Genomic DNA, 144,179 nt, shown 5'->3' on the forward strand with positions numbered 1-144,179 from the left:
TGCCCTTGCAGCCCTAGTGTTCTTTGCCCCAGATTGTGTCTGTGAACCAGATGGTGCCCGTTTGCTCCTTCAGGGAGTGCTGAGGCTGTATGTTGCAGGGACCTTTTATGTGTGTTGATCACTCTGCTGGGCAGCAGAACTCCCAACTGGGTTGGTGCACACAAGTCTAGCCTAGCTGCTCAGGCCCTGTGTGTAGGCAAAAGCCTGACAGGCCAATGTTCGAGCAAAGTTCCCCTCAGCTGTGAGTGTTAATTGGGTCTGTCAGGTGGCTAGGATGGTGGTGTGAGCGCGCTCCCTGAGAGTGCTGGGAGAGTCTGCTGGGCTAACAACCTCCTGGCTGGGTCGGCACACAGATGGCCCACCGAGTAGCCCAGGGCCTGGGGGGCAGTCCTGGGCCTGACCATCTGAGACCCCTGCTATGTCTGCCTCGGGCTATGCCTGTTAGCCAGTTTGGTTTTGGCTGCTAGGTCTCTCTGGCTTCCCGTAGGCAAAATGGCGGTGGCGCGCGCACAGGCCTGGGCAAACAACCTCCTGGCCGGGTCGGCACACAGATGGCCCACCGAGTAGCCCAGGACCTGGGGGCAGTCCAGGGCCTGACCGTCTGAGACCCCTGCTATGTCTGCCGCTGGATTGGTTTTGGCTGCTAGGTCTCTCTGGCTTCCCGTAGGCAAAATGGCAGTGGCGCGCGCACTGGCCTGGGCAAACAACCTCCTGGCCAGATTGGCACACAGATGGCCCACTGAGTAGCCCAGGGCCTGGGGGCAGTCCACGGCCTGACCGTCTGAGACCCCTGCTATGTCCGCCTTGGGCTATGCCTGTTAGCTGGTTTGGTTTTGCCTGCTAGGTCTCTCTGGCTTCCTGTAGGCAAAATGGCGGCAGCACAGGCGCCGCCCTGTGCAAACAACCTCCTGGCTAGGTTTGCACCCCGGTCCCCCCCCCCTCCCCATCAGCCCAGGGCCTGGGTGCAGGCCAACGTCCGCCGGGCTTAGATCCCCGCGGTGTTGGTCTCGGGTTATATTTGCGTACCTCAGTCTGATTTCTCTGGCGACCGAGAACCAATATGGAGGCCTCATAACTGACTGGCTGGTGGGAGGTAGAGTTCTGATGTGGCTTCTCTGTGGTGAAAGGCACTGTAAATCTGCAGCTGCTTGCAGCCTGGCTGGCCAGCGATGGCCAGTGGTCGTGGGCGCAGGGTCTGCCTGGACCCTGTCTGTTTGGTTCTGCTGCTGATGGCTCTTCCTCTGGACCAGCCGCTGCTGCTGTTGCTGCTGCTGCTGCCGCTGCCGCCGCTCCAGGTTTTGTCGCATGGTGCCATCTTATTTCTTTATTTTGTTTTCTAACCATTGTCTGAATGTTTTTACTCTGCCTTTCCTTCCTTCCAGAGTCAATCACTAGAAACAATGACCCAACTTGTACAATTACAGAGAAAACTAACAAATGGGGGTGGATAAATGGAGAGGTTTGCCCTCAAATGGTGTGTTGCTTTCAAAGTCTGAAGCATAAGCAAAGTCACCTTCTTGCTGCTGCTTCTTCTTGAGCAAGTGTGTCTATCACTGGTGCTACTGCAATCCTGTGATGATATATTTGACCATCTTTGGCCTTCTAATGTGGACTGAGCATCGGTAACATTCCTTGGAAATTCCAAAACTTTCACACAGGACTAGGACTGCAAAGGCATCCAGATTGATCCATCAAGAATCTAGATTCCGTTGTATAAATGATTTATTAAATTGCATTTTATAATGTACATGCAATCTAGTAGTTTGAATCTTATTGTGGTTGAAAGGGTTCAGAATAGTCCAGAAGGTTTAAACTCTGTCAAACTCCATTGTTCAATAACACAAAAAAGGGTTACACATTTATTCCAAATAAAAATGAGGTTTTTATTTACTGTTATGTAGTATCAAATTAGCCATCAGCATAAGGTACCTTTATTTAAACCCCATTTTACTATATACATGTGTATATAATTTAGAAAGTTTCTATAATAGTAAGTTTTCATATCGAATTTTCAAAAGCCCTTTAGTATTCTTTATCTCTCCAATATTTCCTCCTCTACCCTGTTCTACCAATACTCACTCCATGTAATCCTACTAATTCTATTATGTTTCACCTTTATATCACTCTTTTATTCTAACTCCCCTTTTTGAAAGATCTCTGCTTCCTGTACACACACACATATACACAAATATATATATATATATATATATATATATATGAAGCTAACATTCCCTTATGAGAGAAAATGGGAAATGTTTATCTTTCTATGTCTAGATTACTTCACTCGGGACAATTGTTAACAATTCTATGCATTTACTTGCAATAGGCATGATTTTATCATTCTAATTTTTATAATTTTTATTTGTTCTTTGTGATTTCTTTTGGAGTATATAATCCAGTGCTTTATTTCTATAAAATGCCAAATGGTGATGATCTCACAATATCTACTCTGGTAAAAAATGCCTCAAATCAGCTACAGATTGTCTTTTATAATGCTAGAATCCATTTTCAAAAATTATTCTTTAATCTTTTTTTTTACAGTCCTGAAAATATTCACCTCCCAGTCCACCCTGACTGTTCCCCATCCCATACATCTTCCCTCCATTTCCAAGACAATGCCCCCCCAAATGACTCCACCAGATATCCTCACTTTCTGGGGCTTCAAGTCCTTAAGGGTTAGGTACATCTTCTCTGACAGAGTCCAGACCCAGCAGTAGTCCTCTGCATAAGTTTTGGAAGTCTCATATCAACTGGTGTATGCTACCTGGTTGGAGGCTCAGTGTCTGAGAGCTCTCCGGGGTCAAGGTTCATTGAAACTGCTGTTTTCCTATTGGGTTCATCCTCCTCCTCAGTTTCTTCCAGCTTTTTCCTAATTAAATGACAGGGGTCACCAGCTTCTGTCCATTGGTTCGGTGTAAATATCTGCATCTGACTCTTTCTGTTAGCCCTTTTGGAGGGCAGTCATGATAGGCCCCTGTTTGTAGCATCAGTTACAGTGTCAGGCCATGGGGTCTCCTTTTGAGCTGGAACCCAATTTGGGCCTGTCACTGAACCTTCTTTCTCTCAGGTTCTTTTCCATTTTTGTGCTGCAGTTCTTTTAGACAGGAACAATTCTGGGTCAGAGTTTTCACTGTAGGACGGCAATCCCATCCCTCCATCTGATGCCCTGCCTTTCTGCTGGAGGTGGGCTCTACAAGTTCCCTCTCCTCATTGTAGGGCATTTTATCTAAGGTCCCTCTCTCTGAATCCTGAGAGTCTCTCACCTTCTAGGTCTTTGGTACATTTTAGAGGTTCCCACACCTCCCACATCCTAAGGTTGCCTGCTTCCATTCTTTCTGCTGGCACTCAGGGCTTCAGTCCTTTTCCTCCCACCCAATATATGATCATGTTCCCCTCTTCCTCTCCCTATCCCTTTTCCCATCCTGTCCTTCCCTCCCCCTTCTGTGATTGCTTTCTTCACCCTCCAAAGTGGGATTGAGGTATCCTCAGTTGAACTCTTCAGCTTGTTAACTTTCTTGAGTTCTGTGGACTGTATCCTGGGTATTCTGTGATTTGGGGGCTAATATCCACTTATTAGTGAGTACATACTATGAATGTTCTTTTGTGTCCGAGTTACCTCACTCCGGATGATATTTTCTAGTTCCATCCATTTGCTTGAAAAACTCATTATGCCCATCTAATGGCTGGCCAACTAGAGATTCACCCCATTGGAGAGAGCTAACCATGACATTAGTAATAAAACTTTTCTATGCTTCCAGACAGGAACTTAGCATAATTGTCATTTGAGAGGCTTCATCAAGAAGCTGATGGAAAAAGATGTAGAGACCCACAAACACTGAGGATATCTTGCAGAGCTTCCTGTTACAATTCCTATACTCTACAGATGGGTAGCACTTTTTATTGTGTTTCTCCCTTGGCAGCTTGCAAAGCACTTTTTAATATTATGAATCTTCTGAAGTCTATCTGGGGGAAAATAAACTCTCAAATTAGGTTATTTTAATTTTTGCTCATTTATTTTATATGTATAGGTGTTTTGTCTGGTATCCAAAGAGACATGAAGAGGTCTATGATCCCCCTGGAACTGGAAGTTCAGATGATTGTAATCTACCATGTGGGTGCTGGAAATTGAACCCAGATCCACTGGAAGAGCAACCAGTGTTCCTAATATTTTGCCATCTCCCCAGCCCTCAAAGAAGTTTTTTTTTTAATTTATTTTCTAAATTCTTTGTTTACATTCCAAATGCTTTCCCCTTTACCAGTTCCCCCCCTCCCCATATGTCCCATAGGCCTTCTTCTCTCCACCCATTCTCCAATCACCCCCTCCCTTTTCTCTGTCCTGGTACTCCCCTACAATGCTGGATCAAGCCTATCCAGGATCAGGGCCCTTTACTTACTTCTTCATGGGGGTCATTTGATATGCTAACTGTGTCTTGGTTATTCAGGGCTTCTGGGCTAATTAATATCAACTTATCAGTGAATGCATTCCATGTATTCTGTTGTGATTGGGTTACCTCACTTAGGATGATATTTTCCTGTTCCAACCATTTGCTTAAAAATTTCAGGCATTCATTATTTTTAATTACTAAGTAGTATTCCATTGTGTAAATATACCACATTTTCTGTATCCATTCCTCCATTGAGGGACATCTGGGTTCTTTCCAGCTTCTGGCTATTATAAATAAGGCTGCAATGAACATAGTGGAGCATGTGTCCTTATTGCATGCAGGGGAATCCTCTGGGTATATTCCCAGGAGTGGTATAGCAGGGTCTTCCGGAAGTGTCATGCCCAGTTTTCTGAGGTATCACCAGACTGATTTCCAGAGTGGTTGTACCATCTTACACTCCCACCAGCTGTGGAGGAGTGTTCCTCTTTCCCCACATCCCCACCAACACCTGCTGTCTCCAGAGTTTTTAAACTTAGCCATTCTGACTGGTGTGAGGTGAAATCTCAGGGTTGTTTTAATTTGCATTCCCCTAATGACTAATTATGTTGAACATTTCTTAAGGTGCTTCTCGGCCATCTGAAATTCTTCAGGAAAAAATTCTTTGTTTAACTCTACCCCATTTTTTAATAGTGTTATTTGCATCCTTGGCGATCTAACTTGTTGAGTTCTTTCGTATATATTGGATATTAGCCCTCTATCGGATGTAGGGTTTGTGAAGATCTTTTCCCAATTTTTTGGTTGCTCTTTTGTCCTTTCAATAGTGTCCTTTGCCTTACAGAATATTTGTAATTTTATGAGGTCCCATTTGTCAATTCTTGATCTTAGAGCATAAGCTATTTGTGTTCTATTCAGGAACTTTTCCCATGTACCCATGTCTTCATGGGTCTTTCCCAATTTCTTTTCTATTAGTTTCAGTGTGTCTGGTTTTATGTGGAGGTCCTTGATCCACTTGGAATTGAGCTTACTACATGGAGATAAGAATGGATGAATTCACATTCTTCTGCATGCTGACCTCCATTTGAACCAGCACCATTTGTTGGAGAGGCTATCTTTTTTTTTCCACTGGATGTTTTCAGCTCCTTTGTCAAAGATCAAGTGGCCATAGGTGTGTGAATGCATTTCTGGGTCTTCAATTCTATTCCATTGGTCCACTTGGCTGTCACTATGCCAATACCATGCAGTTTTAAACACTGTTGCTCTGTAGTATTGCTTGAGGTCTGGGATATTGATTCCCCCAGAAGTTATTTTACTGTTGAGAACAGTTTTAGATATCCTGGTTTTTTTGTTATTCCAGATATATTTGAGAATTTCTTTTTCTAACTCAATGGAGAACTGAGTTGGGATTTTGCTGGGGATTGCACTGAATCTGTATAATGCTTTGGGCAAGATGGCCATTTTAACTATGTTGATCCTGCCAATCCACGAGCATGGAAGATTTTTCTATTTTCTGAGGTCTTCTTCGATTTCCTTCTTCAGAGATCTGAAGCTCTTCTCATACAGAAATTTTATTTGTTTCGTCAGAGTCACACCAAGATACTTTATATTGTTTGTGGCTATTGTGAAGGGTGTAATTTCCCTAACTTCTTTCTCAGCCTGCTTATCCTTTGAGTATAGGAAGGCAACTTATTTACTTGAGTTGATTTATAACCAGCCACTTTGCTGAAGTTGTTTATCAGCTGTAGGAGTTCTCTGGTGGAGTTTTTTGGGTCACTTAAGTAGACTATCATCTGCAAATAGTGATAGTTTGACTTCTTCCTTTCCAATTTGTATCCCTTTGACCTCCTTATTTTGTCTAATTGCTCTAGCTAGAAATTCAGGTACTATATTGAAAAGATATGGAGAGGGAAACCTTGTCCCTGGTTTTAGTTGGATTGCTTCAAGTTTCTCTCCATTTAGTTTGATGTTGACTACTGGTTTTCTGTATATTGCTTTAACTATGTATAGGTATGGGCCTTGAACTCCTGTTCTTTCCAAGACTTTTAAGGATGTTGGATGAAAGGATGTTGAATTTTGTCAAATGCTTTTTCAGCATCTAATGAAATATCATGTGGTTTTTTTCTTTGAGTTTGTTTATGTAGTGGCTTGCATTGATGAATTTCCTTATATTGAACCATCCCTACATCCCTGGGATGAAGCTTACTTGATCATGTTGGATGATCGTTTTGATGTGTTCTTGGATTCAGTTGGCAAGAATTTTATTGAGTATTTTTGCATCAATATTCATAAGAAAAATTGGTCTGAAGTTCTCTTTCTTTGATGTATCTTTGTGTATTGTTGGTATCAGTGTAATTGTGACTTCGAAGAATAAGTTGTGTAGAGTTCCTTCTGTTTCTATTTTGTGGAATAGTTTGAAGTATTGGTGATAAGTCTTCTTTGAAGGTCTGATAGAATTCTCACAAAAGCCATCTGGTCCTGTGCTTTTTTTGGTTGGGAGACTTTCTATACCCCCTTTATTTCTTTAGGGGTTATGGGACTATTTAGATGATCTATTTGATTCTGATTTAATTTTCGTGTTTGGTATTTGTCTAGGAAACTGTCCATTTCCTCCAGATTCTCCAGTTGTGTGAGTATACCCTTTTGTAGTAGGATCTGCTGATTTTTTGAATTTACTGTTTCTGTTGCTATATCTCCCTTTTCATTTCTAATTTTGTTAATCTGGATACTGTCTCTGTGACCTTTGGTTAGTCTGGCTAAGGGTTTATCTATCTTGTTGATTTTTTCAAATAACCAGCTCCTGGTTTTGTTAATTCTTTGTATAGTTCCCTTTGTTTCTACTTGACTGATTTCAGCCCTGAGTTTCATGATTTCCTGTCTTCTACTCCTCCTGGGCGAATTAGCTTCTTATTGTTCCAGGGCTTTCAGGTGCACTGTTAAGCTGTTAGTGTATCCTCTCTCCATTTTCTTTTTGGAGGCACTCAGGGCTATGAGTTTTCCTCTTAGCACTGCTTTTTTGTGTCCATGGATTTAGGTATGCTGTGTCTTCATTTTCATTATATTCTAAAACATCTTTGATTTCTTTCTTTCTTTATTCCTTGACCAAGGTGTCATTGAGTAGAATATTGTTCAGTTTCCATTTGTATGTGGGCTTTCTGTTGTTTTTGTTGCTATTGAAGACCACTTTTACTCCATAGTGATCTTATAGGAGGCATGGCATTATTTCGATCTTCTTATATTTGTTGAGGTCTGTTTTGTGACCAATTATATGATCGATTTTGGAGAAGGTAACATGAGGTGCTGAGAAAAAGGTATATTCTTTTGCTTTAGGATAAAATGTTCTCTATATATCTGTTAAATCTAAAAGATCCAAAGCTTCAATTAGTTTCACTGTGTCCCTGTTTAATTTCTGTTTTCCTGATAGATCCATTGAGGAGAGTAGAGTGTTGAGGTCACCTACAATTATTAACACAATTGTGTTAGGTGCAACGTGTGCTTTGAGCTTTAGTAAAGTTTCTTTTACAAATGAGAGTGCCCTTGCATTTTGAGCATAGATGTTCAGGATTGAGAGTTCTTCTTGGTGTATTTTTCTCTAACCAGCAAGAAGTGTTCCTCTGTGTCTCTTTTGATGACTTTAGGTTAAAAGTCAATTTTATCTGATATTAGCATAGCTACTCGGGATTGATTCCTGAGACCATTTGCTTGTAAAATTGTCTTCCAGCCTTTTACTCTGAGGTAGTGTTTGTCTTTGACCCTGAGGTGTGTTTCCTGTATGCAGCACAATGTAGGGTCCTGTTTCCTTATCCAGTCTGTTAGTCTATGTCTTTTTATTGGGCAATTGAATCTATTGATGTTAAGAGATATTAAGGAATAGTGATTATTTCTTCCTGTCATTTTTGATGTTATTTTTTATATTTGATTGGTTATGCTCTTTTGGGTTTGATGAAAGAAAGTTACTATCTTGCTATTTCCAGGGTGGAGTTTCCCTCCCTGTATTGGTGTTTTCCCCCTATTATCCTATGTAGGGCTGGGTTTGTGGAAAGATATTGTGTAAATTTTGTTTTGTCATGGAATATCTTGGTTTTTCCATCTATGGTGATCAAGAGTTTTGCTGGTATAGTAGTCTTGGCTGGCATTTGTGTTCTCTTAGAGTCTGCATGAAATCTGCCCAGGATCTTCTAGCTTTCACGGTCTCTGGTGAGAAGTCTGGTGTAATTCTGATAGATCTTTCTTTATATGTTACTTGGCCTTTTTCTCTTACTGCCTTTAATATTCATTCTTTTTTTTAGTACTTTTGGGGTTTTGATTATTATGTGACGGAAGGTTTTTCTGTTCTGATCCTGTCTGCTTGGAGTTCTATAGGCTTCTTGTGTATTCATGGGCTTCTCTCTCTTTAGGTTAGGGAAGTTTTCTTCCATAATTTTGTTGAAGATATATGCTGGCCCTTTAAGTTGTAAATCTTCACTCTCATATATGCCTATAATCCTTAGGTTTTGCCTTCTCATTGTGTCCTGGATTTCCTGGATGTTTTGGGTTACATGCTTTTTACATCTTGCATTTTCTTTGACTGTTGATTCCATGGTTTCTATGGTATCTTTGCCATCTGAGATTCTTTCTTCTATCTCTTTGATTCTATTGTTGATATTTGCATCTATGTCCCCTGATTTCTTCCCAAAGTTTTCTATTTCCAAAGTTGTCTCTCTTTGTGATTTCCTAGTTGTTTCTACTTCTGTTTTTAGATCCTGGATGTTTTTGCTCAGTTACTTCACTTGCTTGTTTTTGTTTTCCTGTAATTCTTTAAGAGATGTTTGTATTTCCTCTTTCATGACTTCTGCCTGTTGACCCATGTTCACCTGTATTTGTTTAAGTGATTTTTGCCTTTCCTCCTTATTGATGTCTATCTTTTGGCCCATATTCTCTTGCATTTCTTTCAATGATGTTTGTTTTTCCCTTGTAAGGACTTCAACTTTTGATCCGTTTTCTCCTGAATTTCCTTAAGAGATTTATTTATGCCCTTCATGTGTTCCTCTAACAGTATCATGACCAGTGATTTTGCATCCAAATCTTGTTTTTCCTGTGTGTTGGGGTATCCCAGACTTGCTGATGTTGGAGAGTTGGGTTCAGATGGTACCATATTGCCTTGATTTCTGTTGGTAAGATTCTTATGTTTGCATTTTGCCATCTGGTTATCTCTGGTGTTAGTATGTCTTGTTGTCACTGGCTGGTGCTTGAACCTCCTGTTAAGGCTATTTCTGCACAGCCGGATGACTGGGTTTCCCCTGGCACAGATTGCTGTTTTGCTGCCCTCCTCTTGGATGCTGTTGGAGCCCTGGTGTGTTCTGCCCCAAGAAATGTTATTACTTGGGTTGTCTATGTGGACCTAACCTGGTGTTGCCTCTCTGCTCTGTCAGGGTGTGAAGACTGTGGTGGGGATCCTGCAGGGCACAGGACCCATGCCTGGCTAACTCACAGATGAACTGGGCACAGGCAGTGGCCCACCACTTGGTGGTCTGCATCTCCAGAGGTCTTAAACTCGGGATATCTTGGTATCTGGGGCCACCTGTCCTGTCTGCTTGTGTTCATAGATGGTGTCTGCCGACTTCCTGCAGGGCCCAAGACCCAGGCCTGGCTGGCTCACAGACGATCTGCTGCTCAGCCCAGGACCTGGGCACAGGCGGCAGTCCGCAGCTCAGTGATCTTAGTCCCCAGAGGTCTTATACACAGGATATCTTGGTACTTGAGGTCGCCTGTCCCGTCAGCCTGAGCACAAAGATACCTTAAAAAAGTTTTAATTTAAATTTCTCTGATGTCAAAATGTTTTGATTTTCTTTTTGAAAACACCTTACCTCTGCCATTTGTTTTATTTTGTTTGTTTTGTTTTGCAAGATCTCTATTTAGTCATATCTCCCAATTTTTGGTTGTTTTCTTATTGCTTGGGTATTTTATTTCAGTTTTTTAATTATACTATAAATAATAAGGCACTGTTAGATATACCAACTAGTAAAGATCTACTCATTCTGTGGTCTATTTTATTATTAAAATGGTGATGTTATTTGTCCTACAAATTTTTTATTTTATACTTAGTTTTGTGAGGTCCCATATGTCAGTTGTCATTGATACTAATATCAGAGTTACTGTGGTCCTGTTCTTTTCTGTTCCTACAAATTGAAGAATCATCCCTACTTTATCAATTTCAGAGAATCTGGTCATAAAGTTCAACTCTTTAGTTCCTTTAGAGTTGATTTTTGTCTTGGGTGAAACATAAACATCTAATTTCATTATTGTACCTTTAGCTAACCATTTGTCCAGCACCATTTTGTTGAAGATTTTATCTATTCTCTAATGCCTATATTTGATCTCTGTGTAAAATCATGTAGAAGGTAGCCTTCTGTCTAGGATGTCAATTTTATTCAGTTATCAATGTCTGTTTTTTTCCTGTGCTATGCTATTTTTATAACTATATCTCTATATTATAATTGAAATAAGGGATAGCGATATCCCTTTTGAATATAACATTCAAAAACAATGTTTTTAATGTTCAAGACTTTTCTTTATATACGTGGCCTTTTGTGTTTGTGCTGCAATTTTGATATTTTTGATTTGAATTTTTGTGAAGACTTGCAATGTAATAAGTACATCAGGATTGCAATGATAAATATATTGTTTTTGCTAAAGTGGCCACTTTTATAATACAAAAACCATATGGGCAATTTAATTTATTTCCCTATATTTTCTTTAATTGTGTCTTAATTTTTTTTAAAATTTTTTATTCGATATATTTTTTATTTACATTTCAAATGTTTTCCCCTTTTCTAGACCCCCACTCCCTGAAAGTCCCATCAGCCCCCTTCCCTCCCCCTGTCTTCATGTTTTAATTGTACAAGTATTTCACTTTCTGTGGTTAAATATATTCCATTTTTTGGAACTCCTATTTGCTTTATTTTGTGTTAGTATGTTTGTCATTGGTACATAAGGATGTCTTTTGTTGTTAATTTTCTACCCTTGCTACACTGACAAAATTTTAATCAGCTTTGAGATATTTCTAATGACATCTTTAGATTTATAGAGAGAATTAACTATTCTTTCCCTTTTCATTTTAAAAATTTTATCCTGTTTTTCTCCCTTTTTAAAATCTTATTGATGTAGCTAACATTTCAGTAGAGACACTAAACAGGAACTGTGGGAGTGGACATTCTTGTCTTGTTTCTAATTTTAGTGGAAACAACTTTTTTTTTTCCATTTAATGTGATGTTGGCTGTGAGTTTATTTTTTGTTGCTTTTATTGTGTTGTGCTATACCCCTGTATCTCTAGGTTCTCCCAGACTTTGGTCATAAAGTGATGTTAGATTTTTTTCAGCAAGTAAACTAATTATAATATATATATGTATATATAATTTAATATATAATATATTATATAACATATAATATATAACATTATAATTTATAATAATATATAATAATTTTTATAAATATAATTTAATCCAATATGAATAGATTAAAATTCCCCATGTAAGCAATATTAAATACTTTTAATATAGTAATTATAAGAATATTAATTTTTTGTGTGCTGAATGTTTTTGATCATGTATGTTTCATACAACAGTACACCTTAATTCACATTAATTACACAATTGATGATTAGGAACATTTAGATGCTTTTTAGTTAGTGGATATGTTTAGAGTTAGAAACATAAGAAAGTAAAACATGATTTGGTTTCTGACCAAGGAGAGAATTATAAACAGATAGATGTAAATAAATAAAAACATTTTAAAGATAATTTTAGTGCCAGACAATTTGATAGTATTATGATTCTTTGCAATGTAAATTGATCAGTGTGACTTTCTAATAACGATAATATTTGCCTTCTAGTTAGATATTGAAGGTATTTGTCACCATAGTAAATGCTAAGTACTATAAATGTAAATTTTCCTCAGTAAACATATTCTAATTAGATGGAGCTTGCTTCTACTGGACTGTGAAAAATTATCCTTCCTGACAGTGTGATCAGAAACATTTAGTTTATGAAAGGCTTTCTTCTGTCTCACTGGGCCATATGTCAACAAAAGTCATGACTAAATTGACAAAGTTGAATGCTTGGGCCCATTGGTGTGACAATCATGTGAAATCTGAGTATCACATTATTTAAATACTGGTAAATCCAGATTCAGTCCTATCTCTTTCTGGTAAAAGTATTTTCCTCTCTTTTAAAACTGTTCTCTTAGTCATCTCTGATGTGTAGAGATAAGTTTCTAATTTTTTACTAAATGTTTCTGAGCCCAGTGATGTTACATTTTGTTCAAGGCCTTTTCTGCATCTAATGAGATTATCATTTGGTTTCTATTGATTTAATCTGTTTGTGTACTTGGTTACATTTATTGATTTACACACATTGAAACTTCCCTGCATCTGTGGAATAAAAGAGACCTATCCAAGTTGTATCATCTTTTCATGTGTTCTTGATGACAGATTACAAATACATTATTGAGAATTTTTACCTGTTCATGAAGGAGATTGGCCTATAATTTTCACCTTTTTTTTGCAAGATGGGATGGCTTGGGTATTAAGATATTACTAGCTTCACAACAAGAATTTTGAAGTTCTCTTTCCTATTTTATACAATAATTGAAGTAGTACTGGCGTTCTCTGAAAACTGAGAAAATTTCTTTGCTCCACTGCTTGCGTGTGTACATTTTTGTAAAATTCGAGTATCTTCATTTACACCTTGCATTTCATGCATGATTATGAGTCTGTTTAAATTATTTAATTCCTTTTGATTTAACTTCAGTAAGTCACATGTATCTATGAACTAAGCTATTTTTTTTTTTTTTTATATTTTTCCAGGTCAGATATTTTAAGTTAGTACTTCCATATCATAATTGTTATTTGTCAATTTAAATTACTTACATAATCTTAATTTATCTTTGGTAGATTATTCCATTTAGAAATTCATCCATTTTCTTTATAATTTTTATTTCAGTAAAGTAGAAATCCATGCATTTCTCAACACTTATTAGAGAAGTTTTTTGTTGTAATGGATAACTAATACATAGACCAAAGAGGGTAATTTGAAGGTGATAAGGGATTGTGAGGTGCTCAGATGTAAATAAGACACTTTTACTACATTTCCTCTTCCCAGTACACAGTAATAATGATAGAAAAAGAGACAAAAAGGCTAAGAATCGGAGGAAGTATATCATTGAAGTGAATCTACTTTACATGAATACAGCATAGTTGCATCCATAAACTCATAACATCTTAGACTGTTTTCACAAGATTGTGCTAGATCAATCCAGCCAATTCTCAGCATGGATGAATTATGAGCTCCCGAAGTCCCACCTTTATCTAAATAGCTAATTTATGGCTTTTATGTATGTGGGTTGGCTGGTGAGTGTAAGTTTATGAATTTTGAGTGTGATTTATGAAAATGGCTCCATGGAAGGTTCCAATACTTCAATAGATACTCTTGCATCCCTATATATACAATCACCACTAAATAGACTTAGTAATATAGGAATTATTAGATAGAGGGGGATGGAAAGAGAGAGAGTGTGTGTGTGTATGTGTGTGTGTTTGAGAGAGAGAGAGATGTAACATTGGGGAAATTTTAGTTGGTATTTAATTATGGTCGAAAATTTGTATAATACCTCATTTCACTTTTCAAATATTACAAATTTGCCTTCATATTTATAAAAAATACTAGCGTATAATTTTCTTTTCGTTATCATATCATTTTTTGGTTTGGTACCAGGTTAGCATTGGCCTCATAAAAAATTGAAAATGTTTCTTTCTTTTCTAGTGTACAAAATACTTTGAGAGATAGTTATATATTAATTCTACTTTGGAGGCCTGATGGTATTCTGTGCTGAATCTATCTGTCTGTGGGGTTTTTTTTTTTAAATGAGGAGACTTTTAATTACAGCTTCTATCTTGCTGTGTGTTATAATTCTACTTGTTTATTCTGTTCTATCTTGCTTTACCTCTTTTTGGTGTTATACATATCTACAAATCCATCCATTTGTTTTAGATTTTCCATTTTGGTGGAATTCCATATATGGTAGCATTATTGGGTTAGTGCTTATGGTTAGACAGGCCACTTTATCTAGAAGAAAGCATAGTGCTATAACTCTGATAAATGCCAATGTGTTAAACTGACTATTAATGACTTTATAACTATAATTTAATGATTATCTCTATCTTCAGGAAAGAAGCTTTTCTTTGTAGGAGACCAAGTACTGTCCATGCTTCAGAGAAGAAAAGACTCAGGAGTGGTCAGCCAGAAATGAAATAACTCTTATACCTCCACTCAAAGTTTAGAGATCTTTGTGGGAGTACCTTGCCTAAGTTATGGGAACAGGTTCCTCCACCCAACTTCCCTTGAATCCACTGATAAAAGACACACGCACACTTGCTCATTTCCAACATTCCTTCTGACACAATTGCTAAGTGCTACTATCTCCTCCCTGGAAAAGCAGGCTCGTATTAATATTCCTATCTCTGCATATCCTGCCTGCCCCAAACTTAGTTGCTCAGTTATATCACATCTGCCAGCCTGCTGTAGGAACAACCACAGGCCACTGCTCTACCTGAGACCTCACATGTCTGGTCAACTTTTGTCCATCAGAAACCTGGTGAAGTCTCTTCATCCCTTGAGTATTTCTCTTTTCCTCCAGGAACCCAGAAGTTCTGCCTGTTTCTTCCATCTCACAATTGGCCCATAGTTTCTTTACAGATAGGTCAACAATCTGGGTAATAGAATAGTGTCAGAACGACCCCTACATCTCAGCTCTTCTGTCTTAAAGAAACCTCTTCTCCCAGACATAAATCAAACAAAACTATAACAACCATGTAAATTACATAGTATGATATGCAATGACATTCAGTCCATCATAGTTGTCAATTAGATAAAGTGATCTGACATCATTCCTAACTTAAAGAATTATGATTCTATGCCTAGATTTTGTTTAGATTTTAGCCTGTAGTGCCATCTGAAAATCATGTCTTCCATTCAATAACCTCTCTCTTAATGATAAACAACTTGAGTTTGATTATGAAACTAAAATTAGTCTTCAACCCCATCAGAAATCTGAGAATGACTTAAACATTTCCTAGATATATACAAAGCACCAAACATAGCTTCTCAAATGTAAACAATTTTAGAGACAGCTGACTACCCGGACATCTCCCTAATCATCTGACAAAGCAGAATTATTAAAGACTGCTTACCCTGTCTTGATAGAGCCAATAGTCAACAATTCTGCATAATGTTTTCTTTTCTTGCAAAATATTTTGTCTGCCGATGTAATAGGCAATTTCTGCTCAGTGGCTACCTTGCCATGATAAGCAACCTTGCCTGGAGGGGAAGATGCTCAATTTCTTCTTTGAACCAAGAAGGGGGTACTGTCAGTAGCAGACATTTAATCATTGTTAAATGATTAAATAACATTAAATATTACATTCTGTGGATTTCTGATGTTTTTGAAGAACACACACACACATAAATGGCAATCTGAACTGTTAAACCTTGACTACTCTAGATATTTCTAATTGGAATATAACAAAACATCATTTTATAATGAAATCAGAATCTAATATAACTATGAGTTTGCTATCTGGTCCTTAGCTTGTATTGTTTAATCATCTCAAAATAGTTTGTAATAGCAGTTATTAGAAGGGCTGGGTCTAGGCTTTACATTCTTAAATGAGTAGTATAAGTACAATGCCTACCTAAGAGTAACAATATTAAGCTCAAATTTTGTTTAAATATAAAAAAATCATACCAATGAAAACATTAAGTCTGTAACTAAATAAATTCTGTTCGATGTAAGAAATTATAACTTCAAGTTGGCATCAATTATAAAGATTTATACCAATTAAGATTATGGCTCACAATTTGTCCCACCTATTTCTTCCCTGTTCAAAATTATGACCATTCCCAAATTACCCCTCAAAATGACAACTTTTCTATAATTTCTAAAATAACCTTCATCTTACCTTAAGCCCAGGGAATTTGGCTGGTGACTCTCCATAACTTCTTCCTGCTGAACAGGGCTGATTAAAATTCTTTAAAAGGTTGTGGAGGGATAAGAAAATTAGAAAATTTGGTTAGTTTTTAAGAAAGCTAGCTTTAGCATCTGTTATTCAGTCTTTGCATGCTTTAAAGGCTTAGGTCAGGGCTTGACTGATGTTCTGACTAGATCCATGAAAGGTTGAATGAGGCAATATGACCTGGGATCCATAATAATTCCTCATTTCCTGTCAACACAAATGCAGAGCCTTTCTGCCAAAATAGCATGTCTTTGGTCCAATAAGCAGAAATCATTAAATGTTTAGTGTGACCTCTCCCAGAGGAATTTTATTACAACCACCAAACTTGAAATCACTATCATTTCAATAGTTAAAACAATTCAAAGCAAATAAAGCAATATAAACAAATATCTGTTGAGACAGTGCTTCTACTGTCCCCTGCCCCAGCCTTCATAAGATCAACCTAGATTATTTGATATCTCTGTCTACTAACTGTATGAGTCTTAGATAGGCTAGACACCCTATCCCCTGCCTTTGTTCTAAATTTTTAATATCACAAGCCTCGATATTTTAATAGCTATAATTAATTCCATTCTGCTTACTCTGTAATCTTATTCTTAGGCTTCTAATCTGTCTTGCCAGGATAGTCAGTCCCAGAATTCCCACAGTGGCCTCGTTCAAAGAATTTGAGTATTATCCTCACATAAACTTTTTTTAGGTTTGCTTTAAAGCATTTCATTCAGTCTCCCTAACTTCTTCCTTCTGTGGAGCTTAATATCTCTGTATACTTAAAAACATTTAAACCATTGTCTTTATACTCCCTTCTATCCTTAAAACAGTCAAATATCATTTATCTTCTTGTAGAAACACAAAAGCAAATGATCAAAAGAATATATAACTCTCTCTCTCTAGCTCTTAAAAACACCTACTTATGACAAGTGACATGCAATAAAGGAAACATTACCTATTTTCATCTGGGCCTGCTTAGTCTCAACCCCAAACCTGTTCACCCTTAAAAACAGCTATCTCTTTTATGTCTTCCTCTTCTTTCTAATCCTAAATCTTGGCTTGTTTTGTAAATACAAGGAGAGAACCGTAAAATATAGACTTTACACTTGTACCCTGACACTCTGTGCTCTACTGACTTCCAAAATGTTTTGGAAATAGTCCCTTTAGAAAAAGGTATAAATAACGTAATTATATAATAATATGAAAAAATTAAAATAAATAATTTTAAAATACATTAAAATAACACACACACACACACACACACACACACACACACACACAGAGCTCCCATTTTCTTGATGCATTTTTCCAATGTAGAGTGCCTCCACACGAATCCCAATGCTTATAATATTTTTTATTTGATATAATTTTAATTTACATTTCAAATAATTTCCCCTTTTCTGGCTCCCCACTCCCTGAAAGTCCCATTAGCCCTCTTCCCTCCTGCTATTCCCCCATCCACCCCTTCCCATTTCCCTGTTCTGGTATTGCCCTGTACTGCTTCACTGAGCCTTTCCAGAACCAGGGGCCACTCCTCTGTTCTTCTTTGACATCATCTGTCATGTGGATTATATCTTGGGTATTCCAAGTTTCTAGGCTAATATCCACTTATCAGTGAGTGCATGCCATGATTGATCTTTTGAGACTGGGTTACTTCACTAAGTATGATGTCCTCCAGCTACATCCATTTGTCTAAGAATTTCGTGAATTCATTGTTTCTAATGGCTGAATAGTACTGCATAGGCCTTCTAAACTAAATCCTCTTTGGAGATGGAGTGCAATGGAACTCATAATTTCAGTGCCTGCAATTATGGGAATCATGATCATTTGCATCTAACACTAAGATGTATGTAAATAAAGGCTGGTTTCTCATATAAAGGTCTTCCTTCAACTGCCTAATGAGCTATTTAGCAAAAGACTGATTGTTGCTTGAACTACAGGTCCTTATAGGTCATTAATACACAACCACCATACCTTAATTTCAGAGTCTGAATTTTATAGGCATAATTGAAGTGGACACTTAAAGGATTTTTTGAATGTTAATTGGCTGGGAGAAACACATGAGGAAAATTTAGCTGAAGTGGACATAGGTGAAAGACTAAGGCAGATTCATGAAGGAGCTTTTCACTGAAGCAGATAAAAGAGAGGACGTTCTGCTAAAGCAAGCTCATGGAATGACATGCAATAAAAGATTCTTTGTTAATAACACAAATGCACTGGTCCACTTTACATTGCCCAGTTGAGCTGCATTTCTCTGTACTCCATAGAGAGAAACACATTTCTGGTGGTGTGCTGCAGCTTCTTGTCACTTCTGTAGACTCCAGCTGACTGGAAGAGTGATGTTGGCAAGAACTGTGCTGAGGCAAGGCTCATGCTGAGGCAAGACCCTTGGAGGACACACAAGGCTTGGAGAGTATAAATAGGACTCAAAGGATAGTGATGGGCAGAGCTAGACTTGCTTATATAGCTAGCTGTATAATGCTTGTGAGTCTCATGTTTTTGATGATCATCACTTCCCTGAAAGATGCATAGACAAGAACTTTTCCTGGTGTCCCTCAGGTCCATCCTGCTGACTTGGGCCAAGGCTGAGAAGCCTGGCTGTCTCTGATACATAGTGCCACCACTGATGATTTGTGCTTGCTATCCCAAATCTACCAAACTAGACTGCTGGTGAATCTGTGAAGTATTTGTGAGATGATTGAATTGTACTGAACTGCTGATTTCCAGACAACACAGATAGGAGTTGCTACAAAGAACCATTTTCAAACAGGTCCACTTCTCCCGTATCTTTTCTTTTCCATTATCTCTGGTTGGTGGTAGGCTATGAGGGAGGTTAAAGCATTTAAGAACCAGCATTAAAAATAAGTTTTGAGAAAATTAAAGTTATATGATCTGGTTATTCTGCACCACAAGAAAGAATTTCTTTCAATTTATAGTGGATGTTAGTGTTTGATGGTTTTGCAAAAATTCAGCAGTCATCATTACCTAATGAATTGTTCTGAATGTTTCAACCTTTTAGTGTAAAGGAAATGATAATTACTTTAACTTCTATTTTTTATCATTTAAAATTTCACTTTTGTATATGGAGTTTTTGCATTCATGTATAGTGCCCATAGAAGCCAGAAGATGTTGTTAGATTCCTCAAATCATTTTTAGCCACCATTTAGGTTCTGGGAATTGGACCCAGGTCTTTTCAGAGAGGAATCAGTGATCTTAACTTCTGGGCCATCTTACTAGCTCCAGTATCTTAAACTCTACAGTCGAAATCAAGCCCATTAAAAGTTGGAACATTATAAGAACAGGAGATTCCAAAGCTCCAACTCTATCTGAGGAGGTATTAGGAATTGAGTATTAGGGGAGGAAGTTTGACCATTGGTAGGTTGCCTATGCCTCAGCTTATGATCAGATAACTCGCATATATAACAGACATTAAACTCATTGGCTTACCAAAACATAAAAAGAGGTCATAAAATTGGGATGTAGATGTGTTGGAGAGCTCAGAGGATATTGGAGTGAGTGTTCAAGCTACAGTGTATCAAATATGAATATTTGTAAACCATAGAGTAAAAGAAAGCTAGAGTTGGATAGGTGGGAGGTAGGGTGGATCTGAGAAGAGTTTGGAGAAAACCATAATCTGAATACATTGTAAGAAAAAATATTTTCAATTAAAATAAATGAACTTTTAAAAGTGAAATCAAATTGAAATAAATATATTCACAAAAGCGATTAGGCCAATTATAACTGTCAGAGTGAAATTCTATAATTAAATAAGGATTTGGATAACATGAAATTAATAATACATGTTTATTGTGAATAGATGCTTTGAAACTCAAATAGTTATTTTAGACACTGATGCAAATCAATAGACATCTTTCTCAAAATACCTATTTCTCCAACATATTTTGCTTTATTTCAATTGTGTTCATCAACTGTAGCTATTCTTTCTTTTTATCATTGAAGCTGAAGTCAATGTAGCAATTTAAAAAAAAATACAAGAGAAAGATATTTGAGATAAGTTTTCCACCCCTGTATCCTTAAGGCCTTATGGAAATTATGTTCACAAGGCTCTGAACAATGAGAGAAATTGTGTATTCTATAGTAGTTCTCAACCTGTGGATCATAACCACTGGAAAGCATATTTCTCTTGGTCTGAGAAACTGAGGCATTACTCAGTGTCAAAATTACATTGTTGAAGTAGAAAAAGTAATGAATATATGATTGGAGGTTCTTAAGACCATTGGAAATATGTGATTTCTGATCATGGCCACCCACAATTTGAGAATTTATACAGCATAGTAAGCCAACGCTATAGCCCCAATTGTAATGTAAAATCACAAAGATGGAAAAAAAACATTTAGAGGAGTTTTTCATTCATTTTTCTCCTGTGAAATAAACATAATATCCTTAACACAAATAAGAGTAAATTTGCAAATTCGTAATATGCTATCTATATATGTGTTTTAGGAGCTTATTCTCTGTAGAATAATCATGCAATGACACTTAGTGATTCCATTAATATCAATATTTTAAAGTAGTGTAGACCTTACATATAGAGAGTAGAGGTGGACATGATCTAGAAATAAGAGAAGAGGTGGAATTATTGTTTGATGGATGCAATTTGTGGAGATGACAGCATTTATAGACATGAGTAGCAATGAGAGTTGTACAATATGGATGTATTTAATGTCACAGAAATGCAAAGTAAAAATGGTTAAGGTAGTAAATCTAATATCAGGTACTCTTAGTCATAATAAAATAGATTTTATTCTTTATAAGAGATTGTGCTATAAACAAAGTCCACTCATAGACAAAAAATGACTTATGAACTTACTGACAAATGAGCCAAATCTAGACTATTTTTTGTTTCTTCTTTCACAAGATAGCTAGAACAAAGTATCATTTCCACCTTATACTATTTTGATTTGTTTGTAGAACTGTAGATTCTGATGGTTTATACCAGGCCTAAGTAAAAAGAACACGAATTTTGCTTCTGTTTATTATTGGTTATGGTGCTTCTATAAACATAGGCATACAAAGACCTTGTTTAGAGCATGATTTCCAGTCTTCTGGGGATATATCCAAAACATGGAATTTCCAGACTACTTGGTAATTTTATTTTATTTTTGAGAGTATAACATACCATGCCCTCATTAGTTGACATTTCCACCAACAGTGGACAACAACAAATATTTCTTCATGCATTTCCCATCACTTGCCTTTTTAATGTCTTTTTACAGTCACATGACCACAAATTAAACATAATAGTGATAGTCTCTTAATTCCAGTGATTCATAGTCTTCTCTGCAACAATCCTGTGTATCTACTATTATGGAACCAAGGTCAGTAATATTAATAATTTCAGTGTTTCTATTGTTCTCTTGCTTTTATAGATTTTTGTTTCTGAATGATACTTAGTTTATGTGAAATATAATCTGTGGTTTGAGCATAATCTCAAAGGATCATATTTTTACAGAGTGCTGTGCGAGGCAATAACTAAAGCTGCCAGTGTTTTCAGATGTTTTGGGACCAAATCATTTTGTCCCTTCCACAAGAAAAAGCATAGCTTCAAAAATATTATTGATTCAACTCATGTATTTTAAGTATTTACAAAAAATTTATTAGTCAATAAATGTATACGGCAACAGTAAAAATTATTAGTTTCTAATATTGAATCAAATAGTTTCAGCCAAAGTAATCAAAAGAGATGGGGGAAGGACACTTCATATTCATCTAAGGAAAAATCTACCATGATGAACTCTCAATTCTGAACATTTATGCTCCAAATCCAAGGGTATCCACATTTGTAAAAGAAACACTGCTAATGCACAAAGCACACATTGCATCTCACACAATAATAGGCGGAGACTTAAACACCCACTCTCACCCATGGACAGGTCATTGAAACAGAAACTAAGCAGAGACACAGTGAAACTAACAGAAGTTATGAACCATATGGATTTAACAGATATCTACAGAATATTGCACCCTAAAACAAGAGAATATACTGTCTCTTTTTTTGTCTTGTCTTGAGTTTAATGAAATCTTACTTTATATAGCTCCATGAAGCAATATAAAATATGTGTATTTTATATACTTAGCTTATATGTTATATTTTATCATTTTATTAACTTATTATTATTAATTGTTATTATTATTATTATTATTATTATTGTTATTTTCTATGTTCTTTGTTTACATTACAAATGCCTTCCACTTTCCTGGTTCCTTCCTCCCCATAAGTCCCATAAGCCCTCTTCCCTCTGCCCATTCACCAATCACCCCACTCCCATTTCTCTGTCCTGGTACTCCCCTGCAATGCTGGATCAAGACTTTCCAGGACCAGGGCCCTCTCCTTCCTTCTTCTAGGGAATCATTTGATATATTAATTGTGTATTGAGTAATCAGAGCTTCTGGGCTAATTAATATCCACTTATCAGTGACTACATTCCATTTGTATTCTTTTGTGATTGGGTTACCTCACTTATGATTTTATGTTCCAGTTCCAACCATTTGCCTAAAAATTTCATGAATTCATTGTTTTAATAGCTAAGTAGTAGTCCATTGTGTAAATATACCACATTTTCTGTATCCATTCCTCCATTGATGGACATCTGGGTTCTTTCCATCTTCTGGCTATTATAAATAAAGCTGCTATGAAAATAGTGGAGCATGTGTCCTTATTGAATGCCGGGAATCTTTTGGGTATATGCCCAGGAGTGGTATAGCAGGGTCCTCCATAAGTGTCGTGGCCAGTTTTGTGAGGAATGGCCAGACTGGTTTCCAGAATGGATGTGCCATCTTGCAATTCCACCACCAGTGGAGTGTTCCTTTTCTCCACATCCTCACCAATACCTGCTGCTTTCTGAGTTTTATTCTTAGCCATTCTGACTGGTGTGAGGTGGAATTTCAGGGTTGCTTTGATTTGCATTTCCCTAATGATTAGTGATGCTGAACATTTCTTAAGGTGCTCCTCCTCCATCCGAATTTCTTCAAGTGAAAATTCTTTGGTTGTATACTCCATTTTTTAATAGAGTTATTTGGCTCTCTGGAGTCTAATTTCTTGAGTTCTTTGTATATATTGGATATTAGCCCTCTGTCCGATGTAGGGCTGGTGAAGATCTTTTCCCAATTTTTTTGGTTGCTGTTCTGTCCTCTTGACAGTGTCCTTTGCCTTACAGAAATGTTGTAATTGTATGAGGTCCCATTTGTCAATTCTTAATCTTAGCGCATAAGCTATTGGTGTTCTGTTCAGGAACTTTCCCCTGTGCCCATGTCCTCAAGGGTCTTCCCCAGTTTCTTTTCTATTAGTTTCTGTGTGTCTGGTTTTATGTGGAGGTCTTTGATCCACTTGGAGTTGAGCTTAGTAGAAGGAGATAAGAATGGAGCGATTTGCATTCTATTTTTTTTTCTTTTTTGGGACTTTTCTTTCTTTTTTTATTGAGTATCTTCATCATTTACATTGCCAATGGTAAAACCTTTCCCAATTTCCCCCTCCCAAAAGCCCCTATCCCCAATGATTCCCTTCCCCTCCTCCCTCCCCCTGCATCCACTATATGTCCCTCTACCCAACACAGTCCCACCTCCTCCACGACTTCCCCCACCCCATCTGTTTCCCTTTGTTGTGGCCTCTATTGAGCCTTTACCTGACCAAATACCACTCCTCCCACTGATGCCCAAAAAGGCATTCCTCTGCCACATTTTTGGCTGGAACCATGTATACCCCTAGGTTGATGATTCAGTCCCTGGGAGTCTTGGTGGGTCTGGATGTCCGAAGTCATTGTTTTTCCCATGGGGCTATATACCCCTTTAGCTCCCCCGGACAACCATCCAGATCTTCCATTGGGGACCTCAAATTCAGTCCAAACTTGGTTGCTAGTTTCTGCTTCTGAATTAGTAAGACTCTGGCAGGGCCCCTCTGGAGACAGCTATGGTATGCTCCTTTCGGGGTTTGCTGACTATTTATAGGATGAATCCCCAGGTAGGGCACTCACCGAGTGGCCTTTATTTCAAACTCTGCTCCACACATTGCCTCCCTTGTTGCTGCTGTGAGCATTTTGTTCCATTTCTCAGAGGAACCATAGCTACCTCCCTTAAATCATTCTTCTGTAGCTTCCTGTGCTGGGTGAATTGCAACTTGTTTATTTTGAGCGTTTGGACTAGCATCAGCTTATTCTTCTGCATCCTGACCTCCAGTTGAACCAGCACAATTTGTTGAAAAGGCTAACAAACCACTAGATGGTTTTAGCTACTTTTTTGAAGATTAAGTGACCATAGATGTGTGGGTTCATTTCTGGGTCTTCAATTCTATTTCATAGATCTACCTGCCTGTCACTGTACCAATACCATTCAGTTTTTAACACTAGTACTCTGTAGTACTGCTTGAGGTCCAGGATACTGATTCCCCCAGAAGTTCTTTTACTGTTGAGAATAGTTTTAGCTATCCTCCGTTTTTTGTTATTCCAGATGAATTTGAGAATTGCTCTTTCTAACTCTATGAAGAACTGAATTGGGGTTTTGATGGGGATTGCATTGAATCTGTATATTGCTTTTGGGAAGATGGCCATTTTTACTATATTAATCCAGCCTATCCACGAGCATGTTCTCGGGGTGCAAACCGCCAGGGGTCTGCCTGTGCCCAGGACCTGAGCACATAGGCGTGTCCTCTGCCAGCAGGCCTGTCGGGGGGCCTGTGTCCTACTTGGAGAGTAGCAGAGGGAGTGACACCCTGCGGCCATCTTTGCTGCCTGCTGGGGCAGAAAAGCATCACTAGGTACTGTATTATCCTGAGCTTAAGATCTCTGGGGGTGCATACTGCCAGGGGTCTGCCTGTGCCCAGGACCTGAGCACATAAGTGGATCATTTGACAGCCAGCCTGTTGTGGGGCCTATGTACTATGTGAGGATTGATAGAGGGAGTGACTCTCTGCAGCCATCTTCACTCTATGACAGAGCAGTCAGGGAACACCTGGTTCACAGAGACAACCCAAGTATATCATTGCTTGAGGTAAGACTCAGCAGGGCTCCAAAGGCACAAAAGAGGAAGGCAGCATATCAGCAATCTGTGCCAGAGGAAACCCTGTCATCTAGTGGTCGTGGAAATAAACTTAAAGGTCCACAGGAGGTTGAAGCAACAGCTAGTGACAATAAGACCATCTAAAACCAGTGAGAACTAGATGGCTAAAGGCAAATGTAGGAACGTTACTAACCAAGGCATTATGGCAGCATCTGAACCTAATTCTCCAACAACAGCTAGTTCTGGATACCCCAGCACACCAGAAAAACAGAATTGGATTTAAAATCACTGGTCAGGATGCTGTTAGAGGAACACATGAAGGACATAAATAAATCTCTTAAAGAAATTCAGGAGACAAATGATCAAAAGCTAGAAGTCTTTACAAGGGAAACACAAAAATCACTTAAAGAAATTCAGGAGAATATGGGTCATAAGTTAGTAGCTAATAAGAAGGAAATGCAAAAATCACTTAAAGAAATACAGGAGAACTTTAATCAACAGGCAGAAGTCATGAAAGAGGAAACACAAAAATTTCTCAAAGAATTAGAGGAAAACACAAACAAGCAAGTGAAGGAACTGAGCAAAAAACATCCAGGATCTAAAAACAGAAGTAGAAACAACTAAGAAATCACAAAGGGAGACATCTTTGGAGATAGAAAACCTTGGGAAGGAATCAGGGACCATAGATGCAAATATCAACAACAGAACACAAGAGATAGAAGACCGAATCTCAGATGCTGAAGATACCATAAAAACCATGGACTCAACAGTCAAAGAAAATGAAAAATGGAAAAAAGCTTGTAACCCAAAGCATCCAGGAAATCCAGGACACAATGAGAAAGCCAAACTTAAGGATTAAAGGAATTGATGAGAGTGAAGATTTACAACTTAAAGGGCCAGCAAATATCTTCAACAAAATTATGGATGAAAACTTCCCTAACCTAAAGAGAGAGATACCCATGAATATACAAGAAGCCTGTAGAACTTCAAACAGACTGGACCATAACAGAAATACCTCCTACCACATAATAATCAAAACCCCAAATGTACTAAACAAAGAAAGAATACTTAGGGCAGTAAGAGAAAAGGGCAAGTAACATATAAAGGAAGACCTATCAGAATTACACCAGCCTTCTCACCAGAGACCATGAGAGCTAGAAGATCCTGGGTGGAGCTCATGTAGATTCTAAGACAACACAAATGCCATCCAAGACTACTATACCCAGTGAAACTCTCAGTCACTATAGATGGAGAAACCAAGATATTCCATGACAAAACCAAATTTACACAATATCTTTCCACAATCCCAGCCCTACAAAGGATAATATGGGGGAAAACACCATTACAACAAGGGAAACTATACCCTGGAAAAAGCAGGATATTAAACTTCTTTTATCAAACCCAAAAGAAGATAACCACACAAGTATAAAATTAACATCAAAAGTGTTAGGAAACAATAACCACTACTCCTTAATATCTCTTAACATCAATGGACTCAATTCCCCAATAAAAAGACATAGACTAACAGAGTGGATATGTAAACAGGACCCTACATTTTGCTGCAAACAGGAAACACACCCCAGTGTCAAAGACAAAATTACCTTAGAGTAAAAGGCTGGAATACAATTCTACAAGTAAATGGTCTAGGAAACAAGCTGGAGTTGCCATTCTAATATCAGATAAAATTGACTTTCAACCTAAAGTCATCAAAAGAGACATGGAAGGACACTTCTTGCTGGTCAAAGGAAAAATCCAACGAGAACTCTCAATCCTGAACATATATGCTCCAAATGCAAGGACAACTCTCATTCATAAAAGAAAATTTGCTAAAGCTCAAAGCACACATTGCACCTAACACAATAATCATGGGTGACTTCAACACTCCATTCTCATCAATGAACCGATCAGGAAAACAGAAACTAAATAGGGAGACAGTGAAACTAATTGAAGCTTTGGACCAATTGGATTTAACACACACACACACACACACACACACGCACACACACACATATACATATATATATATATGTATATATACGTATATATATACGTGTATATACATACATATATATATATATATATATATATATATATATATATATATATATATATATATATATATACCTTTTCATCCCAAAGCATAAGAATATACCTTTTTCTCAGCACCCCATGGTACCTTCTCCAAAATCGATCAAATAGTTGGTCACAAGACAGACCTCAGCAAATATAAGAAGATCGAAATAATCCCATGCCTCCTATCAGATAACTATGGAGTAAAAGTGGTCTTTAATAACAATAAAAACAACAGAAAGCCCATATACACATGGAAACTGAACAACACTCTAGTCAATAATACCTTGGTCAATGAAGAAATAAAGAAAGAAATCAAAGATTTTTTAGAATTTAAAGAAAATGAAGGCACAACATACCCAAATCTATGGGACACAATGAAAGCAGTGCTAAGAGGAAAACTCATAGCTTTGAGTGCCTCCAAAAAGAAATTAGAGAGAGCATACACTAGAAGCTTAATGGAACAATTGAAAGCCCTGGAACAAAAAGAAGCTAATTCACCCAGGAAGAGAAGAAGACAGGAAGTCATCAAACTCAGTGCTGAAATCAATCAAGTAGAAACTAAGAGAACCATACAAGGAATCAACAAAACCAGGAGCTGGTTCTTTGAAAAAATCAACGAGATAGATAAACCCTTAGCCAAAATAACCAAAAGGCACAGAGACAGTATCCAAATTAACAAAATTAGAAATTAAAAGGGAGATATAACAATAGAAACTGAGGAAATTTAAACAAAATCAGATCCTACTACAAAAGGCTATACTCAACACAACTGGAGAATCTGGAGAAAATGGACAATTTCTTAGAGAGATACCAAATACCAAAATTAAATAAGGGTGAAATAGATCATCTAAACAGACCCATAACCCCTAAAGAAATAAAAGGGATCATAGAAAGCCTTCCGACCAAAAAAAGCACAGGACCAGATGGTTTTAGTGCTGAATTCTATCAGACCTTCAAAGAAGACTTAACACCAATACTCTTCATAATATTCCACCAAACAGAAACAGACAGAACACTACCAAACTCCTTCTACTAAGCCACAATTACGCTGATACCAAAACCACACAAAGATCCAACTAAGAAAGAGAATTTCAGGCCAATATCCCTTATGAATATTGATGCAAAAATACTCAATAAAATTCTTGCCCACTGAATCCCACATCAAAACGATCATCCACCACGATCAAGTAGGCTTCATCCCAGGGATGTAGGGATGGTTTAATATATGGAAATCCATCAGTGCTATCCACTATATAAACAAACTCAAAGAAAAAAAAAACACATGATCATTTCATTAGATGCTGAAAAAGCTTTTGACAAAATTCAGCATCCTTTCATCCTAAAAGTCTTGGAAAGGACAGGAATTCAAGGCCCATATCTAAGCATAGTTAAAGCAATATACAGCAAACTGGTAGCTAACACCACACTAAATGGAGAGAAACTTGAAGCAATCTCACTAAAATCAGGGACTAGACAAGGCTGCCCCCTCTCTCCATATCTTTTCTTGAAGTCCTAGCTAAAGCAATTAGACAACATAAGGAGGTCAAAGGGATACAAATTGGAAAGGAAGAATTCTAACTATCACTATTTGCAGATGGTATGATAGTATACTTAAGTGAGCCAAAAAACTCTACCAGAGAACTCCTACAGCTGATAAACAACTTCAGCAATGTGCTTGGTTACAAAATCAACTCAAGCAAATTAGTAGCCTTTCTATACTCAAAGGATAAGCAGGCTGAGAAAGAAGTTAGGGAAATGACACCCTTCACAATAGCCACAAAAGCATAAAGTATCTTGGGGTGACTGTAACCAAGCAAGTGAAAGAAATATATGACAAGAACTTCAGATCTCTGAAGAAGGACATTGAAGAAGACCTAAGAAAATGGAAAAATCTTCCATGCTCATGGATTAGCAGGATTAATATAGTTAAAATGGCCATCTTGCCAAAAGCAATCTACAGATTCAATGCAATCCCCATCAAAATCCCAACTCAGTTCTTCATAGAGCTAGAGAGAGCAATTCTCAAATTCATCTGGAATAAGAAAAAACACAGGATAGCTAAAACTATTCTCAATAGTAAAAGAATTTCTGGGGGAATAAGTATCCCAGACATCAAATATTACTACAGAGCAATAGTGATAAAAACTGAATGGTTTTGGTACAATGTCAGGCCAGCAGATCAATGAAATAGGATTGAAGACCCAGAAATGAACCCACACACCTATGGTCACTTGATCTTCGACAAAGGATCTGAAAGCATCCAGTGGGAAAAAGATAGCCTTTTCAATAAATGGTGCTGGTTCACCTGGAGGTCAGCATGCAGAAGAATGCGAATTGATCCATTCTTATCTCAATGTAGTAAGATCAACTTCAAGTGGATCAAGGACCTCCACATAAAACCTGACACACTGCAGCTAGTAGAAAAGAAACTGGGGAAAACCCTTGAGGACATGGGCACAGGGGAAAAGTTCCTGAACAGAACACTAATAGCTAATGCTCTAAGATCAAGAAATGACAAATGGGACCTCATAAAACTACAAAGTTTCTTTAAGGCAAAGGACACTGTCAAAAGGACAAAACATCAGCCAACAGGTTGGGAAACCATCTTCACCAACCCTAAATCCAACAGAGGGCTAATATCTAATATATACAAAGAACTCAAGAGGTAGAACCCAGAGAACCAAAGAACCCTCGGGTATAGAGCTAAACAAAGAATTTTCACACGAAGAACTTCGGAGGGCTGAGAAACACCTTAAGAAATGTTCAACATCATTAATCATTAGGGAAATGCAAGTCAAAACAACCCTGAGATTACACATCACACCAGTCAGAATGGCTAATGTCAAAAAATTAGGAGACAGGAGGTGTTGGCGAGGATGTAGAGAGGGAGGAACACTCCTCCACTGCTGGTGGGGTTGCAAGATGGTGCAACCACTTTGGAAATCAGTCTGGTCGGTTCCTCAGAAATCTGGGCATGACACTTCCGGAGGACCCTGCTATACCTCTCCTGGGCATATTCCCAAAGGATTCAGTGCAACAGTATAGGGGAATACCATAACAGGGAAGTGGAAAGGGGTAGATGGTGGAACAGGGGGAGGGAAGAGGACTTATGGGACTTTCGGGGAGTGGGGAGCCAGAAAAGGGGAAATCATTTGAAATATAAATAAATAATATATCGAATAAAAAAAGAAAATTTTATACCTTATCACTTGCAATTGAATGGAAGTAGTTCATTTTAAAATTTGACTTAGAGATGTAAGACATGATGTAAATCGCTGATTATGAATGCCCTCACATGCTAAGTATTGACAAACCTCAATGTCAATCATTATATCTTTATCTCTATTGAGGATTAGAATTGATTGCTAGTTTGTTTGAATACCTGATTTACATCTCTTTGCTCAAGCAGGCTCATGGTATTAAAATAGAAATCAAATAAAAAAATAAAGTTAAATAAAAAACAAAAACCAACAAAGCAAAAAAGACATGGAAGGACACTTCATAGACATCAAAGGAAAAATCTACCAAGAAGAACTCTCAATTCTGAACATCTCTGCTCCAAATGCAAGGGCACCCTCATTTGTAAAAGAAACTTTACTAAAGCTGAAAGTACACATTGCACCTCACAAAATACAGACTCTAACAGAACACAAATAATTTTTGGTGACTAAAACACCCCATTCCCCTCAATGGACAGATCAGCGAAACCCAAACTATAAGAGACATAGTGAAACTCATTGAAGTTTTATACCAAATGGATTTAACACCTATATACATAGAAAATTTTATCCTAAATCAAAAGAATATACCTTTTTCTCCGCACCTCAATTTACCTTCTCCAAAACTGACCATATGATTGGTCACAAAACAGACTTCTACAGATATAAGAAGATTGTACTAATCCCATGCCTTCTATTAGATCACTATGGAGTAAAGGTGGTCTTCAATAGCAGCAAAAGAGCAGAAAGCTCACATACACATGGAAGCTGAACAATACTCTAATCAATGATACCTTGGTCAAGGAAGAAATAAGGAAAGAAATCAAAGACATTTTAGAATTTAATGAAAATGAAGGCACAACATACCCAAATTTATGAGACACAATGAAAGCATTGCTAAGAGGAAAGCACATAGCTCTGAGTGCCTCCAAAAGGAAGATGGAGAGAGGATACACTAGGAGTTTCACAGCACACCTGAAAGCTGTAGAACGGAAATAAGTTAATACACTCAAGAGGAGTAGAAGGGAGGAAATCATCAAACTCAGGGCTGAAATCAACCAAGTAGAAACAAAAAAGAACCATACAAAGAATTAAGAGAACCAGGAACTGTTTTTTTTTTTTAAAGTCATTCAGATAGATAAACCTTTAGCTAGACTAAACATAGCGCAAAGAGACATTATCCAAATTAACAAAATCAGAAATGAAAAGGGAAATATAACAACAGAAACTGAGGAAATTCAAAAAAATCATCAGATCCTACTACAAAAGCCTATACTCAAAGCAACTGGAAAATCTGGATGAAATGGACAATTTCCTAGACAGATACCAAATACCAAAGTTAAATCAGGATCAAATAGACAATCTAAATAGTCCCATATCTCCTAAAGAAATAGAAGCAGTCATTGAAAGTCCCAAACAAAAAGTAGCACAGGAACAGATGGTTTTAGTGCACAATTCTGTCAGACCTTCAAAGAAGACCTAACACCAATACTCTTCAAACTATTCCACAAAATAGAAACAGAGGGAAACCCAACTCCTTCTCTGTAGCCAAAATTTCACTGATAGCAATACCACACAAAGCTCCATCAAAGAAAGAGAATTTCAGACCAAGTTCACTTATGAATATTGATGTAATATACTCAGTAAAATTCTTGCCAACCGAATCAAAAAACACATCAAAATGATCATTCACCAAGATCAAGTAGGCTTCATCCCAGGGATGCCGGGATTGTTCAATATACATAAATCCATCAATGTAATCCACTACATAAACAAACTCAAAGAAGAAAACCACATGGTCATTTCTTTAGATGCTGAAAAGGCATTTGTCAAAATTCAGCGACCTTTCATGTTAAAAGACTTGGAAAGATCAGGAATTCAAAGCCATACTTTTTTTTTCTTAATTCTTTTATTCGATATAATTTATTTTCATTTCAAATGATTTCCCCTTTTCTAGCCCCCCACTCCCCGAAAGTCCCGTAAGCCCCCTTCTCTTCCCCTGTCCTCCCACCCACCCCTTCCCACTTCCCCGTTCTGGTTTTGCCGAATACTGCTTCACTGAGTCTTTCCAGAACCAGGGGCCACTCCTCCTTTCTTCTTGTACCTCATTTGATGTGTGGATTATGTTTTGGGTATTCCAGTTTTTTAGGTTAATATCCACTTATTAGTGAGTGCATACCATGAATCACCTTTTGAGTCTGGGTTACCTCACTTAGTATGATGTTCTCTAGCTCCATCCATTTGCCTAAGAATTTCATGAATTCATTGCTTCTAATGGCTGAATAGTACTCCATTGTGTAGATATACCACATTTTTTGCATCCACTCTTCTGTTGAGGGATACCTGGGTTCTTTCCAGCATCTGGCAATTATAAATAGGGCTGCTATGAACATAGTAGATCATGTATCCTTATTACATGGTGGGGAATCCTCTGGGTATATGCCCAGGAGTGGTATAGCAGGATCTTCTGGAAGTGAGGTGCCCAGTTTTTGGAGGAACCGCCAGACTGATTTCCAGAGTGGTTGTACCAATTTGCAACCCCACCAGCAGTGGAGGAGTGTTCCTCTTTCTCCACACCCTCTCCAACACCTGCTGTCTCCTGAATTTTTAATCTTAGCCATTCTGACTGGTGTAAGGTGAAATCTCGGGGTTGTTTTGATTTGCATTTCCCTAATGACTAATGAAGTTGAGCATTTTTTAAGATGCTTCTCCTCCATCCGAGAATTCTTTGTTTAACTCTGTACTCCGTTTTTTAATAGGGTTGTTCGGTTTTCTGGAGTCTAACTTCTTGAGTTCTTTATATATATTGGATATTAGCCCTCTATCTGATGTAGGATTGGTGAAGATCTTTTCCCAATTTGTTGGTTGCCGATTTGTCCTCTTGATGGTGTCCTTTGCCTTACAGAAACTTTGTAATTTTATGAGGTCTCATTTGTCAATTCTTGCTCTTAGAGCATACGCTATTGGTGTTCTGTTCAGAAACTTTCTCCCTGTACCGATGTCCTCAAGGGTCTTCCCCAGTTTCTTTTCTATTAGCTTTAGAGTGTCTGGCTTTATGTGGAGGTCCTTGATCCATTTGGATTTGAGCTTAGTACAAGGAGACAAGGATGGATCAATTCGCATTCTTCTGCATGCTGACCTCCAGTTGAACCAGCACCATTTGTTGAAAAGGCTATCTTTTTTCCATTGGTTGTTTTTAGCCTCTTTGTCGAGGATCAAGTGGCCATAGATGTGTGGGTTCATTTCTGGATCTTCAATCCTGTTCCATTGATTCTCCTTCAAAGCCATACTTAAACATAGTAAAAGCAATATTCAGCAAACAAGTAGCCAACCTCAAACTAGATGGAGAGAAACTTGAAACAATCCCACTAAAATCAGGGACTAGACAAGGCTGCCCTCTATCCCCATATCTATTTAATATAGTACTTGAAGTTCTAGCTAGAGTAATTATACAACAAAAGGAGGCCAAAGGGATACAAATTGGAAAGGAAGAAGTCAAATCATCACTATTTGCAGATGATATGATAGTATACTTAAGTGACCCAAAAACAAACAAACAAAACAAAACAAAACACCAGAGAACTCCTACAGCTGATAAACACCTTCCAAACAAGTTTAAAGAAGAAAAATGCCAAGCCTTTAAGTTTTAAGGTTGGAGTAGGCAAGGTTATCAGAGGATGGGATGAAGTGCTCTTGACTATGAATAAAGGAGAAAAGGATCGACTGGAGATTGAACCAGAATGGGCCTATTAAAGGAAAGGACATCCTGATGTCAAAATTCCACTAAACACCAAGCTCATTTCGAGGTGGAACTAGTGGATATTGACTGAAATCACTATCTCAGATCAGACATCAGCAAACATAAAAAACTAATGTGGTGAATTAGAGCTTGTTACTATTGTAAGGGAAGTGTCAACTGGAAAATTTAAAGAGTTAAAGTTTGTTTAATTGATCTCAACTTTTGAGAAACATAATTCCCTGTAACTCCCTTTAAGTCTCACATATTTTCCTACAGCCATGTAAAGTATTCAAGAGAATACTTTTGTATTCCTTTTACCTTGTAAAAATGTCATGGATTGTCAACAAACAAAAACCAAAAAATAAAAAATAAATAAAAAACCAAAACAACTTCAGCAACAAAGTGGCCGGATATAAAATTAACTCAAAAAAAAAATTAGTAGCCTTCCTATACTTAAAGGATAAACAGGCTGAGAGAGAAATTAGGGAAATGACACCCTTCACAACAGTCACAAACAATATAATGTATCTTGGTGTGACTCTAACCAAAGAAGTGAAAAATCTGAATGATATGAATCTCAGGTCTCTGAAGGAAGAAATCGAAGAAGACCTAGGAAGATGGAAGCATCTCCCATGCTCATGGATTGGCAGGATTAATATAGTAAAAATGGCCATCTTGCCAGAAACAATCTACAGATTCAATGCAATCCCCACCATAATTCCAAGTTAATTATTCATAGAATTAGAAGGAGCAATTCACAAATTCATCTGGAATAACAAAAAACCCATGATATCTGAAACTATTCTCAACAGTAAAAGAAGTTTTGGGGGAATCAGCATCAATAGACCTCAAGCAGTACAATAGAGCAATAGTGTTAAAATCTGCATAGTAGTGGTACAGTGAAAGGGAGATAGATCAATGGAATAGAATTGAAGATCCAGAAATCAACCCACACACCTATGTTCACTTGACCTTTGACAAAGGAGCTAAAACTATCCAGTGGAAAAAAGATAGCCTTTCCAATAAGTGGTGCTGGTTCAACTGGAGGTCAGCATGCAGAAGAATGCAAATTGGTCCATTCTTATCTCCTGGTACTAAGCTCAAGTCCAAGTGGATAAAGGACCTCCACATAAAACCAGACACACTGATACTAATAGAAAAGAAGCTGGGGAATAGCTTTGAGCACCTGGGCAGAGAAGAAAATTTCCTGAACGGAACACCATTAGCTTATGCTCTAAGATTAAGAATTGACATATGTGACCTCATAAAACCACACAGTTTCTGTAAGGCAAAGGACTCTGTCAATAGGACAAGACAGCAAGCAACAAATTGGGAAAAGATCTTTACAAACTCTACATCTGACAGAGGGCTAATATCTAATATATACAAAGAACATAATAAGTTAGACTCCAGCGAACCAAATAACCCTATTAAAAATGGGGTATACAACCAAACAAAGACTTTTCACCTGAGGAATATCAAATGGCTGAAAATCACCTAAAGAAATGTTCAATATTCTTAGTTATCAAGGAAATGCAAATCATAACAACCCTGAGATTTTACCTCATACCAGTTATAATGGCTAAGATTAAAATAGGAGACAGCTGGTGTTGGCAAGGATGTGGAGAAAAAGGAATAATCCTCTACTGCTGTTGGGCTTGCAAGCTGGTACAACCACTCTGGAAATCAATTTGGTGGTTCCTCAGAAAACTGGACATAATACTACTGGAGGACCCTGTTATGCCATTCCTGAGCATATACCCTGAGGATTTTCCAGAATGTAATAAGGACACATGCTCCACTATGTTTGTAGCAGCCTCATTTATAATAACTAGAAGCTGGAACAAACCTAGATGTCCCTCAGAGGAGGAATGGATACAGAAACTATGTATATTTACACAATAGAATACTACTTAGCTATTAAAACAATGAATTCATGAAATACTTAGGCAAATGGATGGACCTGTAAAATATCATCCTGAGTGAGGTAACCTAATCCAAAAAGAGTACACATGTATGTACTCACTGATAAGTGGATATTAGCCCAGAAGCTTGAAATACCCATGACATATTTTAATATTAAATAAGGCCCAAGAAGGATGAAGAACAAAGTATGGACACCCTGGTCCTTCTTAGAAGGGGGGAACAAAATACCCACAGAAGGAGATACAGAGACAAAGTGTGGAATAGAGTCTGAGGGATAGACCATCTAGAGACTACACAGCCTAGGGACCCATCCCATCACAGTTACAAACCCCAGACACTATTATCGATGCCCACAAGTACTTGCTGAATGAAGCTGGATATAGGTGTCACTTGAGAGGCTCTGCTAGTCCATGACAAATACAGAGGAGGACATTCTCAGCCAGTCATTGGACTGAGTACAGAGTCCCCAATGGAGGAGCTAGAGAAAGGACTCAAGGAGCTGAAAGGGTTTGCAGCACCATTGGAGGAATAACAATATGAGCCACCCAGTACTTCCAAAGTCCCAGGGACAAAATCATTAACCAAAGAGTACACATGGATTTACCCATGGCTCCAGATGTATAGACAGTAGAGGATGCCCTTGTTAGACACCAAAGGGAAGAGAGTTCCTTGGTCCTGGAAAGGCTCAATGACTCAGTGTAGAGGAATACCAGGTCACGGAAGCAGGAAAGGTTTGAATGGGGAAAGGGGGAGGGGATATGGCTTATGGGATTTTCAGGGGGAGCATCCAAGAAAGGGGACAACATTTGAAATTTGAATAAAGGTTATATCTAAGAAAAAAGAAAAAAAAAACCAAACAAATAAAAAGCAATATAAAGCAAACCAATAAAGAACATTAAATTAAATGAAGAAAAACTTGAAGGAATCCAATAAAAATCAATGACAAGACTGCCCACTCTGTCCCTCTTTATTCAATATAGTACTCGAAATGCTAGCCAGAGCAATTAGATAACAAAAGGAGGTCAAAGGAATACAAATTAGAAAGGAAGAAGTCAAGATATCACTATTTGCGATATGATAGTACACATAGCAACACAAAAATTCTATCAAAGAACTCCTATAGCTTCAGTGAAGTAGCTGGATACAAAATTAACTCAAACAAATCAGTAGCCTTCCTTCACAGAAATGATATATTTGATGAGAAAGAAATTAGTAAGCAACATCCATCACAATAATCACAAATAATATAAAACATCTTGGTGTGAATGTAACCAAGCAAGTGAAAGCTCTGTGTGACAAGAACTTCAAGTCCATGAAGAAAAAAATCAAAGTAGACCACAGAAGATGGAAAGATCTCCTATGCTCATAGATCATTAGGATTAGCATAGTAAAAATGGCTATTTTGACTCAGTCTCCAGGAAGTGCAAGAGGCCTGGTGCGCACCCAGAAGCAGACTGGGAGCACACAGCTTGCTCCTGCTGCATGGAGCTTAGGTTCCAGTCCTGAGGCCTCTGGCAGGAGCCTTCAGATCTCCGCTTCAGAATCCAGAACAGCCTGGGCTGCAACACCACATCCCCAGGTCCTGCAAGAGGCCAGAGGGACACCCGGGAGGCCGGCTGGGAGGAGTCAGTGTGTTCTGGTGAGTGCAGCAGGGCCCGGTGGGAGCCTTTAGGTGTCTGCTTCAGGATCTGAACAGCCTGGGCCATAGCACCCTGTCTCCAGGTAGTGCAGGAGGTCAGCTGTGCATCACAGGACACCTGGGAAGAGGCAGCTTGCACTGGTGAGTCCAGTATTGACAAGACCAACTAACACCAGTGAGAACTAGATGGCAAAAGGCAAACGCAGGAACGTCACCAAGAGAAATCAAGGCAATATGGCAGCATCTGAACCCAATTCTCCTTTAACAGAATGCCCTGGATACCCCATCACACCAGAAAAAACAGGATTTGGATTTAAAATCACTGGTCATGATGCAGGTAGAAGAACGCATGAAGGACATACTTAAAGAAATTCAGGAGAAAATGGATCAAAAGTTAGAAGCCCTTACAAGGGAAACACAAAAATCATTGAAAGAAATTCAGGAGAATACAAAAGCCAATAGGGAGGAAACACAAAAAATCACTTAAAGAAATACATGAGAACTTTGGTCAACAGACTGAGGTCATGAAAGAGGAAACACAAAATTCTCTTAAAGAATTACAGGAAAGCACAAACAAGCAAGTGAAGGAGCTAAGCAAAACCATCCAGAATCTAAAATTAGAAGTAGAAACAACTAAGAAAACACAAAGGGAGACAACTTTGGAGATAGAAAGCCTTGGGAAGAAATCAGGGGACATAGATGCAAATATCAACAACAGAATACAAGAGATAGAAGAAAGAATCTAGGATGTTGAAGATACCATAGAAACGATGGACTCAACAGTTAAAAAAATGCAAAATGGTAAAAAGCTTGTAACCCAAAACATCCAGGAAATCCAGGACACAATTAGAAGACCAAACCTAAGGATTATAGGCATAGATGAGAGTGAACATTTACAATTTAAAGGGCCAGCAAATATCTTCAATAAAATTATGGAAGAAAACTTCCCTAACCTAAAGAGAGAGATGCCCATGAATATACAAGAAGCCTACAGAACTACAAACAGACTGGACCAGAACAGAAAAACCTCCCATCACATAACAATCAAAACCCCAAATGTACTAAACAAAGAAAGAATATTAAAGGCAGTAAGAGAAAAAGGCCAAGTAACATATAAAGGAAGACCTATCAGAATCACAGCAGACTTCTCACCTGAGACTATGAAAGCTGGAAGATCCTGGGCAGATCTCATGCAGACTCTAAGAGAACACAAATGCCAGCCAACACTACTATACCCAGCAAAACTCTCAATCACCATAGATGGAGAAACTAAGATATTCCATGACAAAACCAAGTTTACCCAATATCTATCCACAAACCCAGCCCTACAAAGGATAATAGGAGGAAAACAGCAATACAAGGAGGGAATCTTCACCCTGGAAAAAGCAAGATAGTAACCTTCTTTCATCAAACCCAAAAGAAGTTAACCAATCAAATTTTAAAAATAACATAAAAAATGACAGGAAGTAATAATCACTATTCCTTAATATCTCTTAACATCAATGGACTCAATGCCCCAATAAAAAGAAATAGACTAACCTACTGGATACATAAACAGAACCCTACATTGTGCTGCATACAGGAAACACACCTCAGGGTCAAAGACAAACACTACCTTAGCGTGAAAGGCTGGAAGACAATTTTACAAGCAAATGGTCTCAGGAAACAAGCTGGAGTAGCCATTCTAATATCAGATAAAATTGACTTTCAACCCAAAGTCATCAAAAGAGACTTTGAGGGACACTTCTTGCTGGTCAAAGGAAAATTACAACAAGAAGAACTCTCAATCCTGAACATCTATGCTCAAAATGCAAGAGCACCCTCATTCATAAAAGAAACTTTATTAAACTCAAAGGACACATTGCACCTAACACAATAATTGTGGGTGACTTCAACACTGCACTTTCCTCAATGGAACGATAAGGAAAACAGAAACTGAACAGGGACACTGAAACTAATTGAAGCTATGGACCAATTAGATTTAACAAATATATATATATATATATATATATATATATATATATATATATATATATATATATATATATATATATAAAACATTTTATCCTAAAGCAAAAGAATATACCTTTTTCTCAGCACCTCATGGTACCTTCTCCAAAATCGACCATATAATTGGTCACAAGACAGACCTCAACAAATATAAGAAGATCGAACTAATCCCATGCCTCCTATCAGATCACTATGGAGTAAAAGTGGTCTTCAATAGCAACAAAAACCACAGAAAACCCACATACATGTGGAAACTGAACAATATTCTACTCAATGATACCTTGGTCAAGGAAGAAATAAAGAAATTAAAGACTTTTTAGAACTTAATGAAAATGAAGACACAACATACCCAAATCTATGGGACACAATGAAAGCACTGCTAAGATGAAAACTCATAGCTCTGAGTGCCTCCAAAAAGAAAACGGCGAGAGCATACACTAACAGCTTAATGACACACCTGAAAGTCCTGGAACAAAAAGAAGCTATTTCACCCAGGAAGAGTAGAAGACAGGAAATCATCAAACTCAGGGCTGAAATTAATCAAGTAGAAACAAAGAGAACCATACAAAGAATCAACAAAACCAGGAGCTGGTTCTTTGAGAAAATCAACAAGATAGACAAACCCTTAGCCAGCCTAACCAAAGGGCACAAAGACAGTATCCAGATTAACAAACTTAGAAACGAAAAGAGATATAACAACAGATACTTAGGAAATTCAAAAAATCATTAGATCTTACTACAAAAGCCTATACTCAACAAAACTGGAGAATCTGGAGGAAATGGACAGTTTCCTAGACAGATATCCGACACCAAAACTAAATCAGGATCAATTAGATCATCTAAACAGTTCCATAACACCCGAAGAAATAAAAAGGGTCATAAAAAGTCTCCCAACCAAAAAAAGCACAGGACCAGATGGCTTCAGTGCAGAATTCTATCAGACCTTCATAGAAGACCTAACACCAATACTCTTCAAACTATTCCACAAAATAGAAACAGAAGGAAATCTACCCAACTCCTTCTATGAAGGCACAATTACACTGATACCCAAACCACACAAAGATCCAACAAAGAAAGAGAACTTCAGGCCAATTTCTCTTATGAATATTGATGCAAAAATACTTAATAAAATTCTCGTCAACCAAATCCAAGAACACATCAAAACGATCATCCACCATGATCAAGTAGGCTTAATCCCCTGGATGCAAGGATGGTTCAACATAAGAAAACCCATCAATGCTATCCACTACATAAACAAACTCAACGAAAAAAAAAAAAAACAAATGATCATCTCATTAGATGCAGCAAAAGCATTTGACAAAATTCAGCATCCTTTCATACTAAAAGTCTTGGAAAGAACAGGAATTCAAGGTCCATACCTAAACATCGTTAAAGAAATATACAGCAAACCAGTAGTCAACATCAAACTAAATGGAGAGAAACTTGAAGCCATCCCACTAAAATCAGGGAGTTGACAAGGCTGTCCTCTCTCTCCATATCTTTTCAATATAATACTTGAAGTTCTAGCTAGAGCAATTAGACAACATAAGGAGGTCAAGGGGATACAAATTGGAAAGGAAGAAGTCAAATTATCACTATTTGCAGATGACATGATAGTCTACTTAAGTGACCCAAAAAACCTCCACCAGAGAACTCCTACAGCTGATAAACAACTTCAGCAAAGTGGCTGGTTATAAAATCAACTCAAGCAAATCAGCCTTCCTATACTCAAAGGATAAGCAGGCTAAGAAAGAAGTTAGGGAAATGACACCCTTCACAATAGCCACAAACAATATAAAGTATCTTGGTGGGACTCTAACCAAACAAGTGAAAGATCTATACGACAAGAACTTCAGGTCTCTGAAGAAGGAAATCGAAGAAGAACTCAGAAAATGGAAAAATCTGCCATGCTTGTGGATCCGCAGGATTAATATAGTTAACATGGCCATCTTGCCAAAAGCGATCTACAGATTCAACGCAATCCCCATCAAAATCCCAACTCAGTTCTTCACAGAGTTAGAAAAAGCAATTCTCAAATTCATCTGGAATAACAAAAAACCCAGGATAGCCAAAATTATTCTCAAAAACAAAAGAAATTCTGGGGGAAATCACTATCCCTGACTTCAAGCAATACTACAGAGCAATAGTGTTAAAAACTGCATGGTATTGGCACAGTGACAGACAAGTGGACCAATGGAATAGAATTGAAGGTCCAGAAATGAATCCACACACCTATGGTCACTTGATCTTTGACAAAGGAGCCAAAAACATCCAGTGGAAAAAAGATAGCCTTTTCAACAGATGGTGCTGGTTCAATTGGAGGTCAGTATGCAGAAAAATGCGAATTGATCCATTCTTATCTCCATGTACTAAACTTCACTCCAAGTGGATCAAGGACCTCCATGTAAAACCAGACACACTGAAACTAATAGAAAAGAAACTGGGGAAGACCCTTGAGGACATGGGCACAGGGGAAAGTTCCTGAACAGATCACCAATAGCTTGTGCTCTAAGATCAAGAATTGACAAATGGGACCTCATAAAATTACAAAGTTTCTGTAAGGCAAAGGACACTGTTAAAAGGACAAAATGGCAACATCAAATTGGGAAAGGATATTCACCAACCCTACATCTGATAGAGGGCTAATATCCAATATATACAAAGAACTCAAGAAGTAGACCCCAGGGAACCAAATAACCCTATTAAAAATGGGGTACAGATCTAAACAAAGAATTTTCACCTGAAGAAATTCGGATGGCTGAGAGGCACCTTAAGCAGTGCTCAACATCATTAGTCATTAGGGAAATGCAAATCAAAACAACCCTAAGATTTCACCTCACACCAGTCAGAACTGCTAAAGTCAAAAACTCAGGAGACAGCAGGTATTGGCGAGGATGTGGAGAAAGGGCAACATTGCTCCACTGCTGGTGGGCCTGTAAGGTGGTACAACCACTTGGAAGTCAGTCTGGTGGTTCCTCAGAAAACTGGACATGACACTTCCGGAGGACTCTACTATACCTCTCCTGGGCATATTCCCAAATGATTCCCTGGCATGCAATAAAGACACATGCTCCATTATGTTCATAGCAGCCTTATTTATAATAGCCAGAAGCTGAAAAGAACCCAAATGTCCCTCAAAGGAGGAATGGATACAGAAAATGTGGTATATTTCACAATGGAATACTACTCAGCAATTAGAAACAATGAATTCACAAAATTTTTAGCCAAATGGTTTGATCTGGAAAATATCATCCTAAGTGAGGTAACCCAATCACAAAAGAATACACATGGAAAGCAATCTCTAATAAGTGGATATTAGTTAGCCCAGAAGCCCTGAATACCCAAGGCACATATCGCATAACAAATGACTCCCATGAAGAAGTATGGAGAGTCTCCTGATCCTGGAAAGTATTGACCCAGCATTGGAGGGGAATATAAGGACAGAGAAAAAGGAGGGAGGTGATCGGACAATGGATGGAGAGAAGAAGGTTTATGGGACATATGGGGAAGGGGGATCCGGGACAGGGGAAATCATTTGGAATGTAAACAAAGAATATAGAAAGTAAAAATATTAAAAAAATAGCCATTTTACCAAAAGTATTCTACAAATTCAATGCAATCCCCAACAAAATTCTAACTCAATTATTCACAGTGATAGAAAGATCAACTGTCATTATCATATGGAATAAGCACATGATAATGTAAACAATTCTCAGCAGTCAAACGGCTTCTGGGTGGGGAATCACGATCCAGGATTTCAAGTTGTAGTACATAGTAATAGTGATAAAAACCACCTGGCATTGGTACAGAGATAGACATGTAGATCAATGAAATACAAATTAAGACCCACACAGCTATGATCACTTGATCTTTGACAAAGAAGCTAAAATCACACAGTGTTAAAATGAAAGCATCTTCATCAAATAGTGCTCATCTAACTGACAGTCTGCATGAGGAAGAATGCAAATTGATCCAATTTAATCTCCTTGTGCGAAGCTCAAGTTCAAGCAGATCAATGACCTCCACATAATAACAGGTACAATGAATCTAAAAGAAGAGAAAGTAGAAAATAACTTTTAAATGCATTGGCACAGGGGAAATTTTTCTGAACAAAACCAATTGCTCAGATTTTAAGTTCAACAATTGACAAATGGAACCTCATGAAACTGAAAAGATTCTTTAAGGCAAAGTACACTGACAATAGGACAAAACAGCAGCCTATACATTGGAAAAAGCTAGTCACTAACCCTACAAAAAATACACTGCTAATATTCAAAATGTACTAAGAACTCAAGAAGTTAGTGACCAGAAAACCAAATAACCCTATTAAAAATGAAGCACAGAGCTAAATAGAGAATTATCAATTGAGGAATCTGTAATGGCTGAGAAGCATCCATCCTTAGTCATCACAGAAATGCAAATCAAAATGACCCTGATATTCCTCCTTACCCCAATCCTAATGGCTAAGATAAAAAAACTCAGGTAACAACAGATTCTGGCAAGGATGCAGAGAGAGGAACACTCCTCAATTGCTGGTGAGATTACAATCTGGAAGAACCTCTTTTGTAATCAATCTGGCAGATTCTCAGAAAATTGGAAACAGTTCTACCTGAAGACTCATCTATACTATTCTTGGGAATACATTCAAAGTATATGATACATGATACATGTTCTATTTTGTTCATAACAGCCTTATTTATAATATCTGGAATCTGGAAACAATCCAGATGTCTCTCAAAAGAAGAATGGATACAGAAAACGTGGTGCATTTATACAATGGAATACTCCTCAGCTACTAAAAATGAAGACATTACAAAATTTGCAGTCAAATGGATTGAACTAGAAGATATTCTGAGTGAGGATATCATCAGACCCAAAAGAATATACATGGTCTGTACTCACTGGTAAGTAGATGTTTGTAAAAAATAGCTCAGAATACACTTGATATAACAGATGATGTGAAGCTTAAAAAGAAGGGAGAACAAAATAACTAAGGGAGGCAAAGGGAGGGAGAGACCTGGTGGGAGAGGGAAGGGGAGGGAAATGGGGGTGGGATCAGGTATGGAGGCATGACAGGAGAAAAGTCCAGAAGGCTAAGAGAATGAATAGAAATATTCAGCAATGTTCATTGGGAAACAGGGAAAACCAGTAAAAAAATCCCAGACACCAGGCATGTGGGATCTTCATAGGACCAAATGGGGGTAATATTAAAAGAAATGCCCAACAGGGGGAGGTGGAACCAGAAGAGACCAGGTCCAGTAGATTGACATGCCCCCCAGTTGAGGAATGGGGCTACCCAACCATCACAAAAATTTTAACCCAGAATTTTTCTTGTCTAGATGAAATGCAGGGAGAAAAAATGGAGCAGAGACTGAATGTAGGCCCATCCAGAGAATGCCCCACTTTAGGATCTATCCTATCTCCTGACACCAAACACTGACACTATTTCTGATGCCAAGATGTGTTTGCTGACACAGGATATGGTTGTCCTCTGACAGGCTTTACCAGTACCTGACTGAGACAGATGCATACACAAAAAACCACCGACTGAGCCTGGGGAACCCAATGGAAAACTTAAAGGAAGACTGAAAGAGCTGAATGTGATTGTAACCCCATAGGAAGAAAAACAGTATCAACAAACAAGACCCCTCAGAGATCCAGGAGACTAAGCCAGTTGCCAAATAACATGCATAAACTGGTCAGTGGTCCCTACTACATATGTCTCTCCTCAGTGGGACAGAATGGGCTTTGTCCTCTGGAGAAGAGATACCTCAGAGAAGGGAGATGCTAGAAGGATGAGGTGGGAGAGAGGAGGTGGGTGGGTGAGCATCTTCTTAGAGGTGATGGGGAGGGGTTATAGGGTGAGGGGCTCATTGAGGAAGAACCTGGAAGGGAGGCAACATTTGAAATGTAAATAAATAAAATAATTTTTAAAAATGAACTATCATACCCTTTTCAAAGTGGTGTTATTCAACTCTCTGTTTTAAAAATAAAGACTTTAGAAATGTCTAGTGGTTTAGTATGTGTATTATAACAACTAAGTTTAAAATAGATGAACATAAAATATTGATAAGGCACAGCTTTTTTATGTTATTGTAGAAATAGTTGTATGTATTAGGAAAACTTTTTTTCTTTCATAAACTGAGTGTTTATAAAATAAATAATACCAGGATCAGCTAAAATATGGCAATAAACTGGAAAACTTTTCATATTAAAAAGTAGGCTCATATAATCTTTATGCGCCTGAAAGCATTGTAAGAATGTACATTAAGTAAGAAATTAATTTAAAATTAAGACGGTGATTTAACAGTGAAGCATGGATATTTATGGTAGTAATCACCAGCACTTATTTATGGATTTTCATTTGACTTTAAGCTGCATCTTAAACTTATAAGAGAAGAAACAAAACAGAAAATGTCTTGGATTTAACTAGTGGATAATTAAGAAGTTGCATATTATTGTATCGAATTGCCTTATAAATAGCAGCTAAACATACGAACAGTAAGACACTTGAACTAAAATAAACTGTTGCTTATTAAAATAGAAAAATTAATAATTTCTACTAATTTTCAAAATTATATTTTAATTACCGGCAATTTCAGAAGCATTTTTGGACTATAAAATATTTTAGTGGATCTATTCAATATGTCCTCAAAGGCAGAGTGGAGTTTGTGGTTAATATAAAACTAAAATATGATTTTAACATTTGATAATATTTTATTTTTTAAAAGATTATAGTGAATTGTCTACACATTATGATTAGCAGCAAAGCAAAGCAAGCCTGTTTATTCATACGTACATTTATTCCAAATCACAAAATAGAACTTCAGAGTCACAATGGCTATCTGCAGGCTCTCTTTGTTCTAAAATTCCAGCCTCTTGTTTGATGTTTCTTAGATTTCATAGCACACATTGGCCTGTACTTCTGTCATTCCCCTGCAAAATTATGCCTTCAAATGTATATCACCAGGAAGTCAATTTTCCTATGCTTTTATCACTAAAGGCAAAAATTTGCATTTATATTCACATTCAAATGTGCATAAAATGAAGCACTTAAGCACAAACTACTCTGAACATCTTCATTCAAGTAACCACGTAGAACTTCTGAAGATTCTGCAGGAGAAAATGTGGGGAGGAGAGAGACAGGATACAAAATCATGTCAAGTATTTCAAGAACCTTCAGCGTTAAATTTCCTCTTATTATAGAAATGCCTTGGATTTATATTGGCTCATGAATACTTTATAAGCAATTGATCAGGATATTGTTTTGCATTTAACTAACAACGGATAAGAAAACATTTACTGCCAGGTGGTGGTGCTGCACACCTTTAATCCCAGCACTTGGGAGGCAGAGATAGGTGGATTTCTGAGTTCCAGTCCAGCCTGGTCTACAGAGTCAGTTCCAGGACAGCCAGGACTACACAGAGAAACCCTGTCTCGAAAAAACAAAAAACAAAAAACAAAAAACAAAAAGAAAAAAGAAAGCATTTAGTATTGGTGTGTGTGTGTGTGTGTGTGTGTGTGTGTGTGTGTGTGATTCTACATGAATCTGTGTTCGTGTCTGTGTCTGTGCCTATGTGCATGACATGTTACTTTATAAAGTTTATGGTTCATAAAATATTTTTCTGACATTCTGTACATCTTGTTGACTTTACACACTGTTGATCATTTACCATTATTGTCACCGCCAAACCTGTTCCTCTCCTGAGATCCAGAGTTATCCCTCGGATCTGAATTCCCCCAACTGGTACCATCCATGACAATATGATTCTGCCTCCTCCAAAGGCTCACAGAATATTTAGGAAGAGGGAAGAAATTATTATAAATCCAGGAACAATGGATTACAAGGAAACGATGTCTTCTGGATACAGCAGGATAGCAACACCTAGGAACTCACTGTGGTTGTGAAACTATGCACAAAACCCCTGCAAGACCATGGCAGATCAAAACCTAGCATGTAGAGGAGAGGGTAGCATGACCTTCTAGTCATAGCAGGAGACCTATTAACAATTCTTAGATGCTGTAAGGATTTCAATTTTTTGAAAAGGATATCTGGTAATATATTGCTTATGTTACAGTGGAAAGCTACCCAACCAAATACATTTAGTAAGCACAAATTTTCCTTGAAGGAAAATAAAAAGACACAAAGTTGGGTGAGTAGGGATAAAATGCCAGGAGTCAGCTCTAGCTCTTCTTCTTTCTTGGTTCTTCTTGACATAGCAGAAGGGGAAGTGTGCCTGTAGGAGCAAAACTTGGTCTTTCCAGATAGTTAGTTTTGTGATCATAAAACAATAAAGTGGTATGGGGTGTGTGGTTAAGTGTTGTGAAAGGAGGTGCCTGCATCAGCTCCTGCTTCCTGACCTGCTTGAGTTCCAGTCCTGACTTCCTTTGGTGATGAACAGCTATGTGAAAGTGTAAGCTCAATAAACCCTTTACTCCCCAACTTGCTTCTTGGTCGTGATGTTTGTGTAGGAATAGAAACCCTGACTAAGATAGTGGTGATGACAAAGCAGGAATAGGGTCATCGTGGTATTTGTCTGCTTCATGCTGATATTGGGGGTGGCAGGTCTCTGGGGAAATCTAGAGGGATGAGTATGGGGAAAGTTTGTCCATTCTTAGAAGAATTGGCTGCTTTGAGGATAGGTCAGAAGGAACAGGTCCAGTAGAGCCTGTGTCTGAGAGGAGATTGTAGTATTTGAAGGTTGCTTCTCTGGAGCTGTCCTGGATATATTAAGTGTCTGGACTTGACAAGATGTTGATACACATTACTATAGGTAGAGAATAAGATTAAGAATGTTTGGGAGAAAGAAAAAATTTCAAGATGTACATTTGAAACTCAGAGGAATCCCACCTTATGGAGTAGATAGCAAGTGGGAACTTTGGACAAATGTACTTATCTGGATGAAGCCTATTTGGTCCATTGGAGGAGATCTGAGTAGGTTTTCTGTAGTTTATAAGTTTATAAAAGAGATAACAACATAAGTTAGCAACAGGAACTGTCTTTAAGTTGAGCCTTTTGTGGAGCACAAGGAACAAGATTAAAACGTTGGAAAGTTGGATCCTATAGTGGAATGCTTTATTAGAGTTAGGCAAATTTATAGGAGCTCAGATAATGTTAGCACTCAGATAATGTGACATAGCAAGAAGAAATACAGAGCATTCAACTAATGGAAACAGAATTTAGGTAAGAAGATAAGAGATTATATGTGTGAAAGTGTTTTTCTAGCTGTCAGTGTAGTCAGAAGTCTAAGGAATAAACAATAGTTTAGCAGGTATATTATTTAAAAATGACAGAGTCCACTAGACAACTGTTTTGTGGTCTCTATGGTCTGTCAGTCTGACTTTTTAAGCACAGGAGACAGAGGGCTTTTTCTCTGTGGAATGGATATGCATGACATGAGAAATGTCTGAACTTTGTTTTAGCTAAGTCATTTGACTCAGGGTATCTGTTTTTTTCCACTGCATTCTTCAGGGATTATCATATTGCAATCTAGGTAGTATCTTGTAGCTGTGTCCAGATATTCTGAGGCCTCATGGGAGAAGCTGTTAGGGGCTTTGGGGAATTCTGTAAGTCATAAATTTAATAACTAACAAACTTCTGACAGGATTGAGTTCTATGGTTATAACTGAATAGAATTTAATGACAGCAATAAAAATCATATTAAGACAGAAGAGGAATGAAAACCTTAGATAATTTTGATAGGTAACTTTCTGTAGGTAGAGAAATGCATATTGTTGTATTAGCAAAAAGACATATGGCTAGGATCAAAATAAGAAATCTGGCAGCAGTTTTAGAAGATCGTGGTGACAGAAATGACTTTGTCCTGTGACACAAACTGAGCACACAGTCAGTGAGAACAGGCCAAGTGTGTAGTAACATAGGTAGGTAAGCACTTGGACACTTTTCATTTACCAGAATGATGGCAGTATGTGTGAAGAGCCCTTAGAATGTGTTTGAACACAATTTAGAACCTATTGGGTGACAGGGTAGGGGGTTGTCACTGAACTTTTCATACGAGTGTCCATGGAGTCACCCAAGGATCTGTCTTAAATTGTAGGTCAGCCAGGAGGCCAGTCATAAGTACCAAATCATCGGAAAACCAAACTCTTAGCCCAAAAGAGGCTGGCCAGGCACTATCTGGGCATGTAGGGTACCTCCTATCAACTGGAGAAACTCTACCAATCAATATGCTTGTGTGTGTTTGTGAGTTTCTGCAGTCTGGTAGCAGAAAATGTGGAACTGGGTAGTTGGTTTGAGCACATCTGACTATATAATCCATATGACAAAGCCTGGGGACTGGGTGGCAGCAGCTCCTGTGTGCCAGCATCATTCTCACATAGATCTCAAAACACCCTCCTCTCAGCCATTTCTAGATTCCTTTCTTTAGCCTGCTAAATGTAAATGTACTAGTTTAAAGATTAGCCAAGTAAGATAAATGGTCAGTCCATGCAGAGCTCACCCAAGTGGGCTAGAACAAAGAAAACTCACCTGTGGTTAGGCTACCATAGCAACTCCTCTCCACTCCACCTCCTCATGATCAATTTTTAGTGCCAAGTTCCTACAGCAATTCCCAATTTTCCCCTGAGATTCTAAAAGACAATTCTGAGAAACTGTTCCTGAGAAATGATGCTAGCCCCCTGAGATTGTTCCCTTAATACAATGACTTTCCCCCTCATCCTTCCCTATACCTGCTTACTTGCCTTTAAATTGCCTTGTGTAAAAATAAAATTTGACAGCTTGATCAGTGTACTGTCTTGCTGTCTGTCTCTCATGTCTCTTGTCTCTCGCCTTCTCCTAGGTGGTCTGGGGACCCTGTTGACTGTCCTTTGGGTCAGGACACCTGTGGGTACTCTTGAGTGAGTTTGAGTGGGCAGCTGTCAGGTCAAATGCACTCAGGTCAGGCTTGAATGTCCCCAGAGCTGCAGGGCAAGACTTCCTACTAGTAGCCAGAATTTGAGGTCCATGGTGGGCAGGGAAAAGTAAGGACTCAAAGTAGCATGTTTCAGTGTTTCTTATCCTAGCAAAAGTGAGCAGAGCCCAGCATGAGGGAAGTGCAGAGAGGCACAGTGATAAAGAGAACAAGGAAGGGAGGAAGGTGCTCTCTCATGTGAGCAGAAGGCAGCCAAGCCCTTCTCACACAACAGAGTGTGTAGGTGATCATGCACATTGGGGAGAGGGGAATGTCTAAACTATAACAGACACCCAAGGGTGAGACACTTGGCGGCTAGTGTCTGATGCTAAGAACTGGTGCTATTGAGCCAAAGAGCAGTCTACCAGGCATGGCTTGGAATTCTCAGCTGTGAGAAAGAGGAGAGGAAAATCTCAATCCTAAAATAAGGGTCAGGCAAGCACAGGGGTAGCTCTAAGCTCAAGAAATGCCTAGGACCAGGCAAACTGTTGCTCTGACCAGTGGGAGATGGAGGGCTTACCAGATGTGAGCATGGTTATGGCTGAGATGAGAAGCAAACCTCTGGAGTTTCTGGATCTGAGTCACAGTGCACCAATGTTGTGATCATAAAATGATAAATCAATATTAATGTGTTCTAAGGGCTGTGTGGTGAGGTGTGAGGGAAGGGGATGCCTCAGTGGGCTCATGCCAAAGCATCCAATTCCCCTAAGGTACCAGCTACACAATGGTATAGCATAGAATAGAGTTTATCTAGGATATGGGGAGGGGAGTTAAGAGAGTAAAAGGGGCAGAGAATGGTATAGAGAAGGAGAGAGTGGAGAAGAGGCTGTCTATGACTATGTGGGGAGAGGTGGGAAGGAAAGGGGAGAGAGGGGGCAAGCAGGAAGCAAGAGTAAGAGGGACAAGAGAGTAAGAGAGATGGGAGGGGTCAAGAAGTCCCTTTTATAGTAGGCTAGGCCTACTTGGCTCTTGCCAGGTAACCATGGGAAGGAGCTAAACCAAAACTGGAGAATGTTGGTATTCTGTCTAAACACTAACCACTGTTACCTGGCAACAGCCAGGTATGCTTCTCACCATGGTTACTGGCAACAGCCAGGTAGGCCTGATTCACTATAAAAGGGGATGCTTGCTTCCTCCTCCTCCTCCTCCTCCTCCTCCTCCTCCTCCTCCTCCTCCTCCTCCTCCTCCTCCTCCTCCTCCTCCTCCTCCTCCTCCTCTCTCTCTCTCTCTCTCTCTCTCTCTCTCTCTCTCTCTCTCTCTCTCAGATTTATCTAGTATATATGTGAGTACACTGGAGCTATCTTCAGACAGCCCAGAAGAGGGCATCGTATCTCATTATGGATGGTTGTGAGCCACATGTGTTTGCTGGGAACTGAATTCAGGACCTTCAGAGGAGCAGTCAGTGCTCTTAACCACTGAGCCATCTATCCATCCCCTCCCTCCTCTCGTTCTTACTCTCTTACTCATATTCTTGTTCCCTTGTATCTCTCTCTCTTACTCTCTTGATCCTCTCTTGCCTATTGCACTCTTGCCTCTCCCTCTTATTCCCCCTCTCTGCCCCATCCCTTCACCTCTCTCTTCATATGGTCATGGCCTGCTTCTACTTCTCTACCTTCTCCTTCTCTCTGTCTTTCTCTGCCTCTACTCCCTCTTAACTCCAAACCCTGCCCCCTGAATAAACTCTCTTCTTTACTATACCCTCGTTTGGCTGGTCCCTCAGGGAGAAGTGATACCTTGGCATGACCCTGCTGAAGTACCCCCCTTACCCCACACCTCACCACACCCCCCATAGAACATATTTTTTTATCTCTTTATCTTTTTATTATCACAAAGGTTAGGGTTGCTGCTTAATAATGAAATGTTTATCTATCTTAAGTATAATTCACTTTGCTGTGGTAGCTGACCTGCCTGTCTGAGTTCCTCTGAGACCAGATACAGCAGTCTGGTATTTAGTACCTCATTTGTAAAACAGTAGAGGATTAAGTAAACAACTAATTGCTATAGTGTTTTTCCTCTTGTCCAGAGAAGTTTGGAGCAATAAACTTCTATTTGAACCAAGGGAAAAGAAACATGCTCACAGAAGAAAAAAAACTTTCACAGAAGCAAATATGGATAAACTCATATACCAATTCATGCTTACATATTCATACATGTCAATTCAAACCATTTGAGTATAGCTATATACTTTTCTCATAATTACACACACACACACACACACACACACACACGTATATTGAGCAAAAGACCAAGCACCAATGAAGAAAGTACTCATGCATTCTGGATGAAAAATGATCTCCAAACTTTATTACACATAGAAGCTTCATTACATGAATCTTCTACCCTTTTATTGCTAGATGAATTATATGCAAGTTCCCAAAAAGTAAGCTTTGTTCTTTTTAGTAAGAATAAAATTTCTAAGTTAATCCACTCTGCATTCTTCTAATCTTGCTCTTTCCTCCTGCCCTGATGTAACAATGTCCTTGCTTCCAGTGCCTTAATCCCAACTGCCTTTACCCTGCATACTAATGCAATGTTTTATAATGTCTTGGACCTTTTTCAGGAGAATAGACTACATGGATTTTCCATACATCCTTTAAAAAAAATCACTGGAAGTTCAGTCATAAATTCAAAACACAAATTGAATAAGAAGTTTAAAACAGAAAAAGTTTACATTCATATCCATTAAGAGTAATTATCTGGCTAAACATTCATCATCTGTCATTAGCTCTACATGTTCACTGAAAGTTGAAAAGCTTAATTTTGTGACTAAGTTATTAGTGATATTTTGTATAGATAAACCTGCCAATATTTTTTATGACATTTGGTTAAATGTTTTACAACCTCTAGGAATACCCTCTAAGTTGTAGATGTCTGCTTGCTATCTCATAAGCAATTAACACATAATCCTTGAAGACTGCAGTGTTCTCATAGCAGTTTTGACATCAGAAAGGATGTAATGGCAGTCTTATCATAAAAGAGCTTAATAATTACTAACATAACTTTTGGAATACTTATAGGATCATTAGGAATTAAGAAATCATCCATTTGTCTATATAGCATCATTATAAGTCAGAGCATCTTTGTTGTTCTGCAGAGATCTGCTCAAAAGTGTAGGCTAATACCTAGTGATCTATATAATAGGAAACACATATTAATATCAAGAATCTTTCTTAAAATGAAATCTCCTTGGCCTTCCCTAAGGAAGCAAATCAATTATTAAATCTTACAGTCCATGACAGAACCATCTCAGGAAGTTCACCTACTTGATTTTAGGTTCTACATTATGACTTCTGGCAATAAAAAGAGACAATCAGGGAAGATCTGGAAAGAGAATGAATATAATAAAATATGTACATAGTTTTCACAGAATTAACAAAATATACTTTAAAAGCTGATTAAATTCCTTAGTAATATCATAGACCATTGAGGGAGGGGAGGATGTGGTAAAGATATGCTGTATGAATAAATTCAAAAAATAAGAAAACATAACCATTGAACACCAATTTATCATTTTTAGTAAATTAGGTATTATAAGAAATTAGACATGATTTAAATTATCAAGTATATAGGAGAAGAATACTTAATATAAGCAAATTCTGTACCATTTTATGTAAAGTACTTGGCATTGATTAGGATTTTCTATCTATTGACTTTGTTGTGAGTGGGATAATTTATATGCCAAGGATGACCATCTTCCTCCTTTTGCTATGTCCCCTTGCAAAAGTTTATTCCTAGTCAAGCATGGTTATGCTTATGCCTTCTTCTGGAGGTATGGGGAAAGTCACAAGATGCTCACTTGAGTATCCAGGGACAACTTACCATCTGTTGTATGCAACTCTTTCTTAATTGCACAGGGCTAGACTATGTAGGCCAAGGGAGATGAGAAGAGATAGACTCATCTATATGGCTAAGGAGAAACCACATTCCTGCAGGATAAAGGTTTTTCAAGTGTAGTCCATTGAATAAGGGAGAGTTGCAACAGCCACATCTTTGTAAATAATCCATTACCTAGGCTCTATTAGGAAGCCTAAGCCTAATAAGCTCATTGGTTCCCCACTATGAAATTTGGTAGGATCATGGCATGGTTTACTTTGAAACTTTAGGTGACTGGGTAGATATTGTTTATATCTCTTCTTGTGAAGAAATTGTTATCAACTGGGTCCTAGAAACAATATTCTATGGATATCAGTATTCAGGACATATTCAAATAATATCATTAATTTGTATTATCATAAAACAGAAATTATGGTTTTAATAGAGATAACTAATCTATCTATGCTATTCTACTTATTATGACTTTTGTTATGAGCTCTTGAATGATAATGATTAATTCTGTATTCTAACATTTATTTACATTAAAGAGGAAAAAAGATCTCACAAAAAACATTAGAGATATAACCAACAAAGTTTATACTAATATTTCAGATTCTTCAATGAGTTTTTCCCTAGAAAATAGTGTGAGGGAAGAGTCTACAGATTAAGACAAATATAAAAGACTATCTACTATTAATGTATGGCTTTTAAGTGTCCTCCAAAACTTTAAGTAATAAAAACATAGTCACTAGTAAAATTATTGTAGGATAGTGAAAGCATTGGTAGTGGAGTCTAATGGGTGATCATTGTGGGTACGACCTCACGGTGATAATGAAAACATGGCCCCATTTTATTTCTTTATTTTGTTTTCTTACTAATATGTAAACTGGTTTTGCCTGCCATTTCCTTCTTCTTTGATGTACTGCCTCCTGACTAGAGGCTATGAAACAAAGTTCCTACCTGTATATTTTCAGAGAAAACCAACTCATTGGAGAAATAGGGGAGATATTTCCTCAAAGTGGGTGTTAGTTTCAAATTCTGAAGAAAAGTCCATTTTTAACAGCATGTTATTGCTTGTTCCTTAGCAAGTTTGTCTAACACTGCTGCTACCATCTTCTGATGATATATTCATGCATCATTGAGCTTCTAACAATGGCTGAGTATCAGTAATTTCCATGGAACATTCAAAACTTTCACATTGGCTTAGAACTGAAAATGCATCCAGATTTTTCGATCAAGAGATTAGTGGATTTTATGCCTTTCTAGATCCTATTGGATAACACAAATTTAATAAATTACATTTTATAAGATACACATCATCTATGCATTTTATTCTTATTGTGACTCATAGGGTTCACAACAGCATATAATTTTGGAGTCTGCTGAAACCTATTAGCCAACATTTTTTTTAAAAAGTTATTCATTCACAGTACTGTTTTTTATTCACTCTTATGAAGTATATAATTAGGTGAATGGCCCATCTTTATAGTATACCCTAATTTAAACTCATATATATGTGTGTGTGTGTGTGTGTGTGTGTGTATACACACACATATATAAATACATATATACATATAAATACATATATGTGTGTGTATATACATATAAATATATTTATTTATTTTTTCTTCCAGACACACCTCCTTTTCCTGCACCATTTTGTGACCTGTGACCTGTGTGTTTTTGTTTGTTTGTTTTGGTTATTTTAATCAATTAATTTATCTATCTATCTATCTATCTATCTATCTATCATCTATCTATACTGTGTGTAAATATATATCCATATATTTTAGATACTTTTAACAGTAGGGTTTTATATGTCTTTTAAAAAAAGCTCATTAGTGTTAGTTTTCTACTTCTTCTTGACACAGCACCCTTTCTTGCCCCCACACCTTTGTGTCCTCTGCATTTTTATTTGTTTGGTTGCTGGAGGTTCCTCAGAAAACTGGAAATATTTTTATCTGAAGACCCAGAAATAGCACCCTTATGAACATACCCAAAAGATGCACCACCATGCCACAGGGGCGCATGTTCTGCTATGTTCATAGTGGCCTTACTTGTGATAGCCAGAAGCTGGAAACAACCCAGATGTCCCATGATGGATACAGAATGGATACAGAAAATGTGGTTCATTTACACATTGGAGTACTACTCAGCTATTAAGAACAGATATCCTGAGTTTTGCAGGCAAATTGATGGACCTAGAAAATATCATCCTGAGTGAGGTAACTTAGACCCAAAATGACATCCATGGTATGTACTCACTAATAAGTGGATATTAGACAAAAAAGTACAGAATACCTAAGATACAGTCCAAACTGATGGAACTAGAAAATATCATCTTAATTGGTAAAAAGTCTCCATAAGATTGACCAATATATATATATATATATATATATATATATATATATATATATATATATATATATATATATATATAAACAAGATTGTGTGTTACAGTCTTAATTATTGATATGAGAGACCCAAGAATGCTCTGGATTGTGAAAGCCCAGGCATTTGATAAGAAATCAGACCCCAATCCATAAGGCTCAAGCCAGGAAGCCATTTTCCCTCCAAGAATTCTGCTTTTATTCCTGCCTCCAGGATGCTTCACTTCTTGAACTCCTGTGTTTGTTTCCACATCACAATGTGGAGGGTTACCTGACTTGTAACTGAATTAAACATTTTCCTGCCTGTGTTGCTTTGGTCATGGTATTTCATCACAGAAATAAAAATGATGCAGTTTTTTATTGTTTTATTTGTTTTTTTAAATTTTTTAAATTTTTTTATTCGATATAATTTATTTACATTTCAAATGATTTCCCCTTTTCTAGCCCCCCACTCCCCAGAAGTCCCGTAAGACCCGTTCTCTTCCCCTGTCCTCCCACCCACCCCTTCCCACTTCCCGTTCTGGTTTTGCCGAATACTGCTTCACTGAGTCTTTCCAGAAACAGGGGCCACTCCTCCTTTCTTCTTGTACCTCATTTGATGTGTGGATTATGTTTTGGGTATTCCAGTTTTCTAGGTTAATATCGACTTATTAGTGAGTACATACCATGATTCACCTTTTGAGTCTGGGTTACCTCACTTAGTATGATGTTCTCTAGCTCCATCCATTTGCCTAAGAATTTCATGAATTCATTGTTTCTAATGGCTGAATAGTACTCCATTGTGTATATATACCACATTTTTTGCATCCACTCTTCTGTTGAGGGATACCTAGGTTCTTTCCAGCATCTGGCAATTATAAATAGGGCTGCTATGAACATAGTAGAGCATGTATCCTTATTACATGGCGGGGAATCCTCTGGGTATATGCCCAGGAGTGGTATAGCAGGATCTTCTGGAAGTGAGGTGCCCAGTTTTCAGAGGAACCACCAAACTGATTTCCAGAGTGGTTGTACCAATTTGCAACCCCACCAGCAGTGGAGGAGTGTTCCTATTTCTCCACACCCTCTCCAACACCTGCTGTCTCCTGAATTTTTAATCTTAGCCATTCTGACTGGTGTAAGATGAAATCTCAGGGTTGTTTTGATTTGCATTTCCCTAATGACTAATGAAGTTGAGCATTTTTTAAGATGCTTCTCCGCCATCCGAAGTTCTTCAGGTGAGAATTCTTTGTTTAACTCTGTACCCCATTTTTTTAATAGGGTTGTTTGGTTTTCTGGAGTCTAACTTCTTGAGTTCTTTATATATATTGGATATTAGCCCTCTATCTGATGTAGGATTGGTGAAGATCTTTTCCCAATTTGTTGGTTGCCGATTTGTCCTCTTGATGGTGTCCTTTGCCTTACAGAAACTTTGTAATTTTATGAGGTCCCATTTGTCAATTCTTGATCTTAAAGCATACACTATTGGTGTTCTGTTCAGAAACTTTCTCTCTGTACCGATGTCCTCAAGGGTCTTCCCCAGTTTCTTTTCTATTAGCTTCAGAGTGTCTGGATTTATGTGGAGGTCCTTGATCCATTTGGATTTGAGCTTAGTACAAGGAGACAAGGATGGATCAATTCACATTCTTCTGCATGCTGACCTCCAGTTGAACCAGCACCATTTGTTGAAAAGGCTATCTTCTTTCCATTGGATGTTTTCAGCCTCTTTGTCGAGGATCAAGTGGCCATAGGTGTGTGTGTTCATTTCTGGATCTTCAATCCTGTTCCATTGATCCTCCTGCCTGTCACTGTACCAATACCATGCAGTTTTTGACACTATTGCTCTGTAGTATTGCTTGAGGTCAGGGATACTGATTCCCCCAGACTTTCTTTTGTTGCTGAGAATAGTTTTAGCTATCCTGGGTTTTTTGTTGTTCCAGATAAATTTGATAATTGCTCTTTCTAACTCTGTGAAGAATTGAGTTGGGATTTTGATGGGTATTGCATTGAATCTGTATAGTGCTTTAGGCAAAATGGCCATTTTAACTATATTGATTCTACCGATCCATGAGCCTGGGAGGTTTTCCCATTTTTTTGAGGTCTTCTTCCATTTCCTTCTTCAGAGTCTTGAAGTTCTTGTCATACAGATCTTTCACATGTTTGGTAAGAGTCACCCCAAGATACTTTATACTGTTTGTGGCTATTGTGAAGGGGGTCATTTCCCTAATTTCTTTCTCAGCCTGTTTATCCTTTGAGTATAGGAAGGCCACTGATTTGCTTGAGTTGATTTTATAGCCTGCAACTTTGCTGAAGTTGTTTATCAGCTGTAGGAGCTCTCTAGTGGAGTTTTTGGGTCACTTAGGTAGACTCTCATGTCGTCTGCAAATAATGATAGTTTGACTTCTTCCTTTCCAATTTGTATCCCTTTGACCTCCTTATGTTGTCGAATTGCCCGAGCTAGTACCTCAAGTACAATATTGAAAAGATAAGAAGAAAGGGGGCAGCCTTGTCTGGTCCCTGATTTCAGTGGGATTGTTTCAAGTTTCTCTCCATTTAGTTTGATGCTGGCTACCCGTTTGCTGTATATTGCTTTTACTATGTTTAGGTATGGGCCTTGAATTCCTGTTCTCTCCAAGACTTTAAGCATGAAAGGATGCTGAATTTTGTCAAATGGTTTTTCAGCATCAAATGAAATGACCATGTGGTTTTTTTCTTTGAGTTTGTTTATGTAGTGGATTGCATTGATGGATTTCCGTATATTGAACCAACCCTGCATTCCCGGGATAAAGCCTACTTGATCATGGTGGATGATCGTTTTGATGTGTTCTTGGATTCGGTTGGCAAGAATTTTATTGAGTATTTTTGCATCGATGTTCATAAGGGAAATTGGTCCGAAGTTCTCTCTCTTTGTTGGATCTTTGTGTGGCTTTGGTATCTGCATAATTGTGGCTTCGTAGAAGGAATTGGGTAGTGTTCCTTCTGTTTCTATTTTGTGGAATAGTTTGAAGAGTATTGGTGTTAACTCTTCTTTGAAGGTCTGATAGAATTCTGCACTGAAACCATCTGGTCCTGTTCTTTTTTTGGTTGGAAGACTTTCTATGACTCCTTCTATTTCTTTAGGCATTATGGGACTGTTTAGATGATCTAGTTGGTCCTGATTTAATTTTGGTATTTGGTATCTGTCAAGGAAATTGTCCATTTCCTCCAGATTCTCCAGTTGTGTTGAGTACAGGCTCTTGTAGTAGGCTCTGATGATTTTTTTGGATTTCCTCAGTTTCCGTTGTTATATCTCCCTTTTCATTTCTAAGTTTGTTAATTTGGATACTTTCTCTGTGCCCTTTGGTCAGTCTGGCTAAGGGTTTATCTATCTTGTTGATTTTCTCAAAGAACCAGCTCCTGGTTTTGTTGATTTTTTGTATGGTTCTCTTTGTTTCCACTTGATTGATTTCAGCCCTGAGTTTGATGATTTCCTGCCTTCTACTCCTCCTTGGTGAAATAGCTTCTTTTTGTTCCAGGGCTTTCAGGTGTGTCATTAAGCTGGTAATGTATGCTCTCTCCATTTTCTTTTTGGAGGCACTCAGGGCTATGAGTTTTCCTCTTAGCACTGCTTTCATTGTGTCCCATAGATTTGGGTATGTTGTGTTTTCATTTTCGTTGTGTTCTAAAAAGTCTTTAATTTCTTTCTTTATTTCTTCCTTGACCAAGGTATTATTGAGTAGAATATTGTTCATGTTCCACGTGTATGTGGGTTTTCTGTTGTTTTTGTTGCTATTGAAGACCACTTTTACTCCATAGTGATCTGATAGGAGGCATGGGATTAGTTCTATCTTCTTATATTTGTTGAGGTCTGTCTTGTGACCAATTATATGGTCGATTTTGGAGAAGGTACCATGAGGTGCTGAGAAAAAGGTATATTCTTTGGCTTTAGGATAGAATGTTCTCTCTATATATATATCTGTTAAATCTAATTGGTCCAAAGCTTCAATTAGTTTCATTGTGTCCCTGTTTAGTTTCTGTTTTCCTGATTAGTCCATTGAGGAAAGTGCAGTGTTGAAATCACCCACTATTATTGTGTTAGGTGCAATGTGTGCTTTGAGTTTTAATAACGTTTCTTTTACGAAAGAGGGTACCCTTGCATTTGGAGCATAGATGTTTAGGATTGAGAGTTCTTCTTGTATTTTTCTTTTGACCAGCAAGAAGTGTCCCTCAGAGTCTCTTTTGATGTCTTTGGGTTGAAAGTCAATTTTATCTGATATTAAAATGGCTACTCCAGCTTGTTCCCTGAGACCATTTGCTTGTAAAATTGTCTTCCAGCCTTTTACTCTAAGGTAGTGTTTGTCTTTGACCCTGAGGTGTGTTTCCTGTAAGCAGCAAAATGTAGGGTCCTGTTTACATATCCAGTCAGTTAGTCTGTGTCTTTTTATTGGGGCATTAAGTCCATTGATGTTAAGAGATATTAAGAAATAGTGATTGTTACTTCCTATCATTTTTGACGTTATTTTTTAAATTTGATTGGTTAACTTCTTTTGGGTTTAATGAACGGTTACTATCTTGCTTTTTCCAGGGTGACGTTTCCCTCCTTGTATTGGTGTTTTCCTCCTATTATCCTTTGTAGGGCTAGGTTTGTGGATAGATATTGGGTAAACTTGGTTTTGTCATGAAATATCTTAGTTTCTCCATCTATGGTGATTGAGAGTTTTGCTGGATATAGTAGTTTTGGTTGGCATTTGTGTTCTCTTAGAGTCTGCATGAGATCTGCCCAGGACCTTCTAGCCTTCATAGTCTCAGGTGAAAAGTCTGCTGTGATTCTGATAGGTCTTCCTTTATATATTACTTGGCCTTTTTCTCTTACTGCCTTTTTTTTAAAAAAGATTTTTTTTATTCGATATAATTTATTTACATTTCAAATGATTTCCCCTTTTCTAGCCCCCCCCACTCCCCGAAAGTCCCGTAAGACCCCTTCTCTTCCCCTGTCCTCCCTCCCACCCCTTCCCACTTCCCCGTTCTGGTTTTGCCGAATACTGTTTAACTGAGTCTTTCCAGAAACAGGGGCCACTCCTCCTTTCTTCTTGTATCTCATTTGATGTGTGGATTATGTTTTGGGTATTCCAGTTTTCTAGGTTAATAACCACTTATAAGTGAGTGCATACCATGATTCACCTTTTGAGTCTGGGTTACCTCACTTAGTATGATGTTCTCTAGCTCCATCCATTTGCCTAAGAATTTCATGAATTCATTGTTTCTAATGGCTGAATATTACTCCATTGTGTAGATATACCACATTTTTTGCATCCACTCTTCTGTTGAGGGATACCTGGGTTCTTTCCAGCATCTGGCAATTATAAATAGGGCTGCTATGGACATAGTAGAGCATGTATCCTTATTACATGGTGGGGAATCCTCTGGATATATGCCCAGGAGTGGTATAGCAGGATCTTCTGGAAGTGAGGTGCCCAGTTTTCTGAGGAACCGCCAGACTTCTTTCCAGAGTGGTTGTACCAATTTGCAACCCCACCAGCAGTGGAGGAGTGTTCCTCGTTCTCCACATCCTCTCCAACACCTGCTGTCTCCTGAATTTTTAATCTTAGCCATTCTGACTGGTGTAAGATGAAATCTTAGGGTTGTTTTGATTTGCATTTCCCTAATGACTAATGAAGTTGAGCATTTTTTAAGATGCTTCTCTGCCATCCGAAGTTCTTCAGGTGAGAATTCTTTGTTTAACTCTGTACCCCATTTTTTAATAGGGTTGTTCGGTTTTCTGGAGTCTAACTTCTTGAGTTCTTTATATATATTGGATATTAGCCCTCTATCTGATGTAGGATTGGTGAAGATCTTTTCCCAATTTGTTGGTTGCCGATCTGTCCTCTTGATGGTGTCCTTTGCCTTACAGAAACTCTGTAACCTTATGAGGTCCCATTTGTCAATTCTTGCTCTTAGAGCATATGCTATTGGTGTTCTGTTCAGACACTTTCTCCCTGTACCGATGTCCTCAAGGGTCTTCCCCAGTTTCTTTTCTATTAGCTTCAGAGTGTCTGGCTTTATGTGGAGGTCCTTGATCCATTTGGATTTGAGCTTAGTACAAGGAGACAAGGATGGATCAATTCGCATACTTCTGCATGTTGACCTCCAGTTGAACCAGCACCATTTGTTGAAAAGGCTATCTTTTTTCCATTGGATGTTTTCAGCCTCTTTGTCGAGGATCAAGTGGCCATAGGTGTGTGGGTTCATTTCTGGATCTTCAATCCTGTTCCATTTATCTGCCTGCCTGTCACTGTACCAATACCATGCAGTTTTTAACACTATTGCTCTGTAGTATTGCTTGAGGTCAGGGATACTGATTCCCCCAGATTTTCTTTTGTTGCTGAGAATAGTTTTAGCTATCCTGGGTTTTTTGTTGTTCCAGATGAATTTGATAATTGCTCTTTCTAACTCTGTGAAGAATTGAGTTGGGATTTTGATGGGTATTGCATTGAATCTGTATAGTGCTTTAGGCAAAATGGCCATTTTAACTATATTGATTCTACCGATCCATGAGCCTGGGAGGTTTTCCCATTTTTTGAGGTCTTCTTCCATTTCCTTCTTCAGAGTCTTGAAGTTCTTGTCATACAGATCTTTCACATGTTTGGTAAGAGTCACCACAAGATACTTTATACTGTTTGTGGCTATTGTGAAGGGGGTCATTTCCCTAATTTCTTTCTCAGCCTGCTTATCCTTTGAGTATAGGAAGGCCACAGATTTGATTGAGTTGATTTTATAACCTGCCACTTTGCTGAAGTTGTTTATCAGCTGTAGGAGCTCTCTAGTGGAGTTCTTTGGGTCACTTAGGTAGACGATCATGCCGTCTGCAAATAATGATAGTTTGACTTCTTCCTTTCCAATTTGTATCCCTTTGACCTCCTTATGTTGTCGAATTGCCCGAGCTAGTACCTCAAGTACAATATTGAAAAGATAAGGAGAAAGGGGGCAGCCTTGTCTGGTCCCTGATTTCAGTGGGATTGCTTCAAGTTTCTCTCCATTTAGTTTGATGCTGGCTACCCGTTTGCTGTATATTGCTTTTACTATGTTTAGGTATGGGCCTTGAATTCCTGTTCTCTCCAAGACTTTAAGCATGAAGGGATGCTGAATTTTGTCAAATGCTTTTTCAGCATCCAATGAAATGACCATGTGGTTTTGTTCTTTGAGTTTGTTTATGTAGTGGATTGTATTGATGGATTTCCGTATGTTGAACCAACCCTGCATTCCCGGGATAAAGCCTACTTGATCATGGTGGATGATCGTTTTGATGTGTTCTTGGATTCGGTTGGCAAGAATTTTATTGAGTATTTTTGCATCTATGTTCATAAGTGAAATTGGTCTGAAGTTCTCTTTCGTTGTTGGATCTTTTTGTGGCTTTGGTATCAGCGTAACTGTGGCTTCGTAGAAGGAATTGGGTAGTGTTCCTTCTGTTTCTATTTTGTGGAATAGTTTGAAGAGTATTGGTGTTAACTCTTCTTTGAAGGTCTGATAGAATTCTTTACTGAAGCCATCTGGTCCTGTGCTTTTTTTGGTTGGAAGACTTTCTATGACTCCTTCTATTTCTTTAGGCATTATGGGACTGTTTAGATGGTCTAGTTGGTCCTGATTTAATTTTGGTATTTGGTATCTGTCAAGGAAATTGTCCATTTTTCTCCAGTTGTGTTGAGTACAGGCTCTTGTAGTAGGATCTGATGATTTTTTGGATTTCCTCAGTTTCTGTTGTTATATCTCCCTTTTCATTTCTAAGTTTGTTAATTTGGATACTTTCTCTGTGCCCTTTGGTCAGTCTGGCTAAGGGTTTATCTATCTTGTTGATTTTCTCAAAGAACCAGCTCCTGGTTTTGTTGATTTTTTGTATGGTTCTCTTTGTTTCTACTTGATTGATTTTGGCCCTGAGTTTGATGATTTCCTGCCTTCTACTCCTCCTGGGCGAAATAGCTTCTTTTTGTTCTAGGGCTTTCAGGTGTGTCATTAAGCTGGTAATGTATGCTCTCTCCATTTTCTTTTTCAGGCACTCAGGGCTATGAGTTTTCCTCTTAGCACTGCTTTCATTGTGTCCCATAGATTTGGGTATTTTGTGTTTTCATTTTCATTATGTTCTAAAAAGTCTTTAATTTCTTTCTTTATTTTTTCCTTGACCAAGGTATCATTGAGTAGAGTATTGTTCAGTTTCCACGTGTATGTGGGTTTTCTGTTGTTTCTGTTGGTATTGAAGATCACTTTTACTCCATAGTGATCAGATAGGGGGCATGGGATTATTTCTATCTTCTTATATTTGTTGAGGTCTGTCTTGTGACCAATTATATGGTCGATTTTGGAGAAGGTACCATGAGGTGCTGAGAAAAAGGTATATTCTTTGGTTTTAGGATAGAATGTTCTATATATATCTGTTAAATCTAATTGGTCCAAAGCTTCAATTAGTTTCATTGTGTCCCTGTTTAGTTTCTGTTTTCCTGATCGGTCCATTGAGGAAAGGCAGTGTTGAAGTCACCCACAATTATTGTGTTAGGTGCAATGTGTGCTTTTAATTTTAATAAAGTTTCTTTTACGAAAGAGGGTGCCCTTGCATTTGGGGCATAGATGTTCAGGATTGACAGTTCTTCTTTTTGCATTTTTCCTTTGACCAGCAAGAAGTGTCCCTCAGGGTCCCTTTTGATGACTTTGGGTTGAAAGTCAATTTTATCTGATATTAAAATGGCTACTCCAGCTTGTTTCCTGAGACCATTTGCTTGTAAAATTGTCTTCCAGCCTTTTACTCTAAGGTAATGTTTGTCTTTGACCCTGAGGTGTGTTTCCTGTAAACAGCAAAATGTAGGGTCCTGTTTACGTATCCAGTCAGTTAGTCTGTGTCTTTTTATTGGGGCATTAAGTCCATTGATGTTAAGAGATATTAAGGAATAGTGATTGTTACTTCCTATCATTTTTGATGTTATTTTTTAAATTTGAATGCTTATCTTCTTTTGGGTTTGATGAAAGGTTACTATCTTGCTTTTTCCAGGGTGAAGTTTCCCTCCTTGCATTGGTGTTGTCCTCCTATTATCCTTTTTAGGGCCGGGTTTGTGGATAGATATTGGGTAAACTTGGTTTTGTCATGAAATATCTTAGTTTCTCCATCTATGGTGATTGAGAGTTTTGCTGGATATAGTAGTTTTGGTTGGCATTTGTGTTCTCTTAGAGTCTGCATGAGATCTGCCCAGGACCTTCTAGCCTTCATAGTCTCAGGTGAAATGTCTGCTGTGATTCTGATAGGTCTTCCTTTATATGTTACTTGGCCTTTTTCTCTTACTGCCTTTAGTATTCTTTCTTTGTTTAGAACATTTGGTGTTTTGATTATTATGTGACGGGATGTATTTCTGTTCTGGTCCAGTCTGTTTGGAGTTCTGTAGGCTTCTTGTATATTCATGGGCATCTCTCTCTTTAGGTTAGGGAAGTTTTCTTCCATAATTTTATTGAAGATATTTGCTGGCCCTTTAAGTTGTAAATCTTCACTCTCATCTATGCCTATAATCCTTAGGTTTGGTCTTCTCATTGTGTCCTGGATTTCCTGGATATTTTGGGTTACAAGCTTTTTGCATTTTGCATTTTCTTTAACTGTTGAGTCCATGGTTTCGATGGAATCTTCAGCATCTGAGATTCTTTCTTCTATCTCTTGTATTCTGTTGTTGATGTTTGCATCTCTGTCCCCCGATTTCTTCCCAAGGCTTTCTATCTCCAAAGTTGTCTCCCTTTGAGTTTTCTTAGTTGTTTCTACTTCTGATTTTAGATCCTGGATGGTTTTGCTTAGCTCCTTCACTTGCATGTTTGTGTTTTCCTTCTTTAAGAGATTTTTGTGTTTCCTTTTTCATGACCTCAGCCTGTTGACCAAAGTTCTCCTGTATTTCTTTAAGAGATTTTTGTGTTTCGTCCTTCATGACCTCAGCCTGTTGACCAAAGTTCTCCTGTATTTCTTTAAGTGTTTTTTGCATTTCCTCCTTGTTGGCTTTTGTATTCTCCTGGATTTCTTTCAATGATTTTTGTGTTTCCCTTGCAAGGGCTTCTAACTTTTGATCCATTTTCTCCTGAATTTCTTTAAGTATGTCCTTCATGTGTTCCTGTACCAGCATCATGACCAGTGATTTTAAATCCAAATTTTGTTTTACTGGTGTGATGGGGTATCCAGGACATGTTGGTAGAGGAGAATTGGGTTCAGATGTTGCCATATTGCCTTGATTTCTGTTAGTGACGTTCCTGCGTTTGCCTTTTGCCATCTAGTTCTCACTGGTGTTAGTTTGTCTTGTCAGTGCTGGACTCACCAGTGCAAGCTGCCCCTTCCCAGTTGGCCTTTGGTGCACAGCTTACCTCCTGCACTGCTTGTAGACAGGGTGCTACTGCCCAGGCTGTTCAGATCCCAAAGCAGGCACCCGAAGGCTCCCGCTGGGTCCCGCTGGATTCACTGGAGCACACTGACTTCTCCCAGCTGGCCTCCCGGAAGCCCAGTTAGCCACTTGCAGGACTTGGAGATGTGGTGCTGCTGCCCAGACTGATCTGGATCCGGAAGCGGAGGGAGTAGAGTTGAGGGCTGCTGCCTAAGGCCTTGCCCCAGATTGTGTCTCAGTCTGTCCGATCCCCGGAGTCCGGAACCAGGATGGATGCACCTCTCCTGACTGGTGGGAGGCCGAGTTCTGAAGTTGCCTCCGTGCAGGAAAGGTGCAGCACAACTGCAGCTGCTTGCCGCCCGGCTGGTCAGTGAAGGTCAGTGGTCGTGGGCGCAGGGCCTAACTGGTCCCTGTGTCGCCCTGGCTCCACTGCTGATGGCCCTTCAGCTGGACCAGCTACTGCTGCACTGCCGCTGCTGCTGCCGCCACCGCCAGAAGTCTCTTACTGCCTTTAATATTCTTTCTTTGTTTAGAACATTTGGGGTTTTGATTATTCTGTGACGGGAAGTATTTCTGTTCTGGTCCAGTCTGTTTGGAGTTCTGTAGGCTTCTTGTATATTCATGGGCATCTCTCTCTTTAGGGTAGGGAAGTTTTCTTCCATAATTTTATTGAAGATATTTGCTGGCCCTTTAAGTTGTAAATCTTCACTCTCATCTATGACTATAATCCTTAAGCTTGGTCTTCTCATTGTGTCCTGGATTTCCTGGATATTTTGGGTTACAAGCTTTTTGCATTTTGCATTTTCTTTAACTGTTGACTCCATGGTTTCTATGGAATCTTCAGCATCTGAGATTCTTTCTTCTATCTCTTGTATTCTGTTGTTGATATTTGCATCTATGTCCCCTGATTTCTTCCCAAGGCTTTCTATCTCCAAAGTTGTCTCCCTTTGAGTTTTCTTAGTTGTTTCTACTTCTGATTTTAGATCCTGGATGTTTTTGCTCAGCTCCTTCACTTGCTTGTTTGTGCTTTCCTGTAATTCTTTAAGAGATTTTTGTGTTTCCTCTTTCATGACCTCAGCCTGTTGACCAAAGTTCTCCTGTATTTCTTTAAGTGTTTTTTGCGTTTCCTCATTGTTGGCTTTTGTATTCTCCTGGATTTCTTTCAATGATTTTTGTGTTTCCCTTGCAAGGGCTTCTAACTTTTGATCCATTTTCTCCTGAATTTCTTTAAGTATGTCCTTCATGACCAGTGATTTTAAATCCAAATCTTGTTTTACTGGTGTGATGGGGTATCCAGGGCATGCTGGTAGAGGAGAATTGGGTTCAGATGTTACCATATTGCCTTCATTTCTGTTAGTGACGTTCCTGCGTTTGCCTTTTGCCATCTAGTTCTCCCTGGTGTTAGTTGGTCTTGTCACTGCTGGACTCACCAGTGCAAGCTGCCCCTTCCCAGTTGGACTCTGGTGCACTGCTTACCTCCTGCACTGCCTTTAAAGAGGGTGCTGCTGCCCAGGCTGTTCAGATCCTGAAGCAGGCACCTGAAGGCTCCCGCTGGGGCCTGCTGGATTCACTGGAGCACACCGACGTCTCCCCGATGGCCGCCCGGAAGCCCCTCTAGCCTCTAGCAGGAACTGGAGATTTGGTGCCGCTGCCCAGGCTGATCTGGATCCAGAAGCGGAAAGAATTGAGCTGAGGGCTTCTGCCAGAGGCCTCAGGACTGGGACCCAAGCTCTGGGCAGCAGGAGCAAGCCGTGCTGCGAGCTCCCAGACTTCCTCTGGGTGCACACTCTGTTTTTTTAATTTAAGGGACACAAAGTTGATTGGGTAGTTAAGGGGAATGGGTCTAGGAAGAGATAGGGATGAATGTGATCAAACTAATTTATACAACTATCTCATATAACTAAGTAATATATCTATAAATATTTACAGGTATACATTTATCATCTCTTATATATGTCTGATAATTGTACAAATAGATGTATGAACGATTTCTAGAAATATAGTACATAATTACTGAACTAAACCTTTATATACGTGCACATGCATATACAGGTATCTGCAATAATTTATAAACATATGTATGTACTAGTTTCTATATGTTTTCATGTTAATAGCTAGTCTATGCATATTTAAGTATGTCATCTATGCTAAACATTAATATATACACATATATAATAAAATATAGGTGAATATACATATAAAATTAATTATTGTATCTTAAGTTTCATTACTTCTTTTATTTCTTCCTGAAGTTCACATCTTGTTCTTTCTTCCCAATCTTATTTCTAGTCAAGATGCAGCAAACTATTATTTTTTGAATTTACTACTTTGTTTTGTACCTTCAAAAAATAGTTGCTCTGTCAGCCTGGGAAACTACTATGATCTTTTGCTTAACTGGTCTAACTGGTTTTTATTTTTTTTTTTGAGGTTATTATCATTTATTAACTATATGAAGCTTCCTTGAATGCCTCATTTGAACTTAAAGAAATTTACTTGTGTTTCTAAAATTCTCTTTTCTATGTATATATCCAGCGTTCAACATTAATGCTAACTTTTTATTTAGCACTCAGTGAATGACAGACATGGATCAGATTTCATTTTGCTTCTTTTCTGGGGGAGGAAAGTCTTGTTAGTGATTGAGTAATACTAGACGCAATCACTGAGTTAAACAACGACTTCATTTATGAATTGATATGACCAGCCCCATAGGAACTTCCCTGGAAAAGAGACCTAACTGTCAGGTTTGCAGAATCCAGTGGCCAGATGTTCAGGGTAGGAGTGGGAGTTGTTTGTGGTTAATTTCCCTAATCCCCATCTAATGCTGACATATTTATGGCTTCAGGAGAACTGCTGAAGTGTTACCAAAATCTCATATGACTCAACTGATGCTTTCTTGGGGACAACAGAGAGCTGATGCGGGATCATCTGGCCTCGGTAAGTAAGTGGATTAATAAGTTTTAGGATATGTCTCTACCTTCATAGATATTTTTTATTTCTTCTACTTTTCTTCTTCCTTTTACCTCCTGGGAGGAATATTGTGCTCATAGAAACAAGTTTTAAGGACTTAGACAGAAGTATTTTAAGATTATTAAATCTTGGGGTTCAGAAGAATGGAGAGTTAATCTTGTCTATGGGGAAAATTCCCAAGTTTTTCTTTTTGGGTGAGATGGAAATTTAATCTTGGCAAATACTAAACTCAGGTTCTGAGTTTGATTTGAACAGGGCTAAATAAATATGTGTATGCCTGCATATATTCCTATAACTGCTATTTCTCAGCCACACAAAAGTGAGATGTGACCATCCTGTGATTTTTCTCAATTAGAAAGAGAATGTATGAGATACCCCTGCTGAGTCTTTAAAAATTCAATTTTTAGAACAGGATAGCAGAAAAAGACAAATACTTCATGTTCTCAGTCATACATAGAGGTATAGAAAGTTGTTTTCCTAAAAATAGCTGCATAAACAGGACTGGAACAGCACATTACTGGACATGTTAACATAGAAAGGGGAATATTATCAGGGATTCCATCCTAGTCAAGGGACTACAGACAGCTAATGAGTCCTAGAAAAAGAAAAATTATAGTATCCCAGAGATGAGCTTCCATATAATTGTCCAGTGCAGAGTGGTCAGCCTTGAAAACGTACAAAACATGACTCAGCATTCTGCTTTTATATCTACTTGTGCTTTATGTACACAGAAATGCATGTACAATCATACACATATATAATATTTATATACTATATATAAATGTATGCCTTTTACATATACTCATACTTATATGTGTGTGTAATAATAATTAAGAAAAATCTGCTGTTGTCTTGAGAGTAGGGTGATGTGAGATAAGCTAGAAAGAGTAAACAATGAGAGTAAACAATATAATTCCATTTTAAGTTTTAAAAAATTATAATTTTTTTCGTAAGGGAGATCAATATATAATTACTAGATTCTAGAAAGGGAAAGAGATGGATAAATGAGTTATTTAATCTTTCAAAAATATACCAAAACATAATTATCTTGGTGAAATAGTTCTAATAGGGCAAATCTAATTTAAAACTATTTACTGTATTTTTTTTTAAACTGGGATATAAGCAATAGATTCTAACTTGAGAAGTTTACATATTGAAATATCACACTGTAGCACATACACAATTATCACATTTCAATTCACAGAATGTTAAAGAAAGTGAAAATTATACTTTCTGAATAGAGCATTAAATTCTCCTTGAAAACATTTTTAACTCATAGAAACTCTGATCACCTGCACAAGACCTGCAAAGGATTAGTCCTACGATTTGCCATTCTGGAAGTCAGAAAAATCTTACAAGATCTCATCCCATTCTATGGCTTTATAGGAAGCTAATAAATGTTGGGTAGGGGAAGATATGCGCTTTAGTGATGTAATCTCAATGAATCATTTTTGCATAAACACACCTTTACCATAGCAATGGAGGTGAATAATATATATATATATGTATATATATATATGTGTGTGTGTGTGTGTGTGTGTGTATACATATACATATATGTATATATATATAAAATGGTACCCATTGTGTTTAATTAATATATACTGACAAAATGTAAAAGAAAGAGGAGTGGAGAAATGGCTTAATGGATAAGATTATGTGTTTCTTTTACAGAGCATTTGGGTTCAGTTCTGGCACCCATATAGTAGTTCACAACCATCTTTAATTTGAGTTCTAAGAGATTTCACAATCTCTTCAGACATCCATAGGCACCAGGAATGAAACTCATATACATACATCAGAGATTCTTAACCTGTAGATCATGATTCCTTTAGAGGTTGAACAAGTTGTTTTTACAAAGGGTACCTAAGACCATTGGAAAACACAGCTACTTACATTATAATTCATAACAGTAGTAAAATTTCAGTTATGAAGGTCAAGCAAAAACAATTTTATGTTTGAGGGTCAACTCCATATTAGAAACTTTATTAATTTGCTACAATATTAGGAAATTTCAGAACCACTGACATACACATACAGAGGTAAAACACATAAATGAAATAATTTATAGAAAGATTATAAAATATATGATATGTATGGGAAAACTTTTTATTTATTTAAAATGCAAGAAAGATATACCTTAAACATTTTTATATTTTTGTTTTTGTTTTTGTTTTTGTTTTTTGGATTTGGTTTTTTTGAGACGGGGTTTCTCTGTGTAGCCCTGGCTGTCCTGGAACTCACTCTGTAGACCAGGCTGGCCTTGAACTCAGAAATCCGCTTGCCTCTGCCTCCCAGAGTGCTGGGATTACAGGCATGTGCCAGCATCGCTCAGCTATTTTTATATTTTATAAAGTAAAGAATATAATAGATGAAGGTATAGATCAGATTTATTTTAACTTCACATTCAATTTAGCATTTATTTATAACTCTAGTATATAGCCTACTACTGCGTGTGTGACATAATTAAAAAGCTATCACATTTGCCTACTGAATAAAAAGCCAAAATACTCAGTAATGGATAAAAGACTTTCACATTTGACTATGAAAATTTTTCATCTTAAATTTTTACTAAATATTTGGTCTCATAAACATGTTTCTACTTATAAGTTCTACATAAGAATAAAATTCAAAACAATGAGTGCAAGAATAAAAGTCATGTATCCTTGTAAAAGGCTACATGATTACTCTAATAATTGTAATATGTTTCATACTTTTTCATGTATTTAAATATTGTTAAATATGGCAGACACTTACACATCAAGGTCTTTGAGACTTGGATCTTTTTGGAAGTTCCATAACCTTGTAGAGAGAGGAGACCTACTAAAGTTGGCAAGCACAGCACATATCATGCCTGGGAGGATGATATCTTCTAATGGGGAATAAATATCTGGAGTAATGCAGTCATTACACAGAACATTCCCAGAGCTAGGACCACCATATTTAGTAAGTACAAATTAAAGGATGATGTATATCATTAAATAAATGAGTGTTGTGCAGCTATTCATTGTCTGAAATTGTGGACTAACAGTAACTCTACTTGGAATCCAGAGGAAATGTATGGAGTATTTTGATATCAGTAAATTTTACTTTTGTTTTTACTGATAATTAACTTGTGTCTCTTCACAGGTGTAATGGGAGCTACAGGAGAACGTGCTGCACACTATGTTGTCTTATGTTTCCTCCAGATGGTAGCACTGAGTTCAGGTATGAATCTTTCACTTTCTCATGATTCTTAGGAATATCAACTACTCCAAGAAAATCAAAGTATGTTATAAATGAGAGTATTTATACCATTGTTCCTAAAGTGTGGATATAGTAATGAAATGAAGACAGTCACAAAAGTCCCCAGCTTAGAGAAACAAATGATAATTTCTAATCAGCAAATACTCTTTCATTGGGTTTGGTTCAGCTTCCAGGATGAAAGTACAATGAAAGAGATCAAATATTTGCCTTGAGAACACAATATTCATACTAAATGCACAGGACATGTATAGCATTTTTATACTGAGGAATTGTATAGGCTGCAGATAAATATTAGACTATGGTAGGGAAAAGTTTAGAATACGGTAAGGGGGAAATAGGGGAAGATGAAACAGGATAGCAGAGTGAAAACTTGATTTTGTAGGGGCATTTTATACAAAGCACAAATAAATATAGATTCTTAGAGACATTTCAAAAAGGACTTAGTAAGCAAATGATGTAAAAATGTAGATTATTCTAGCAAAGATGATTGTTCAATGATATAATCTCACATTTACTTGTGTTCCACCCTGATTAGATTAATTCTTAGTACTGCAACCTTCATTGGTGATGATAACTGTCCATTTTTATGCAGTTGTCTCCCCCATTGCATTGTGATTTCATTTGGATCACTTCATATATGTATATGTACACACACACACACACACACACACAACACCATTAGCCTAGGCACAAAGAACAACAAATAATAAATTGTACCTTATGAAAATGAACATGTTCTGCAATGTGTGTGTGTGTGTGTGTGTAATTTTATCAATCTCCTACTATATTAGGATTTTATACCAAGATGTCTCTCCCTATATTTTCTTTCTTGGCCCTCGTCACTCCCCTTCCACTTCTGGTTCTCTCAATACATTGTTTGTCTATCATAGCTATCAATATTATTTTTACTTTTAAGAGAGTTCTATGCTGGTCATTACATTTTTATTCTATATCTAATCATTGTGGTTATATGGATTGTAGATTTCTTATTGAAGACTTAAAAGATAATATCTACATAGTTGTTAATACATACCATACTTGTCTTTCTGGGCCTGGGATACATCACTCAAATGATATTTTTCCTTCACTTCATCCATTTACCTGTAAATTTTGATTTAATATTATTATATGTCTAGGTAATAATATTCCATCCTATTGTTGTACAACAACTTCTTTATCCATTCATCCATTGAAAAAAATCTAGGCTGTTTTCAATTACTAAATATTATAAATAGAAGATCACAATATTTAGAATATTATTGAATAAAGAAATACAAGTATTTCTTTATTAGGATAAAGCATCCTTTGGGTGTATGCTTAACAGTAGTATAGCTAGATCTTGAGATAGACCTATTCTGAGCTTCCTAAGAAACCACCACACCCATTTCTTCAGTGGCTGAACAAGTTTGCACTCAAACCACCAACGGATATTTGTGGCTTTTTCTTCACATTCTCTCCAACATAAACTATCATTTCTCTTATTGGCAGGTGAAGTTGATGAGTGTAAGATGAACTATAAATATAACTTTGATTTGCATTTCACTTATGGTGAAGTATGTTGAGCATTTCATCGTGTGCTTCATAGTCATCTAAGATTCTATGTTTAAATCAATAGGTGAATTTCAATTGGGCTATTTGTTTTCTTGATTCTAGATTTTTGAATTTTTATATATTTTTAGATATTAATCCTCTACTAAATATGTAAAAGTAAAAAAAAATCTCTAAATAATAATGTCCTTTTATGTGCAGAATATTTTCATTTTCATAAGTTCCAATTTATTAATTGTTGTTCTTTGTGCCTTTGAAAATGGTGTTATGTTCAGAAAGCCTTTTCCTGCTCTAATGAGTTCAAGAATGTCTCTCCCTTTCTCCTCTATCAGACTCAGTGGACTCAGTGTATCTACATTTATGTTGGGGTCCTTGATCCATATGGAGTTAAGTTTCATAATGGGTGATAAAATTGGATTTATTTGCATTTGTCTATATGAAGCCGTCCATTTTGAACATTACTGTGTTTAAATATTTTGTCTTTTTCTTACTGTGTATGCTGAGCTTCTTCATAAAAACAAACAAATAAACCAACAAAAAACAAACCAAAAACAAAACAAAAGAAGGTATCCATAAATGTATGAACTAATTTCATCTGGGACTTCAATTTGATTGCAGTAACAATTTTGTCTGTTTTTTTTTTCTAATACCATGCTGGTTTTGTTAGTATACTTCAATACTATAATTTGAGTTGGAGAGTGGTAATATCGCAAAAATTCATTGATTATCCAAGAAATTTTTTTTGCCTTTTACAGCATTCTTTTTTTTATTCGATATATTTTTTATTTACATTTCAAATGATTTCCCCTTTTCTAGCCCCCCACTCCCCGAAAGTCCCGTAACCCCCCTTCTCTCCCCCTCCCACCCACACCATCCCACTTCCCCATTCTGGTTTTGCCAAATACTGCTTCACGGAGTCTTTCCAGAACAAGGGGCCACTCCTCCTTTCTTCTTGTACCCCATTTGATGTGTGGATTATGTTTTGGGTATTTGAGAGCCATCTTTGATTTTTGTCCTTTCAAACGTTTGTGAAGAAGTGTTTTGGAATTTTGTTGGGTACTTCACTGAATCTGTAGATTGCTTTTGGTAGAGTAACCATTTTTTACTCTGTTAATTCCACCTACCAATGATCACAGGAGTCCTTTCCATTCTCTGATATATTCTTCAATGTCTTTCCCCAATCTATTAAAGCTTTTAGCATAAAAATCTTTCATTTCCTTGTTTAGATTTATGACAATTTTTTATTATTATTTGAGACTACTAGGGAAAATGTCCTGATTTCTTTCTTGGTCTATTTGTTATTTGCATATACAGGTGCTGATAATTTTTGTGAGTTACTGTTTTATCCAGATGCTTTGCAGAATATATTTACCAGATGTATGGATTTCTTAGTTGAATTTTTGGGGCTACTTATGTATACTATTCTGTTATCTACCAAAAAAGTACTTTAGCTTCTTCCCTTTCTATTTATATCTTTTCTCTATCCATTTGTGCTTTGATTATTATGTGCTGTGGTGAATTTCTTTTTTGGTCCAGTCTATTTGATGTTCTGTTTGCTTCTTGTTCCTGATAGACCTCTCTTTCTTTAGGACAAGAGAATTTTCTTCCACGATTTTGTTGAAATTATTTTCAATGCCCTTGGCCTAGGTTTATGCCCTCTCCTCTGTTCCTATAATTAATGGAATTTAATTTTTATCATAATATTCAAATTTCCTTGGATTTTTCCCTGAATGTTATTAGATTCCACATTTTCTTTTACCAAAGGTTCCATCTCTTCTATCTTCTCTTCAATGCCTAAAATTATCTTCTATCTCTTATATTCTCCTGGTGAGTCTTGCCTCTAAGGCTTTTGTTTGAGTTCACAAATGTTTCACTTCCATTTTTCCCTCAGTTTAGGTGTTTCCACATTTCATGGTTTGGACTATTTTCTTCATTTCTTTTAACTGTTAGTGTTTTCATAGCTTTCATTAATAGATTTCTTAATTTCCTCTGTAAAGTGCTTAAATATATTCATAATACCTATTTTGAAGTTGTTCAGCTGTATTGAATTTCTAATATCTTATATAGTATGGTACCTGGGCTCTAGTGGAAACAATGTCTTGAGTCATACTTATTATGTTTTTATGCTGGTATGTAGCCATCAGAGTAGAATGACTAATTCTACGTGCTGATATATGGTTTGTCTGTCACTGTTGAGTGCATCTGTGTCCCATTCATTTCTTTCTGTTACCTCTCTGGTTTTTAGAAGAGTATGGTAGCTGTGAGTTGAGTGTTGGGAATGTTTCTGAGATCCTACCACGTATTATCACTGGGGATCCTGGGTAGAAAGTGTTTTTAAGAAAAAGAGGCGGCGGCGGCGGCGGCGGCGGCGGCGGTAGCAGTGGCTGCTCCAGCTGAAGGGCCATCAGCAGTGGAACCAAGGCGACACAGGGTCCAGTTAGGCCCTGCGCCCACGACCACTGACCTTCGCTGACCAGCCGGGCGGCAAGCAACTGCGGTTCTGCGGAGCCTTTCGCTGCACGGAAGCCACTTCAGAACTCGGCTGCCCGCCAGTCAGGAGAGACTCACCGCCATCTTGATCCCAGGCTCCAGAGATCGGTCAGACTGAGGTACACAAACATAATCCTAGGCCCAACACCGCAGGGGTCTGAGCCAGACGGGCGTTGGCCTGTACCCAGGCCCTGGGCTGTTCGAGTGGCCATCGGGGCGCCAACCCAGCCAGGAGTTTTTTTTTTTTGCCCCGGCCGGTGCACGCGCCGCCATTTTGCCTACAGGAGCCAGAGTGCTCGGGAGGGCAGAGACTGCTAACAAGCGTAGCCTGAGGCTAACAAAACGGGGGTCTAGGCCCCAAAAGGCACAGGACTGACCCCAAGAACTGGGCGGCTTGGTGGGCCATCTGTGTGTCAACCAGCCCAGGAGGTTATTAGCACAACAGACTCTCCCGGTGCTTTCGCGGAGCGCGGACGCGCACGCCCGCCATCCAGGTCACCTGGCGGACCCAAATAACAGACATAGCCCTAGGGGAACTTTGCTCGGACCTTGGCCTCCCAGGCGTTTGCCTGGACTCAGGGCCCAGGCGACAAGGCTAACCTAGTGTGCGCCAGCCCGGTTGGGGAAATCGGCTGCCCAGCGGAGTGAGCGGAGCACAGGGGAGGTCACAGCAACATTCACCTTCGGAGCTCCCTGGGAGTGCACACGGGTTCCACCTGGTCCACAGACACAATCTGGGGCAAGGCCTCAGGCAGAAGCCCCCAGCTCAACTCTCTCCGCTTCAGATCAGCCTGGGTGGCCGCCACATCTCCAGGTCCCTCAAGAGGCTAGTGGGGGCTTCCGGGCGGCCAGCTGGGAGAAGTCGGTGTGCTCCAATAAATCCTGCGGGCCCCAGCGGGAGCCTTCAGGTGCCTGCTTCGGGATCTGAACAGCCTGGACAACAGCACCCTGTCTATAGGCAGTGCAGAGTGTAAGCTGTGCACCAGAGGCCAACGGGGAAGGGGCAGCTTGCACTGGTGAGTCCAGCACTGACAAGACCAAGTAACACCAGTGAGAGCTAGATGGCAAAAGGCAAACGCAGAAACGTCACTAACAGAAATCAAGGCAATATGGCAACATCTGAACCAAATTCTCCTCTACCAGCAAGTCCTGGATACCCCATCACACCAGTAAAACAAGATTTGGATTTAAAATCACTGGTCATGATGCTGGTACAGGAACACATGAAGGACATTGAGGAGAAAATGGATCAAAAGTTAGAAGCCCTTGCAAGGGAAACACAAAAATCATTGAAAGAAATCCAGGAGAATACAAAAGCCAACAAGGAGGAAATGCAAAAAACACTTAAAGAAATACAGGAGAACTTTGCTCAACAGGCTGAGGTCATGAAAGACGAAACACAAAAATCTCTTAAAGAAATACAGGAGAACTTTGGTCAACAGGCTGAGCTCATGAAAGAGGAAACACAAAAATCTCTTAAAGAATTACAGGAAAACACAAACATGCAAGGGAAGGAGCTAAGCAAAACCATCCAGGATCTAAAATCAGAAGTAGAAACAACTAAGAAAACTCAAAGGGAGACAACTTTGGAGATAGAAAGCCTTGGGAAGAAATCAGGGGACAGAGATGCAAATATCAACAACAGAATACAAGAGATAGAAGAAAGAATCTCAGATGCTGAAGATTCCATAGAAACCATGGACTCAACAGTTAAAGAAAATGCAAAGTGCAAAAAGCTTGTAACCCAAAATATCCAGGAAATCCAGGACACAATGAGAAGACCAAACCTAAGGATTATAGGCATAGATGAGAGTGAAGATTTACAACTTAAAGGGCCAGCAAATATCTTCAATAAAATTATGGAAGAAAACTTCCCTAACCTAAAGAGAGAGATGCCCATGAATATACAAGAAGCCTACAGAACTCCAAACAGACTGGACCAGAACAGAAATACTTCCCGTCACATAATAATCAAAACACCAAATGTTCTAAACAAAGAAAGAATACTAAAGGCAGTAAGAGAAAAAGGCCAAGTAACATATAAAGGAAGACCTATCAGAATCACAGCAGACTTTTCACCTGAGACTATGAAGGCTAGAAGGTCCTGGGCAGATCTCATGCAGACTCTAAGAGAACACAAATGCCAACCAAAACTACTATATCCAGCAAAACTCTCAATCACCATAGATGGAGAAACTAAGATATTTCACGACAAAACCAAGTTCACCCAATATCTATCCACAAACCCAGCCCTAAAAAGGATAATAGGAGGACAACACCAATACAAGGAGGGAAACTCCACCCTGAAAAAAGCAAGATAGTAACCTTTCATCAAACCCAAATAAGTTAAGCAATCAAATTTAAAAAATAACGTCAAAAATGATAGGAAGTAACAATCACTATTCCTTAATATCTCTTAACATCAATGGACTCAATGCCCCAATAAAAAGACACAGACTAACTGACTGGATACGTAAACAGGACCCTACATTTTGCTGCTTACAGGAAACACACCTCAGGGTCAAAGACAAACACTACCTTAGAGTAAAAGGCTGGAAGACAATTTTACAAGCAAATGGTCTCAGGAAACAAGCTGGAGTAGCCATTTTAATATCAGATAAAATTGACTTTCAACCCAAAGTCATCAAAAGAGACTCTGAGGGACACTTCTTGCTGGTCAAAGGAAAAATACAACAAGAAGAACTCTCAATCCTGAACATCTATGCTCCAAATGCAAGGGCACCCTCTTTCATAAAAGAAACTTTATTAAAACTCAAAGCACACATTGCACCTAACACAATAATTGTGGGTGACTTCAACACTGCACTTTCCTCAATGGACCGATCAGGAAAACAGAAACTAAACAGGGACACAATGAAACTAATTGAAGCTTTGGACCAATTAGATTTAACTGATATATATAGAACATTCTATCCTAAAACAAAAGAATATACCTTTTTTTCAGCACCTCATGGTACCTTCTCCAAAATCGACCATATAATTGGTCACAAGACAGACCTCAACAAATATAAAAAGATAGAACTAATCCCATGCCTCCTATCTGATCACTATGGAATAAAAGTGGTCTTCAATAGCAACAGAAACAACAGAAAACCCACAAACACATGGAGATTGAACAATACTCTACTCAATGACACCTTGGTCAAGGAAGAAATAAAGAAAGAAATTAAAGACTTTTTAGAACACAATGAAAATGAAAACACAACATACCCAAATCTATGGGACACAATGAAAGCAGTGCTAAGAGGAAAACTCATAGCCCTGAGTGCCTCCAAAAAGAAAATGGAGAGAGCATACATTACCAACTTAATGACACACCTGAAAGCCCTAGAACAAAAAGAAGCTATTTCACCCAGGAGGAGTAGAAGGCAGGAAATCATCAAACTCAGGGCCGAAATCAATCAAGTAGAAACAAAGAGAACCATACTAAAAATCAACAAAACTAGGAGCTGGTTCTTTGAGAAAATCAACAAGATAGATAAACCCTTAGCCAGACTGACCAAAGGGCACAGAGAAAGTATCCAAATTAACAAACTTAGAAATGAAAAGGGAGACATAACAACGGAAACTGAGGAAATCCAAAAAATCATCAGATCCTACTACAAGAGCCTGTACTCAACACAACTGGAGAATCTGGAGGAAATGGACAATTTCCTTGACAGATACCAAATACCAAAATTAAATCAGGACCAACTAGACCATCTAAACAGTCCCATAAAGCCTAAAGAAATAGAAGGAGTCATAGAAAGTCTTCCAACCAAAAAAAGCACAGGACCAGATGGTTTCAGTGCAGAATTCTACCAGACCTTCAAAGAAGAGTTAACACCAATACTCTTCAAACTATTCCACAAAATAGAAACAGAAGGAACACTACCCAATTCCTTCTACGAAGCCACAATTACGCTGATACCAAAGCCACACAAAGATCCAACAAAGAAAGAGAACTTCAGACCAATTTCCCTTATGAACATCGATGCAAAAATACTCAACAAAATTCTTGCCAACCGAATCCAAGAACACATCAAAACGATCATCCACCATGATCAAGTAGGCTTTATCCCGGGAATGCAGGGTTGGTTCAATATACGGAAATCCATCAATACAATCCACTACATAAACAAACTCAAAGAACAAAACCACATGGTCATTTCATTGGATGCTGAAAAAGCATTTGACAAAATTCAGCATCCTTTCATGCTTAAAGTCTTGGAGAGAACAGGAATTCAAGGCCCATACCTAAACATAGTAAAAGCAATATACAGCAAACCGGTAGCCAGCATCAAACTAAACGGAGAGAAACTTGAAGCAATCCCACTGAAATCAGGGACCAGACAAGGCTGCCCCCTTTCTCCTTATCTTTTCAATATTGTACTTGAGGTACTAGCTCGGGCAATTCGACAACATAAGGAGGTCAAAGGGATACAAATTGGAAAGGAGGAAGTCAAACTATCATTATTTGCAGACGACATGATCGTCTACCTAAGTGACCCAAAGAACTCCACTAGAGAGCTCCTACAGCTGATAAACAACTTCAGCAAAGTGGCAGGTTACAAAATCAACTCAAGCAAATCAGTGGCCTTCCTATACTCAAAGGATAAGCAGGCTGAGAAAGAAATTAGGGAAATGACCCCCTTCACAATAGCCACAAACAGTATAAAGTATCTTGGGGTGACTCTTACCAAACATGCGAAAGATCTGTATGGCAAGAACTTCAAGACTCTGAAGAAGGAAATGGAAGAAGACCTCAAAAAATGGGAAAACCTCCCATGCTCATGGATCGGTAGAATCAATATAGTTAAAATGGCCATTTTGCCTAAAGCACTATACAGATTCAATGCAATACCCATCAAAATCCCAACTCAATTCTTCACAGAGTTAGAAAGAGCAATTATCAAATTCATCTGGAACAACAAAAAACCCAGGATAGCTAAAACTATTCTCAGCAACAAAAGAAAATCTGGGGGAATCAGTATCCCTGACCTCAAGCAATACTACAGAGCAATAGTGTTAAAAACTGCATGGTATTGGTACAGTGACAGGCAGGAGGATCAATGGAACAGGATTGAAGATCCAGAAATGAACCCACACACCTATGGCCACTTGATCCTCGACAAAGAGGCTGAAAACATCCAATGGAAAAAAGATAGCCTTTTCAACAAATGGTGCTGGTTCAACTGGAGGTCAGCATGCAGAAGAATGCGAATTGATCCATCCTTGTCTCCTTGTACTAAGCTCAAATCCAAATGGATCAAGGACCTCCACATAAAGCCAGACACTCTGAAGCTAATAGAAAAGAAACTGGGGAAGACCCTTGAGGACATCGGTACAGGGAGAAAGTTTCTGAACAGAACACCAATAGCGTATGCTCTAAGAGCAAGAATTGACAAATGGGACCTCATAAGGTTACAGAGTTTCTGTAAGGCAAAGGACACCATCAAGAGGACAGATCGGCAACCAACAAATTGGGAAAAGATCTTCACCAATCCTACATCAGATAGAGGGCTAATATCCAATATATATAAAGAACTCAAGAAGTTAGACTCCAGAAAACCGAACAACCCTATTAAAAAATGGGGTACAGAGTTAAACAAAGAATTCTCACCTGAAGAACTTCGGATGGCGGAGAAGCATCTTAAAAAATGCTCCACTTCATTAGTCATTAGGGAAATGCAAATCAAAACAACCCTAAGATTTCATCTTACACCAGTCAGAATGGCTAAGATTAAAAATTCAGGAGACAGCAGGTGTTGGAGAGGGTGCGGAGAAAGAGGAACACTCCTCCACTGCTGGTGGGGTTGCAAATTGGTACAACCACTCTGGAAATCAGTCTGGCGGTTCCTCCGAAAACTGGGCACCTCACTTCCAGAAGATCCTGCTATACCACTCCTGGGCATATACCCAGAGGATTCCCCACCATGTAATAAGGATACATGCTCTACTATGTTCATAGCAGCCCTATTTATAATTGCCAGATCCTGGAAAGAACCCAGGTATCCCTCAACAGAAGAATGGATACAAAAAATGTGGTATATCTACACAATGGAGTACTATTCAGCCATTAGAAACAATGAATTCATGAAATTCTTAGGCAAATGGATGGAGCTAGAGAACATCATACTAAGTGAGGTAACCCAGACTCAAAAGGTGAATCATGGTATGCACTCACTAATAAGTGGTTATTAACCTAGAAAACTGGAATACCCAAAACATAATCCACACATCAAATGAGATACAAGAAGAAAGCAGGAGTGGTCCCTGGTTCTGGAAAGACTCAGTGAAACAGTATTTGGCAAAACCAGAACGGGGAACTGGGAAGGGGTGGGAGGGAGGACAGGGGAAGAGAAGGGGGCTTACGGGACTTTCGGGGAGTGGGGGGGGGGCTAGAAAAGGGGAAATCATTTGAAATGTAAATAAATTATATCAAATAAAAAAAAAAGACAAAAAAAAAAAAAAAAAAAGAAAGTGTTTTTAAGTATTGGAACCTGATATTTAGGAGTGGAAATGGGGTGAAGGGGAAAGGTGAAAGTATCCAAATGAGGAAGATAATCTGGATATATTGTCATGATCTGCATAGACCCTCTTTCTGTAACAAATGGTCTGCTACAGAGCTTTGAATAGGGCTCATTTTGTGATGTGAAGACAGGAGGGAGACCAGACAGTGACTAGCTGATTTCCTGTTATCATCTCCAGCTTCTGTTCAGAGTGACTATGGAAACTGGAAGTTGAGACCAATGCATGGAGCGGCAGAGGTAGGCTATAGGCTCTGCATGACCCACTGGGGATAGGATCAGGAAAGAATGGAAAGCCACAAAAATAGTCTGCTATTGTGATGAGGTCATCCTGGAGTATTGGAATTAGATGTCAGAATTGTGAGATTGAAGGCTCCTACTTGAATTTTTTGGCATCTGGGTTTCCAGGGTGTTCATAAGGGAGTTGGCGACTGAAAAAAATGAATTTCCTTAGCTTTAAGGTTTAACTTTCAACATTTTTTACATTTGACTTTTATATTAAGGTTCAATATCTTTCATAAAAGCACCCCCATACCATTCAATCCTAAATCTTTATTTTCTTTTCATTGATAGTCATTTATTCCTGGCATTTTTGTACATTAAATGTCTTTTCTGATGCATATATATCACTCATCTGGTTAGTCTCCCCAACCTTATCCTTTCTTCCTCCTATTCTTGGCAATTTCCCCTCTTATTTCAGGTTCCTTTCACATTTTCATGCTTTTTTGTTTATTTGTTTGTTTGTCTGGTTGATTTGTTGGTTTGACTTAGCTTGGCTTGGTTTGTTTTTTCTTGTGTTGTGGCATATAATTGAGTTTAATCAGGGTTATCTGTATGACATTGAGTATAAAACTATTCACAAGACCTTGATGAACTCACACATGGGTACACATCTGCCTATAATAACTTCTCCATTCAAAGAATTTTTCAATAGCCAACAATTCAAGAGAGACTAATCAGAAGGGCTACCTGAATCCCTTCTGTGTTTATGACCAGCTGCTTGCTGGTGCAGTCTTATATTGATACAGAATATGCAAACTTAGCTGCTCTGTATTCACGATTGCAATGAGTACTAGGTTGTATCCAGATAATACTATTTTACCACTCTTCTCTTTGTCTTCTAGTCCTTGCATTTTTTCTAGCCCTTTGTTAACAAAATCACCTGAACTTAGGTATTTTAGAAACACTGGTTAATACATTTCTTTAGGGCATAAACTTTAATGTTTAGGAATCTGTTTCACATCATGAGATTGCTTTAGCTATACAATAGGAGTAAATTATCACCCAAGAGACCTGGCCTCCATATCCTCCCACCCTGGAACATCATTTCTCTGTGAGGCTAGGTGTTTCCTGTCCTATGAGGCCAGCAAGGCACCCCAGCTAAAAGAACATATCCCCATATAGGCAACAGCTTTTAGGATAGTTTCTCCAGTTGGTCAGGACTCACACAAAGACTGTCTTAAGTTTTTCTTGCTGTGTACAGACACCATAACCAAGGTATATTTTATAAGTACAACATTTAATTTGGGCTGGATGATATATTCAGAGTTTCAGTCCATTATTATTAAGGAAGAAGCATGGCAGTGTCTAAGCAGACATGGTGCAGGAATACATCTTCATCTGAAGGTCACTAGGAGAAGACTGGATTCCAGACAGTTAAGACAAGAATGTTAAAGCCCATGGCCACAGTGACACACCTACTCCAGTAAGACCAATCCCCCTAATAATGCCACTCCCTGCACCAAGCATATACAAACCACCATTAAGATTAAGTTGCACTTTTGTTACATATGTGTGGGTTGGACTAGATCCAGTCATGTATGTTCTTTGATTGGTGGTTCAGACTCTGAGAGCCCCAAGTGTCCAGGTTAATTGACTCTGTTGATTGTCTTGTGGAGTTCCTATTTCCGTAGGGGCTGCAATTCTTCCTGAAAACGAAATCATCAGTTCCTGACACTGTTAATGATATTTTGTTACACTTGCCAACAAGAGTTTAGCATGGCTGTCCTCTGAGAGTCCTGGCCAAACAATCAACTTAGGTACTCACCCACAGCCAAACAGTGGATAAAGCTTGGGGACTCCTCTCCTTATATTTATCTGCATTGATTTGGGGTTTCTTTTTTTTTATTCGAAATATTTTTTTATTTACATTTCAAATGATTTCCCCTTTCCTGGTCCCCCACTCCCTGAGAGGACATAGAAAGTTACATCCTTGCCAAACATATTGTAACTAATTCTATGTTAATATTCAAAACAAAAATAAATAAACTTCAAATTCTGTCTGCCATTGAGTGCTCCATTTTAAAACAGAAAATATTTTCTTTACTCTTTAACTCTCTCCTTTCTTCAGAGACATTACTTTATTATTTTCAAAATTACTATTTGTCTGTATGTGTGTTTCTTGAAACTCTTCTTTCTGGGGAGTTACCTATAAACATACATTACCAGCTCAGCTTGCTTGTTTTCTGGACTTCAAGGTCTCAGTTTCCCATGTATTGCAGAGCTACATCCTCTGTCTGGCTACATGGCTGTGTTTCTATATGCCATGAGCAGCAAGGGCCTGCCTGCTGTGCAGGTCCTCACAAGTTCCACTCACCTACAGGTACCACTGACTTCCACAGTTTACTGAACCCCAGTCACTCCCTGATTTCTGTCACTCACCCACTCTGTGAAGATGCTAGACCTGCATAGCAGCAGCCCATTAACTGTATCATATAAACAGTGGATATTTAACACAAAGGGGAAGCAGTATCTGCCACACTCTCATCTACAAAATTTGAGCATGTATCACAAGATCCATGATTATTGATTTTTTTCTCTCCCTAAAGCTTCAATTCATCAAAAGCCCCAACTACATAACATTGCCTACTCATAGTGACATTTTCCTTGACTCTGTTTTTCTTATTGCCTTGATTTATCTTGAATCCATCCCATCTTGAAGTTGCTCAGAACTTCCAATAGTTCCTTAAATTTTTCCTCTCACCATTTCTAGTAATATTTTAAGCTTCTGTATCAATTAATTAATTAGTAAATAAGCTGCCTTCAGAATAAAGAAAGTGATCTTAGTGAAGTACATGTAGATATTTGAAAGAGGGGAGAGGAGAAAGAAGTGAGATAAGCAGAATGATTTTAACAAACAATGTGAGCATGTTTACTAAATCACACTCTTGTCTTTTGATTATTGTTATCCTTCACAGAACAATTCACAGTGACTGGCTTACAGAGGCCAGTCTTGGCGCCACTGGGTGGAAATGTTGAGCTGAGTTGTCAGTTGTCTCCACCACAACAAGCACAGCATATGGAGATTCGTTGGTTTCGGAATCGCTATACAGAGCCCGTGCACCTGTACAGGAATGGTAAAGACTTGCATGGAGAAACTATCTCCAAGTATGTGGAGCGGACTGAACTCCTGAAAGATGCCATTGGAGAGGGGAAAGTGACTCTCAGGATCTTTAAACTGACAGCTGATGATAATGGGTCCTACCACTGTGTCTTCAAAGCTGGAGAGTTCTATGAAGAGCACATCACAGAGGTCAAGGTCACAGGTAGTCATGGATTCCCCTTGGATTGCTGTGTATCCAAAACCTATCTAGATTTAACTGGTTGGAAAATTCTTAGTGTTTAACTCGTATTGAACAGGTCAATTAACAATCTGAATTCTGTGAATTTAGTTTCTAAATTGGATGCTGTGTAAAAGCAAAAGTGGAAATTACTAAAGTAAGTGCAGAAATGGGCTCTATTAATAGTTTCCTATTACATTAACATGTGATGTTATATTTCTGAATTTAAGATTTTTCTTATCTTTTCAAATAATTTTGACAACCCTTTAGTAATTTTCCTAATGAAGTGAAGTTTTGAATGTGATTCTTACCATAAAATTGACTGTGTAGACAGGTCAAGATGATTACATTTCAGAAGGTGTGGAGGGGAAAGTGATCAAATATAACATATGAAAATGTTTTAATTAAAGAAATAAAAAACACTCATTTTTAGTAATACTCATTTCCATTTATCTCTAAATGAATTCACTAATTAGTGCCAAATTAATTTTCCTAAATCTCTATAAGAGGAGTTTAATTACAATCATTGTACATAGATATAATTCTCTATATGAAATGTAGAGAACTATATGGCTTTTATAGTACTTAATTCACTATGAATTATACTAAATAAAAATAACGAGTGAAAATAGAGAGATTAAAAGAAACAAAAAAATCCATAAATGTTTGTACATATGTATAGGTCTCTAGACCCAGACTATTAATCATTTTAGATGTCAAGTGATATCATTCGAAATGTAAATAAAAAGTTTTATCGAATAAAAAAAAGCCAAGTTAATCAATATAGCTTATAGCCATCTTTAGCAGTCTTATGAAATAAAGACCTACTATGATGGCACACATATGAAATGTTTTTGTTATTCCAAGGACATTTTTTTTTTTTTGGTTTTTTGGAGACAGGGTTTCTCTGTATAGCCCTGGCTGTCCTGGGACTCACTCTGTAAACCAGGCCGGCCTCGAACTCAGAAATCCACCTGCCTCTGCCTCCCAGAGTGCTGGAATTACAGGCGTGCACCACCACCGCCTGGCCCCAAGGACATTTTAATGGATAAATTTAGAAACAGTATTTGAAATCTCCATACATTATTTCTTTGCCTATGTATTATGCAAGTTTAGTTATGATCTTGAAAGGTTTCTCTAAATGATCATTTCTCTCTAAATTATTATGTGATATTCATACTATTAATATATTATCTTTTTAACATAATACATATTTTATGAAAATAAATACTATTAAAATACACAAAGTGTCAACTAACCTGATATTCCTTAGTAGTGTTGTCAATGAACTTCATATTTATAATCTATTTGTCATGGATGAAAAATAGCTAGTGACAGTGATAATCTTTATTATATTTGTGTATATATGTATATATACATATACATACATGTATATATAAGAGAGAGAGAAGAGAGAGGGAGGGAGAGGAAGAGAGAAGAGAGAGGAAGAGAGAGAGAGAAAGAAAGAGGAGTTTGGGCATGTTACTGACAGTATTATACAATTTTCACCTGGCTCATGATATTTTGTGTCTTATGGCAACTGGGGTCCTATAGCCTTTTGAAAATTAGTTAATCTTTTGAAACCATGATTAAACCTGAGAAGGGCTTTTAAGACTCTGTTGTTTTCCTCTTCAACTTACACCTTACAATATTGTTATCCTTTTTGTTTTTCAATCAGCCACAAGCTCAGACATAAACATTCTCGTGCAGCCCCCTAATATCAAAGGTGTGATGTTGGAGTGTCATTCTGGTGGTTGGTTCCCACAGCCTCACATGGAATGGAGAGATAACAAGGGAAATGTCATTACAGCTACATCAAAAGCCCATTCACAGGATGAAAACAAATTGTTCAACATGAAAATGTCCCTTCTTATTGAAGCCAGCTCCCACAGGAGTGTCACTTGCTATCTTCAAAACCTTTTAACTCACCAAGAAGAAAGCATAAGTGTTGTCCTATCAGGTAAAATGTGTGTCATTGTTACATATACTTATTAACAGTCATTGTTACATATATTTATTATTAGCTTCTTCCTTGACTTTATTTCCAAAGACTTACTTTCTCTAGACCTTATTCCACATTTAGTTTGTTGTCTCTTATTTTTTTGGGTGTATTTATGTTTCCACTCTATATTTTTGTCTATTATAGTTTGCATTTCTCTCATCGTGATAAAACATAATGATCAAAACCAAATATGAGTGGGAGTAGAGTCTATTTGGATTAGACAGCTGCATCACAGTTCATAATCAAGGGGAGCTATAACAGGAGCTTAAAGTAGAAACTTGGAGGCAGAAATTCAAGTAGAGACCTCAGAGGAACACTGATCACTTGTGTTTTTCTCCATGGATTTCTCAGCTTGCTTTCTGAAATAACTCATGATCACCTGTCCAAGGATGGCACCATAGACCACCAGTGACCTGAGCCCTGCCACAACAATCATAAATCAAGAAAATGTTCTCCATATATTGCCGAAGTCCAATCTAATGAAGGCAACTCCTGAGTTCAGGTTTCTTTGTCCTAGATAATTCTTGTTTGTGTTAAGTCAGCAAAACTAACTGGTACATTGACTTTAAAAGTTACAAGGCAAAATGTTTGAGATCTTAGTCTCTTCTGATTTCCTTTTAGCTCATGGCTTTAAGTATCATTAGGATTCTAAGATTCTTCAGTATCATTAGGATTCTTAGATCTAGGATTCTAGATCTAAGGATTCTAAGGAAAGGTTTGCTCAAGTTATAACTCCTCTCTTCTGTTCTCATCTGAAACTCAAAGTCAATCCAAAAGTCTAATAGTTATAATAAAATAAGCATATCAAGAAGTAGCTTGTAGTTAATCCCAAGATAGCACAATGTTTATGCTTTGTGGTATGTTTTCATATTTTCAGGTTTTCATAACTAAATCATTAAAGTCATACTTGACTTCCATTTTTTATCATATTCACAGAGATAACGCTAGGCCTAACTTTAAAATACATCCAGAGTCTTGTTTTTGCTGGAGTCCTGAGACAGGTGTCTGAGTCAGGTTTCCAGATATTAGTGGTATCAATGATTTAGATTTGGTCATATATTGTAAAAGAATTTTAATCCAGCAATATGGCTGCTCTGGCAAGAGTTCACATCCAAAGACCTTCTAGATATGTATGATCTGACTGAAATGACACACCTTTAATTCCTCTAGCTGGAATATAGACACACATTTAGCATAATCCAATCAGTTTGTAGAAAGAAGTATTCGTGTTTGAAAGAGACTGCTAAATCAGGGGAGAACAAAGTGATACACCAGAGAAAGGTTCGAGAGGATGAGTCAGAGATAGAGATAGCTTATTTCCAACTCTCAGGAGAAGAGACATTGAAGAGAAGTGACTTAGGAGCAGCACATAGGAATAGAGTAAGTTCATTGAGTTCATGCAGTTCCATTCAGTATCATTCAGTATCTGCAGTCAATGCAGTTGAGTTCATGGAATTCAGAGGAATTCCTCAAAACAGAGAAATTCAGTGAGAAACTTAGAGAAGCCAGTTTCAATCAATTTGGAGAGGACTTTCAACCCGGAACAGCTGAATTAAACTAGGAAGTCCGAATTAAAAAAAAAAAAAACAGAAATTAGCAAGGGTGAGCTTATTTAACTGTAGGCCTCCAAGATTACAGTTACACCAGGTAAATAAAAGATATATCCCAAAAGAAAAGTATAAAACCTGGTGATAAAACTAGAAACAAAACTTTAATTTCACCCAGGTCATTCTGATAGATTAAGTCGAGGAATGTTCTCCAGGCAAAAATATAGGCCTTAATATAGCATAGATAATTCTTGAGGTCTTTGTATATTTTGGTATTAGCTCTCTATCTGATGTAGGTTGGTAAAGATTTTCTTTTCCCAATAGGTGGGTTGCAGTTTTGTCCTATTGACAGTGTCCTTTGCCTTACAGAAGCTTTTCAATTTTATGAGGTCCTATTTTCAATTGTTGATCTTAGAGCATGAGCCATTGGTGTTGTGTTCAGGAAATTTTACACTGTGCTAAAATGTTTGAGGTTCTTTTCCATTTTATTTTTTATTATGGTTTTATGTGGAGGTCTTTGATCCACTAGGACTTGAGCTTTGTACAAGGAGATAAGAATGGATCAATTTGCACTTTTCGACATGCTGATCTCCAGTTGGACCAGCACCATTTGTTGAAGATGCTGTCTTTTTTTCCACTTGATGGTTTTAGTTTCTTTGTCAAAGATCAAGTGACCATAGGAATGTAGGTACATTTTTGGGTCTTCAATTATAGTTCATTGATACACCCATGCATCACTGTACTAATACCATGTGGGTTTTATCACTACAGCTCTGTAGTATAGCTTGAGGTGAGGGATCGTGATTACCCCAGAAGTTCTTTTATTGTGGAGAATAGTTTTTGCTATCCTGGGTTTTTGTTATTCCAGATATATTTGGAAAATGCTTTTTCTAACTGTATGAAGATTTGAGTTGGAATTTTGATCAGGAAAGCATTTAACACATAGATTGCTTTTGTTAAGACGGCCATTTTTACTATCTTAATCCTGATGATCCATGAGCATGCAGAGATCTCCCATCTTATGAGGTTTTCTTCTATTTCTTTCTTCAGAGACTTGAAGTTCTTGTCATACAGAGTTTTCACTTGCTTAGCTAGAACCATGCCAACATATTTTATATTATTTGTGACTATTATACAGCATGTAGTTTGCCTAATTTCCTTCTTAGCCCGTTTATCCTTTGAGTAGAGGAAAGCTACTGATTTGTTTGAATTAATTTTATATCCAGACTTTCTGCTAGAGTTGATTATCAGTTTTAGGCATTCTGTCATGGATTTTAGGGGGTCAGTTAGGTACACTGTCATGCCATTTGCAAATAGTCATATCTACACTTCTTCATTTCCAATATGCATCTCTTTGATTTTTTATTAATTAATTTATTTTTTTACACTCCATAATTTATTCTCCATCCCCCCCCCCCAGCAAATCACATTTTGTTGCCTAATTGCTCTGGCTAGAACTTCAAGTACTATATTATATATGGGGAGAGAAGGCAGCCTTGTCTTGTCCCTGATTTTAGTGGTATTAATTCAAGTTTCTCTCCATTTAATTTGATGTTGGATATTGGTTTGCAATATATTGCTTTCATTATGTTTAGGTATGGGCATTAAATTTCTGATCTCTACAATGCTTTTAACATGAAGGGCTATTGTATTTTTTCAAAGGCTTTTTCAGCATCTAATGAGATGATCATGTGGCTTTTTCATTGAGTTTGTTTATATATTGGATTACATTGATGGACTGACCTATCCCTACATTCCTGGGCTGAAACTAATTTGATCATGGGTGAATGATCTCAGTGGGTTTCAGGAGAGGATAGGAGGTTTGGGAAAAGAATAGGGGGGTTGGGGAGGGGAAACTGGGAAGGGTGTAACATTTAAAATGTGAATAAATAAGATTACCAATAAAAAGTAGAAATAAAAATGTGATAACAGGAAAGAAAAGTAAAAACATGGATTCAAGAGATTCAATGAAATGTGGAGTGTAAAAAATACATTTGTCAATTAAAATTTCAAAAAAGAGATTAATTCAATTTTCAACTAAATTAAAATATGTATTATAGTTTGAAATAAAGAATATGCTTCAGATAATTAAATAAGTTATTAGAGAAAATGTTTTTAATTCAAGATATTTCAGTAATTCAAAAAATATATTGACAAGAATATACAAAAGCTTGAGTTGAGAGGTTTTTCATAACCCACTGAAACTTCATACCAAGCAGTTTCCTGTATATGAGGGTTGGAGGTCTCTCTGTGCTTGGTGTAGTCCTGAAATCATGGTAATTGTGGAATTCAGTAATTTAGAAAGAAGAAGCCAGAGAAACAATATCAGCAGGTTAATAACTAGAGTCTCTTTCCTCGTTACTTCTTGCCATCTTTTCATTGCTATCTAAGTCTGAATTATGTCTATGACTGAATTATGACTTAGAAATACCACTCTAGTTCTCTTATTTCTGATCTAATTAATTATAGGATATCCTGAACATAAAGATACACAGACTTACTAAAAATATCATCTTTGTTAAATACTATGAAATTGCTCCATATTTAGATATAGTTACACATCTTTCTTTTTGTTATCTGCATCCCTGTTACATTCCTAGTTTCATCTCCTAATGTTCTCCTTCTCTATGTCATCTACTCAATCATCCAAGTAAATAAACTCTGCCTTCTGGTTTTTCCTCCAGCTGTATTTTCCAGCATATTGTAAGTTCATTTATCTTTCTTTATTTCTTTCATTTTCATATTCAAATCTCACTCTCTAGCAAGTATTACTTTAACTACTTGAAGCTTATATCTCACCTACACTCATGCACCTGGCACTATCTGTTTCATTACCCTTTTAACTCTGCTTCCTTTTTTATTATTTCTTTTTTAACCTATTATACAACCATAATCTTATATCATGTTTTATGCCCGTACCCTTTCCTAAATATAAATTCTCAGTGATTTTTTTGAATATAATCTTCACTTACATTTCAAATACTAAAACCTTTCCTGGTTTCTCCCCACCCTGAAAACTCTCAACCCCTCCTCCCATCCCACCTCCAAGTATATGCTCCTCCACTTGACCCACTCCTACCTTCCCATTCACTTGATTTCCTTTTTTTTTTTTTTTTTTTTTTTTACGCATCTATTGAGCCTTCACAGGACCAAAAACCTCTCCTCCCTCTGATGCCCAACAAGGCATTCCTCTGCCACATTTTTGGCTGAAACTATGTTTACCCCTTGATTGATGGTTTAGTCCCTGGGAGTCCTGGTACATCTCGGTGGTCGACCTCGTTGTTCTTCCTATGGGGCTGTAAACACCTTCAGCTCCTCCAGTCAGTCCTACAACTCCTCCATTGGGGACCCCACACCGAGTCCAATGGTTGGCTGCTAGCATCTGCCTCTGTATGTGTGAGGCTTTGGCAGTGATTTTATATACTAACATATCCAACTTCTTCAAATACTGGATACCTCAATGTAATTAAGCAAACAAAAGTTGATACTTTAAAGGAATTAATAAAACCAAAATGATGTGTTACAAGTATGAATATGTATTGGTATGTATCTGTGGAATTAGCCAGCTACTTTCCAGAAGAGACTTAAAAAAAAGAATTAAAGCCACAGATTTGGTCAAAAGATATGTGTCTGTGTATATGTGTATATGTAATCCATTGCACACATATTTATATATAAATGAAGAAAGAAGAAGTTGAAATATTTGTTAACATATTTATAGTTTCATTGAGTTGAAGAAGATACAATTTATAATGTAGTATTTTTGTTAAATATTTATGGTCTCTGAACATGTTTAAAGTAAATATATTTAACACAAACTTTAAAGACTGTAGTTTTAGGAAACATTTAGGCATATGTTCTGTTCACTGAGCATAATGAGGAATCAAGTAGGATGACAAAGAAAATATCATAATCAAATTTAGTCATGTAGGAATTTGTTACTCACTAACTGGCTGGAAAGCAGGCCAAATTCCAGCTTGAGCTCACTGGGGTACTAGGCATGAGAGTTTATCTGAGAAATGAACTAATTCCTGTGAATTAAATGTATGAATATAACAGATAATACAGGTTTAGTCCACCATAAATATTCAAAATTATGTGGGAGAACTCTTGGTGGTCTGGAAAACAGTCTCCTGATAGACATAATAATGCATTTTAGATAGTGTAGAATTTTTATTTTGGGAGAAAGATATGAAAATTTGTATGAAGAACAGAAAAGGAAAATTTAGACAAACCTATGTATCTAGATATATTCAGAATCTTCATCTCTAGATTTAATGAGCACATCAAATTGAGCAGTGCACATATGGTGGTACTTCAGATGTGAGTACTAAATCACCTTCTTGGACTGACTTGGTAGTAAAACTTGGAAGTCTATTTTTTTAGAGTGACTTGAAGTTTATTTTGTCAGAAATTAGAATAGTAACATCATCAGCATTAGTGAAGATTTAGATCCTGATAACCTCAAAAGTGTTGAAAAGCCTTTTCCTTTCCACCCGGGAAGCTTAAGAGGCAGGACAGATGGGAAGAAATGAGGCACATGACCTCTACATACCTTTGTATCAGCATCAACATAAATATTAACTGTTTTATTTTCTCTCTGTTCATGTCCTGCTCTTTATTCTGCCCATTGAAACTGCCTCTCCATTCTCACCTAGTCCTGATATTCCAGGATGTTAGGCTCTGAAATTATAACAACCTTTAAATGAATCAGCATTCCTAACTAAGTATGTCCAAGCCAAGTATTCTCCACAGTAAGATTTATGACTCACTGTTTCAGGTGAACTGTTTTCATGGAAATGTGTTTGGATAACGATTCTGACTACAATAGGATTGATACCGATAGTCTTCTGCATAACCTATTGTGTTCAGCAGCATCTAATATATGGTAAGTAGGCTTGAGAAAAAGAAGGAGAAGTGGCTAAAGCTAATCAATCATAATTTCCCAAGTCAGTTTTTTCCAGGAAGTCCAAATCTCCAGGGTCACATGTTGTATATGTCCTTACCAATTATTTTGTCTTACATCCTCTCCTTTTGCTAATGGAGCTTCCAACAGTGCTGTTTACAAACCTGGTGTTGTCATTACTCTAATCAAGTTGAGACGGCATTTACTTAGAGTGATCAGAGAGCTGTAAAAAGTGACTTGGGAATCTCCTTACCCATGTGGGAGTGAGAGCTTCAGAAATAGAGCTATTTATCTTTGAATTACAGTAGATAAAGTAAGTAACCTGTTACTAAGTAAGTAATCCCAAATAAACTCATTGGTTCATGAATATAGACTTAGAATCATTAATCCTTCTTTATAGGAGAACTGTTGAAGTGAATTAACTACTTTTTTTTGTCTAACCAGGAAAAGTTGGGGAGGAGTGGTTACCTACACTATGCAATGGTCAATGAGATAAGGCATCTGTACAAGCCAAACTCTATATTGATACTTTTCCTGAGACATGCAATTTTGAGCTTATTTTCTTTAATTAGACTTTCATGCTCATTGGGATGAGATATAAATCATGCAACCAAGACTGTGCTATCTGAGAGTAGATATTCCCTAGTGTGGAAATTTTTCTTTACATTGTATCTGGTGGAATGCCTTTTTGGTAAATGGGGTGTGTCTCATGGGTTTATGGAGATGAACCCCCAAATGCCTGGTTGGATATATATTGTAATCTCTAAAAGTATCTGATGTTATAGAAAATCATAAGAAAGCTCTGTTAATAGTCACTTGGCTATTCTTTGGGCGAGGCTCATCACATGGGATTAGCTCCCTGCCTAGAAAGAATTTTCCCACCTGAGTGGAGGATGATGATATAACAAGACAGGGAATTTCTCTTCTTCACACTGCTCTCAGATTTGAGAGGAAAAGAGAAACCAAAAGGGGATGAGAAGGAGATCTCAACTTGCAATTTCCCACAGCTGGTGAGAGTGAAGCAATTGGATCTTTGGTAAGAAAATGTCCTTTATAATAGAAAACTTAAATCCCACTGGTCTAAGTTATATATACATATACATACACATATGTATAGGTACACCTACACATGTACACACCACACACACACACACACATATTTGGAGGAAGTACATGACATAACTCTGATAGAATGTACCAATCAAGCTTGACTTTTCATATCAGGAAAAGATAGGCAATAGAGTGATATGTAGGGAATACTCTCAATCTAGACTGCTTAAAATTGACAAGATTTTAAGCTTAACAGTGAATTGCTCAGGGCATGAATTGTAAGGCTGTGGGTAATGGGAATGTATGAGAAAATGTGGGTATCACAGAATCGAAAAAACAGTTATATCCAGCATATCCTGAGGCAATAAAAGACTGACAGCAGTCTGGATGGACTGACTTGCGAGAGACACTTTCAACACTTAACTATCTCCAGCCAGGATTTCCATAATTAAAAGGATTAGGAAGACAATAGAAAAGGATAGCCATGACCAAAGAATTTTGTTAAACTGGATGTGGTCAGTGCTCAGTTTTGCAGGCTGGTTAAAATCTGTTTATAGAAAATCCAGGGAAAAAATCAGTTCCTGGTACTGCACTGTAGTTTTTCTGAGACCCATGGTGGGATTGCCCCTTTATGAAATAGAAGAGGCTTTGACATATATGAATGATTTACATTGTTATTTAGATTGGGTTGTTAAAAATCTAATGAAATCAAGATCGGGTAAATGGAGGGCAAAATAGATAAAAAAAAAAAGGGTCTGCTAGATTCACACTAAGACAAATGTGACAACTGGGATGCTAGGGGACTTTTTCAACAAAATATAAGATGTTATATATCAGTAAGCTTCTAGTAGGATTTAACACTTTAGAAACAGTTCATTAAAGGCATAAATGATAAAAACAACATAGAGAAATTATTGAGCTTTTATAGTGATAGGTAGTTATCACCTACCAGAGTATGTGATGTATGTTTTTTTCCCTGCAAATAAGTATACCAGAAGTGAAGATTTTCATCCATCATCTTTCAATAACCAGATATGGATAAAGAAGAATCGAGGTTTTGGTGTTGGCTCAGAGCTGGTCATAACCACAGATCCAGCTACAGTGGTAGGCACAGCAGGCTAAATATTAGTTTGTTCCTCCTTAGGTCTGAGCCAGGATAAGCAGCACAATATGACACAACCTGAGGAAAATAGTAGCATTCCAGACTATGGAAGCCAGATGGATTATGGAATATGGTTGGTTTGTAGATGGCTATATGAGTAGTCACTGATATTTATGCACTCATACCAACATGCCTTTTTAAAATAATATAATGTATATAAAGAATGAGATCTTTCCTGAAGTGTACATTCTGGCTCATGTTTCTCTATTAGTGTCCTTTCATCCCACCAAAATCAGTTTACTCTTGCTTGAAGTAGATAGTAGTGAGTCTTGAAAGATCCTGTCTACCCCATATAAGATATAGTTCATTATGTAAGGCTAAGTCATAAGTGATTTATAGATTTGAAATCATCTGTGAAAACAATTAGGTATTAGTTTACAAGCCAACATGTATAAGTAAAAACCAATAAGAAAGACTGCAAGGAACCAAAAGGATGTTAAATGACATTCTTATTCAATGGGGCCACTGACTCTCTAGAAAGCCTCTGAAGCCAAGGAAGTCCCAAGACCTCAAAAAACACAAGGCTATTTCTGCTGCTGTTGGTTATGCTGAAACTAGATGACAAAAGCATGTTGATAAATGCATTGTACCCTTTGGGTGCATAATATAAAAAATCACGATAGGACAAAACAAAAAGTTCACTCCCTGAGTGCTGGCCTTCACTGTGCCAGAATATACAATATAGACGACTTTTGTTTAGACAGTTTTAGAGTGCCCCACACATCACATTTAAAATACTTGTGTTTATACTCATAGAATACTTATGCTGTGAGAAATCTGACTTTTTTAGTCTCTGTGGAGATTGCTAGCTGTCCAAGCTCCTGAACAAAGGTTACTTTTGCTATAACATAGTAACTCAATTCTTAGCTATAAAAAAAAAAATAGTATACATCTACACAGCACTCTCCAACATTCAAATGTTTTCAAAATGAATCAAAGGAATATAAGAACTGAATGAAATGGTAGAATGTTGTATAGTTCTTTCCTTTAAATAGAAACATTCCTTCCTAGAGAGTGAAGGATGACTCATAACATTTAGGAATCTAAGGAAACTTAAAAGGATCAGGAAGATCACACTACTTAGATATCTTATGATTTTCATTCTTAATATTGTTTATAAAGTGAGTAAAAAGACTTCTGATAAAAAGATTATTTCAGTGGAAGTTGTTTGTTGAGCACTGGGCTCCAAGTAAGCAATTTTCATGAGTCACCACTTACATTAGGAAGGATCTTTCAGTTATAAAGTTATTTTTGAGTCATAACACTTTTCAAAGTAACTTCAATAAACTTATTGGCCCAACAAACTGAACATGGGTGTAATACGTTTTTTGTTCTATTATAGATGCTGGATCTCTAATTTTCTATTCATATTTCTCAGTTGTAAAACATGCAGCAATATCTGTTAAAACATGAAATTATAACTTTGAAGTATCTAGTGTTACTAGTACTGGGTGGATACTCACAAACACTCCAAGTCAGCATATAACAAATAATTGTACATCCTGATTTATTAAGGCACTACTTAAAATAGCCAACTGACTCACTTATGATGTCTGTTAACAGAGAAGCTGATAAAAATATATAAGAATGTAATATGTATTGAAGTGAAGTTTTATTCATCTATTAAAAATAAAATTGTCATTTGTAAGGCACAAAGTGAATGTACCAGGTAATTGATAATTTAGATGATAAACTCAGAAATACAGATATCACCATTTCCCTCATTTGTGGATGGTAGAATTTACATAGATAAAAAAGGCTGTTAAAATATATATGATGTTATTGCTAAAACAATATTCTCTGGGAAGCAAAGGGATCATGAACTAAGGAGACAAAATATTTTATGTGGGGTGGTGGCTGCATGACTAATGATTAATGTACATCTGAATAAAAATATGCTAAAAACTCACATATCACATAATATGTGATAATATGTGGGGATGAATATGTGCCAATACAATTAGTATTCTCAAACTCGTGTATATTTTTGCCATAGTTCTATCTTTCTGGAACACATTCAGACCCTCTAGATCTGCTAAATTCATGGAGTATGGCCACCGTTTAATGATCTGGAAATGAATATTTCTGCATTTCTCTGAAGTTTCTGGGTTTCCTCCTTTACATTTATAACTCCTCTCCTGAACACTGCTATATGACTAAAACAGTCGCCAATTTCAATGTCTGTTGTGGGGTATAGCATGTGCACACACATACTTGTGAGCACTCATGCACAGATACATACACAGAAAGAGAGAGGGAGAGAGATAGAGGAAAAGAGAGGAGGGAGAGAGAGACACAGAGAGACAGAAAGAGACAAAGTGACACAGAGAGACAAAGACAAAGGGACAGAGAGGAAATGGAGGCAATCTTTTGAAACCTCGATGTCCTGTGAATTACCTCTTCATATAGCAACACACTTTTTAATACTTCCCCCAAAATATTATCTGAAGACCAATAAATATGAGCCTATAGGGGCCATTTTCATTCAAACAACCACAGTGACTAAATTTTTCAAGCAGAAGAGTGGAAACAACCTATGGTAGTAAATTCTCACATTATGTAAATTAGGATCTATTAGGCAGTTTAGAGATCTTCAGAAATTTCCTCTTTCTGTATCTTGAAAATCCAGAAAAAAATGATAATAAGATATGACTGTCTCTTGCTCTTAATAATGCCTACTCAGGGCAAGTGAGATGGAATAAAGGAAACATTAGCTACTTTTCACTGGGCCATCTTTTTTTTTTTTTTTCAATTTTCTTTCTTTTTTTATTAGATATATTTTTATTTACATTTCAAATGATTTCCCCTTTCCTAGCCCCCCCCCTCCCAGAAAATCCTGTAAGCCCCCTTCTCTCCCCCTGTCCTCCCACCCACTCCTTCCCACTTCCCCATTCTGGTTTTGCTGAATACTGCTTCACTGAGTCTTTCCAGAACAAGGGGCCACTCTTCCTTTCTTCTTGTACCTCATTTGATGTGTAGATTATGTTTTGGGTATTCCAGGTTTCTAGGTTAATATCCACTTATTAGTGAGTGTATACCATGATTCACCTTTTGAGTCTGGGTTACCTCACTTAGTATGATGTTCTCTAGCTCCATCCATTTGCCTAAGAATTTCATGAATTCATTGTTTCTAATGGCTGAATAGTACTCCATTGTGTAGATGTACCACATTTTTTGCATCCACTCTTCTGTTAAGGGATACCTGGGTTCTTTCCAGCATCTGGCAATTATAAATAGGGCTGCTATGAACATAGTAGAGCATGTATCCTTATCACATGGTGGGGAATCCTCTGGGTATATGCCCAGGAGTGGTATAGCAGGATCTTCTGGAAGTGAGGTTGGGCCATCTTAATCTCAATTCCAAGTGTGTAACACCTTAAAAATATTTATCCTTTTTATTCCCAATCTGTTATATTCTACACTAAATCTCTCCTTCTTCTATGAATATAAGAAGTCAGCATGAAAAAGTAGCCCTTACACTTCTACCCTGATACTGTACTCTACATACACATGATTTTTTATGTATTTCAATGTAGAGTATCTCCTTATAAATATCATGTGATTCTAACCCTAATTTTTTCCTCTAGGTGGCTTCTCTGTGGCAATATGTTATTGGTTAAAGGGTGCAATGGTACTCATAATTTCCGTGGTTGCAGTTACAGGAGTAATGTTCATTTTGCATCTAAATCAAAGAGGTATGTATGAAACAGTCAGACATCAACCTATTAAACTATTTTCCCAAATTCTCAGTAAGACATTTAGTAAAAGAAAAATGATTGTTCCTTGAACTTGCTCTTGATTGCTGAGCATCTCTCTAGCTTCAGTATCTTAAAGGTTTAAAGTGTAGATCAAACCTTTAAAAATAGCAGCAAGAGCTCCTTGAGCTGCAACTCTAGTAGAGGACATTTTAGGAGTTAACAGATGTTGGGACATGGCAGGGGGAAAGAGTTTTCAATGGTAGGTTTCCTATACCTCAGTTTAAAACCTGAAACCTTACAAATGTGCAACATCATAAGCTCAAGGGTTTACCAGTAATAAACAAACAAACAAGGACATGAATTTGGGAGGGAGATATGTTGGACAACTCAGAGGCTGTTAGAGTTGGGGAGTGAGGGGAGGATCAGTATAGATTGTACCAAATAGGATCTTTTGTAAAGCCAGAGAATAAAGAAGCCTTAGAGTTAGTAGAGGGAAGAGAAGCTGAGAAGGTAGAGGAGGAAAAACTTGTAATCAGAATATAAGAAAAAATATCTTCAATTAAAAACGAACTTTCAAAAATAAATTCAAAATAAATGTATTCACAAAAGCAAAAATATCTCAAATAATAATTGTCAAACTTATATAGTTTAATTGAATAATGATTCAGAAATAGAAACAAATCTTTATTGTGAAAAGGTAATTTTAAATTCAAATATTTATTTTACAGTTTGATACAAAGCAAAAGGCATTCTCAAAGTTACTTACTTTTTGAACAAATATTTTTCAATTTCATGCTATTCACAGACAGGTATAGTCATTCTTTCTTTTCATATTTGAATCAGTTATCAAAATGAAAAATTGAAATAAGGAACATATTTAAAATGTGTTGCTCTACCTTTATCCTTCAAGCCTTATGGAAATTATTTACACATAATTATTGCACAGAACAATGAGATGAAATAGTCCTATATACTGTAGAGGTTCTCAACCTATGAGTTATGACTATTGGAGATCACACATATTTCCCATGGACTCGGGGACTAAAACACCAATAAGTGTGAAAATTACTGTTATAATGTAGAAATGAAAATAAATTTTTGAGTGGGTATTTCTAAACCATTTTAAATATATTTTTTTCTGATGGTCATGCCCTAAGAGCTGAGAACTGCTGTACTATTATAAGCCAGAGATTCTTTCCCAATTGTACTATAGAATCACAAGGCTGAATTGAAAATTTTAGAGAATCTTTTCATTCATTTCCTTCTGTGAAATTAACACACCAACATCCTTAAAACTAATGAGAGTTAATTGCAAATTGGGCAATATCCTATCTGCATAAATGAGTTTTAGGGTCTTAAACTCAGTAGAACACAATGAAACGACACAATGTGATTTTACTTTTATATAAGATTCTTGAATAGTTCAGACCTTATATATTGATAGTAGAATGGAAATTTGCATGAGCAAGAGGTAATAAAAGATGTGGAATTTTTGTTTGATGAGTACATAATTTAATTTGGAAAGGTAAAAGCATTTACAGATGACTGATGATGGGAACTGTTCAATATGAATATATTTAATGTCATAAGACTATGAGGTAGAAAATAACTACTGTATTAATTAAATATCAAATAGCTTTGTTATAAAACTAATAAACTAAAAAAATGTCTGATTAACAATGGAGGTCTGTTATATACCTGAAAACTAAAGTTATGATGTAGAAAAAGTACTTATATACACATAGACAAACAGAAGAAATCTAGAATATTTTATTCTTCTACAAGACAACTGGGAAAAGCATCACTTAATTCTCATGCTGCTTTGACTTTTGTTTGTAGAATTATAGACTCTAATGGTTTGAAGCATCTGATTTTTATTGGCAATGATGCTTCTGTGAAGACAGACCTACAAATACCAATTCTAGAGTATATTTTTCTATTCTTTTGGCTATATGTCCAAAAAATGGAGTTTCTGGATAGCATTGTAATTCTACTTTTTGTTGGGGAGAAAACATACCATTTGTTTTCCCACCAAAATATGCCAGAATGTCCATTTCTTCATGTACTTGCCAGCACTTACCCATTTATTGTATCTTTACACCCCACCCCCAACAGACTATAAGCTTTGTGGGAAGTTTTACAGCAGAGAATTTCATCTGTTTGGCTTACTGGTGGTTCCTTCACTGAATAAAGCAATAGATGGTCGCCAGTGGGTATAGTTGAGTTTCTGAGCAAGATAATACGAAATATGGTACCTCAACACATTTGCATTCATAACTGAAGGTGTGCATATGAGCATTAGAGAGAGAGATTTCCGCCCTACCTCTGCACTCTTTTCTCCTTCTCCCATTTTGTCACAAGAGAGGTTAAAAACTAGAAATTCCTCATTTTCAAAATGGATCAGAAACCTAGTTCCTCTTTCTCCCCATACCTGGATAGTCTGCTTTAAACAGCAGAACTTTGATTATAAGTGCTTGACAGGCATAAATTCTCTTGTCTACCTTTGGCAACAAGTGATAAGAACTTTATCTGATAAGAAATCTGTCTTTCATCACTAAGGAAAAAGAGAAGCCCAAAACAAAGCAAACGGTCAGGGCCAATTGTGTCTGTTCTTCAGTACAGTCATATTTCCTCATGACTGTCCATGTTTATCAATCAGAAGCATAAAAATGGATAAGTTACCCAGAGCACAGGGTCTTTGTCCTAAAGGGTGCTTTATCATGAAGAATGATATGATGACATAAATGTTATCCATATGATAGTCTTTATATCTTTAAATAATTGGATATTCTTTATATCCGTTGAATCTCTTTCAGTGTCATTTCAGATCTAGCCACAAACCTGAGTAGGGACCAAGAAACTATTCCTTACTGAAGTTTTTCACAAAGATGTACTGAATGAATCTTTCTGCCTTTCATTGGAGGGAACATCTGTGGGCAGATGGGGAGGTATCAAACATTCCTCATCACAAACATCTACACTGTCAATGAGTATGTCTTGAGCAGATACCCTTGGTGAGAGAGGGAATGTTACAGGTGGGGATTGAGGAAGATGTATAGCAGATAGAATGACAAGACAGAAAGGGAAATGAGAATGGAGAGAGAATGTTTCACAGGGAATATGATGCTTGAGAAGTGGAAGACCTCCTCCATTTCAGAGTTCTTAATTATCTAAGACTGTTCTCTTTAACTATACTCTACATGTACCAGAATTCCTGAGAACCTCAGCACTACAAAAACAAACACATAATATTCTTATGTGATCTTAGACAAACTAGGAAGAGCTAGAGTCATGCTGCTTAAGGAGAAAGGGCATCTTCCTCATCATAGCCTCTTTTAGGCTTGACACAAACAGGCTCATCACTAAAATCAAGTACGTCAAGTTTTCTATTTTTCTTGTACCTGGAGAAAGTATGGAGCAACAGGAACCCGAATAGCAAGCCTACCTTCAATGTGAAATCTAGAGTTCTTCTATTATTTGAAACTATCCTGAGTCTTTCCTCTTTTCCCAGTCCCGGTTTCAGATCGACACTTTGAATTGGACACTTTGTGGCTTGAAGATATTAGTGTGATCCTGTGTATGCTGATAGTATTTATCATCAAGCTCATTTCATTTATTTACTTCAGATTGGAAGGTAAATATGATGATGATGGGGGAAACTCAGAAAATCTATTTCATGTGACTAATTCACATATGTCTATAAGGTGAATGTTCTGGTCCTTTTGCAATAGTAATTATAAGAAAAACTAAATGAAGAACTGTGTTGAATAAATACTGGTAGACTGTAACTTCCATTTTGGGAATACTGGGTCTTTCACTGGTATTGGTTGGATGTATCTCAGATTAATGACTATCCTAGCTCTTACTGTAAAATTATGGTAAACTCATATATAGGTAGGCAGTTACTTAATCTATACATCCTGGAAGGCCTCTGTATATTGAGCTTTTTGCAAGAACATTATGATTTTTTTTAAATTGACCAATGAGAGTTTAGATTAATTATTTATAGGCTACAACCATTAATTTAGAATTTTTTAGACCATGTGCACATCTATTACATATGTTTGGGGAGACCTAGGTCCAGCCTAAGTATGTTCTTTGGTTGGTGATACAGTCTCTGAGAGCCCTAAAATCCAGGTTAGTTGACTCTGTTGGTCTTCCTTTGGAGTTCCTATCCCCTTGGACCTACAATCCTACTTCCTATTCTTTCATAAAAGTTCCTGAGCTCCATCTTCTGTTTGGCTGTAGGTGTATACATCAGTCTGACTTATTGCTGGGTGGAGCCTCTCAGAGAACAACCATGCTAGACTGCTTTCTGCAAGCATAACAATAGTATCATTAATAGTACCAGGGATTGGTGCTTGCCCCTGCAATAGGTCTCAAATTGGGCTGGTCATTGGTTAGCCCTTCCTTCAGTCTCTGCTCCATTCTCTGACCTTGCATTACTTGTTAGAAGGATTAATTTTGCGTTGAAAGTTTTTGTGGGTGTATTTGTATCCCTATCACCCTAGTGGGGTTCATGCCTGACTATAGGATGTGGATTCTTCAGGATTGATAGCTGAAATCATAGATAAAGTTAGCCTCAGAGCTAAAACTTTCATGGACATAAGTTTGTAAATGTTGCTATTATGGCATTTAAGAGATTTTTTTCATGATTTAAAAAGACAAACTATGATAGTTTTATCACCAGCTTCTTCAGGTTATTATCTTGTCTCTATTTATCTCAGTCAATTCATACCACTATCTTTCTCCATGTAATGCTTCCTGGGCTAATATATAGAACCTGTCTTCACAAGACAGTGTCTCTTGAACATTGCAATAATTTTTTTTTTGGTGGTGGCACTTGCATTCATTTTTATTTTTTTTAATTGATATATTTTTATTTACATTTCAAATGATTTCCCCTTTTCTGGGTCCCCACTCCCTGCAAGTCCCATAAGCCCTCTTCCTTACCCCTGTTCCTCCATCTACCCCTTCCTGCTTCCCTGTTCTGGAATTCTCCTATACTCTTGCACTGAGTCTTTCCAGAACCAGGGGCCACTCCTCCATTCTTTTTGGACATCATTTAATATGTGGATTATGTCTTGGGTACTCAAAGTTTCTAGGCTAATATCCACTTATCAGTGAGTGCATAGCATGATTGATCTTTTGAGACTGGGTTACCTCACTTAGTATGATGTTCTCCAGCTCCATCCATTTGTCTAAGAATTTCATGAATTCATTGTTTCTAATGGCTGAATAGTACTCCATTGTGTAAATATACCACATTTTTTGTATCCATTCCTCCATTGAAGGACACCTGGGCTCTTTCCAGCTTCTGGCTACTACAAATAGGGCTTCTATGAACATAGTGGAGCATGTGTCCATATTGCATGCTGAAGAATCCTCTGGGTATATGCCCAGGAGTGGTATAATAGGGTCTTCAGGAAGTGTCATGCCCAGTTTTCTGAAGAACCGCCAGACTGATTTCCAAAGTGGTTGCACCATCTTGCAATCCCACCAGCAGTGGAGGAGTGTTCCTCTTTCTCCACATCCTCGCCAACACCTGCTATCTCCTGAGTTTTTGACCTTAGCCATTATGACTGGTGTAAGGTGAAATCTCAGGGTTGTTTTGATTTGCATTTCCCTAATTATTAATGATGTCGAACATTTCTTAAGGTGTTTCTCAGCCCTCCAAAGTTCTTTATATGAAAATTCTTTGTTTAGCTTCGTACCTCACTTTTTAATGGGGTTATTTGGTTCTCTGGGTTCTACCTTCTTGAGTTCTTTGTATATATTAGATATTAGCCCTCTGTCAGATTTAGGGCTGGTGAAGATCCTTTCCCAATCTGTTGGTTGACGTTTTGTCCTTTTGACAGTGTCCTTTGCCTTACAGAAACTTTGTAGTTTTATGAGGTCCCATTTGTCAATTCTTGATCTTAGAGCATAAGCTATTGGTGTTCTATTCAGGAACTTTCCCCCTGTGCCCATGTCCTCAAGGGTCTTCCCCAGTTTCTTTTCTATTAGTTTCAGTGTGTCAGGTTTTATGTGGAGGTCCTTGATCCACTTGGAGTTGAGCTTAGTACAAGGAGATAAGAATGAATCGATTTGCATTCTTCTGCATGCTGACCTCCACTTGAACCAGCGCCATTGTTGAAAAGACTATGTTTTCCCACTGGATGCTTTCAGCTCCTTTGTCGAAGATCAAGTGACCATAGGTGTGTTGGTTCATTTCTGGGTCTTCAATCCTATTCCATTGATCCACTTGCCTGACATTATACCAATACCATGCATTTTTTATCACTATTGCTCTGTAGTAAAGTTTAAAGGCTGGGATACTGAATCCCCCTGAAGTTCTTTTACTGTTGAGAATAGTTTTAGCCATCCTGGGTTTTTTGTTATTCCAGATGAATTTGAGAATTGCTCTTTCTAGCTCTATGAAGAACTGCGTTGGGATTTTTATGTGGATAGCATTGAATCTGTAGATTGCCTTTGGCAAGATGGCCATTTTAACTATATTAATCCTGCCAATCCATGAGCATGGAAAATTTTTCCATTTCCTGAGATCTTCTTCGATTTCCTTCTTCAGAGATCTGAAGTTCTTGTCATATAGGTCTTTCACTTGCTTGGTTAGAGTCACCCCAAGATACTTTATGCTGTTTGTAGCTAATGTGAAGGGAGTCATTTCCCTAATTCCTTTCTCAGTCTGCTTGTCCTTTGAGTATATAAAGGATATTGATTTGCTTGCATTGATTTTGTAGCCAGCCACTTTGCTGAAGTTGTTTATCAGCTGTAGGAGTTCTCTAGTAGAGTTTTTAGGGTCACTTAAGTATACTATCATATCATCTGCAAATAGTGATAGTTTGACTTCTTCCTTTCCAATTTGTATCCCGTTGACTTCCTTATGTTGTCTAATTGCTCTAGCTAGGACTTCAAGAACTATATTGGAGAGATATGGAGAGAGGGGGCAGCCTTGTCTAGTCCCTGATTTTAGTGGGATTGCTTCAAGTTTCTCTCCATTTAGTTTGATGTTGGCTACCGGTTTTCTGTATATTGCTTTTACTATGTTTAGATATGGGCCTTGAATTCCTGTCCTTTCCAAGACTTTTAGCATGAAAGGATGCTGAATTTTGTCAAATGCTTTTTCAGCATCTAATGAAATGATCATGTGGTTTTTTTTCTTTGAGTTTGTTTATGTAGCGGATAGCCTTTATGGATTTCCTTATATTGAACCATCCCTGCATCCCTGGGATGTAGCCTACTTGATCATGTTGGATGATCATTTTGTTGTGTTCTTGGATTCTGTGGGCAAGAATTTTATTTAGTATTTTTGTGTCTTAGGGACACAATAATCTCCAGGAAACTTTTTTCCAAATTGAGGTATTCTTACAGATGAATGAAATAAGCTACCTGATGTCAGACAAGTTTGAGGAAACATTGACTACTAAGATGTGTTATACCAATTCACCTTCTTATCTCATAAAAATCAACAGTCTGCTGGCCTGGGTGTTAGTAGAGTCCCCCACATCTGGTACCTACTGTGAGGGATTAGATCATTAGAAGAGGTAAGAAAATTTCATTGAGCAGAAGCAATGGGTAAGAGTTAGTGCCTATTACCCAAGGATCACAACCATAAATGAGAGTGTAAAATAAACATAGTTTCTCCTCAGTTCTTTGAAACAAGCATTTAATACAGTTATTTAAATGTCTGCTAAGATTTAGAGGAGCAAAATTATTAGAGCAACAGTTCTGCAACTTTGTACAAGTTACTGTTAATTTCAATCACTGGTTTCCTAAAAAGGAATCATAGTTGTTGGTTACTGGAAGCAAAATAGAGATAATGTGAAGAGAACCTATGGGAGGTGAGGTAAAATTCCTATCAATTATTTTGCAAGCTTAAGTATAGTAATATATTGTTTGGATCTTCTCAGAAGGGTCATTTTAAAAGAGAGATAAAGAATATTTTCTTGCAGATGTATCTTAGCATGTCTTGGTAGCCTGGCCCTTTTTTCTACCTGTTCAGGTCCAGCCAGATCAGGATCTTTTGTAACACTTGAGTTCTAGGGAATGGTGGGTGGGTCTCCATAACTCACACTTGAGTTTCAGAGTGCATCTCACCCAGCAGTTAGCTCTTTTGTTTTCCCACACAGTAGGAACATTGCAAATAGGTTGATCAAAGGTACCTATATGGAAAATATGTTGAAAAAGAGCTTACTTCTATTATAGGAATATTTGCAAGTAGAACACATACAACCTTCAGTTAGTTTTTGAAATTTCCTTATTTTGTAATTCAAAAACGATAAAGAGTAAGTTTTGCCTTATTACATGATTTCAGGAACATGAATACTTCTATGGAAACTATGGAGAAAGTCTGGGCAGGCTCTCTGCTCCTATTATGACTCCTCATGGTCATTATGCTATTATACTTGAATTGAAAGAGTACTTTTTTCTATTTCTTTACATCCTGTTGGTAAAACAAATATTTTTCATACTCTGTTCCCTCTTTAAACAATCAGCAGCCAATGACCTTATATCAGTGAAAAGTTTTACCATAGAATAAGGAAAATAGCAGATATATCTATCAATATATATACATAAAGTATTTAATCTAGTGCTGAATGAATTTCTTGAGGTATTGAATGGAATTTTCCTCTGCTGGGTGTTTAATCAACCAGTTAAATAAGTGTTTAACTGTCAAGATAAGTAAAGTAAAAGAGCAAAATTTAGATATAGCTCCAGATTAAGTACAAAATCTATCATCATATAATTATTTAGGTTTTATTATTACTCAAAAACCAAATTCTTTGTTATCCTCTGAGCTTAAAATTTCACAGTTACCCTCAATTATTTACAAAAATTGTCAATTGGGTACTTTCTTATCTGCCTATCATTACTGAGGAGTTGACTCAACTTTTTAAGTTGCTTTCGGGAGATTCCCACTTAAACGCCACTAAAAGAACACTAAAGCAGGGCAGATTTTTAGCTTATTCAATAATGCACTGCGCAGGTTGAAAAAGGCTGATTTAAAGGATCAGGCAAATATTTACTTTCATGCTTGCATAATAAAAAGAATCCAATTGTTTTCTCCAGGATTTTCTGGGATTATTTCTCAGGTATTTCTGAAGATCCTTTTACCTAGTAGTAAAAATTCTTTAGCTTAAAATTAAATTGTCCTAAACTTAAAAAATCATGAATATTATATAAAAGCCTTAGACTTGGAGCCTGTACCCTGAGCAGAGCACTAACTCTAATCCAGTCCCACAATGTCCAGAGGAAGCTCGACTCTCAGGCCCTCTAACACAAGCAGGATCATACGATAATATGATCATAAGTGAGGAGACCACATCTGCCCCATCACCAGGAGTAACTGAGGCCAGTGGGATCCAAGGATGTAGAAACCCTGCCTGGAGGCCAGTGGCATGGGTTCCTTCTGTTCTGAGCCAGAGCCCTGAGCAATGTTAGTTGTGTACCCAGTCCCACAATACCCAGAAGAAGCTTGACAGGCAAGTGCTCTAACATGCTCAGAATCATAGGATCACAGGACCTCAGGAGCTTGTTCACACCAGGATCTTAGCATCCCAAAGACAACTTGACTCTTCAAGTCTCTGAAGAAATAAATTGAAGAAGATCTCAGAAGATGGAAAGGTCTCCCATGATCATGGGGGGCGGGTGGAATTGAATAGAGGATAACATTTGAAATGTAAAATAAAATATACAATTAACCTTTCATTACCTTTTTATTACTTTTTTTAAAAAATTAAAACCTTATTACCTAGGTTTATATCTATTTCCCTTTCCTCCTTCTAACATATTCTATGTCCAGTCCTCACTCCTGTCTCAAACTAATGGCTTGTTCTCTTGATTACTATTGCTGTATGTGCATAAATATATAAATACAAACTACCGAATCTGAAAAATGGCTTTAGATTTTATAAATTAATGGTCATCATTAATTAAGATTGTTTGTTTGTTTGTCTTAATTTTATGCTTTCCACTTCTCTGACAAGAACAAATAAAATGCTGGCAAAGGAAAAAGTTAGAGGAGCCTCACAAGAGCCTATTCTATATTGAAAGCATATTTTACAAAGGATTTCAATCTTCTAGTGCATAATTACTGGGTGGTCCCATATAATATCTGGAACTATGGCTGACTATGTCTGGGGACTTTTGTACTGTCAGGTGTCCTTAGAATACACAGAGGCCTGCACGGTTTCACTGTCTCACTAATCAGCTATATAGCATTGCTTCAGACAGAACAGGGGGCCCTGGAGTCTCCAGGAGAATACCATTGTGTCACATGTGAAACTTAACTTTGCCAAGTATCTCTTTATGTATAATTTGTCTAAGGTTCTCATGATCTTCCTTGTACTAACAAATACTCTAACACATTTTTCAATACACAAAATTCTACCCGTGTTTCTGAAACCCTTTACATTTCACAGGATCAAGCTATGGTGGAATGGAACCATCAAACACTTAACAACATGTTTTAAAAATAAAAATATGTATGTATGCCCAACTAAACCCTACATGTTATGCTTCATTTAACTATGTTATCTTTAATTGTTTTCACTTTAAAGGATGATATACTTTCTGCTGCCCAAAAGCATTTTTCCTAAAGGAGAAACACCCTTAAGTTAAATGAACAGATCTAAAACTAATTAATGAAAAGGGCCTGCTGTTTTTGAAACATCAGGGTAAGGTTATACTTTTGTCTTTCCAGAAAATGAGCGAAGTCCCAAATGGTTCCTGCTTAAATGCATCCAACCAGGGAAACAATCCATAGACTGCCGAACAAATGATGCATATGAATGTAGACAAGTTCATGTAGAGGAGATGCTTCAGGAAGAGGAAACTGACAACTTGGAGAGACATTAAGATTTCAACTCATTATGCCAAGACTTTGGGGAAACAATGAGAACACAATAAAATGACTTTTCCTTTTCTTTGGCCCTCTATTAAGTATTCTTTTTATTACTATTATTAATCATTTAACTGGTTTACATTTTAAATGGCTTCCTCTTCCTAGTTACCTCTCCACAATCCCCCAGATCTCATTTCTCTCTCCCTCCCTTCCCTTTGACTCTATGAGGGTGCTCCTCCACCCAAACACCTACTCCTGCCTTACCACTCTACCATCCCCCTACACTGGGAGCCTCAAACCTCCATGTGACGAAGGGCCTCCCATTTCATTGTTGTCAGATAAAGCCATCCTCTGTTATGTATGGAACATAAAGAAAAAAAACTTACATTTGAAACTTTTTTATTATATTTTTTATTGGATATTTTATATATTTACATTTTTATCCCATTTCCTACTTTCCCCTCTGGGATCTCCCCTCCACCTCCTCCTGCTTCTATGTGGGTGTTCATTCTTCCACGCAGCCATTTTCTTCTCTCTGCCCTGGCATTCATCTACATTGGAAAATTGAACCTTCATTGGACCAAGGGCCTTTCCTCCTATTAATTCCAGGAAATGCCATCTTCGGCTACATACGCTGCTGGATCCATGGGTCCTTCCAAGGGTACTATTTGGTTGGTGGTTTAGTCCCTGGGAACATTCATGGCCATAGTCTTTTTTTTTTTATTCGATATATTTTTTATTTACATTTCAAATGATTTCCCCTTTTCTAGCACCCCACTCCCCGAAAGTGCTGTAAGCCCCCTTCTCTCCCCCTGTCCTCCAACCCACCCCTTCCCACTTCCCCTTTCTGATTTTGTCAAATACTGCTTCATTGAGTCTTTCCAGAACAAGGGGCCACTCCTCCTTTCTTCTTGTACCTCATTTGATGTGTGGATTATGTTTTGTGTATTCCAGTTTTCTAGGTTAATATCCACTTATTAGTGAGTGCATACCATGATTCACCTTTTGAGTCTGGGTTACCTCACTTAGTATGATGTTCTCTAGCTCCATCCATTTGCCTAAGAATTTCATGAATTCATTGTTTCTAATGGCTGAATAGTACTCCATTGTGTAGATATACCACATTTTTTGCATCCACTCTTCTGTTGAGGGATACCTGGGTTCTTTCCAGCATCTGGCAATTATAAATAGGACTGCTATGAACATAGTAGAGCATGTATCCTTATTACATGGTGGGGAATCCTCTGGGTATATGCCCAGGAGTGGTATAGCAGGATCTTCTGGAAGTGAGGTGCCCAGTTTTCGGAGGAACCGCCAGACTGATTTCCAGAGTGGTTGTACCAATTTGTAACCCCACCAGCAGTGGAGGAGTGTTCCTCTTTCTCCACACCCTCTCCAACACCTGCTGTCTCCTGAATTTTTAATCTTAGCCATTCTGACTGGTGTAAGGTGAAATCTCAGGGTTGTTTTGATTTGCATTTCCCTAATGACTAATGAAGTTGAGCATTTTTTAAGATGCTTCTCCGCCATCCAAAGTTCTTCAGGTGAGAATTCTTTGTTTAACTCTGTACCCCATTTTTAATAGGGTTGCTTGGTTTTCTGGAGTCTAACTTCTTGAGTACTTTATATATATTGGATATTAGCCCTCTATCTGATGTAGGATTGGTGAAGATCTTTTCCCAATTTGTTGGTTGCCGATTTGTCCTCTTGATGGTGTCCTTTGCCTTACAGAAACTTTGTAATTTTATGAGGTCTCATTTGTCAATTTTCGATCTTAGAGCATACACCATTGGTGTTCTGTTCAGAAACTTTCTCCCTGTACCGATGTCCTCAAGGGTCTTCCCCAGTTTCTTTTCTATTAGCTTCAGAGTGTCTGGCTTTATGTGGAGGTCCTTGATCCATTTGGATTTGAGCTTAGTACAAGGAGACAAGGATGGATCAATTCGCATTCTTCTGCATGCTGACCTCCAGTTGAACCAGCACCATTTGTTGAAAAGGCTATCTTTTTTCCATTGGATGTTTTCAGCCTTTTTGTCGAGGATCAAGTGGCCATAGGTGTGTGGGTTCATTTCTGGATCTTCAATCCTGTTCCATTGATCCTCCTGCCTGTCACTGTACCAATACCATGCAGTTTTTGACACTATTGCTCTGTAGTATTGCTTGAGGTCAGGGATACTGATTCCCCCAGAATTTCTTTTTGTGCTGAGAATAGTTTTAGATATCCTGTGTTTTTGTTATTCCAGATGAATTTGATAATTGCTCTTTCTAACTCTGTGAAGAATTGAGTTGGGATTTTGATGGGTATTGCATTGAATCTGTATATTGCTTTTGGCAAAATGGCCATTTTAACTATATTGGTTCTACCGATCCATGAGCATGGGAGGTTTTCCCATTTTTTGAGGTCTTCTTCCATTTCCTTCTTCAGAGTCTTGAAGTTCTTGTCATACAGATCTTTCACATGTTTGTTAAGAGTCACCCCAAGATACTTTATACTGTTTGTGGCTATTGTGAAGGGGGTCATTTCCCTAATTTCTTTCTTAGCCTGCTTATCTTTTGAGTATAGGAAGGCCACTGATTTGCTTTAGTTGATCTCATAACCTGCCACTTTGCTGAAGTTGTTTATCAGCTGTAGGAGTTCTCTAGTGGGGTTTTTTGGGTCACTTAGGTAGACTATCATGTCATCTGCAAATAATGATAGTTTCACTTCTTCCCTTCCAATTTGTATCCCTTTGACCTCCTTATGTTGTCGAATTGCCCGAGCTAGTACCTCAAGTACAATATTGAAAAGATAAGGAGAAAGGGGGCAGCCCTGTCTAGTCCCTGATTTTAGTGGGATTGCTTCAAGTTTCTCTCCATTTAGTTTGATGCTGGCTACCGGTTTGCTGTATATTGCTTTTACTGTGTTTAGGTATGGGCCTTGAATTCCTGTTCTTTCCAAGACTTTAAGCATGAAAGGATGCTGAATTTTGTCAAATGCTTTTTCAGCATCCAATGAAATGACCATGTGGTTTTTATTCTTTGAGTTTGTTTATGTAGTGGATTGCATTGATGGATTTCCGTATATTGAACCAACCCTGCATTCCCGGGATAAAGCCTACTTGATCATGGTGGATGATCGTTTTGATGTGCTCTTGGATTCGGTTGGCAAGAATTTTATTGAGTATTTTTGCATCGATGTTCATAAGGGAAATTGGTCTGAAGTTCTCTTTCTTTGTTGGATCTTTGTGTGGTTTTGGTATCAGCATAATTGTGGCTTTGTAGAAGGAATTGGGTAGTGTTCCTTCTGCTTCTATTTTGTAGAATAGTTTGAAGAGTATTGGTGTTAACTCTTCTTTGAAGGTCTGATAGAATTCTGCACTGAAACCATCTGGTCCTGTGCTGTTTTTGCTTGGAAGAGTTTCTTTGACTCCTTCTATTTCTTTAGGGGTTATGGAACTGTTTAGATGATCTATTTGGTCCTGATTTAATTTTGGTATTTGGTATCTGTCAAAGAAATTGTTCATTTCCTCCAGATTCTCCAGTTGTGTTGAGTACAGGCACTTGTAGTAGGATCTGATGATTTTTTTGGATTTCCTCAGTTTCCGTTGTTATATCTCCCTTTTCTTTTATAAGTTTGTTAATTTGGATACTTTCACTGTGCCCTTTGGTCAGTCTGGCTAAGGGTTTATCTATCTTGTTGATTTTCTCAAAGAACCAGCTCCTGGTTTTGTTGATTCTTTGTATGGTTTTCTTTGTTTCTACTTGATTGATTTCGGCCCTGAGTTTGATGATTTCCTGCCTTCTACTCTTCCTGGGTGAAATAGCTTCTTTTTGTTCCAGGGCTTTCAGGTGTGTCATTAAGCAGGTAATGTATGCTCTCTCCATTTTCTTTTTGGAGGCACTCAGGGCTATGAGTTTTCCTCTTAGCACTGCTTTCATTGTGTCCCATAAATTTAGGTATGTTGTGTCTTCATTTTCATTGTGTTCTAAAAAGTCTTTAATTTCTTTCTTTATTTCTTCTTTGACCAAGGTATCATTGAGTAGAGTATTGTTCAGTTTCCAAGTGTATGTGGGTTTTCTGTTGTTTCTGTTGCTATTGAAGACCAGTTTTACTCCATAGTGATCTGATAGGAGGCATGGGATTAGTTCTATCTTCTTATATTTGTTGAGGTCTGTCTTGTGACCAATTATATGGTCGATTTTGGAGAAGGTACCATGAGGTACTGAGAAAAAGGTATATTCTTTTGCCTTAGGATAGAATGTTCTATATATATCTGTTAAATCTAATTCATCCAAAGCTTCAATTAGTTTCATTGTGTCCCTGTTTAGTTTCTGTTTCCCTGATCAGTCCATTGAGGAAAGTGCACTGTTGAAGTCACCCACAATTATTGTGTTAGGTGCAATGTGTGCTTTGAGCTTTAATAAAGTTTCTTTTATGAAAGAGGGTGCCCTTGCATTTGGAGCATAGATGTTCAGGATTGAGAGTTCTTGTTGTATTTTTCCTTTGACCAGCAAGAAGTGTCCCTCAGAGTTTCTTTTGATGACTTTGGGTTGAAAGTCAATTTTATCTGATATTAGAATGGCTACTGCAGCTTGTTTCCTGAGACCATTTGCTTATAAAATTGTCTTCCAGCCTTTTATTCTAAGGCAGTGTTTGTCTTTGACCCTGAGGTGTGTTTCCTCTATGCAGCAAAATGTAGAGTCCTGTTTACGTATCGGTTAGTCTATGTCTTTTTATTGGGGGAATTGAGTCCATTGATGTTAAGAGATATTAAGGAATAGTGATTGTTACTTCCTGTCATTTTTGACGTTATTTTTTATAATTTGATGGGTTAACTTCTTTTGGGTTTAATGAAAGAAGGTTACTATCTTGCTTTTTCCAGGGTGAAGTTTCCCTCCTTGTATTGGTGTTTTCCTCCTATTATCCTTTCTAGGGCTGGGTTTGTGGATAGATATTTGGTAAACTTTGTTTTGTCATGGAATATCTTAGTTTCTCCATCTATGGTGATTGAGAGTTTTGCTGGGAGAGTATAATAGTTTTGCCTGGCATTTGTGTTCTCTTAGAGTCTGCATGAGATCTGCCCAGGATCTTCTAGCTTTCAGAGTCTCAGGTGAAAAGTCTGTTGTGATTTTGATAGGTCTTCCTTTATATGTTACTTGGACTTTTTCTCTTACTGCCTTTAATATTCTTTCTTTGTTTAGTACATTTGGTGTTTTGATTATTATATGATGGGAAGTATTTCTGTTCTGGTTCAGTCTGTTTGGAGTTCTGTAGGCTTCTTGTATATTCATGGGCATCTCTCTCTTTAGGTTAGGGAAGTTTTCTTCCATAATTTTATTGAAGATATTTGCTGGCCCTTTAAGTTGTAAATCTTCACTCTCATCTATGCCTATAATCCTTATGTTTGGTCTTCTCATTGTGTCCTGGATTTCCTGGATATTTTGGGTTACAAGCTTTTTGCATTTTGCATTTTCTTTAACTGTTGAGTCCATGGTTTCTATGGTATCTTCAGCATCTGAGATTCTTTCTTCTATCTCTTGTATTCTGTTGTTGATATTTGCATCTATGTCCCCTGATTTCTTCCCAAGGCTTTCTATCTCCAAAATTATCTCCCTTTGAGTTTTCTTAGTTGTTTCTAGTTCTGATTTTAGATCCTGGATGGTTTTGCTTAGCTCCTTCACTTGCTTGTTTGTGCTTTCCTGTAATTCTTTAAGAGATTTTTGTGTTTCCTCTTTCATGACCTCAACCTGTTGACCAAAGTTCTCCTGTATTTCTTTAAGTGTTTTTTGCGTTTCCTCATTATTGGCTTTTGTATTCTCCTGGATTTCTTTCAATGATTTTTGTGTTTCCCTTGCAAGGGCTTCTAACTTTTGATCCATTTTCTCCTGAATTTCTTTAAGTATGTCCTTCATGTGTTCCTGTACCAGCATCATGACCAGTAATTTTAAATCCAAATCTTGTTTTACTGGTGTGATGGTGTATCCAGGACATGCTGGTAAAGGAGAATTGGGTTCAGATGTTCCATATTGCCTTGATTTCTGTTAGTGACGTCCCTGCGTTTGCCTTTTGCCATCTAGTTCTCACTGGTGTTAGTTGGTCTTGTCACTGCTGGACTCACCAGTGCAAGCTGCCCCTTCCCAGGTGGCCTCTGGTGTACAGCTTCCCTCCTGCACTGCCTGGAGACAGGGTGCTATTGCCCAGGCTGTTCAGATCCAGAAGCAGACACCTGAAGGTTCTCGCTGGGGCCTGCTGGATTCACCGGAGCACACCGACTTCTCCCTGCTGGCCGCCCGGAAGCCCCTCTTGGCCATAGTCTTACTAAATGTGTGAGAGTAGAAGTTCACATAAGCTTTTAAAGATAACATGTATTTTCACATTAACTCAAGTACAGAATGTTTAGTGTGCACAATCAGCTAAAGGTGATATGATTATCTGCTCTATATTTGAGGAGAGTAAGGTAAAATTTACCAGTCCTTTTGGACTGTCCTGAGAACTAGATAGCCAACAAGATTTACTGGTTTCAGAGGGGATATATCCCAGCTAGACTCCTGAGCTGTTCCCATGTAAGATGAACCACATTTGTGTCACTTGTTTTGTTGTTTTTCTGAGTCTCTTCTTTCATGTCTGGAACCAAGATTTTCAGGCACCTTTCCCTTGTCAAATCTAATATTTATTAATTTTGAGGGAATCCACAGCTTTTCAACTCCTGTTGAAACAAGAACATATCATTTTTCCCAATGTAACACATTTTCTGATATCCATTCTTCAGTTAAAAGTTCATTATAATATATTACTTGATTTAATTCAGTTGTACTTTCTAAAATCCAGTGTTTTTCAGTGGTTGTGCTGCCTGTCTCAATGACTTTTACAAACTTCAATTCAATAGATCATAATGCAATCTATCTCTGAGGGATCTCTTAACCCCTTTCTGTTTTAGAAGCATTTCCTGTAAAGTACAGTTAGATATTTTCACAATATCTGTGGAATATCTTAGATATTTCCACATTATCTTCTAGATCTGTAGGATTGTAATGTATAGCAGCAATATGTTTTATATTATAATATTTAAAAATGTTACATTTTACTGGGTACATATATTAGGGCATTATCAGTTTTAATCTATAAAGGTATCCCAAAGATAAAAATCATTTCTAATAAAAGTATAATTACATAATTGTCCTTTTCAGAACTCAAGTTAGAAGCCCTCTAAACTCCTGAGTCAATTATATGATACATATAAATTAAATTTCCAAACAATGAAAAAATGAAACACAACCATTTGACAAATTCCATTTTTTGATAACCTTTAGGGTTGCTTACTTTTGTATACAAAAAAATAGGTAGGGCAATATTTTTATAATTTCCTTGACTTATCACTAAGTTATGAACTATTTTCTTTTTCTATTTCAAAGGATCACTTTCCTTTTATATTTATTTAATCACTTTACATTGGGCTCACTGACTCCTCCCAGTCACTCCTTCCAACAATCCTTCACCCATCCCCTCTTCTGAGCAGGTAGGGGCCCCCTGGGCATCCATCAAACCTGGAACATCAAGTAGGAGGAAAATTTAAGAGAATAAATGTGATCTAATTATATATATTTCTTTATCATTAGAAGAGCTGTTTATAAATATAGCAATGTACTATTTATTGGCTGCATGGATATATTTACAAAAGTATGCATAGAAGCAAATTTTAAAAACTTGTCTTTGGAATAATGATTATCAAATTTGCTTAAAAAATTTTCTATGCCATAGGCCAAATATTAATATTGTGCAATAACCAATGTAATTGTTGTTTGTACTAAGGAATAAATATTCCATCAAGTTCTTTTATAAAATATTTTTATGATTCTATCTTATAATTTTGTATTAACATAGCAACAGACTTATAATAGGGTGTTCAAACTTTCTTTAGAGGTGAAGAAATATGAATTTACATTAATGGTTCCTTTTGCCAAAGGACTGCTGTGAAACAGCCAACAATTGACTCTTTTGTAAAGTAAATTATCCCTCATTAGTTACTTGTCAGGGGATTAGGATTTGCATTACCCTGGAGACTACCAAACACATGTTTAAGTTCTCCTGTGGCAATCTTGAGGTGAGGTCTTAACATATTAACATTTTCTCACAGCTTTTGAAAATCATTTAAATCAAATAAACTATCTTTTTTTATTTGAATTTTCTGAGCCATGGTTTGTTTAGGATATAACTGACGCATATGTCTGATTTTTTTTATTATAAATATGGATGAGTTAAAATCCTGAGCTTGTGATTGAACTGTAAACTGAAACTAATGGAAGATTGGCAGTTTAACTATATTTTTAAATTTCTTTTGTAATATTAGAGCATGCCAATAATTTTGAAGAACAAAACTTAGTTTTAAATAATCTATTTTCTTTAAAATTAATATTCAGAGCATTACTTTTACATACAAAGTTTGACTGCCAGTTCTTACTTATGAATGCATGACAGTGTAGTTTTTAATGCATCAGTAAAGAGACATTGTCTTAAATTCTATCTTTTATAAGTCTAGTTTCAAGGATAAGAATGATATAAAATATAATCTCAATTTAGAAGTATCTTTAGAGACCTGATTTTTTTGGGGGGGGGGGGGGGGCTTGATTCATGCCACCTGTTCTTTAGAATGACTCTTTAGAATGAGTTATCAATTTTAAACTAACTTTCTGTTACCAATGTTATAAAATTTTAAACATACCTAATAACTTACAAGTCAATACTCTATAACCAAGACATTCAGAACATATTTATATCTTAAAAAAGTCAAAAACAAAAGTGAAGTTGCTATAAACATATACTTATTTAAACCAGACTAAAGTTTCTTACATTTTTAAATTATAATTTCAAGAGAAAAGCACCTTGTAACATGTTGAACCCAATAAACACAATCACAGAGGTTTTTCTAGGAAAAAACAGGCATCAGCTCTTTTACTAAAGATGTTGAAAAGCTGTTGGCCCCTTTAAGAGCGGCTTGTGTAGATAACCAGCCCTGAGCAGGGCTTCTCCAGCTGCAGTTCTTCCAGCCACAGTACAGGGTAACTTATCAGTTTCTCTTGTGCAAATTGAGACTGCCTTTTAAACAAGTTAAACTAAATCAAACTATGGACAGCCAGAAGATAAAGTTTTAACCATTTTTTTAACATGAAACATGCAACAATTAATCATTCAAACAACAAAATAAACATAAATTGAAAGACATATGGACAGACATATGGTGCACCAAGGACAGACAATAGACAGGGAGGGAAGAGACCTTGATGTCCCAAAGAGATCAAGATATCCTAACCAGAACTAAGGATATCTCCAGTAGGATTCAGAGAGGAAGCAGGACGTCTCCTGCTTTCCTCTTGTCCCCAGGAAATACCTGAAATTGCTTATAACCATTTTTCTTCTTTTGATACAACTTCCCATACACAGAACAACTGCTTTTCTGAAACCTACTTTCTCTCTATTGTTCAAGATCTAACTCTTCATCTCCTTCTTCTGGGAATTCTGCCAGAGAAGGGAGAGGAGGCACAGTGGCAGTCACTGATAGTTGCTGCCCAGCACCCTGCTTTTCTAACCTCTCCAATTTTTTCTCAACATGTATAAGTTTTTTATTTATATATTTACCATTTCTACTACTGAGACCCATGCACAGTATAAATATACTTGAGCTAAGATTTTTTCTAGCATCAGTTTTTTTATTTTTGTTGTTCTTTGTTTTTTAGTCTTTTTATTTTATTTTATATATGAACAGAACATTTGTGAAAGATCTTGTTTTTTAACCCTTATTCCTCGCCCCTTGAAGGTCTCCTTGAGACCATAAAGAAAAGCCTTGTGCTTTATTTAATACCTGTCCCATAATGCGTCATCTGACTTACCATGGATCTCCCACAGACCAGTGTTTCTGTGGTGATCAATTACCCTAGATCTCCCACAGATGAGTGTTTCCATGCTAATCAATTACTCTGGATCTTCCACAGATGAGCACTTCTGTGGTGATCAACCATGACTTGATGAGTCAGTGGTTCCAAATGATGAGCGGCCGCTCCTGTAAGACGACATTCTCTGTGATCCTTACTCAGGAAGGGGCCCCACATAGGGTCCCAGTTGCCACGCCCTGTGGGGGTTTTTGACAGGGGACCCTAGGAGAGAAGGGCAGAGAAATAGGACAGGAGACACGAAGAACGAGGCCAAGACCAACTTTGTTCAAGGCCCCTAAAACTGTATTTTCTCAGGGAACTTATACAGGCAGGGGAAGAAATAAGGCAAGTGGGATTATCCAAGTAGCCTGAGCATTCTGCCAAGGTGAAACTCTGGAAGTTGTAAGATGTTTTCTTCTTCTGGGAGGGCACAGTGACCATTGACCACCTGATCTCTCCAAGGTCTGTAGCTGAGAAGTCAATACCTAAGCCTATCTTTAAAATGAACTCTAAACATAAAGTAAGGTCAGTTTGGCTCCTGGCAATATACAAAGAACTTAAGAAGGTAGACTCCAGAGTCAAATGACCCTATAACAAAATGGGGTATAGAGCTAAACAAAGAATTTTTACCTGAAGAATTTTGAATGGCTGAGAAGCACCTTAAGAAATCTTCAACATCATTAGTCATTAGGGAAATAAATGCAAATCAAAACAACCCTGAGATTTCACGTCACTCCAGTCATAATGGCTAAGATTAAAAACTCTGGAGATAGCAGGTGTTGGCAAGGATGTGGAGAAAGAGGAACATTCCTCCACTGCTAGTGGCAATGCAAGTTGGTACAACCACTCTGGAAATCAGTCTGACTTTTCCTCAGAAAACTGGGCATGACACTTCTGGAGGACCCTGCTATAGCATTCCTGGGCATACACCCAGAGGATTCTGTGGCATGCAATAAGGACTCATGCCCCACTATGTTCATAGCAGCCTTATTTATAATATCCAGAAGCTAGAAAGAACCCAGATGTCCCTAAATGAAGGAATGGATACAGAAAATGTGGTATATTTGTACAATGGAATGCTACTCAGCAATTAAAAACAATTAATTCATGAATTTCTTAGGCAAATGGTTGGAACTGGAAAATATCATCCTAAGTTAGGTAACTCATTCACAAAAGAACACACATGCAATGCAGTCACTGATAAGTGTATATTAGCCCAGAAGTTCTGAATATCCAAGACACAACTCACATATCAATTAATTCCCAATAAAAAGGAAGGAGAGGAAGTATCATGTCCAGTTTTCTGAGGAACCGCCAGACTGATTTCCAAAGTGGTTGTACCATCTTACAACCCCAGCAGCAGTGGAGGAGTGTTCCTCTTTCTCCACATCCATGCCAACACCTGCTGTCTCCTGAGTTTTTAAACTTAGCCATTCTGACTGGTGTGAGGTGAAATCTCAGGGTTGTTTTGATTTGCATTTTCCTAATGACTAATGATGTTGAGCATTTCTTAAGGTACTTCTCAGACATCTGAATTTCTTCAGGTGAAAATTCTTTGTTTAGATCTGTACCCCATTTTTAATAGGGTTATTTGGTTCCCTGGGGTCTAACTTCTTGAGTTCTTTGTATATATTAGATATTAGCCCTTTATCAGATGTAGGGTTGGTGAAAATCTTTTCCCAATTTGTTGGTTGCTGATTTGTCCTTTTGACAGTGTCCTTGCCTTACAGAAACTTTGTAATTTTATGAGGTCCCATTTGTCAATTCTTGATCTTGGAGCATAAGCTATTGATGTTCTGTTTAAGAACTTTCCTCCTGTGCCCATGTCCTCAACGGTTTTCCCCATTTTCTTTTCTATTAGTTTCAGTGTGTCTGGTTTTATGTGGAGGTCCTTGATCCACTTGGAGTTGAGTTTAGTACAAGAAGATAAGAATGGATCAATTTGTATTCTTCTGCATGCATGGACCCTGCTATACCTCTCCTGGACATTTACCCAAAGGATTCCCCGGCATGCAATAAAGACACATGCTCCATTATCTTCATAGCAGCCTTATTTATAATAGCCAGAAGCTGGAAAGAACCCAGATGTCCCTCAATGGAGGAAGGGATACAGAAAATGTGGTATATTTACACAATGGAATATTACTCAGCAATTAAAAAATGAATTCATGAAATTCTTAGGCAAATGGTTGGATCTGGAAAATATCATCCTAAGTTAGGTAACCCAATCACAAAAGAATACACATGGAATGCAATCTCTGATAAGTGGATATTAATTAGCCCAGAAGCTTTGAATACCCAAGGCACAATTAGCATAACAAATGTTTCCTATGAAGAAGTAAGGAGAGGGTCCTGATCCTGGAAAGGCTTGATCTAGCATTGGAGGGGAATATCAGGATGGATTAAAAGGAGAGACATGATTGGAGAATGAGTGGAGAGAAGAAGGTTTATGGGACATATGGGGAGGGGAGAACTGGGAAAGGGGAAATCATTTGGAATGTAAACAAAGAATTTAGAAAATAAAAATTAAAAGAAAAAAGGAAGGAGAGGGGCCCTGGTCCTGGGAAGACTTGATCCAGCATTGTAGGGGAATACCAGGACAGAGAAGTGGGAGGGTGTTTGTTGGGGAATGGGCAGAAGGAAGAGGGCTTATGGGGCTTATGGGGACGGGGGAACCAGGAAAGGGAAAATCATTTGGAATGTAAACAAAGAATATAGAAAATAAAAAACCAAAACAAAAGAAAGCAAAACAAACAAAAAGAAAACCATGTAATCAAATTGCCTGAAAAGGTATAAAAACTAAGAACAATAAAATGTCAGGGTAGCCATTTTATACCTTATCTAATATACATGTGTCTATATCTGCCTGACTTTCTTCCTTCCTTCCTTCCTTGTTTATTTGTTTATTTCTTTCTTTCTGGCTCAAGAAGGGTTAAAGACTCTGAGCCTCTCACAAGAATGGTCCCTGAGTCAAAAAGCAAAGAACCTAAGTAACTGAGTTTATGTTGTCCTGCTGCTATCAGCAAGAGTTAATTTCAGAAGCTATCAGCTTTTAGGCCCTGAATAGCTAGAGAGAGTTAAATCACCAAAGTCATTAGCATTTGGCCCCAGTCACTGATGCTACTCACTTCTATCTCCCCTGGGAATCTGACAGTCAAGGCAGGACCATGGCAGTGAGTTTGTGGATCCTAATTGTACATATTACTCATCTAATGAATTTATATTGGAATTATTTTTGTGCATCATGAATCATATCTTGTAAACACTCCCTACAACACCTTATGATTGGTTTAATAAAGAGCTAATGACCTATTATAAGGTAGGAAAGGATATGTGAGACTTCTAAACAGAGGTAGAAATTCTGGCAGAGTCATGTGTGGGAGGATTCACCAGCTAGATGTAGAGAAATAATCAGTGCCAGTACAAAGAGTCTTAAAAACCTTATGGCAGAATGTAGATTAATATAAATGGGCTAAAGCTATAATATTGGTTGGGATCAAGCCTAAACTAAGGCCAAGTTTTCATAATTAATATAATGTCTCTATGTTATTACTTGGTAAGATAGCTGGTTAGTGCTGTAACTTTTGATAGATGGACCTCAGTGTTTTGTCTCAGTAATGAGTCTGTGGCTATATAAGGGACCAGACATCAAGGCTTCAGCTTTAGGAATATAATATAATGGTTCTTAGAATAGGGAAGAATAAAAGGAAATATCTGTCAGTGTCATATTTGCCATGCTCCAGCCTGACAGATAGTCTTAATCTAATTGGGTCCTCTAAAAATGTTAATCTCACCATTTGAGAATAAGACAACTATAATTTTGAATCAAAGTTAAACAAGCTATAATTAAATACTTGCTAGGGTTATGGGCTATGGCCAGTCTGGAAAGTGTTCATATGTCACATTTTGCCTTGGCAAAATAGAGGCAATTTTTTTAGAAAAGCAAATTCGTGGACATATATTTCCCATCATGTCCAATCAGGGACAAACATATATCCTGATACTCCCCCTGCCTGAATACTCCTGTCAATATGTGATCAAGCACATCCTATGCATTTTGGGTGTTTTGTTTAGGGTAGCAAAAATTTGTGGCTTGCATAAACAATATCTCCAGCACTTCAGGACGTATCTGTCCGTGAGCAAGGGCTTACAGGTTAGAGGAAAGATTGTTTTATGAATCTCTTAGGCACAGTAAATTTAAAATAAAACTTTGGTTCTCACATTAACTCTAGCACTCACTGCTTTCTCCTCGTCCTCCTCCCCCCTCCTCCTCCCTCCTCCTCCTCCTCCTCCTCGTCCTCCTCCCCCCTCCTCCTCCCTCCTCCTCCTCCTCCTCGTCCTCCTCCTCCTCCTCCTCCTCCTCCTCCTCCTCCTCCTCCTCCTCCTCCTCCTCCTCCTCCTCCTCTTCTTCTTCTTCTTCTTCTTCTTCTTCTTCTTCTTCTTCTTCTTCTTCTTCTTCTTCTTCTTCTTCTTCTTCTTCTTCTTCTTCTTCTGGAATGTCAATCTTTCCATTTCCAGAATGGTTTGAAGGACTAGCTCTTAATATCTCCTATTCACTACATTCTGGTATGCCTCTGCTAATAGTTTGGCCAGGTCAAATGCAGAGTATTGTCCTAAATTTTCTCCTAACCATAGTTATAATATATCCCTGGGAGTGGATTCATTATGGAGAGTCTTGATTTATGTCCTTCCATATTCTTTATCAGGAAATAAGCTAGCACTCCCTTTAATTGAAACTTTTGTAGTCTCATGTCAGAATGACAGATGTTCCCTGTGTTCTATCTTAAGTTCAAATTTAGTCCTATGTGCCTAATTCACAAAGTTTAAGACTGTTTTAGTTATATTGTTGTTATACTTTGAATGATGGCTTTAGTACTCTAAACACTCTTTTGCTGTAGTTGCTTTGCTTTAAGACGGATAGCTATTTTATTTGTATATAACAGTAATTCTTCATTTGGTTACTGAAATAATATTGTTCAACTCTTTCCGCTGCTATAGTAATAGTTGTTCATTAAGGGAAAGATTTTCTGGTTGCTTTTTCTTGTTCTACAGAAGAGATATCTGCTCTCTCTCATACATGCATCTATGTGTGTATGTGTATGTATGTTTTTATTTAAATAAAAAACTTAAAATTGCAGCTAAATTTTTCATACAACTTTTATGATGACTCTTCTTCTTTGAATTTTCTGTCACAAGAAACTCCATGCTTTGCTTCAAACTATTTAGATTCCTCAAGTTGTTTCTCTCAGCAGTTGCAAGAAAATTATGATTTTGTTGAATATCCAGCTTTTACTTGTTCTTACCTTGGGGTATCACTTTGTGAAAAAATCAATAATTTTTTACCATTTTCTTGGAATGGTTAGCTATTTAAGTTTTGGGCAAATTTCTATGCTTTAAAAATCAATTAGGATTATTCTAAAATGACCTAGAAAATTTCAAGTTATATAAGCATTCATAATCTAATTATAGCATGGTTTTCCTATGTCAGATTTTAATTAGTGTCTAACTGATAATCAAATAGATTAATGAGAAAATATGTGAAAATATTCTCATTATCCTGTTCAACGTTGTAGATAACAGGGCATGAAGCTACCTCTTGCTTGCATGTTTAAGCAAGTTTGTCAACAAACGTTTCAGATGCCAAAATGTAGAACAAGAAAAATCATTTAACATTAGAGTTGATAGATTTTCCACTGATTCTTAGCATCCAAATGAACAAAAATATCATTATTATGAATTTTTAATTTTTCCTCCTTCTAAAAACCATAACATTTTCAAGGAAAATAGTCACCACCTATATATAGATGACTTTTGATCTAAGTTAAACAATACAATGACCTGGGTTTTTTAATATGAATGGTACACCCTATTCCACCTACCCAAGATACAATTCACAGACCGCATGAAGCTCAAGAAGAAGGAACACTAAAGTGTGAATGCTCTGTCCTTCTTAGAAGGGGGAACAACATATCCATAGGAAGAGATATAGAGAAAAGTTGTGGAGCAGAGACTGTAGGAAAGGCCATCCAGATACTGCCCCACCTAAGTCATTCCAATTTCTCCTAACCTTAGCTCTGGAAAACAGCTGTATAGATTTCATTTGAGCGTGACTGCTTTTCAGTTGGCCTTTGTGTGCATAATTATTCTATAATATCTGATTTTCTACTCCCTTCTCCTGGTCTGGTGAATTATGTGAAACTAGATGTCCTTTGATGTAATAATTCTTAAACAACTAAAAATTGAGGCATGGGGCCATCACAGCACAGTCCTAATGGCCCATGTGCATGCTGCATGTTCTCATCTTGGAAACAATGTTACTGCACAATGGTAGTTCTAAATTAATGCTTGACTTTCAAAGAAAGTTTGAAGAAATGCTTAGAAATATTAGAACATTAAACAGATGCATATACTTGTAGAGTCATACAGAGTCTATTACTATGCAAAATTACTAATTAATGAAGGAATTTATTGAAATCATTAAAAAGCATTAGTACAAGTGACATAATCATGGGATAAAGGAAAATGGGATAAAGGAACAAAACACTGGATACGTTAATTTAGAAAGAAAAAAAACTATTGAAGTTATTAAATGAGTTTTGCATAACATTTGAGAGAAGTTCCTGGTATCTTTTGGACATTTATGGATAAGAACATATAGAATACATAAAATTATACATTAGTAAAACTGTGTCAAAATACTGGGATTCTTAGGAGAGTAATTGTGTTTGAATTGTACAGAAGCAGAAAGCTAGCATAACTGTTGAGTTAAGGATTGGTTAACTTGACTCTTTCTGGCCACTGCCTAGCAGTTTTGCCCATGTCATTTATCATTAGAGCTTCATAGCAAAATGCAATGTAGTGTTCTGAGCTCTAAAGAATAAGTCAAAAGTTAAAGTTTAAATAATGATAAGTTTGCAATTATTGTTTGGTTAAGGCCTGGAAATAGTGAAAGCTTGAAAGTTTGGGGACCAATTATGATACTTTATTCTTTGTAGAATGTGGTCATTCTTTTAAATTTGATTTGGCAATAATTATACAATGTCTTTTTTCTACCAGCTTTTGGAGTAACAGTAAAAGATTGGGGCAAGTAAAAGGTGAAAGTGTGAGATGCACAGGAGGTGTGTGGGAGGTGAGTGTAGAGTGTGTGGTGTGGAGAGTGAGTGGAGAATGTATTGAGGAAAGAGTGTGTAGTGAGTGAGTGTGAGGAGAGAGGGTATGTGGAGTGTGTATGTGATAGAAGAAAAAGAATACACCAAGTGACTATGTGACTGTAAGAAAGGGAGGAAGTGAGAGAATATAACCATCAACCTGAAAAGAGAGTGCAAGTACATACAGCTTCAAGCTATGAGAGAGAGAGAGAGAGAGAGAGAGAGAGAGAGAGAGAGAGAGAGAGAGAGAGAGAGAGAGAGAGCGCAACTTTAACCTTAAAAAACTGCCTGTCAGTTTGTACCCAATAAGTTGTCTTTGTGTATTTATTATGCAAGTTCCAGATATCCATGCTTCCAGTTTTGAACTCTGATTCTGTGTCAAGACTGGATCCTGACAGATGATATCTTAGTGGATGATTCAAATGCCACCTTAGGAGATTTGGTGTTTGATGAAGCAAAGAGAATTTTGCTTTGCTGGGGATTACAAATTGTTTCTGGAAAAAAAGAAGAATACACGGAGATAATTCTAACAATTACTAGGATATAAAATAGGTTTACAGAAATTTCAATAGCAGAAATTACATACCAGAAATGATCAATTACAAACCCTTAGTGACTTTCAAAATTCTTGGGAGATTCAAGAGCTACATAATTTATTTCAAACCTCATAAGGTGATTCAGATTTTAGTAGAGAATATTATCAGCTGAAACTGAAAAAAATTGCTTCTGAAAGAAAAGAGATTACAAGATGAACATGTGGATTGTTTGGATCCAAAACTGGGTTTTATTTTAGTTATTTTGCCATCTACTCATACTTCTACAGGGATTCTTTGGCTGAGAGAAGATAATGTCTTAGAATGAGTATTTCTATTACATGAACAGAATAAAAATTTAAAAATCTGTAGATCAAAGTTTTCCAACTTGATTAGCAGTGTAAGAATAATAGAATAATAAGACTTACCCCTAAAGCAAGCAGTTTCAGTTTACCAAAAGAACTAATTGAACTCTTTCTCCTATATTGAGGGGAACATCAACCAGGCATGGAGGCACACACCTGTAATCCCAGCACTTGGGAGGCAGAGGCAGGCGGATTTCTGAGTTCGAGGCCAACCTGGTCTACAGAGTGAGTTCCAGGAAAGCCAGGACTCCACAGAGAAACCCTGTCTCAGAATAAAAAGAAAAAGAAAAAGAAAAGGAAAGAATAGAAAAGAAAAGAAAAAGAAAAAGAAAAAGAAAAAGAAAAAGAAAAAGAAAAAGAAAAAGAAAAGAAAAAGAAAAAGAGAGGAACATCAGTTTCTGGGTTTTTTCTTTTCATTTCTTTTCTTTCTTTCTTTTTTTCAAGACAGGGTTTCTTTTTGGAGTCCTGGCTTTCCTGGAACTCACTCTGTAGACCAGGCTGGCCTTGAACTCAGAAATCCACCTGCCTTTGCTTCCTAAGGGCTGGAATTAAAGGTATGTACCACCACCACCCAGCTAGGAACATCAGTTTCTAAAGCTCCTTCCTTTTTTTATACACATGCCAATAAATCAGCAATGGCAAGTTGTAAGTCATAATGTATAAGTAAAACAACACAAAGTCCAGATGCTTCAGTTTAGAAATCAGAACTTTTCCTGAACCTCTTAATATAGTTATTGACTTGCAATATGTATCAGAGAGATGTGTTTTGTATGTAGCAACTGCTGAATTTATTCGTGGTGATTTAAAATAAACTCTATTATTTATACAACTTCAAGTAATTCAAGATAGAGTTCATTTATTGAAAATAATACATATCATATCACAAACAGATCTACCAGATGAAATAACACAAGTTAATGATAAAAAAATGGATCAACTATTTATAGAAAATGAGCAAGAAGCCACTGAATTTAATAAGAAACACAATGTTAGCAGCAAAGGTTTGAAGATTTTTCTGCTATTTGGAAACAAGCCAAGGGAATTATAAGGCAATGTCCGATTTGATTTTTCTTTTGTAACCAAAGTCCATTACATGCAAGAAGTAAGCCAAAAGATACAAAAACTTTACATTTGGCAAATGTTTGTGCACCACACTATAAACATAGATCCAGAATTTCAATGTTATAAAACACTTTTTTCATAAACAATGTTCTGAAAGAGGTTTTAGGTTCTGGAATGGCTAATCCTGTAATTACACATTTGTTAGAAATTATTGCTATTACAGGAATAGTTGTACAAAATAAAACTGAAAATGCTCCATTATATGTCTCTAATAAAATGAAACATTTTGCATATCATACTATAAAGCATATTATGCATATATTATATAATACTACAGGATAACCAATCATAGAAAGACTATTCTTACTTTAAAAGGCTTAATAAACAGGGGTAAGTAAAGCCACCAGAGATATATTACATAGTGTTTAATAACTTTATTTTTTAATGCAAATGAACAAAACCAACAGCTTCTGAGAGACATTGGACTATTAAAAATTTCTGAATTAATTCATCCTATATATTTGAAAGATGTGTTAACTTCCAAATGAAAGTGAGGCAATGTATCACATTCTGAGAGAGGATACTTCATTTTGTTTAGTTTTGTTTCAACAGGAAATGAAAAGCTTGCATTCTTTCGAAATTAATAAAGATATATTTAACAAACAAAACTACTGGCTGCAGATGTGAAAGAAGAAACCATTATGTTTAAACAGTTGATCATTTTTTTATTATTACCTTGTGCTAATAGGTCTGGTAGATCCATATGGGATCTAATATGTATTATACACAATAAATAATTTCTATTTTGATTTTATTCGTTGTAATTGCTTAAGTAAGAAAGTTAATTTCGAATCATCTGGAATAAATTCAGCTTTATTCTAACAAACAACAAAAGCAAGTAATGTATATGATGATTCCTCTGTTGGATCAAATCTTAGACTGGCTGAAACATGAATGTTTATGCATAACCAATAAATCTTGTTGGCTACCGAGTCTCCATGACTTATTACATGCCATCCTGTCCCAATCCGTGGGACATAGTTATTCGGGGAGCCAAGGGAAACCCAAGCCTGAAAGAGAGAAACAGGCGGGAAAGATGAGCAAGGCCAAGCAAACAGGGTGTCTTTGTCAGAGCCTCTTTAATGAAACGCAAAACGCCTGGTTTTGAACCCACCATAAGAGGAACTAGAGAGGGACTGAGGGGAATGTTAGAGGCACAGAAAGAGGAAAGGTCATCTGGGGCAGATGTTGACTATGGCATCCAGCAGCATTTCTTGAATGCTGGTTCTGCCTAGACAATCCCAGGTGTTCAGCCAGGATGAGAACCAGTTGATCAGCTTTCTGTGAAGAAGGGGTTGTTCAGCTGTAAACCTAAAGGTCAGTGGAATCTCAAGGTGAGAGCTGTTGAGGGTCTGATTTTCCACAGTTTGGTCTCTGACATATCCCCCTCTTGTCTTAATTAAAGTTGGGGAGTGGCTATGGAAAGAGGGTCAGTGGAGAGCCCGTCCAGCATCCCAGTAACTAGGTCTTTTTAGGTCCTAGTAGGGCAGGGCCTCGGTCTTAGGCCATGCGAGTGGCACCCACTCGTGGCATCATGTCCCACTCCAATGGCTTAAACAGGCCCTTGGTGGTCGTGGTGAGCATCCAAGTAGTAGACTCACAATAAACCCATCATGGAGTCACCCTGCAGCCAATATGCAGTGTACATCTGGCTCGTGGCACCACAATTATTCCCGTATTTGGCAACTCCACAGCTGATGGCCCTCAGCCACTATTAGGAGCCGGAGGTCACCCTCCTGTCACTGATGTCTCTACAGCTTACAGAACCAAGAAGGCTCCGTGTCTGCAGCAAGGGTAGAGAACTGAAGGCCAAGGGTTGCTGTCTCTGCATAGGTGGAAGAGAGGTCTTCAGCTGCACCTCGGATGTCTAGCCGATGGTAGTGGACTGCAACTGGTTTGTTTAAGGCAGAATCGATCTGTGGTTTAATGAAACTGGTTAATATGTTAAAAGGCCAGGGGCCAAATGACAAAAGCAACAAAAGACCCACGAGGGGCCCCAAAAGGCTGGGGAGCAAGGTAGAGAGCCAGGGAGAGGTCTCAGCATCAGCATACTCTGGCAGCTAGCATGTTCCTTCAGCATCCTACAGAAAAAACACAAACATGCCCTCTTTCCCACACTCAGAGAGCTCCCTGGCATTAAAATTTTAAAATTTTTATGGTATATAGAGATGTGATTCTTCGCTCTTTTATTATAAAAATATTGTTGTAAAGTTCTATGGGCCTGTTCCATAATATCTTGTCTTTGTGAATTATGAGGAATCTCAGTAATATGACTAATACCAAATTTTTAATAAAACATTTCAAATGACTGACTATAATAATCAGTTATAATATTTGTCTTAATCTGATTTGGAACATTCAGTATAAAAATAACATGTAAAAACAGTTATAACTAGAAAGCTTGAAAGGCTGTCAATGGTCACATGAATTTTTTTTTAATTTTTTGAATTGTATTTGTATAAATAATTGTAAAAGTTAAGAATTTGTACCATTAAAAAAGAAAAAATTTCAAGCAATTGTAAGCCATGATATATATATATATATATATATATATATATATATATATATATATATATATATATATATATCCTCCGTTTTTCTTGTATTTGGGTATTCCAGTTTTCCAGGCTAATATCCACTTATTAATGAGTGCATAGCATGATTGACCTTTTGAGACTGGGTTACCTCACTTAGTATGATGTTCTCTAGCTCCATCCATTTGCCTAAGAATTTCATGAATTCATTGTTTCTAATGGCTGAATAGTACTCCATTGTGTATATATATCATGGGATTGCATCCATTCTTCTGTTGAGGGATACCTGGGTTCTTTCCAACTTCTGGCTAATATAAATAGAGCTGCTATGAACATTTTTACAGCACAAGGTTTGTCTGTCAGTTCTTAGGTTCAAGTGTATGACAGCATAACTTATTAAAGAGACATTATTTTAAATAGTATTTCTTATAAGTCCATTCTCCAGTCCAAGATTCACACAAAACACCATGCCAATTTAGAAGCATCTTAAAGGCCTGTATTTCCTGGGTTGTGTCATGCCACATGTAGCTAGTTAAGACGGCTCTGACACTGAATCACCAGTTTTAAACAAACCTTTTCTTAATAACCCTACACTTTTAAAATCATAACCAATTAATTTATAACTCTATAGTCAAGATATGTAAAACCTTATACCAGTAAGACCAATTAAAAACAAGAATAAAGCAATTACACAAATTTCATAAGTTAAACCAAAGTTTTCCCAAACCTTGAGGCTGGTGGCTTTTTTTTAAAGCGGCTTTTGTTTTCCAGCTGTGTTTGACTCCTACTTAAGAAAGAGAGGCACCTTAAATTAGCTTCCTCTTTATAAATTGGAGAATGGCAGGACTGCTGGCAGATAACACTTTTTTACCATTTTTTCTTTTTTAACATAAAACATAAAAACAACGATCATTCAGCCAATCAAAACAATGAACAACACAAATTGACACACATATGGACAGGTTTTGGGCACCAAAGACAGATAACAGATGGAGAGGGAACTTGATGTCCCAAAGAGATCCAAATATCTTAACCAGAACTAAGGAGATCTCCAGTAGGTTTCAGAGAGGAAACAGGACATCTCCCATTTTCCTCTCCTGCCCAGGAGAGTTTTGAAATAGCTTTCAACCATTTTTTTTTTATTTTTATTTTTTATTTTTTGATACCACGTCCTACACATGGAAAAACTGCTTTTCTGAAACCTGCTTTTTCTCTTGTTTAAGATTTAACAAGGGGGAAGGGGTGTGCCTAGGTAAACACACAGATAGACATGGTATAGAATAAAGTTTATTCAGGACGTAGGATGAAAGTTAATGGAGTAGCGGAGATAGAAAAAGGCAGGGAGAAAGTGTAGATAAGTAGAGACTAGCCCTGACCACATGGAGAGGCTGGAGCATTGTGGTTGGTAGGAAGTATGGTAACAAGCCGCCGCCTCCTCCATGGTGGCTGTATTCTCGAGACGTAAAGGCTCTTTATTATGGGGTCTCTTAAAGACTGGATTAATTAATGGCATATCAGAGGGGGATGAATGCCTCATGAGTGGAGGATAAAGAGAAGTCACAGGAGCGGATGGCGGGGACTCAGACCTGTCTATAACGACCAAGGAATGTTTTGAAGAATTCTTTTTAGGGGAAAGCGAGGTCATTGAAGCTGCTTGAGACAAAGGGTGGAGGCAATATTCAGCGACCGACAAAAGCTGCTGTCTATCAGGGTCCTCATTCGTACTCTCTATTACATCACGAATGAGCCCCCAGTAAGAAAAAAAAGGTGGTAAGAACAGCGTCAGGGCCCTGCCTGGTCAATTTTTCATTAAGTTCTTGATCCACTTTTTGCCATTTTTTTTTTTTTTTAATAGTGAATCTCTGGTCCGTCTATGATGAACCACGGGCATATCTGATCTATAAAAATAAAAAAATTTATCAAATCCTTCTTTTTAACTTGAACTCCCCTTTCCCTCAGAGAACCTTTCAGGTCTCTAATGAAGACCACTTCTTTAGACAATGGCCCATTTCTTATGGGACGGAAATGAAAACTTACCAAAGGAAACATTCTCTCATGAGTGGTGAAAGTGCTTCCTCCCAATGACTTCTTTGCCACAGCGGCCTTCTCCTATGGGATTTCCATCCAGTGAAGGCCTGTACCTTGAGCACCACGTGGAGTGCCACTTCTCTTGACCAGCAGGACCAAGTTATTTGGGGAGCTGAGGAGAACCCAAGCCTGAAACAGAGAAATGGGTGGGAAAGACGAGCGAGGCCAAGGAAAAGAGATATCTTTGTCAAAGCCTCTTTAATGAAATGCAAAACGCCTGGTTTTGAACCCACCATAAGAGGAAGTAGGGAGGGGCTGAAGGGAATGTTAGAGGCACAGAAAGAGGAATGGTCATCTGGGGCGGATGTTGACTGTGGCATCCAGCAGTGTTTCTGGAATGCTGGTTCTGCCTAGACAACCCCAGGTGTTCAGCCAGAATGAGAACCAGTTGATCAGCTTTGTGTGAATTAGGGGGTGGTTCAGTTGTAAACCTAAAGGTCAGTGGAATCTCAAGGTGAGAGCTGTTGAGGGTCTGGTTTTTCATAGTTTGGTCCCCGACACCATCCCTTCATATAGCATAAATGGAGTTTGTATATATATATATATATATATATATATAGATATAGATATAGATATAGATATAGATATAGATATAGATATAGATATATAGATATAGATATAGATATAGAGATATAGATAGATATAGATATAGATATAGATATAGATAGATAGATATAGATATAGGTATAGATATTTTTAACTTTCTCTATTCTTTATTTACATTCCAAATGATTTTCCCTTTCCCAATTCCCTCCTTCCCATATGTCCCATAAGCCATCGTCTCTCCATCCATTCTCCAATCACCTCCCTCCTTTTTCTTTGTCCTAATACTCCTCTACAATGCTAGATCAAGTCTTTCCGGGATTAGGACCCTCTCCTTACTTCTTCATGGGAGTCATTTGTTATGCTAATTATGTCTTGGGTATTCAAAGCTTCTGGGCTAATTAATATCCACTTATCAGAGATTGCATTCCATGTGTATTCTTTTGTGATTGGGTTACCTTTTAGGATGATATTTTCCAGTTCCAACTATTTGCCTAAAAAATTCATGAATTCATTGTTTTTAATTGCTGAGTAGTATTCCATGGAATAAATATAGCACATTTTCTGTATCCATTCCTCCATTGAGGGACATCTAGGTTCTTTCCAGCTTCTGGCTATTATAAATAATCTCATTATGCTATGAACATAATGGAGCATGTGTCCTTATTGCATGCCGGGGAATCCTTTGGGTATATGCCCAGGAGATGTATAGCAGGGTCTTCCGGAAGTGTCATGTCCAGTTTTCTGAGAAACAGCCAGACTGATTTCCATATTCTTCAGGTGAAAATTTTTTATTTAGCTCTGTACCCCATTTTTAATGGAACACCTGAAGGCTCCGGAAAAAAAAAAGAAGCTAATTCACCCAGGAGGAGTAGAAGACAGGAAATCATTAAACTCAACGCTGAAATCAATCAAATGGTCTCAATTCATAAATAAAAAGACACAGATTAAAAATGTGGATGCAAAATCAGGATCTATCTTTTGATATGTACATGAGACATACCTCAATATATTACCTCAGAACAAGTGGTTGGAAAAAGTTCTTCCAGGTACATTGATTCAAGAAGCAAGCTTGTGTATCCATTCAAATATTCAAATAACTAATTGAATAGACTTGCAAAAATTATATATATTATTTATATAAAAATATATTATTTATACTCATAAAAATCAAAAAACAAAGAAACAACAACAACAAAATCAAAATACACCAAAATGGCACCTCAATTCTGAATATATATGCCTCAAATGTAAGGATTTGCATAATTTTTAGAACTTTATGAAATTTTCTCCAAAATTGACAATATACTCAGTTACATATCAAGTCTTAACAGATATAAGAAAACTGAAATAAAACCCTATATCTTATCACACCACTATGACTTAAAGCTGGACTTCAACAACAGAAAAAACCCCGAAAACCTACAAACCTATGGAAACAGACAATTCTGTACTTAATACCACTGAATCAAGGGAAAAATAAAGAAAGAAATGAATTTTTTTGAATTCAATAAAAATGAATGTACATTATACCCAAACTTATGGGATAGAAGAAACCAATGCTAGAAGGAAGTTCATAGCACTAAATATTTTCCTTAAAAAATCATGAGGTCACATACTAGCAATGTAACAGAACACTAGAAAGTGCTAGAGTAAAAGGAAGCAAATACTCAATTCTATATAAAGTAATAAATTTTGTTTGTTCACTGCCCTTAGCTGTTATTAATTTGTGCTCTAACACGGGCTTGGTTTTTCTGTCCTGAGGGTTTACTTTTGGAATTATTGGGACTCTTGTTAGGGTATTAATCCCTGAGCCCCAAGAGAGCACATTGAAAAAGAAAGCTGCTTCACACCCATGCTGTTGCATGTGCTCCTTCTGGTTTCTGTTTTTAAGCTTTATGAGAAGAAGAACTTAGGGATATCTTGATAACAAAGATTGAACATCCCGCATGGTACTCAGCACCTCTAGTGTCAATTCAAGCAGAATATAGTTTAAAGAGGTATATGTCCTCCTTTTCTCTATAAACTTCTCTCTCACCAACCTGGTGTGAGGATGTTGGAAAGTATAATTTGGAGAAGAGTGGTAGGTAAAAGACCATAAATAATATAGATAAGCAAATATACCTACACAAACCCTTAGCCAAAAAATTAAAAGACAGAGAGAGCATAAAAATTAGCAAAATAAAACATGAACAGGAAATGCATAACAAAAGATATCAAGGAAATCCAAGATATCAAGAAAACCCAAAGTTACTAGATTTTACTTCAAAATCAGGACTACACAACATTTGAAAATCTTAAAGAAATGGGCATTTTTTGATAAGCATTAGGTACAAAAATCAGCTAATATTAAAGTTCCTTGAGGAAATAATTTAACATATACATATAAAAACAAGCACCTTCTCCAAGACACTAAAACACCTTCATGTTACTCCTAATACCTAATATAGTAAGAAACTATGTTGCTGTGCTGTATTATTTGGTGATTAAGGAAAAGAAATATATCCCAAAATATTCAATACAGATGATTTAAAACAAAAATTTCATCTTCAGTCCATTGTATCCGTGTTTGTGGGATCTGAAAAATACAGAGGGACAGCTACGTTTCCAAATTCTGATTTTTAATATTGAAGTTTTTGAAACTGTACCATAAAAATAATTTTAAACTATGATGTCACTTGATTATTTATTTTATATTAACAACTTTTACGCATTCTTATTTGATTTACGAAGAAATTTTGAAATGAGATTTTATACATAAATTTTTTTATAATAATCTATGTTTATTTTCAAGGAAACAACAATTGTGGTGGTCTCTGAAGCTGGATTATCTGTGTTACTTGTCATCTTTTGTGTGTGGTCCTTTTGCTCTGAAAATAGACAAACTTTTAAGGGTAATATATATTTCTACATTAACACATGAATGGATTGTGCAGTGTGCATACTTATGTGATCCAAAAACTTTACCAGAGCACTCCTACAGCTGATAAACAACTTCAGCAAAGTGGCTCGTTATAAAATCAACTCAAGCAAATCAGTTGCCTTCCTATACTCAAAGGATAAGCAGGCTGAGAAAGAAGTTAGGGAAATGACACCCTTCACAATAGCCACAAACGAGATAAAGTATCTTGGTATGACTCTAACCAAACAAGTGAAAGATCTGTATGACAAGAACTTCAGGTCTCTGAAGAAGGAAATTGAAGACCTCAGAAAATGGAAAAATCTTCCATGCTCATGGATTGCCAAGATTAATATAGTTAAAATGGCCATCTTGCCAAAAGCAATATATAGATTCAATGCAATCTCCATCAAAATCCCAACCTAGTTCTTCACAGAGTTAGAAAAAACAATTCTCCATTTCACCTGGAATAACAAAAAAACGAGGATAGCTTAAACTATTCTCAACAGTAAAAGAATTTCTGGAGGAATCAGTTTCCCAGAACTTAAGCAATACTACAGAGCAATAGTGTTATAACCTGCATGGTGTTGGCACAGTGACAGGCAAGTGGACCAATGGAATAGAATTGAAGACCCAGAAATGCATATAGACACCTATGGTCACTTGATCCTCAAGAAAGGAGCGGAAAATATCCAGTGGTTCAACTGGAGGTCAGCATGCAGAAGAATGCGAATTGATCCATTCTTATCTCCTTGTACTAAGCTCAACTCCAAGTGGATCAAGGACCTCCATGTAAAATCACACACACTGAAACTAATAGAAAAGAAACTGGGGAAGACATGGGCACAAGGGAAATGTTCCTGAATAGAACACCATTAGCTTATGCTCTAAGATCAAGAATTGACAAATGGGACCTCATAAAATTACAAAGTTTCTGTAAAGCAAAGAGCACTGTCAAAAGAACAAAACAGCAACCATCAAATTGGGAAAAGATCTTCACCAACCCTACATTTGATAGTGGGCTAATATCCATTATATACAAAGAAAACAAGAAGTTAGACCCCAGGGAACAAAAAAACCCTATTAAAATATGGGGTACAGATCTAAACAAAGAAATTTCACCTGAAGAAATTCGATGGCCGAGAAGCACCTTAAGAAATGCTCAACATCATTAGTCATTAGGGAAATGAAAATCAAAACAACCTTGAGATTTCACCTCACTCCAGTCAGAATGGCTAAGTTTAAAACTCAGGAGACAGCAGGTGTTGGTGAGGATGTGGAGAAAGAGGAACACTGCTCCACTGCTGGTGGGATTGCAAGCTGGTACAACCACTATGGAAATAAGTCTGGTGGTTCCTCAGAAAACTTGGCATGATATTACCAGAGGCACCTGTTATACCTCTACTGGGTTTATAGCCAGAGGATACCCCAACATGTAATGAGGACACGTGTTCCACTATGTTAATAGCAGCTCTATTTATAATTGCCAGGTGCTGAAAAGAATCCAGATGTCCCTCAATGGAGGAATGGATACAGAAAATGTGGTATATATACACAATGGAGTACTATTCAGCCATTAAAAACAATGATTTCATAAAATTCTTAGACAAATGGATGGAGCTAGAGATTATCATCCTAAGTGAGGTTCATGGTATGCACTTACTGATAAGTGGATATTAGCCTAGAAGCTTGGAATACCGAAGACACAATTCACATATCAAATAAAGCCTAAGAAGAAGGAAGGAGAGGCCCCTGGTAATGGAAAGGCTCATTGTGCAGTGTAGGGGAATACCAGTACAGGGGAGTGGAAAGGGTTAGATTGGGGAGCAGGGGGAGGGAAGAGGTCTTATGGGACTTTTGGGGTGGGGGTATCTAAGAAAAGGGGAAATCACTTGAAATGTAAATAAAGAATATATCAAATAAAAATTTCCATTGCTTTACACACCAGACTATCTTTGAACCAATATTAAATACCTGAATAACATCCAGAAATGTTGAGGAAAAAGTAGCAAGATATGAAATTCTGAGAAGTCTTTTGAGCTCATAATGTTACCCATTCCAAATAGTTTCTCCTAAGAGCAAAACATAGCCAAAGATTTTAAAATACACTAATACAATTGAATCTATGAAATCATTTGTGCAATATCCCCCTCAAAAGGAAATAAGGAAAGATGAAAATATAAATATATAATAAATATATATTAGTTAATTATTAAAATAGTATTATAAAATTATATTATAGCTATAAATTATTGAGTATATAATTGATAGTACATAAAATCAAAGTTGCACTTCAGAATCCACATACTCTACCTCCCTAGATTTGACTAAGTATAGATAAAAATTACTTTTAAAACATTCTGCCTATACTGAACATACAAGGACATTTTATAATTGTCCTTAAAATGAACAAGTACAAGGACATAGTCTGTACAAGAGTAAGCCTTAGAGAAAATAAATATCATATTTTCTCTTCTTAAGGTTTACAGCTTATTTTAGGAGAAGGACGAAGATATTATAAAAGCTACAAAGAATTTCTCCAAAGAAACAGTGTTTTTTGTATACAGCAAAGCAGCCAGAAATAGGAACTCAAAATGGTTGTGACACCATTCTTAAGACTTCTGCAAACATAAGCAAGATATAAACTTATAATGAAGAGGAGAGGTTTGTATAAACTGCCATCCCTTGCAGAAAAACTGTTGGTTACTATAGGTGTTGTGGGAAGGAAGATCGATATTTTTGAAAATGATAGTTGCCAATAAGTTGCTCATGCTGCAGTGCAAGAACACAGTAACAAAAATATCTAGGAATAACAACTGGCCTTAAATAAAAAGTACAAAGACACAAACATAGGTGACTAGAGATGAAGGGATAAATTGGGAAGAGCTGCAAGTAGATGATCAATATGATAAAGCACATAAAAAATTCCAAAATAATTAATGGTAATATATTTTAAGAGCTATTAAAAATCCCTAAATATTATCAAGCCATGGAAAGATAGGGTTTAGATATATTGTATGAGAGAAAAATAAATAAAAAGAAAAATTTAAAAAGATAGTCTGTTTAGCATTTCCATTATACTAATATAAGAAAATTTGATACGATTTATTTAACTATCTAGAAGAATGATGACCTGAAGTAAACAAATTCTGTAACATTTTATATAATGTACTTGAACATTCAACAGACTTTTCTATCTGTGGGTGACTAAATTCTAAGCCAAGAGACAGAGATCTTGGGGAGTTTACCTGTATCCCACTTGCAATATATTTTCCTACACAGGCTTGTTTCCTGCTTATGCCTGATTGTGAGGGATGAAGGTTATAAGATCCTCATTTAAGTATTCAGAGACTTATTCCAACATGATATAACAACTTTTCTTTAATTGCAAGGGGCTAGATGATATAGACCTAGAAAAAGAAGAGAAGCATTTCATCTGCAAGGTTAAGGGGAAGACCTTATCCCTGATGGTTAAAGGCTTGTAAAGTACAGCCTTTTGTTGGGAGATGCAGGATAAGCCACAACCCTGTAATTAAACCATTACATAGGCTCTGCAAAGAAGATCAATAACCTCATTTGTTTCCAGGAAGAATTTTGATGGGATCTTACCTTGGTTTACTTCGGGACCTTAAGAGAATTGATAGATATTATTTATATCTCTCCCTGTGAAGAAATTGTAACAACAGGGTCCAGGAACCAATATAATGTGGATACAAACATGTAACTATGTATTCATGACTAAGTCAATAAATATCAAATTTGTAACTATATATTCATAACCAAGTCAAGAATAGCAATCGCTGATATTAACACAAAAAGAGATTATATTCTTAATCGTGACAAGATATATAATCTACCTATTGTACTGTACCACCAATCATGGCTTCTGATGAGCAAACTTGAAAGATAATGATTTTTCATGTATCCTAGCCTCTATTTACATAAAAATGAATATACTAAACAAAATCAACAGAAATACAACCAAAAAAGTTTAAATTGA

General features: G+C 37.4%; 1 protein-coding gene across 1 annotated transcript; it reads left to right on the forward strand.

The window, feature by feature from the left end:
• Nucleotides 1–869: 869 nt before the first annotated feature.
• Nucleotides 870–113,055, forward strand: LOC127680340 (selection and upkeep of intraepithelial T-cells protein 2-like). The gene is made up of 10 exons (XM_052175825.1): nt 870–916; nt 70,335–70,426; nt 73,589–73,666; nt 87,459–87,818; nt 89,512–89,793; nt 96,163–96,270; nt 102,088–102,195; nt 105,710–105,876; nt 110,513–110,585; nt 112,901–113,055. The coding sequence occupies exons 1-10, from the start codon at nt 870–872 to the stop codon at nt 113,053–113,055; spliced, it is 1,470 nt and encodes a 489-aa protein (XP_052031785.1).
• The last annotated feature ends 31,124 nt before the right edge of the window (nt 113,056–144,179 follow it).

The sequence above is a fragment of the Apodemus sylvaticus genome, chromosome 3 (genome assembly GCF_947179515.1).
Source record: "Apodemus sylvaticus chromosome 3, mApoSyl1.1, whole genome shotgun sequence".
In the NCBI taxonomy this organism is placed as follows: domain Eukaryota; kingdom Metazoa; phylum Chordata; class Mammalia; order Rodentia; family Muridae; genus Apodemus; species Apodemus sylvaticus.

What these genes read in the sequence shown, in the direction of transcription:
- LOC127680340 (XM_052175825.1), top strand. Translation starts at nt 870, where the DNA reads ATGGCGGCAGCACAGGCGCCGCCCTGTGCAAACAACCTCCTGGCTAG. An exon ending in CACAGAGGTCAAGGTCACAG is followed by an intron (nt 87,819 to 89,511) that starts GTAGTCATGGAT and finishes TTTTTCAATCAG; the next exon opens with CCACAAGCTCAGACATAAAC. An exon ending in CATAAGTGTTGTCCTATCAG is followed by an intron (nt 89,794 to 96,162) that starts GTAAAATGTGTG and finishes TCACTGTTTCAG; the next exon opens with GTGAACTGTTTTCATGGAAA.